Below are 116,702 nucleotides of genomic sequence, written 5' to 3'. Positions count from 1 at the left end.
CAAAATGTGTAGAAATCTATTTTTGGCACCCTTGACCTTAACCTACTGACCCCTAACTCAATCCTAAGAAAGAAGACCATGTAAGTTACCTTACTACCAAATTTTGAAGGCTCTAAGGGCTAAAGTATGACAAGACAATCTATTTTTTAACAAGCAATTATCATAGTATTGAAAGCAATCCATAAGTCCCCTACTGGTTAGAACCCTAGTAACATTCTGATGGGCATTGGCCATTCAATTTTACCAGTGAATGAATGACATGAATGAACTTAAATCTTTTGAGTTCTAAGTTTGTCTATATCATAGTAATATGTTAAGTTTCCCTGCCTAGTAAGGAAATTATGTTTATACAACAGATAATCAAAAGGTTCAATTTTCTCAGGATGAATAAGTATAACTAATGTTTCAACTTTTCTCTATTTTAAGTAAATTTGTTGGGAAAAATCTTTAAAAGTGATCTCAGGAAACAGTTTTTATGAAAAGACTGACTGAAGGAGACTCTTATTAAAGTTATTTTTTTTAAACATCTTGAAATAAAGATGCTAGATTTATGAACATTGTCATATATGATGTGAGTTTTACTTTAAGTTTAAAGATACCATTTATAGTCACAAAGAAGATAAGTAAAACAAGAGGGCCATGATGGCCCTGGGGTCGCTCACCTGAACATAGGCCCCCAGGGCCGGGCCAGTTTAAACCAAAGGGCTTTTATTTGAACAAACTTGGAAGACACCCATTAAAAGATATTTCATGATGTTAAGTTTTTACTATACACAAATAATGAATAACAATGACTTTTGCCCCCTCCCCCCTCTCCCTGGCAGGGCCAATTTTGACCCAAGGGCTTTTATTTGAACAAACTTGGTAAACATCCATTAGAACATGTTTCATGCTAAATATCTTAGCTCTAGCTCTTTTGGTTCTTTAATAGAAGATTTTTAACTTTTTACTCTATGTATATAGGGAAAATCAATAACCCCTGGGACAGGGCCAATTTTGACCCCAGGATTTAATTTGAACAAATTTGGTAGACACGCATTAGAATATGTTTCATGCTAAATATCTTAACTCTAGCTCTTTGGGTTCTTTAAAAGAATTTTTTTTAAGTTTTTACTATATGCATAAAGGGAAAATCAATGACCCCCCGGAGCGGGGCCAATTTTGACCCCAGGGCTTTTATTTGAACAAACTTGGTAGACACTGATAAGAAGATGTTTCATGCTTAATATCTTAGCTCTAGCTCTTTAGGTTCTTTAAGAGAAGATTTTTTTGAGTTTTTACTATTTTTATGCACATAGGGAAAATCAATGACCCCCTGGGGCTGGGCCAATTTTGACCCCAGGGCTTTTATTTGAACAAACTTGGTAGACATCCATTAGAACATGTTTTATACGCCAAATATCTAAGCTCTAGCTCTTTGGGTTTTTTAGAAGAAGACTTTTTTAAGTTTTTACTATATGCATATAGGGAAAATCAATGACCCCCTGGGGCGGGGCCAATTTTGACCCCAGGGCTTTTATTTGAACAATCTTGGTAGACACTTATTAGAAGATGTTTCATGCTTAATATCTTAGGTCTAGCTCTTTGGGTTCTTTAAAAGAAGATTTTTTTTAAGTTTTTACTATATGCATATAGGAAAAATCAATGACCCCTGGGGCCAGGCCAATTTTGACCCCAGGGCTTTTATTTGAACAATCTTGGTAGACACTTATTAGAAGATGTTTCATGCTTAATATCTTAGGTCTAGCTCTTTTGGTTCTTTAAAAGAAGATTTTTTTAAGTTTTTACTATATGCACATAGGGAAAATCAATGACCCCCTGGGGCGGGGCCAATTTTGACCCCAGGGCTTTTATTTGAACAAATTTGGTAGACATCCATTAGAACATAATAAATGCCAAATATCTAAGCTCTAGCTCTTTCTGTTTTTTAGAAAAAGATTTTTTTAAGTTTTTACTATATGCATATAAGGAAAATCAATGACCCCCTGGGACGGGGCCAATTTTGACCCCAGGGCTTTTATTTGAACAATCTTGGTAGACACTCATTAGAAGATGTTTCATGCTTAATATCTTAGGTCTAGCTCTTTGGGTTCTTTAAAAGAAGATTTTTTTAAGTTTTTACTATATGCATATAGGGAAAATCAATGACCCCCTGGGGCGGGGCCAATTTTGACCCCAGGGCTTTTATTTGAACAATCTTGGTAGACACCGATTAGAAGATGTTTCATGCTAAATGTCTTAGTTCTAGCTCTTTGGGTGCTTTAAAAGAAATTTTTTTAAGTTTTTAGTATATGCATATAGGGAAAATCAATGACCCCCAGGGGCAGGGCCAATTTTGACCCCAGGGCTTTTATTTGAACAAACTTGGTAGACATCCATTAGAACATGTTTCATGCCAAATATCTAAGCTCTAGCTCTTTCGGTTTTTTAGAAGAAGATTTTTTAAGTTTTTACTATATGCACATAGGGAAAATCAATGACCCCCTGGGACGGGGCCAATTTTGACCCCAGGGATTTTATTTGAACAATCTTGGTAGACACTCACTAGAAGATGTTTCATGCCAAATATCTAAGCTCTAGCTCTTTGGGTTTTCTAGAAGAAGATGTTTAAAGTTTTTTCTTTTGGTTGCCATGGCAACCAGAGTTCTGCATGGAATGGAATTCTTTGAACAACTTTGTTAAGGCTTCACACAAGGAACATCTCTGTGAAGTTTCATTATGATCTGCCTTATGGTTTCAGAGGAGATGTCGTTTGAAAAGTGTGAACGGACGACGGACGACGTACGACGGACGAAGAGTGATCCTAATAGCTCACCCTGAGCATATGCTCAGGTGAGCTAAAAATAACAACTTTCAAATATAGCATTAACTATTATGTATAGTAAGTAACAAAGATGAAAATTTAAAAATATATATATATATATAATGTAGGTGTTGATAATAAATGTTTATTTTTGAATTTGAAGAAAATCCATGAAGAAATAAGAAAGTAAAAGAATGAACAAGAAAAATTCAAAGTTTAAGGAGGAGATAATTCCGGAAATATATGGACTCTAGATTCATAAACCTTGCCATAGTATTACGATGTGGGATTTTAAGTAAAAATTATACAAGGAATTAAGAAGTTGGAGTAAAAAAAATACCAATATCTCAAAAAAAATCTAAGTTCAAGGGGACATAATCTGAAAATAGTCTTGCTAGAGTATCTAACCTTCTCACAAAAGTTGAGTGATAATAAGAAACATATATATGAAATTTGAAGTAGATACATTAAGAAATAACGAAGTTATTTAAAAAAGACAACATTTTTTTCATAAAAATTCTAAGTTCAAGGGAGGTAATTCTGATAAATTTTGTGCTAGAGTTGTTAACCTTGTCACATATGATGAGGTTGATGACCAGAAACTTATATTTAAAGTTTGAAGTAAACACCTTAAGAAATTAAGAACTTGTAGTGAAAAAGCGTAAAAATTCAAATCAGGAATCTTGAAATTCAGTCTATTTGTTGCCATAGCAACCAGAATTTTCAACATAGGAAGAAAAGAAAAAATGTGCATAATTTCCAGACTTCCATTTATCCATATTTCAAGTTTCATAAGAACATTTTCAGTACTTTTTGAGTTATCAATGGATCCAGTTTATGTGTTAAATTTGCCATATTTTCAGTCTATTTGTTGCCATAGCAACCAGAATTTGAAAAGAAAAAGATGTGCATAATCTCCATACTGCCATTTATCCATATATCAAGTTTCATAAAAATATTTTCAGTCCTTTTTGCGGCTTAATCGCGGGATCCAGTTTTGTGGACGGACGGACTGACAGACAGACAGATAGACAGACGGAGGGTAAACCTAAAGTCCCCTCCGGTTAAACCGGTAGGGGACTAAAAAGCATTGATGACCTTGACCTAACTGACCCCTAACTCCATACAAAGGTAGAAGACTTCTCAAGCTTTTTTTTCCCTCCAACTATGAAATGCATCTTGAAATAGATAAAGGTTACACCTGTAAAAGTGTAAGAATATATTTTTTGGCATTGGTGAGCTTTAGATATCGTTATTTTCATGCTTGAATATGGGAACAAGTACAGCTACTCCAGTTCTTCACAAACTCTTTTTGATCAAGAACTTGCCCCTTCAGACAGACAACATAGAAGTTTTTCAACTTGCCAGAATCCAATTTACCTTGCCCACAAGAAAGGGTGAGCTTTTCTTCTTTGCAAGTTATTCTGTAAATCAAGAATGAGGCATGGGTGGGGGGAGGGATAGGAAATGGGAAAGATACTGGGAAATGGGAAATGCTGAAAGAGGTCAATTTGGACAAAAGGAAATAACAAGAAACATGGCAATGCCACGATAAACCAGGTTATCAATTATCACCATTGTAGACAAATATGTTGTTAGTTGAAATACAAATACAAGCAAACAAACAATGTAACTATGTGCAATGAAAATCAAGAATAATAAATTTTCTATTTTAAGTAACTTAACCCTTGACCCTAGGGGCCAAAATCCATCCCAAAGTGAGGTCTTTATAAAAACTTGCTTTACACCAAATTTCATAAAAATATCTTATTCCAAACTAGTTATTGACTTGAAACCTATTTTCTATTTCCTGACTGGAAACAGATTTTCTATTTTTAGCAACAATGACCTTGACCTTGACTCTACAGGACCCAAAAGCAGGCAGATGAGCTGGCAGACATGCAACAACCTAGATAGTTTCTGTTTTATAACTAAATAAAGTTTGTTGTGATTAAAAGGATATATTACACTTATAATTAAATTTTATGGACAAAACAAAGGGCCATTAAAAAGTAAAAACTTATCCAATCACAAAACCCCAACAATATACACTACCATTTTGAAGTTCACTTTATCACAATTAATGTTTATAGGTTCACACATTCGTGTCCAGGCTTTAACTTTGTCATGCATGGAAGGATTTTTAAAATAACTTGGCATAAATGTCTACCACATCAAGACGACATGTCAGGACAAAGACACATGTCAGTGGTTTTCTTCACCAAAATATCTGGCGAAATTCGGCCCCATTCCCCCTCAAAATAGTATGTTTTTTTCCCCCTCAATTTCCCCCTATACGGTAGCCCGAATTTGCCTGCAATGAACATCATTTTTTTAGCAACTTACTGCCGATAAATGTTCTATTTTATGCCTGTAAGACATACTGTTGTTGTTTACAAATTGTTCTCAGGTTGGCAAGGGGAGCTACTCCCAGCATCCCAACAACTTTAACATGCGATGCGTCGATATTTTAGATCCGTATATTAAGAAAAAGCAACGTATCTTAAACTTGTGTTGCAAGAGTTGCTCCCTTTTCTACCAGAAAGAAAACAATATAAAATACATAAACAAGTGAAATTCCCCCTACTATTGCATTTTTCCCCCTCCAAAGGGCACCGACCCCATTCCCCCAAAAGTGAAAAAAAACACTGGTATTTTATTTTAAATAATAACTACATTGTTTGAAAGTTTTTAATAATGATTGAGCTAGTCAATGACAATGACAATGACAATGACAAATAGTTTATTGATTCAAGGCCTCTAGCCCAAAACAACATAAACATAGCAATACAATTTCATACAATGGAATATAGTACATTATATCATTATGTTAAACAAAATCTTTTTACTATCTAGTGGTGTTTATCATATTTATTCATGTTCTAACACATAATAATCTTTTTCTTTCTTCAAAGGCATGGAACACAAATTTTTGCCAAATTTTTCTATAATATTTTCAGCCTGACAACTCATTAAGATATTAAATTTATGAATATTAGGATTAACAAAATATTTGCTTGGTAAGTATTTTGATCTTAAATTTTCATAAGCCGTACATACCATTACAAAATGATATTCTGTTTTCTAACTGAAACTTTACATAAATTACATATACGCTCAGATCTCTCTTCTTGTCTATATCTACTCTCTTTCAATATTTTAAATCATGTGATGAAGTACGTAATTTTGCAAGTGCATTTCTAAATTTACGAATTAAAACAACAGATAAATATGTCTCATGGATAAATTCAGATTTATACAAACGATATGAAATCTAACTTTTTTACTTTGATTTATTTTTTCTTGCCAGTTCTGCCTAATTGATCTCTCATTCATCTGTAAATATTTTTTAGGAACAATTTCTTATTATCAACTCCCTGATTATTCCAAACATATCCAAAACCATTTGTATAAAGTAGTTGTTTAATGTTAGTAGCCCAATTTTTCATTCCATTCCTATCATATATAAGTAACATATTATAACATTGTTTGACATATCGATCATTTGGTAAACTTAATATCTTTAACCAATATACTAAAACTCTTGATGCAGTAGATATGTACAATGTCCAAATATTTAGATGTTAACAGCAGATTTGAAGCTATTTTTTACTTTGGTCAAATCTGCTTTAACGTCTGAAGATATTTATTTAAAAGTCCATAGCAAAATGAAAAACAACAAGAATTTGTAACAGAGTTACCAACGTCCCCCGCCCCGGGAGTTTTATATGAAGAATAAAATTGTGCTATTTCAAAAGATTGAGGTATGGACCTCAGGACATTCAGTCCAAAATTATGATCAATGCTAGATCTGTAAATGTAACAATAAATTAGTTAAAAAAATAAAATGAAACACGGAATTTAAAAATCTATCATGTTAAGCTTTGACCTCTAAGTGTGAACTTGACCTTGGAGGTAGGGGAGCAGGTGTTGTGCATGACATAACGTCTTATTATTGTGACTATTTGTGCCAAGTTATTTCAAAATCCCGTGAACTATGAAGAAGTTCTAGATTCAACACAAAATATACCCTATAAACAGACTATGTTAATTTTTGACCTCTAAGTGTGACCTTGACCTTGGAGGTAGGATGCAGGTGTTGCGCATGACACATCCTCTTATTATAGTGACTATTTGTGCGAAGTAATTTTTCACAATCCTTTGATCTATGAAAAAAATTATAGACCTGACACAAAATATACCCTGTAACAGACTATGTAAGTATTTGACCTCCAAGTGTGACCTTGACCTTGGAGGTAGGTGACCGGTTTTTGCGCATGACACATCATCTGATTATTGTTAACAATTATGGCAGGTATTTTACAAAAGTCCTTCATAGATAAGAAAGTTATGGACTGGACACACATATACCCTTTAATAGATAATGTTGACCTTGAATGAACAAGTACGACCTTGACCCTGAAGGTACGGGTCTGGTTGTTGCGCATAGACACATCGTCTTATTATAACAAAACATTTGTGCCAAGTTATCTCAATTTCCTTTGATAAATGACAAAGTTATGGACCGGACACGAAATATACCCTGTAACAGACTTTGTTAATATTTGACCTCCAAGTGTGACCTTGATGTTGAAGGTAGGCAACTGGTTTTTGCGCATGACACATAGTCTGATTATTATGAACAATTATGGCAAGTATTTACAAAAACCCTTCATAGATAAGAAAGTTATGGAACGGACACGAAATATACCCTGTAACAGAATATGTTAATATTTGACCTCCAAGTGTGACCTTGACCTTGAAGGTAGGTGACTGGTTTTTGCACATGACACATCGTCTGATTATTGTGAACAATTATGGCAAGTATTTACAAAATCCCTTCATAGATAAGAAAGTTATGGACCGGACACGACATATACCCTCAAATAGGCAATGTTGACCTTGAATGAGCAAGTGTGACCTTGACCCTGGAGGTAGGGGTCTGGTTGTTGCGCATGACACATCGTCTTATTTTAATAAACATTTGTGCCAAGTTATTTCAAATTCCTTTCATAAATGACAAAGTTATGGACCGGACACGAAAGTGTGACGGACGGACGGACGGACTTACTTAGCAGACGTGTTTGTGGGGTTATTCCTTTGATCTCTTAACCCCACAAGAGCAAATTTTTTTAACCCCATAAGAGCATTTTTAACCACATAATACATGTCTCTACGGAATGAACCCCATACAGAGTGCCTGTACATAAACCTAAACCTCATAATGTAGCTCTCGTCTGCTCGGACAGACGGACGGACGGACAGACGGACGGAGCCTATTTCTATATCCCCCTTTTTTCTTCGAAAAGGCGGGGGACAATAAACATGCACAATCATTCAAACTCCTCATGTAAAATGTTAAAAATAGTGCTTGGTATTCATAATCTTACCACAAATATGTATTTTTCTTCTCAAAAACAACTTATTCAACTTTACACAAGCAGGTGTAAAAATTGTGTAAACAGCCTCCATATTGGTGTGTACTACGCATAGGGGTGATTATAAAAAAAAATAAAGAAAATGCCATGTCTTTCAATGAAGGACTAATGATTGAGCATGATATTCAAAGAAAATTGAATAAACTTTTGAATAAATCTTGAAAGGCAAGACAATAAACATTTTTTGATTTTTATAGCGAGCTCCTAGAGCTGGCCTGAAGGGCCTGCTTGCAAGCGAGCTTTAAGTAACACGAGCACCTGCTAGATAGTGGTGGTTTTGAAAACTTTTGTCCGTTTATAGCCGTTATTGGGTCATATTCCCAATTGATAATAATATATTATTTTCCCAATCCACAGGAAAAAATTCCCAATTGAAAGTTACAAAATAAAAATATTGAATAAAAATTCTAAAATCTTTGAAAATAAGCGCTTCTTCACCGTCATAGACAGTAATTATTTGCATCCATTTAATCACTGCAAAATTTCAGTCCTGCAATTTTTCCCAATGTTGTAATGTTCTTTTATTAATGAACAATAATTAATTGAAATTAAATCAAGTGCGTTGATACAATGAAGTAAAATAAAACACAACTAGTGTTCAGCACCAGATATAAATTTTAAAAAATTTATTCTGTAAACCCTTAACATGTGATCTTAGAAATTTACTAGAAATACTGAGCATGCGCAAACAAGCATTATAGATAGGGTCAGTTCAAGTTCATCATGTATGATGATACCAGTGTTCTAGATAATTATTTTTACTCAAGAGTCAATACTCTCTGTTTTTTATACTTCAGAGTAAACTGCCAGTTTCTGGCCAAATGAAGGAGTAAAATTGACTCTCAGTTTTAAGAACTTGGGAGTCAATTTGCCGCATATTATGATACGTTATATATATACAGTACAGCCTAAAAAAAATCAAAAACTGCTCTCAGATTTATAATTTATCAGAAATATTGCAGCATGGCAAGGTTTATTCATATTTAGATTTAAGGCATATTATAAGAAGTTGAACCATTTTTATGTGAAATGAAGTAAATATAATAATATACATGCAAACAGTTGTGACCCACACTGAATTCTTTTATTTAGCTTGTGGGCTAATAATCAACCATTTATGTACCAAATTACATGTTGAGATTACTGTTTTATTTTAAATTTAAAAGACAGTAACTTATCTTACATATAAATGAAATTGAATTAGGTGTGATGCATAACTTAGTGTCATTGTATTTTTTTCTTTAAAAAATAGGAGCTAGGTACACAATAAAAGGTTGAAATTAATTTATTTTTTACTGTTCAATGTTAGACTTTTGGATGTTGAGAACCCGTTCTGTGGCCCATTTTCCACCCATTTTGTTGTTACAACACAAGGCACATTTCAAACGCACTACATCTGTCGTATCTGAGAAATCTTTACTCGTAGCATCTAATGAGTCGTATGAGTTTTTTTTCGCTCTTGCAAACAATAGTCAAAATTTCTTCAATAATTGGCTGAATTACACACTGAGAAGACACCGGGCTTGTTACACAGTAGAATGTGTCGATTTTTCGTTGTTTTGGTTTCGAACAAGACATTATCAATGTATACAACTTGATAATTTGATAAAATTGACAATATTTTATCGTCTACTTCAATAACATGACAGACGCTTGATTTATCTTATATACATCTATTACCGAGCGTCTCAGTGATACAAAGTCGACTGGTTTGCAATTATAAACCCAGGCTGAGAAAATAACACACCTTTATAGAACAGTACGCTAACCAGTCAGTCATTTTTATCGGTGTCAATGTAAACATTGCCTACGCCAAATTTGTTTCACTAAATGCGTAAACTGTAATTATTATGCGTATATATACGCCAAAATGATGACAAAGCTGGCGTATCCTGAGTATTTGCTTGCGTAAATGACGCCGATACGCACGCTATCTCTAATGCTGGATACTACACCCAAATTTTTCTTTCACGAAAGGAGTTCAATACACATGTGTGTTAAGTTTGCTGTCAGAGATAACTGAGGTGTTTGTTAATTCATTACTCAAGAATCAAGGTGTTGATTAGATTAAAATAGCTGTGAAAAGGTGTTGATGAATTATAATTACAGGTGTACATCAATCACTGTCAAATAATCTTAATCTCTCACAATGAAGGTGTTGCTAGGATTAAAATACCTGCAAAATGTGTTCAATTTACAGGCACTTTTCAGCTGATCAACATAAAACAGGCACTTTTCAGCTGATCAACATAAAACAATGTCATAATATAAAACATAACTTAATATCAAACACATTCTTTTAATAATCTTCATTAAGAAATATTATTAGCGAGTTCGACGAGCTGGCCCAAAGGGCCTGCTCACAAAGCGAGCTTTACTGTAACACGAGCTGCTAGATAGTAATGGTTTTGAAAACTTTCATCCGAAGTACCGAATTGACACATCGCAACTTTTCGAATTACAAGATAACAATAAAAGCCGATGTACTCTGATTGAAAACGGAAGCGTAGACTGGTGTCCTGCGCAACTTATATAGGAACCATAATAGAAAGGGGGAACCAGAATAAACGGAAGCAGTGTATAAAATACCGAATGACAATTTTAAAACGGAAAATGTAAAATAAAAATGAACGATTATTTTAAACTATTTAAGTATTTTACGGTAAAAGAAAATCGAGCTCGCTCTGAGGCTTTGCCTTTTTCATATTAGATTAAGTCAAAACTAAAATGATCTTATAAAAAATTGGGGGAGAACTGTCTGCATAATTCAAATTTGGGAGAAAACCGTCAGGGGAGGAAACAGTTTGGGAAAGAACCGTCAGTAGGAACTGGTAAGGGAGTAGTCCAACTAATTGTACTGCGCGACGAGATATTGTGCTATTTTCGTGTCTGGGCAATATCTCGCCTCTACGTACAACATAAAAAGTACCTTTTCTGTGGTGAAATTTGCGCCGGGATTTTGAGCGCAAGCTTTGGACCGTCTCAAATCGTATTAGAATTCATATATAGCGAGAGGACACCATTCGAAGGAATTTGACAGTCTGTTATTTATATTAATGTTGATTAACTATTAAACGATATTTTCAACGTTCAAAATATTTATTATCAATAATAAAACGACTGAATGTCAAACGCGGTGCCTCGACATTATACATGTATGTGCGGAAACAACATTCCATGTAATTTTTTTTAATTTTCTCATCCACGCAGGTCCATAAGTCTGGCTAGTTTATTCCAAAAAGCTTTCTGAAGATGTTTATAGAAAAAAAAACACACACACACACGTAGGTATGAAATTGTTTTAAAATGACCGTGGTACGGAATATTTCATGAAACAGGTGCCCGCTCCATTTTTGTTTGTTTGTTGTTTTTTGTTTTGCAAAAGACTTTCATAATGTTGGTATACAGTAAAGATTTATTCCATATATTTCACTTATATCCCGTCTAAGAAATTATTTTCTTCTATGAAATACACGCATGGCGAAGTGCGATTTGAAGAATCAACGCGGTTATTTTACAATGTTACATAAACAAAACGCTGCGTCGCTAATTTCTTTCAGAGGTGTAGGGTGTGGAGCTCAAAACGATTTTAAAATAAAGAAATGCATATTTGTCAATCCCAGCACATGTACTTATTATGTATATAAATACAAAATATAAGCCGTTTTGAAAAAAAATCATATTTCAACGTCTATAATAATACACAAGATAAAAATGTTCGCCGGAAAAAATACGCACACCTACCGTCAAAAACACCATGTATTTTATTCCGTTTCCAATATTTTCACATAATCCTTTAGTCCATTGACACAGAAGATATAATTCTTCATGATGATGGTCAATTTTAAACTTCAACGTCAATATAAACAACGCAACAGCCGAAATAAACATCGAGATTATCGCCGTCAAAATCTTTCGACAGATTCAAACGTGGCACCCCAACGTTGACAAATATACATTTCATTTGGATTTTAAAGGCGTTTTGAGCACCACACCCAAAGTGTCTGTGATTTCTTTGATTCTTGTCCAATCATATAAGATTTAAGGGTTATGCAACACGTTTACTCATTTTAAACAATAATATGATACAGATTGCTACTGCCCCAAGTATTAAAGTTGTTGCTTTGGAAAACGAACTTTTAAAATCGGCAAGAAAACACGGCGCCTCTTCAGTTCTTTTTTTTTCTCAATAATTTTTAACCTTGTAGTGAATTTAGATAGAAAACCAGAAAAATTAGTTCCTAAATATTAAATGAAAAAGTTGGTATATCTTGCGTAAATTCAGAGTCGGGAAAATATACCGAGGAAACTCGTGACCGTAACACATTTAAATTCTTACCACCGTTTAAACAATTTTCATAAATGAATTTTAGAAAGAAATTTAAGAATATGATTATCGTCTTTAAAATGAATCATCATCAAGTATATTTATAATTATAAATTGAAAAAATAAATACATGTAATTACAATCTAAAAATAACTTTTCTTTACAATTTGGACCATGTTAGCATGGAAAATTGTTTAACTGATTCCGGATTCCAATTTAAATGCTTATCTATAAATCAAATTTATTTAAAACTTTATCTTATAAATTTTAAGTTGACACAAAGAATTTAAGTAAGGAAGAAACAGAACTGCGCAGTGTCAACATTTCCGAACTGTATATTGGTCAGCGTACCGGTGTCGGCGTTGTGGAATAGTTGACACGTAACGTTTCAAAAATAAATACATGGTTGAATATATTTTCTATACCGGATTAAAAACTTTTCTGGAACATCGCTTAAACAACACCCAAATATCCAGGCCATTACGGCATGCTATGATTATAGTCTTTTATTACACGGATAAATGGTACATGTACAGGCAGACAAACGAAAAATGGGCGCTCGGAGTATTCAGTAACGAGTTTTACTTTTCTGAAAACTGTTGAGGAATGAAAAATTAACGCAAGAATTTACCATTTGAATTCAAAAAATCTTTCATAGCGTAATGCACGTTTGGAAAACAAAACTTTCCTAGGCAAGGAGTTGCTGTTTTTAATACGCAGCAAGTTGTAACTAACAAAATTATTCTAACATAGATAATACTACATAGTGGTGACAATATAAATTTTAATGAAATACAGTATTTGTTCATCCTTTAAACATGTTTATAAAAAAGAGGTCTAAATTAAAAGTTTCTCCGCATCATTTTAAAGATTGCAATCAATTAGAAAAAATAGTTAAAGATTATTTCCTGGCGATTTATTTTAATGTAGTAATAAATATAAATAATAATAACAAAGAATAATAAGCACTGTTTAACAGTTTTTCATAATTTTTTTTGCCACGCAAAAAAAAATGACAACATTCACGCACGGTACCGAACAATATCGATTTTTAGCGTACATGTTACATTACTGTAGCAACATCACAATATGGCGGCGTTGGTACACAAACGAGACGGTGAAATGAAACTAACGTGGTTTACTTTCTTCTAAGTTGATAGTCTAGCACTTTTTGTGCTGTTGATTCCTTAAAATTGTATTGTTGAATAGATTCTTAGTTTAAATTGTCTGCATTTTTACATTAACATCGAAATCCACGTTTCACCACAGAAAGGTCTCCTTTTGGTTTTGACGTTAAAGCGAGATTCTGCCCCAGAACGAAAATATCTCAGAATCAAGCTTTGGCACGTCAATATATTTTGACTAGTAAGGGAGAGAATAGTCTGTCATTCCAAGTGGTTGTGTCTACAAATTAAGAAAATCAATCAATGACAATTCAATACCCTGTTCTTTCTTGAAGTCTTTCGTCTTCTAAAAATTCTTCCACATCGTTGGTGTCTACTTTTCTCCAAGACTTTTTCTTATTTTTACTTAGATGTTTTCTTCTTGTGTTCTTTCCTCGCACGTTGTTCATTTTCGCGATGATAAACAAAATGCTTGCAGTTTTCAAACGTCTGCATGAACAGAAGTATGTGCTTGATTCTAAAATAATAAATATATAGTAACCTAAGATTTAATCGAGTCATTTTACGCAAGAGCACATTTTTTTAAACCTATGTATAGGGCACAAGAATGCTTTAATATCCTAAATGAAGAAATATAATCTTTTAAGTATTCAACTCGTAGTGATATTGAATTTACCGTTTTATCTTTACCCTAAAAGTATTATCTATACGAGTATCAACTAATAAAGGGGTTGTAATAGAATGCGAAATGGATTCCATTTCGCGACATAAACTTATCCCATACGAAATGGACATTTGTTTTACAATTTATGGTTAAATATATATATATATATATATATATATATATATATATATATATATATATATATGGTATTTTGTAAAGTAGGTATCCGTTGAGAACGGGCATTTATGCTTAGCGCCAGTAAAATATCGATCGCTGTACTTTTATCGGGTGCATGACAAGATATTTAAGCATTTATAAAGTGTTAAATGGGAGTGTCCATTCCTTGTAATTTAAATCCGTGGCTTTACAAATTATGGTATAACTGACATGTAATAAATATTATCATTTCTATTTAGTGACATTTAATCTGGGACTTCAAAAACATTTTTTTTTGTCCCAGGTTAAACATATGATATAAACAGAATCTTTCTATTTGTAAAAACAACAAACTGAACTATTATGGGTATTATTATACGATTATTTTCAAATGTACAAGTATAAATAATGAAAAAAGTATTACCAAAATTGTTTAAATATTAATTTTATGTCATATATCACTTGTTCGTTATTTAAATGATATTAATTAATACACTTTAACCAAAATTTAAATACAAACAAATGTCAATAAAACTCAATTTCGTAGTCGAAAAGTTCATTTCGCGAAATGGAGTCCATTTCGCATTCTATTACTACTGGTCAGGGACCATCAACCGGACACTTTTTGAACATTATTCTATACAAATTTCATAATTTTAAAGCTAAAGGTACGAAAATTTGACACAGTACAGCTAGGTTCTTCTCCTAACTAACAAACTAGTTTGTTTAGTTCTGATTATGTTGACACTTATATCCGAGGCCCGTCAAGGAGGGTATCAAAATTACCTAAATTGTACATACTACAGTACCATGTGTCCGGACAGATATGTAATAATGTTGATTTAATTCAGATAAAAGCTTTGGTGTTCTTTTTTTATTTTTAACATGACACACAATAGTTCAGCAGCAAATGCTGAAGTTTTGGATATTCTATTGTTTACTTTGCAAATAATTATTGCTGTTATATGAGGTCAGGCATTGCTTTCTTGACCCCCAAATTTCAACGTCAACATTCTTGAAATAGACATTAAAATATTACCATTTACGGAAGTTGAAATAAATTTATTTACCTAATTATAGAAGAAACATGCATTTTTTGTTGATAAAAAAGTGACTGACAACCACCACAGGCGCTAGTCACATAATCAAATATTTTACATAATCGGTCTATATATGTATATAAAGATATCTTTATATACATATATAGACCGATTATGTAAAATATTTGATTATTTGACTAGCGCCTGTGACAACCACTGAACAAAGAAAATTCTAAATCAAGCATTTTCGGGGCCGTCCGGGTTTGGTGGTTGTCCGGTTTTGGTGGTCCCCAACCAGTACCGACTATTAAAGCCATATTTTAAAACATTGGTGTTATTTTTGTTACTATTATCTTTGACAAAAATTCAAACACCGAGGTGATTTTTGTTAAACTCACGGTACTTGAAGAAACATACAAGACACAACAACACTAACAATTTACTGGCGCTGTTGCCGTGTAGTAAATACGGACACATGTCGGGAGTACAGATTTTAACCAAAAAATGACCGAACTTAATCAAGCAAGTATAGTTTCTCGTTCTCAGTTGTTTCGTAATTATGTGGAATATTTAAGTAAATCTGATCTTTTGTAAGTGATTTGATCTTCTTTCACTGACATTAAAGTTACTGTGCAATTCACTTTAAACATAGCTTTGTGGAAGTCGTAACCTTACAGATTACAATTTAACGAATATGTTCGTGCATTAATCAATTCGTACAAAACATGTACAAAGTATAGAATTTATTAAACGGAAGGAAGATACAGATTATAATATATTATTTGAAAAAGCACCACTTGATAATCATCATATCAAAGGTAATTCTATAAGGATGTAAAAGGGAAACAAGAAATTAAGAGCAGTACCAGAATTAATGGAATAGATTTACCAAATACTGTGGTATGTTCACAAACACTGAATTTGTTGAAAAGGAGACTTGATTAAGTTATGAGAAGCAAATTATATACTGTCATACCGGAAAATAGTTATTGGGTGTCAGACCTTGAGGGGTTACAAGAGATCGCTGATCTCGCGAACCTACGCTGGATAAAGTAAAGTACAGCACTCTGATTTTGTTGGTTGTCCGCACAGACATTCTACAGATCGGCGGGTCAGTCTGTCATAATAATTATAATATAATTTTAATAGACATCCAATATATGACAATGATATGTATTTTTCATAATTTGTTCAATTTCTATAATACTCTTTTTAATTGCATTTTCTGAACATTTGGATAGCAGAATAATTACAGAAAAGGTCGTGTTTTAAATTACATGAAGTGGCATATCCACCATTCTTTTATTAATTTATTTCTAGGACAAATGACCGTTTAGTTATATATCAGCATTGCTTTAAAAAGAGTTAAAAAAAAATTGTAATCATTAAAGTCGTAATCATTTATGATCACTTGATATTTATACTTGCAACCATTCAAATGCTATTTAAGACTATGGAATATGTTATGCTTGTAGAACGAAACCAAAAGAAGTGATGCCAACACTGTAAGTGATTAGCATTCTACTGACGAGGATATGTCACAAACACCAACAGAAAAAGAGATACAGACAGTTGTCCATTGGTTCCAAGGATGGAGCGTCATGCAAAAGAATGACTTTTTAAAAGAACTACTGGATAAAGCTGTTCCGTGTCACATGGATTCTTTGTTTGATTCTCTAAGATTCATGAATGTAGATGACAAACCACCAAGTATTTTTAAGTGCCAAATGAACCTGTTTAATCAATGGTTTGAAACATGGTCACAAAGTGAACGTAACATTTTTATGATCAAATTAAGAGAAGTCAGTCCAAGCTTTGTAGATGAGTTTGACAGACAACTTAACATGCAGATATCATTACAAAACAACGGATGAATTTTATGCAAGTAGGATAGTGTTATTCCATGTAAGAACCTCTTTTAAAAAGATTAGTTATTACTTTTTAGTAGTAACACTTAATGTACATGTGTTGTATATCAAATATTGAAACGTGGGAAACTGGTATATATTTTTCTCTATATTATAGTGGTGTAAAACTATTTTGAAAAATTTGAAAAAGTCTTTGTAAATTTTAGGTTATTTGAAAATTCTTGTTATTAAATGTAATGTATAAAATATTGTATATAAACTGCATGTATACCATTTGAAATGTTATTGTGCTAGTTTCATGCAGTAGTAAAATCACAAATATTCTAGTATTTTATATATTTTAAATTAACACAGCCTTTTCTCAAACATGGTTTACTGTATGCTTAATACATTTGTAATTATTACAAGTACATATACATACAGGGAATTTCATTTTTAAATTTTCTGTATGAAGCTGACGACTGAATTTGAAGACTGTAAACAACGTAAAAAGTAGAGCATTAAGTCATCAGTAATACTGTGTTATATATTTTGACGCATGTAATGGAGCAAATGTTTTCAGTTAAATGGTATTAATGAACTATGTAATTTTATTCTGTATTGACTGCTTTCAATAACATTATGCCATTATATATTGCAATTATTAATAAGACAAACAAAATGTTATTTGGTGTGACAATCTCATATTTTGTATCAATGAACCTATACATCTGAAACACGACCTTATTCATGAAGCTTATAGATAATAGAGCACTTTTATGCTCTATATAAAAATTATGCTTCATTTCGACTGTTTATCATAAAGATTAATTAAACTACGGTCGAGAAAGAATAATCTTTCATTTTATTATTTTTTTTTACAATATTATGACAGGGGTTTCATTAGCTATACGATTTTATGCGCCTGAATAAAGATGCTCACATTAAAATAATGTTGCTTAAATCACCAAGTATATTAGCGGTTCACCGTACGAAATTCCATTGTCCAAACACAAAAAAGAACATCTAAAGTATAAATTATATTGCTTCTTTTTCATCTTAAACTGACTGGAATTTAGGTGTCGGTTTTGCAATACAAGGTCACGTCTGAAAAGACATTGATAAAAGCTGTATGCGTGGCTCCTATAGTTAAAATAAACCATAAAAATAAAATAAATGCGAGTCGCATACACCAAGGCACATTGCAGATTACTTGAGTATATATATTTTATACTTTTTTATTTTATTCAATTTTAATAAAATCTTATGCAGTATTAAAAATTGTGTTTACATGAAATGCAAGCAAGAGAGAGGGTTATCCAAGATTGAAAAAGAATGTGCAGTGTATCTATAAATGCAAATCTCTTCAAAGAATTAATCGAGTTTAACAACAAAAGCGAAACTTTACTCAGTAAAGTTATGGAACAGTAGTTAATTGTTTTTAAGATAAGATAAATACATGTACATCTAGCATAAGAAACTACAACAACCAACGGCCACGCTATCTATCGCGCAACACGAGGTATTTTACATGTGAATTTATTGCTAATATATTTAGATTAAAAAATGTGTTTAATAGTTATGAAATAGAGAAAATAAGAATTCCTAAAGAAAGCCCAACACGGCAAAATTGACACTGTTGATTGAGCCTGTTCATGGACGGTACTGTAAAGTGTAAACTACCGTCCACGCCCCTAGCAGAATTCAACATTTAAACATAAGATGGTAAAATTTTGAATTTAGAAACATCCACAGATGTGTTCATACGGTGGTTATCATTGAACCTTCAATGTGACATTGTAGTGTCATTCCATGAAAAGCGGTATGTGATACCCAAGTAAACGAAAGCGTTTGTCCTAAACGAGAAACCAACACTTTCTAATCAATATACGTGTATTTTTAATTTTTGTATTTCAAAATATGCATATCCACCCAAAGATAGTCTTAAGTTGTTTTTTTCAAATGCGCAATTAAGCTTATAAACAAAAAATATTTAAACTACTTTCAAAGTTGATTTTTTAAATTGATACGTACATGTACATACCAACCCACAATGATATTGCCTGTATTAGCTCGGATTTATATTTATGATCCGTGGTATGATCTAGCAATAATTTATAAACTAAGTGTGCACCAAGTTAAGATCATTTATATTGCTAGAATGGGATGCAGGAACATCATATCAAGTAAAGTGTCAGGTAAGATGTTGAAACCTTCCAAGACAAACTTGAGACGAAGAATAATAACACCTGCCCATGCAAGACCATTAAATTACAACATCTCTTCGTACGTAAACGCCACAGGTCCTAAGAGCTAAACGCTTTGGGAAACATTGGAATTACATCCCTGAACATTTTTTCTTCTTCAAAGTATGTGTTGATGAAGTCACTGTTCCTTTCTGAAATAACAAGCTGTCAGATGAAGGGACACTTGATAGAAAGGACAAGCTGTACATAGTTACGCTTTTGTATTTCGTTTGCTCAAATGAACTCAACAAGAATAAGATTATATTTCTATAACATAATAATTAAGGGGTGTCCTTGGCCGAGTGGTTAAGGTCGTTGACTTCAAACTACTTGTTCCTCACCGCAGTGGGTTTGAATCGCGACAGGGACTTTGGATTCGCTCATGTGAGGAAGCTATCCAGCTAGCTAACGGAACGTCGGTGGTTCTACTCGGGTGCCCCTTCGTGTCTGAAATAATGCACATAAGTGCACCCGAGGTCTTTCTCCACCATTAAAGCTGGAACGTCGCAATATGACCTATACTGTGTCGGTGTGACGTAAAACCCAAACGAACAAACATACTAATTAAATGCATAAAGGCATTACATGAAACCACTGAAGTAATCTTGAAACATTATACCCAGAGCGTGTCAGAATGGATTTCGGTTTATATTTATTTGGCTGCGAATTATATAATTTAACATTAATGGTATTTCACACTCTTTGTTTATCTGATTATGTGATTTGTCAAGCTTGTAGTTGTCATGGAGATAGGCAAGTGGTCCGATGTTTATACTGCTTTTGATTAATCAGAATGGACGTTTCATTTGCTATTGAATTTTCGGTATAACATCAAAAGCATAGCATTCATTTAATAAAATATGGAACAAAGCACCATCAGGAACATACGTATATATATATGATATAATATGAGGATCTTGCAACGGCTGAAAGTACAGACCAGAGGTCGCTGCCAAGTTCCCAGTAAACAGTTGCCCCGAGACGTATGATTCTTTTTCTTGCATTTTACTTTTAAATTATATTTCGAATGAAATTACGAAAACTAACATTTCACTTACATAGTATTTTTTCTTATAATAGCGTTTGAATTAATTCTTAACGTCAAAATTACTCGATCGTATATAGACGTGTTTTGACAGTTTTTCGCCCCCTCCCTTTTTTGAGGCCTCAAACAGCGAAAAAATGCCCTATTAAGGCACAAACACTGTTTTTCGTTTGAGAAATGTTGATAAAAAAGGTGATCACTTTTTTCGGCGCTGTCCCTATCAAAAAGGTACATCAAGGGGTTGCCAGAAGGGGGATATGATCCCTTCTATTTTTGGGAGTCAGAAGGGGGCGGCAGTCCCCCTAATTGCCAAGAAAATTTTGGCCTCAGGTCGATCATATGGTAACGTGTAACCAACGTTGAAAAGCCTTTTACTGTATCTCAGTCCATTGAGAAGTTGCAGCACTTTGAAATCAGTTGTGATGGAAAAAAACAATGCAAAGTGATGTTTGGCAATTTTGAGACATCCCCCCGTTGCCATGGTAACAGGAAATTTAAGATTGAGCATGCTGTTACAAAGGCTATGGTCCAGTCAACATGTGTGCCAAGTTTCATCATTATTGAAGCATTTTTCATAGAACTTTCATAGCAGTTTGAACTTGTAACAAGAGGCTTTTCAATGAAAATGGCCATTTTTCACAATATGCTCATGAAGTAAAGGGTTAAATCTGGGACCAAAATAATTATTTGTTTGTCCCAAATGAAATACACACAGAAACGTGTTCATCTACATGCATTATATACATTTGTATATCTAAATGTTTTGATCTTTTTAGATGTGGGTTTTAAAATATATTTCATATTTTGGTGGAATAAGCTTTATATAATTATATATATAGAACGTATGCATGTATTTTATTTAAACATAAATAATGTTTATTTGAAATAACTGTTCTTATGTACTGGATATCCCAAAAACGTTTTTCTGTTTATAATTCTATATCCGCGCAATGAATGTATATATGAATTAATGCGTTCAATAATTTTACAATGATTTTATTAAAGATTGATTTTTCAAAACTGCTTGAATGGATGGCGATGGTGAGAAATATATAATACATATTCTGATTTCATTTTTTTAAGATACACTATGCTCATCTTTGGGTAAAATGCTTTTTTGCAGAAATTGAAATCTGGTAAATTCTTCCTGAATATATCTAATTTCAGTTTTGGAAGCTGCATTCCCTATTACTTGTCAAATTAATTTGGTCTATTCTTATAATAACTGCCCGTTTTTAATGTCACTATATGCAATCTGTAACAGTAATCATAGTGTGATTACCTGCAGTGTATAGAGTTTCAACATATTTTCTCCGTGTGTGTTCAAAAGATATTTGTTTTTCATTTCAAAAGAGACTGTATACTAGTTATTAGTTATATGGCCGAAGGCAATCTACAATCAGTTTGACTTCCTGTAAATTTTCACGAATGTACTTAATATAAGAAGAATTTTTGTGAGTCGTTTTAAAATTATAAACTGAAATCTGGGGATCTCATAGTCTATTCTAATATAAAACGTAAAGGATAGTTCTCGTCATTGTTAGGATCAAACTCCTCACAGTGATTACCTCCCTTGGCAGAATTGTAATCTCTGTACTGATTAAGGGGAGATCACTGTGTAGGATCGAGATTGTGTTAGGATAGTTATAAAAATCTAAGGGATAGTTCTTGCCATTATAAAATAAAATGTAAGGATAAAGTTCTAAATAAATTAAATAAACTTTTGCACAATTAATGTGGTTGATGGATTATAATGTTTATATGCAAGTTAATCAGTTTTACTTTGACCGAGTGTCCTTTTTAAAAAAAATACTTGTTGTTTCTAATATCAGATTTGACCATAATATATCTTTAAATAAATATCTTACAGATAAAATTTTATGCTCTGAAAAGGGAACATGCTTTGAATATATATGGCGTTTATGATATCATAACACTCCGCCTACCTAAACTGTTGTGTGTTGAAATTTTCACTTCATGTACAGTATAGTAACATTTTACAAAATCATAAATTTATTCATTCTGCCAGTGACCCTATTAGTGAGTATTAAATCCCACGCAGCACACTTCGTTAGAGTAATTGAATTTGGGAGTGATATAAGTTTATTTATTAAAAATACCTGACAAATATTTTTACTGGATATATTTGAAATTACAAATAAAAAAGAAAATAGTCCTTCCGCGGAATAGGGTCCTTTCCCATTTTATACCTTTGTACCGTACCGTATACCCTATACAGTGTATTAGACAAGTCACTTTCACGAGACGGAGTAGATGCAATATGGCCGAATTTCGAGTAACAACTGGAAGGGACGGGTCTAGGTCGTTTGGTGGTATGTATCTAAGTTTAAAGTAAAGATTTTTTCCGCAACTAATATTATTGACGTTATTTGAATGTCTGCCACGGAAAAGAGTCAACTCGGCCCTATACCAACTCGGCACGGGTCAACTCGGCCCACTTTACAAAAATATATATCAAAATTTACTTTCAATCCTGAAATTTCTGAAAACGTGTTTAATAACTTTAAAACAGTATTAAGGGAATTTTCTGATCCATCTAGCAAAAGTGAAGTATCATCAGCAAATTGTGTAATTTTATATTCCTCCCCATCTATATTTATACCTTTAACATCTTTACATTGTCTTATTTTTATTGCTAAAATCTCTGCACATAAAATGAAGATATAAGGTGAAATAGGATCGCCTTGTCTACAACCTCGTTTAACTTTGAAAAACTTTGATAAAAATCCATTTAAAATAACACAAGTTTCAGTATTATATAAAAATAAAGATATCCATTTTTTAGCTCAATCCGTGTATTATAAATAATTACAATAAATAGTGATAACACAAACCTAAATATTAAAGGAATAGGAATGGATGGATTGATGTCTGTCTAATATAAATATTCATCATTTAAAAAGAGGAACCATGACAGTTTTCCTATTGACATTAACCCTATAAGAGAGAAATTCGTGTTTTAAGACACTATTTTTTACTTGAGAAATAAGTTCATGGGCGCCGCCACTTTGGCGTTCTGTCATTCTCGCAGGACAGACGAGACCGAGATTGTGACGTGTTACACCCACTTCCGGTATAGGTGTACACACTGGTACAACTGAAATGTATCTTGATGAAGAAATTCTTAATTTTATTGCGTACATTATATATTATTTATGAAAACATCATATGGAACTGAATTGCTTTAATTAATTGAAGACGCCGCGACATTAATTGTTATTTGTGAATGTCCGATATTCAAGCTTGCTGATGATCCCACCACATGATTTAAGCAATGACTGCTTAATTTTCAAAGATAAACCATAAATTTAATTTGGGTACTATGAGAAACTTCTTCAAATTGACGATAAATCCTTTTATTTTGTACTTAATTTTCGCTAGACAAGCTGTCCAAATAGGGTACATCAGGTAAAATATTAACTAAATCCAATATGCAGACGCGATTTTCTGCCATTGACGCTATAAATGAGAATGGCGCAGGAAAATCGGCAGCCAGACTAATATCGTATGAAAACAAAACTGTCCGCTAGGTTATTTAGGCCCCAAGTCAAAACTGGTAGCAACAGGTTGCCCATTCCCCCCCCCCCCCATAATCACGCATATTCTCGGGTTTATCCAGTTCCCTAAAGCTTTTTTCCACGTTATTTACTTACCAAATTCCTTTCCCCGACAGATACGCATTTCTACTACCATAAATTTAATCCAATAAAACAAAAAATCATAAATCTACTTAATATTTAAAATGATTATTGGTAACTGAAAAAAAATGTGTTGCTATTTTATGACGTGCTGTAATTTACAGTATAATTTGACAGGTGTGGAACCTAATTCCCCCTAAGGTCATTCAGTTCACTGATGAAGCGTAAAAAAAATACATGTCTATTTCGTCATTAGAATATTTGACAAGGGTGATTAACCAATCAGGGCAACATTGTGCATGATCAAAAGGTCTTTCGGCACAGAGGCACACAAGGAGCAATAAAAATCGTCAGTACACAGTGTGACAAGAACATTTGGTGCAAATTAGGAACAATTAAAATGGACAATGCGCAGTATTAGACACAAGTAGTAAGAACCAGCTATTGTGTGAATAAATTATGCAAATTAGATTTTTGAGCAGCCAATAAAAATGTTTTGCCTGCAGTTAATATTAGGCTACGATTACGATGCGCAGCATCATATGTTGACAGACATGTTAACAATTTACATTTCAAAAGAGTTGCTTATTTTTTTGAAATGTGTACATCAATTATAACATATGTTCACACCTTTAAATTTGAAAGTCAGAATCGAACTGCAAAAATTTAATGATATGTACTATTAAGAACACGTTTAGTAGGGTTTTTATAATGGAAGTGGCTAGCGTACGGGCCCGTACGGCTAGCCAAAAGTTTTAGCCGTACGTGAGTCACGTACGACTAGCAAGGACACACTGTATTGGCTAGCCGTACGGCATTTTTCAAAATTTTATGGAAGTCGAAAATGCATATGTTATTTTATGACTTTAAGCGAGGATTTTAACCAAGAAACAGCATTAATTGTCTTCGGGTGTAAACTTTTTAGAGATTCATCGCCTTGATCGCTATATATCGATCTTTGTCATCGCAAGATGTCGAGAAAAAAATAGCCTTTGGTTGCATTTACACCAGAGACATAGATAACACTGATTTACACCAATTGAAATAGTTTACAAAATTTTGATCATAATCCTTTTTTGTTTCATTAAGTTTAATTTTCGACACCTTTAATATGAAAAAAACAAACAACAAACACTAAAAATGATTGTTGTTAGGCTCTTGATAATTGCGACAATTACCGACGGTACTGTATAGAAGTTTGTCCATCAAGGAACGTTTGCATGTTCCGTGAAAGGCATTCTAAAATTCTATTGTCAGTCCCTGGATAGGTTTTAATTAAGGCTAATTAATTGATTGACTGTGCTTATATGTTCGATATTTATCTACTGTTTTGAAAATTATATAATTATTTTTGCATTTCACCGGTTTTTAGCTCACCTGTCACAAAGTGACAGGGTGAGCTTTTGTGATTGCTTTTCGTCCGGCGTCCGTCCGTCGTCCGTCCGTCGTCCGTCCGTCCGTCCGTCCGTCCGTCCGTAAACTTTTACTTTAAATGACATCTCCTCATAAACCACTAAGCCAATTTCATCTAAACTTCACAGGAATGTTCCTTTGGTGGTCACCTTTAAAAATTGTTCAAAGAATTTAATTCCATGCAAAACTCTGGTTGCCATGGCAACCGAAAGAAAAAACTTTAAATATCTTCTTTTAAAAAACCATAAGAGCTAGAGCTTAGATATTTGGCATGAAACATCTTCTAGTGAGTGTCTACCAAGTGTGTTCAAATAAAAGCCCTGGGGTCAAAATTGGCCCCGCCCCGGGGGGTCATTGATTTTCCCTATATGCATATAGTAAAAACTTAAAAAATCTTCTTTTAAAGAACCCAAAGAGCTAGAGCTAAGATATTTAGCATGAAACATGTTCTAATGGGTGTCTACCATGTTTGTTCAAATAAAAGCTCTGGGGTGAAAATTGGCCCCGCCCCGGGGGTCATTGATTTTCCCTATATGCATATAGTAAAAACTTAAAAAATCTTCTTTTAAAGAACTCAAAGAGCTAGAGCGTAGATATTTGGCATGAAACATCTTCTAGTGAGTGTCTACCAAGTTTGTTCAAATAAAAGCCCTGGGGTCAAAATTGGCCCCGCCCCGGGGGGGTCATTGATTTTCCCTATATGCATATAGTAAAAACTTAAAAAATCTTCTTTTAAAGAACCCAAAGAGCTAGAGCTAAGATATTTAGCATGAAACATGTTCTAATGGGTGTCTACCAAGTTTGTTCAAATAAAAGCCCTAGGGTGAAAATTGGCCCCGCCCCGGGGGTCATTGATTTTCCCTATATGCATATAGTAAAAACTTAAAAATCTTCTTTTTAAAGAACTCAAAGAGCTAGAGCTTAGATATTTGGCATGAAACATCTTCTAGTGTGTGTCTACCAAGTTTGTTCAAATAAAAGCCCTGGGGTCAAAATTGGCCCCGCCCCGGGGGGTCATTGATTTTCCCTATATGCATATAGTAAAAACTTAAAAAATCTTCTTTTAAAGAACCCAAAGAGCTAGAGCTAAGATATTTAGCATGAAACATCTTCTAATGGGTGTCTACCAAGTTTGTTCAAATAAAAGCCCTGGGGTGAAAATTGGCCCCGCCCCGGGGGGTCATTGATTTTCCCTATATGCATATAGTAAAAACTTAAAAAATCTTCTTTTAAAGAACTCAAAGAGCTATGGCTAAGATATTGAGCATCAAACATGTTCTAATAGGTGCCTACCAAGTTTGTACAAATACAAGCCCAGGGGTCAAAATTGGCCCCACCCCGGGGGTCATTGATTTTCTTTATATGTGTTTAGCAAAAACTTTAAATCTTCTTTGAAAAAACCCAAATAGCTAGAGTTTAGATATTAAGCATGAAACATCTTCTAGTAAGTGTCTACAAAGTTTGTTCAAATAAAAGCCCTGGGGTCAAAACTGGCCCGGCCCCAGGGGTGTCATTGTTTTTAACTATATGTGTATAGTAAAAACTTTAAAAAAATCTTCTTTTAAAAAGCCCAATGAGCTAGAGCTTAAATGTTTAGCATGAAACATCTTCTTATGGGTGTCTACCAAGTTTGTGCAAATAAAAGCCCTTGGGTTAAATTGGCTCTGCAACGTTGGGGGGGGGGGGGTTGGGGGGCCTATATACAGGTGAGCGACCTCAGGGCCATCATGGCCCTCTTGTTTTCAATGTTCTTTTTATTTATTTATTCCACTCCGATAATTTTTTATTTGATCCATTGCTTTAAATTAACACAAATGATTTAATAATTCATCTTTCATACAAATAAAACAACAAATGATAAGCATGAAAATCTACAAGTTTATAAAGTTCGACTTCCATATAATTTTGAAAAGTGCCGTACGGCTAGACAATACAGTGCGTCCTGGCAGTCACGTACGACTAGAACTTTTGGCTAGCCGTACGTTTCTTTATTTTTAGCTCGACTATTCGAAGAATATGAGAGCTATTGTAGTCGCCCCAGCGTCCGCGTCGGCGTCTGCGTTGGTTAAAGTTTTTTGTAAAGTCAAATATCTCAATTATTACTTGAGATATTCAATTGAAACTTACAATACTTATTTATAGTAACAAGTTACATCAGATTGACAAGTTGGATAACTCTGCCTACAATATTGACAGAATTATGCCCCTTTTTATGCCCCCGCCATGTAATGGCCGGGGCATATAGTGTTACCCTGTTCCGTCATTCCGTCCTTCCGTCCTTCCGTCCTTCCGTCCTTCCATCCTTCCGTCCTTCCGTCCTTCCGTCATTCTGTCATTCCGTCATCATCAGTTTCCGTTCATTATCTTAAGAACGGTTGCACACATTCAACTCAAACTTGACAATAATATATGAAATTTTCAGTTTCCGTTCATTATCTCCCCAAAGGTACAACACATTCAACTCAAACTTGACATATGGATATGTCATGAGAAAATACAGGTCAAGTTCGAATTTGGTCATGGTTCGATGATTTTTGGCAGAGTTATGCCCCTTTTACTTTGAAAATAATATGAAATTTTCAGTTTCTGTTCATTATCTCCCCAAAGGTACAACACATTCAACTCAAACTTGACATATGGATACGTCAAAGGAATGCGCAGGTTAAGTTCGAATTTAGTCATGGTTCAATGATTTTTGGCAGAGTTATGCCCCTTTCACTTTGAAAATAATATGAAATTTTCAGTTTCCGTTCATTATCTCCCCAATGGTACAACACATTCAACTCAAATTTGACATATGGATATGTTTTTGAATGCCCAGGCCAAGTTTGAGTTTGGTCATGGTTCAATGGTTTTTGGCAGAGTAATGCCCCTTTCACTTTGAAAATAATATGAAATTTACAGTTTCTGTTCATTACCTACCCAACAGTGTTACATATTCAACTTAAATTTGACATATGGATATGTCAAAGGAATGGGCAGGTCAAGTTGGAATATGGTCATGGTTTGATGATTTTTTGGCAGAGTTATGTCCCTTTCACTTTGAAAATAATATAGATACATCTTAGGAATAAGCAGTTTAAGTTTGAATTTGGTTGTAGTTCAATGATTTAAGACAAACTTATCTTTCCTGAATGTTGGAAAAATTTTGAACTTTCAGTTTCAGCACTCTTACTTTTAGCCATTATTTTGGCTACAAATATGCAATATGCTATTTTTAAAAGGTTTAGACTGAATAGTTTCAATGCCTTGAACATTTTATGAAAATGGTTTGTGTTAACATTGAAAAGTTTTAAGGGCTTTAAACTTAAAATGAAAAAAATAATTAATGCACCATCTGAAATTTTGGCTGCATGCGGGGGCATCCGTGGCATGATGACACATTTCTAGTTAACTTAGAAATTTTGGTTAAAGTTTTTTGTAATGTCAAATATCTCAATTATTATGCCCCCATTTCGAAGAAAAGGGGGTATATTGCTTTGCACTTGTCGGTCCGTCGGTCCGTTGGTCCGTCGGTCCGTAGACCAAATGGTTTCCGAGTGATAACTAAAGAACCCTTAGGCCTAGGAACTTCAAACTTGGTATGGTGATTGGTCATGACCAGCAGATGACCCCTATTGATTTTGGGGTTAAGGGGTCAAAGGTCAAGGTCACATTGACCTTGTAGGTAAAAACGATTTCCGATCAATAACGAAAGAACCCTTAGGCCTAGGAACTTCAAACTTGGTATGGTGATTGGTCATGACCAGCAGATGACCCCTATTGATTTTGGGGTTAAGGGGTCAAAGGTCAAGGTCACATTGACTTTGTAGGTAAAAACGGTTTCCGATCAATAACGAAAGAACCCTTAGGCCTAGGGACTTCAAACTTGATACGGTGATTGGTCATGATCAGTAGATGACCCCTAGTGATTTTGGGGTTAAGGGGTCAAAGGTCAAAGTCACATTTACCTCTTAGGTAAAAACTGTTTCCGATCAATAACTAAAGAACCCTTAGGCCTAGGAACTTCAAACTTGGTATGGTGATTGGTCATGACCAGTAGATGACCCCTATTGATGTTGGGGTTAAGGGGTCAAAGGGCAAGGTCACATTGACCTTGTAGGTAAAAATGCTTTCAAATCAATAACTTAAGAACCCTTTGGCCTAGGAACTTCAAACATGGTATGGTGATTGGTCATGACCAGCAGATTGACCTATTGATTTTGGGGTCAAGGGGTCAAAGGTCAAGGTCACATTGACCTTGTATGTTAAAACGGTTTCCGATCAATTAACTAAAAACGCTTAGGCCTAGGAACTTCAAACTTAGTATGATGATTGGTCGTGACCAGCAGATGACCCCTATTGAGTTTTGGGTCAAGGGGTCAAAGGTTAAGGTCATGATCAGTAGATACTTGATAACCCTTATTAATTGTTTGATCACTGGGTCAGAAGTCATGCATAATAACCTTTTCACATGACTAATTGGCTGCTGATAGGGGGCATACATGTTTTACAAACATATCTTGTTACTTGAGATATTCAATTGAAACTTACAATACTTATTAATAGTAACAAGGTACATCAGATTGACAAGTTGGATAACTCTGCCTATAATATTGACAGAATTATGCCCCTTTTTAACTTAGAAATTTTGGTTAAAGTTTTTTGTAAAGTCAAATATCTCAATTATTGCTTGAGATATTCAATTGAAACTTACAATACTTATTTATAGTAACAAGGTACATCAGATTGACAAGTTGGATAACTCTGCCTACAATATTGACAGAATTATGCCCCTTTTTAACTTAGAAATTTTGGTTAAAGTTTTTTGTAAAGTTCAATATCTCAATTTTTGCTTGGGATATTCAATTGAAATTTAAAATACTTATTTATAGTAACAAGGTACATCAGATTGACAAGTTAGATAACTCTGCCTACAATATTTGCAGAATTATTTGCCCCTTTGAAACTTAGAAATTTTGGTTAAAGGTTAAAGGTCTTCAAAGATATTTACTTGAAACTTTACACATGCACTTAGGGTCATAATTGTATGTCACTGACCAAGTTCCATAACTCTATCTTGCATTAAGGCTGATTCATATCCCCTTTTCTGTTAAGTCTCTTGGTTAATGTTTACATGCAAGTTTTACATAACTCAATAACTAATAAAGATATTTATTTAAAACTTCACATATGCATTTAGAGTCATAATTGTAGGACACTGACAAAGATCCATAATTCTATCTTGCATTTAGGCTGACTTTTCTCCCCTTTTTCAACTTAGAAATTCATGGTAAAGTTTTGCTTGTAAGCTGTTATCTCAATAACTACTAAAGGGTTTGTGCCATTTTTGGGACAATTTTATGCATTCATGATAATAAAGCAGTGATTTACTTGATAAAACATCTTAATAACAAGCCTTTGTACCTTTTCTGTCAAATTGTGTATTCATAGGTAATTAGTATTATTATACTCAATAAAACACCCTTGTGACATTACCTTCCGAATTATAAGTAAAGCCAATACTGTATAACTAGACTCTCTCTAAGGCCTATAACATGAATTTATAAAAGAAAATTAGCCCTTTTGTGAACTTAAAAAATTTAACATTATCAAGGCTCTTTTACTATCAAGCACTTAGAATAGTCGAGCGTGCTGTCCTTCCGACAGCTCTTGTTTATTATTATTATTATTTATTTTTTTTTGATATTGTAACGTTTTTTGAACCATAAAAAAATCTCCTCTACACCTCTTGTGAAAATTAAATTGTCTGGTCAACACTTTATTATATTAATATTTCCTTACGATTCAACTAGATTTATCATGAATCTAAAGATGTGGGGAAATGACATCACGCGCACCTGTTTTTATACGGCCAATACACAAACATGGCCGCGCTTACTGATTTATAGAAATCGGTGATTTAGCGATTTAAATTTTGTTATCATTCGTTTAATATTATTATTTGGCGGCAGAAAATTTGCAGATTTATTATTTATAGTATTCTTTTTCTGAAATCAAGTTTTTATCCTAACCTTGTCTTTCCCTTTAATAATTGAATTTTTAAGTGGGCCGAGTTGACCCGTGCCGAGTTGGTATAGGGCCGAGCTGACTCGGGGGCCGAGTACGTTTTAGGGCCGAGCTGACCCGGATTCGTCTGCCACCAATGGATAATTTCATAATATTGAAAGTCAACCTGAATTAATCGGTCATGCCCACTTTCTGTTTCATAAATGAGGAGCTTTATGACGTTGGAACATAAACAGTAGTTCATTCTTTGTTGACTCTAGGCTTTTGAAAAATATTGCTGTAATGATATGATGATAATATTTGTTGATATCAGGTCAACTCGAATGCACAGGCACGAGTATCGGACCTGGGATGAAAAAATAAGACCAGATTGATAATAAAACCTGTGTTCATCTTAAAAGTGTCAAAAACCAAAAAAAAAATGTAAATAATGACCCCCTTTAAAAATATACTATAAGTTAAGAGAAGGCCGGAAACTCCAGATTCGAGCCTACTAGCAAGGGATTCATTTCCCAAGCCGTTGTGAAAACAATTGGCCAGACAATTAAAAAAAACTTTTATCACTATTTCATGTTTGTATTAAGCTTCCAAATGAGACCGACCCCAAGTTTCTAGCCCTTCCCGTTCATGAAATATCTATCAGGAAACAAGCGAATTTGTGCTAAAAATCCTTGGTAGACAGAATTGAGGCACAACGATTCGGTACGTAAACATAAACTAATACATGTTTGTCAGCTGAGTACAGGTCAAAATCACTTGAATTTACTAAATAATATTACTAAATACATTAAGTTGGACCACTCACAACCGTCAGTAGCATCTGATACACATAATATTCGAGTTTCAAACATTTACACGGTCTTTCAATCACTTTCTACGCCATTAAGCATCCTTCTGTGAAACGTTGTGGTTTCTTTGCTATTGGCCAATCAGAAGACTCGTTACAAAATATCGAACAGCTGAGAAAGGAATCTAAAGACCGTGGAAAGGTTTGAAATTCGAATTTTACGTGTATCAATTGCTACTGACGGTTGTGAGTGGTCCAACTTAATATATTTAGTAATATTATTTAGTAAATTCAAGTGATGCAATACAATTGAGCAAGTGTTTGAAGTTAACACATGACATCTTTGGGTGTTGTCAGTTGGGGACTAAACAATGAACAGCAATAAACAGATGTATTAGTGGTGATGCATTAAAATAGGACCAATCATGACATACTAAGCGCATAAATTAGTTGGTATGTCTGTGAACATGTTGACACAATTTTGCTTTACAAAAGTGTGCCGCCAAAAGTGTTGCATGTTTTGATGTTTACAATTGACAAATCATCGGGAATGAAAATATGTAGGTAAATGAGTTTATATAACAATCTTATTAACAGTGATTTTTTCACTGTATTTTACAGTCAAATACAGGCTGTTTCCCCTAGCCAAAAATAGGTATATTTTCCCCTAAAAATATTAATATTTTCCCCTAAAATGCCTCATGCTTTGTATGCTCCCCGAAAATTTTCGGGGGAGCATATAGTCGGCGCCTTGTCCGTCTGTCCGTCCTTCCGTCTGTCCGTCCGTTGTCTTGTCCGGAGCATAACTTGAAAACCCTTGGAGATAATTAGTTGAAACTTCATACAGTGGTAGAGGGCATTGAGGGGGAGTGCAGTGTCAAAGAACCATAACTCTATTTTGCCCGGTTTTTGAATTATCTCCCCTTATAGAAAAATCTTGTCCGGGGCATAACTCTAAAACTATAAGAGATATCAACATGAAACTTTGTAGGTGAATAGATCTCAATGGGTAGATGTGCAGTGCATAAGAACAATAACTCTTTTTGTCCTAATTTTGGAGTTATTGCTCTTTGTTTATTTTAACACTTTGAACTTTGTCCGGACCATAACTCTAAAACTATAAGAGATATCAAGATGAAACATTGTAGGTAGATAGATCTCATTGAGTAGAGGTGCAGTGCACAAGAATCATAACTCTGCCTTGCCTAATTCTGGAGTTATTGCCCTTTGTTTATTTTTACTTTTTGAAATTGTCCGGGACATAACTCGGAAATCATAAGAGATATCATCAAGAAATCAAGAAAACTTGTAGGTTGATAGATCACATTGATTAGAAGTGCAGTGCAAAGAACAGTAACTCTGCCTTGCCTAATTTTGGAATTATTGCACTTTGAACTTTTTCCAGGGACATAACTCTGAAACTACAAGAGGTGTACTTTCTGTGTCCAAAACCTATTCGGGGAGCATCACCCGGCTCAAACCGGGCTCTTGTCTTTACCAGAACCATGACTTAACAGCATCTGACTGATATCAGCTAGAAGACAGAAATCTGTCTCTATAGATAGCCTCTGCTGTGTACCATGCATGTTAAATTGAATTGAAAGTTATTTTGTTCATAAAATGTGGGTAAATTTCATTTTCAGTTGTTTGAATTTGATTTCAGGTTTCCCCTTTTTCTAATTTATTGCGCTATATTTTCCCCTTCAGAAAGCCACAGGTTGTTTTGTAAATTGGGGAAAAAAATCACTGTTATTGGTGCTATATCTGGTGATGGTTCTATAATATAATTTATATTAAAGACAGGGAGGACTGTTAGAGGCAGACAGAGAGGATAGTAGCTTGAAATAAGACAGACTGTGCATCAATATCAAGCACAAATTATTATAAATTATAACAGGATATTTTTTCGTTTGAGTGAAATATGGAATATATTTTCACGAAACATGATAAAATGCCACATATTTTCACGAGCCGGGACGGCGAGTGAAAATGTGTGACATTTTATCATGTTGAGTGAAAATATATACCATATTTCACGAAAAACGAAAAAATAACCTTTTTATTTAATTTCATTATCAAAGAAAACGGTTACGAACCCTATTGCTTGCTACGCAACTGCAATTGTACAGCGAAAAGCAATATATTATTGCGTCTTGCTTTGCACGCGATATTTGGCGCTACATTGTGACGTCACGTAAACAACTGTTTAAACGTCTGTACAGCGTTAATTACTGAATTAAAGATATTGGTGTTCGGATTAATTTTCTTAGTTAGACCATTTTCTATCATTCTAGATAGTTTTCAAAACAAAATTCAAGAAAAATTTGTTTTGTATTTATCAGATTTTTCAAACAAAATGGCGAAAGAAGTCCATTGAAATAAATATGAGTTTTGACTCCGCCCACTTTCATATTTATATCTCATATTTATTTTTAAAAAAATATGAAATATATTTGACTGATATAGCACCATATTTCATGGGTAAAATTAAATAATATGTAATATTCAACATGAAACATTGAACTTCACACCTTTTATTTCAAAAGTTGTGTGTAGATAAATCGGGAATTTCAACATGAAACATTTACTTTCAGAGCATGATGACAGATGGTCTGATGATGGTGGTTCTAGGCGATCGCGTGGTCGTGGTGGTTACAGAGGAAATAGAAGGTCATTTTACAACAAAAGTATGAGTTAACAGTGTTATTATTAAGAAAATTTACTTGATTCTTCATATCATACTAGTACTGGTTAGTTCCAGGAAACAGACTCAAAAATGATTTATATAAGCTGCAAAAACTTGTTTAGCAATGAAGCTTAAGTAGATATGTTTAAACTAACAATTGATAAGTTTTTTGACTTTATAAATATTATTTTTTTAGTTATGTGGAAACTTTACATGATACTCAATTTGTTTTCTACATAATCTATACAAGTAAATGTATAAAATGGTTCAAACTTGATATATTAACTATCTGTTACCAAAGTTATTATGTATACATTGTCTTTAAAAATGGTGCCTTTTGGAATATTATTAAAAACTAGTTTTACATTAAATTTTAAAAACTTCATAGCATATTAAAATATGAATTTAATCTTTTAGGAACACATGGGTTCAACAGTTACAACAGAAGAAATCCTAGTAATTCATTTAGAAGCAGAGGCAGGGGAAGAGGTGGGCCAAACCCTAGAAGTCGTGTAGATGATGAAGGAGATGATTATATGGGTGGTGATACTGCTAATCAGCCAACACAGAGTAGATAGTAAGTTAGCATTTCTGTTTGATGTATTAAAGCAAATTATAATTGAAACTTTAAACTTTTGTTCAAGAATGAGGTTTTATTTAATTATTAAGAAGATGAATTAACTTACAATTTCAGTATCTTTGAATTTCATTTTTTGATTAATTCTGTTTATTCTCATCCAGCAATCCATATAACCGACCAAATAAAGGTGGTTTCCATGGCAAGAATGGAAGATACGACAACAGCTCTAATAATAGAAGTTAGTATCAACTAAACAAAATTATTAGTTTCTTTCTGTTATATTGATAAGTTATTGTTTAACTTTTAAGATAATTTTGTGTGTGATTAGAATGAATAATTTAAACTGAAGACTTTTCATAAAAAAATCATTAAAGGATATAAAGCTATATCTTATGAAATATTTTGATACAATTTATCAACAGTAAAATTATTCCATTTTTATATGGTTGATTCCCAAAAAAGTTTAACATAGAATGTCTCTGTTATTTAATACACATAAAAAAGTACCGGTACATAAACAGAATAAAATGTTCCGGAACAAAATATTAGTTTGCTTTTTTTAGCTCACCAGAACCGAATGTTCAGGGTGTGCTATTAGTATCAAAGGGGGATGCTCTGGCGTTCGGCATCCGTCGTCATGCGTCAACAGTCATCTTCTTCTCTGAAACTGTTGGGCAGATTTACTTCAAATTTGGTCTGTAGCATCCTTGTGACAGTCACACTTGAATTTGCTCATGTCATTTCAATTGGCCCCTTTTAGAGGTCAACAGAGCTAAAAATATAAAAACCTTTAATCATCTTCTACCACAGAACTAATTGATGGATGATCACCAAACTTTGTCTGAAGCATTCTTGGGTAGTCTTTTTATTAAGTTTGCTCATATTAAACTGATTGGCCACTTTTGGGGGTCTCTAGGGCTAAAAATAGAAAAACCTTTAAACATCTTCTACAGAACTAATTGATGGATGATCACCAAACTTTGTCTGTAGCATCCTTGGGTAGCCTTTTATCAAGCTTGCTCATATTAATTCAATTGGCCCCTTTTAGGGGCCGCTAAAGCCAAAAATAGAAATACCTTTAAACATCTATTTCTACAGAACTAATTGATGGATAATCACCAAACTTTGTCTGTAGTATTCTTGGGTAGTCTTTTATCAAGTTTACCTGACAATTGAAAATAAAGACAAACTTTTACACTTACAGAATGAATTGACTGAATTAAGAAATAGAAAAATAAGAGGTGCTATGATAAGGTCAAGGTCACAATGGATTGAATCTGGAGAAAAGCCTACTAGTTATTTTTTAAACTTAGAGAAAACACATTGTACAGATAAAGTTATTCCTTTTCTAGAACTTGATGATGGATCCTTTATATATGATCAGAAAGATATTCTTACAAAGACATGTAGTTATTATGAAAATTTATATAAAAATGTTGATATAACTGAAGAATCTAAAATTGATATGGAATTCGAAAATTGTAATGTTACCAAGTTGTCTCAAAATGAAGCATTGAATTTCGAAGGTCTACTTTCATATGATGAAGTTTCTTTTACATTAAAAAACATGAAAAATGATAAAAGCCCAGGTTGTGACGGATTTACAGCAAATTTTTAAAAAATATTTTGGAATAGAATTGGAAATTTTGTTGTAAAAGCTATAAACTTTGCTTATACTGTTATTTTAAATGGATTTTTATCAAAGTTTTTCAAAGTTAAACGAGGTTATAGACAAGGCGATCCTATTTCACCTTATATCTTCATTTTATGTGCAGAGATTTTAGCAATAAAAATAAGACAATGTAAAGATGTTAAGGGTATAAATATAGATGGGGAGGAATATAAAATTACACAATTTGCTGATGATACTTCACTTTTGCTAGATGGATCAGAAAATTCCCTTAATACTGTTTTAAAGTTATTAAATACGTTTTCAGAAATTTCAGGATTGAAAGTAAATTTTGATAAAACTAAAGTTATTTGGATAGGCTCTCTTAAATACAGTACAAGATCTATTAAGACAAAATGGAAACTGACATGGGGTGATACACAATTTAAATTGTTAGGTTTGATATTTGATGTTGATTTAGAAAAAATGATAGAGTTAAATTTTAATGAAAAACTTCAGAAAGTTAAAAATAGTATAGGATACTGGAAAAAAAGAATGTTAACACCAATAGGAAAAATTACTGTTGTTAAGTCATTACTCCTTCCTTTATTCACTCATTGTTTTACAAGTTTAAAAACACCTAATTCAGCATTTTTGAAAACACTTAATGACTTATTTTATAAATTTATAGGGGAAGGTAAAGCAAAGATAAAGCAATCAGTAGTTATTAAAACATATCAGGAAGGTGGTCTAAATATGATTGATATTGATAGTTATATACATTCTGTAAAGATAAAATGGTTTAAAAGATATGTTAGTAATAGTAACAGTAAATGTTATAAGCTAGTGATGGCTTTATTCAATATTGATAAAGTGTTTAGCACAGGTAAATTGTTTTGTAAATTGACAATTGATAAAATTAAAAATGCTTTTTGGATAGATGTTTAAAAAAAGATGATTTTTATAGATAAACTTAGTATAGACAGTTTAGAACAAGTGTTACAAATGCCATTGTTTTACAATCATAACTTATTAGCAGGAAATAGATACTTTTATATTAAAATTTTTTATGAAAAAGGAATCATATTTGTTAATGATATTATTAATCCCCAAGGCGATTTTGTAGATTTAGCTTACTTAGAGCAGGTGACACGAAAACAAGTAAATTTTTTACAATATCATAGATTGAAAAAAGCAATATTATTATACACGCAAAAGCTTAACATTTCTATTTGTAAAGATTTTATTAATGTTCAATACCCTATTATGAGTTGTTATATTAAACCTATTTTAATTACACAAAATAACAATAAGAAATATGTTTATGTAATTCTAGTTAGAAATCAAGATGTACCAACATGTGAAGAAAAATGGAACTCATTTTTTACAAATTTTGATATAAATTGTAGTTATGTATTTAAATGTACCAAAGATTCCTATATTCAGTGGTTTCAGACAAGAATAATTCATAGAACTTAAGCAACAAATTCACTTTTATTCAAAATGAAAATTGTTAATAGTAAAATGTGTACTTTTTGCAATTGCCAAGAGGAAACTCTGTTGCATTTATTTTGGGAATGTCCAAAAATTCAATTGTTATTTCAATATCTGAAAGACAAGATAGATAATTTTGATGATAATTATGCCCCCATTTCGAAGAAAAGGGGGTATATTGCTTTGCACTTGTCGGTCCGTTGGTCCGTCGGTCCGTAGACCAAATGGTTTCCGAGTGATAACTAAAGAACCCTTAGGCCTAGGAACTTCAAACTTGGTATGGTGATTGGTCATGACCAGTAGATGACCCCTATTGATTTTGGGGTCAAGGGGTCAAAGGTCAAGGTCATATTGACCTTGTAAGCAAAAACGGTTTCCGATCAATAACTAAAGAACCTTAAGGCCTAGGAACTTCAAACTTGGTATGGTGATTGGTCATGATCAGTAGATGACCCCTATTGATTTTGGGGTCAAAGGTCAAGGTCACATTGACCTTGTAAGCAAAAACGGTTTCCGATCAATAACGAAAGAACCTTCAGGCCTAGGAACTTCAAACTTGGTATGGTGATTGGTCATGATCAGTAGATGATCCCTATTGATTTTGGGGTCAAGGGGTCAAAGGTCAAGGTCACATTGACCTTGTAAGCAATAACGGTTTCCGATCAATAATAAAAGAACCCTTAGGCCTAGGAACTTCAAACTTGGTATGGTGATTGGTCATGACCAGCAGATGACCCCTATTGATATTGGGGTTAAGGGGTCAAAGGTCAAGGTCACATTGACCTTGTAAGTAAAAACGATTTCCGATCAATAACGAAAGAACCCTTAGGCCTAGGAACTTCAATCTTGGTATGGTGATTGGTCATGACCAGCAGATGACCCCTATTGATTTTGGGGTTAAGGGGTCAAAGGTCAAGGTCACATTGACTTTGTAGGTAAAAACGGTTTCCGATCAATAATGAAAGAACCCTTAGGCCTAAGGACTTCAAACTTTATATGGTGATTGGTCATGATCAGTAGATGACCCCTATTGATTTTGGGGTCAAGGGGTCAAAGGTCAAGGTCACATTGACCTCTTAGGTAAAAACGGTTTCCGATCAATAACAAAAGAACCCTTAGGCCTAGGAACTTCAAACTTGGTATGGTGATTTGTCATGACCAGTAGATGACCCCTATTGATATTGGGGTTAAGGGGTCAAAGGGCAAGGTCACATTGACCTTGTAGGTAAAAATGCTTTCAAATCAATAACTTAAGAACCCTTTGGCCTAGGAACTTCAAACATGGTATGGTGATTGGTCATGACCAGCTGATGACCTATTGATTTTGGGGTCAAGGGGTCAAAGGTCAAGGTCACATTGACCTTGTATGTTAAAACGGTTTCCGATCAATTAACTAAAAACACTTAGGCCTAGGAACTTCAAACTTTGTATGATGATTGGTCGTGACCAGCAGATGACCCCTATTGAGTTTTGGGTCAAGGGGTCAAAGGTTAAGGTCATGACCAGTAGATACTTGATAACCCTTATTAATTGTTTGATCACTGGGTCAGAAGTCATGCATAATAACCTTATCACATGACTAATTGGCTGCTGATAGGGGGCATACATGTTTTACAAACATATCTTGTTTTAATTGTAAATCATTTATTTTAGGTTCTGAAGTTAATGATTTTAAATATGATATTTTGTTTTTAGAATTGAAAAGATATATTTATTTGTCAAAGAGAAAAATCATGTTACCTACAATACCTGGTTTTAGAAATAGTCTTAAATTGGCGAGGAATATTTACAAAAATACAAATTTGACCAAACATGTAAATGAAGGATGGCAAATTGTAAGAACTTTAATAAACTAATGGGCTACTCTAAATTAATTTATTTACCCCAAACCAATATTCTTTGTTTGTTTGAATTTTTTGCATAATACATTATCATACATAATTGTTATACTTATTATATGAAAATTGATTGAATGTTTGAATATAATGTATATTGTAATTATATTATTATAGATGATGATTTAAATATTATGTAGATATCATGTAAGGTATCAGAGGGATGACCCCGACCCTCTCATACCTATTACGGGGTGAATAAACAGGGTTACCCAGTTGAGGCCTCAAAAAAAAAAAAAAAAAAGTTTGCTCATATTAATTTGATTAGCCCCTTTTAAGAGCCACTAAAGTTAAAAATAGAAATACAGTCTAACTTGCCCATGCGACCACGTGTATTAAGCGACTTTTGTCTTAAACGACCACTTCAAATTCCCCCCGATCATTTTCTCTCTATATTTTTAATGTATTAAGCGACTTTTGCTCAACGCGACCAGCGACCGCTAATTAGTCACCTAATTGAGAGCAATCTTTTCATTAAACGACCACTTTTACCTGTCAGGTAATTGTGTTTTTAGAGAACGTCGCATCGTAATTTCACAAGTGTCAACAATCAAAACACAACAAATAAATGTGTGAAAAACTCTATTTCCCAAACCGTTTTAGCGTAAGCAGTATACGCGTGACGTGTATTATCCAATAATATCGATTAAACAATGCTACGCTCCGCCCCTACTGATGTGGTGTATACGCTTCGCTTGTTGACAATGAGACTGCATTGAATTGACCTTGAACTTAATCAGCAATTAAATTAGATGTATTTTGTTTATTTCGAATGAAAAATGCACGACAGAAAAAACATCCTCACTAATAGGGTTTTCGTGATGGAGACAAGGAAAAGCAACGGAGAAGTTAAAAAAATCTGGAAAAAATGTCAAACATGTACGTAATGGATCAAAACTGTTTTGTAAATAAATAACAGAAAGTTAATTTTTACAGATTATCGAGCGTACTAATTATTCAACATTTATATAAAAATGAAGTTGTTAAACATTCCCACCGCATAAGAAAGATGTCATTTGTAAATTTTGACTTTTATGTCATGCTTTGTCTTAAGAGACCGTTTCATTAAGCGACCATTTTGGATGTTTCCCTTGCGCGGTCGCTTAATACAAGTTTGACTGTACCTATAAACGTCTATCTCTGTAGAACTAATTGATGGATGATCACCAAACTTTGTAGCATTCTTAGGTAGTCTTTTATCAAATTTGCTCATATTAATTTGATTGGTCCCTTTTAGGGGTCTCTACAGCTAAAAATAGAAAAACCTTTAGACATCTTCTTCTACAGAACTAATTGATGAATGATTACCTTTGTCTGTAGCATTCTTGGGTAATCTTTTATCAAGTTTGCTCATATTAATTTGATTAGCCCCTTTTACGGGCCGCTAAAGCTAAAAATAGAAATAACTTTAAACGTCTATTTCTACAGAACTAATTGATGGATGATCACCAAATTTTGTTTGTAGCATTCTTAGGTACTCTTTTATCAAATTTGTTCATATTAATTTGATTAGCCCCTTTTAGGGGCCACTAAAGCCAAAAATTGAAAAACCTTTGAACATCATTTCCTACTGAAATAATTGATAGATGATCACCAAAATTTGTAGCATTCTTAGGTAGTCTTTTTAACAAGTTTGCTCATATTAATTTGATTGGCCCTGTTTAAGCTAAAGCTTAAATGCCCCAGGTCATGGCATTTCTTCAAATTATTGTTTAAACATATTCTATGCTCAAATATTAGAAAATATTGACAATGGATAATTTCCAACACTGAAAAGCAGTTGTTTCTGGTGAGCGACTCAGGGCCATGATGGCCCTCATGTAGTAAGGTCTTTTTTCGTTTAGCAATGATTTTGTGCATGCGCCATTGGCTTTTAAGGCAATTAATTACCATATTTATTTCATACAAGCATTTTAGAAGTATTCTTTTTAAAATTCAAACAATAATTTTTGCAACAGATATAAAGCTTTATACACAAAAAAAAGAAGAAGTTTAGACTGCCATGTTTCTGTTAATGTTTACTTATAAAGTATTGTATAAATTGATTTTAGGTGCGAATTCTGATGCATTAAAAAGACTTGGAGTGCCATTGAATGATGGTGAGCCACAATGGTTCAAAGTTTTGGTAAGTTTTTTTGTCCCCATATTCTGTTATGCCATGACTTGTATAGTGAAAATGTCTTTTAAAATCTTATTTTTTGCCTGTAGAATCAATATGTTGTCCTTATCAAACAATATGTAAATCAAGCACCTTGGGTAAAAAATGATGTATCTAGCGAAATGTAATGCTCGCACAGTAATGTGTCAAGATTCTTTGTTACAACTATAATTTAGGAAGTGAATTTTTATTAAAAAAAACAACTGACTTTTAAGAAGTGCATGTAAAATAACTCTCAGAATCTGATAAATGATCTCGGTATTTGGTCAGGGTAAGTTATTTACATATATATTAGGGATGGCAACGAATACCAAAATCAATACTCGAGTACTCGGTCATTTTTCCGATCGAGTACTCGGTTACTCGGATGATTGCCAGTGATCTTCAAAGTTTATCACACAATATCAACACCGTCCGCATGCTACTTTCGTTTTCTATTTAAATTCATAGAATTCTGTAGATAGTAAGTAGGACTGCACGGGAGACAAATTAATTATAATTAAATCAAGAACATAATATTTTACAACGTTTTGATTAAGGCAATATCAAGTTTTAAACATGTATAACAGTTCATATATCTTTTTTCTTTTTGAAATAATATAGACTGATCGGCGGCAACAAAAGTTTAACATGGTCTAAATACAAGTTACCTTTATTCTTACATTCATGATAGCAATCGGCCCTTTGTTGTTTTCAAAACAGTTACTTCGGCTACACAATTAAAGGTAATTAATATCATAAGAGGCTGGATGACATAAGCGACACAGGTGCGCGTGTTAAACTGTTGATCGCCTTGTTAAATTTATGATATCATTTTCGCACCTCTGCAAGGATGTTTTGATTGCATTTAACGGGTATTTATGAAGATACATGCTAATCTCCGAATTTCTGAACTAATTGGATATACCAATCTAAATAAATCGCCAAAAAAAAGAAAATATATATTTTTCCGAGTAATCGAATATTAATTTTGTTAACCATTAGTCGGACGTTCGATCGAGTACTCGGTTAACCGGTTACTCGTTGCCATCCCTAATATATATTAATGTTTTACTTGTACTGCCACATACAGTTAACTTTCATGTCCAAAATTTGAATGCAGATGGACCTAATACATCTTTAAAAAAAGAAGTTTTAGTAATAGATCATTTATTTTCATTTGTAGATACCATGGGGTAAAAGGACAGAGAAAGACATTATTTTAAAGAATATTATTAGTCATGTGGACACGCCGTTTGTGCCAACATATGTAAGTTTTACCATTCTTATTACCAGTATTGTTATATGAAAATTTATATTGGAAAAAAATGATTGAGCAGAGATTATGCTACTTTCATTCTAACTAACTGTACATACATGTACATGTAAATTAAATAATTGTTAACAGTATAGTCTTTGTATATGTATTTTAGTTAATTTCTGTTCAGGCTTGTATCAGTTAATGGTTATCTTGGGTTTCTAGATTATATATCATTTATTTCCTCTAGATTATATATCATTAATTTCCTCTAAAACCAATTGTCTTCCTGATGATATGATTCACTTAAATCAGCTTTAAACTGTTGTCAGTCTAATAACCATTTATAGTTTGTGTCAAGTTAGATTAGAACTGTCAAGTTAGATTAAAAATGTCAAGTTAGATTAGAACTGTCAAGTTAGATTAAAACTGTCAAGTTAGATTAGAACTTTGCCCTTTATTGTGCTATTCTTGTCATTAATTTCAATGAGTAGTCATGTTGCTTGTACTGAATTCACATTACATGTTGCAAGCTGTTAAAATGATAATATTCCTGGTGTGATAATTACAGTTCCATTATGAGGACAACGCTGCAGTGTTTTATGTAAATGAGAGACGAACAGCAGATGCTATACGTGGGATCACTAAAAGAATTACTTTACCGAATGGATATAAGGTATATAAAAGATTTTGATTTTCAGTCTTATCATTTATAGCAGTTTCAGATTTATCACTTCTGAACTAGGAATCAAGAGATTTCTTGTTAGGATTTGATTTTTGAAGGGAGAAATTTTGCAAGAAAATCCAGCCTGCTATAAACATATACATTTGACCAAAAAACTTCTACTTTACTTGTTGTGTAAATCTCTATCTTAACAAATCAAACCTGTTACTCTACTTGTTACTCTACAAGATATCAGTTCACTATGGTGATAGTCGAGTGTGCTAACCTTTAATTCTCGCAGATGTGAGATCAAATCTGCGAGATTTTGAATTGTTTCAGCTAGTTGAATTGTTTCAGTCAGGTGCTTGCCCAAAATGGTCTTTTTCCACAGAACAGCAGGAAAATTTCTATCCTACCTTTGCAGTATCAATGTGACATAAAGCTTTACAATTATTCTTGCTAGTATAATATTAGTCTCCCGAATTAGGCATAAATAATTCAAATCAATTAGAGTAGTAGCATTTAATCATTCTTTTTTCTAGATGACGATAATTGTGAAAGAAAGTTTTCCTCCTAATATTCCCATGGGGAAAGAAGAAGTGGAAAAATTGAAGGTAAACTATTGTAAAATATAGATAGTTTTAGTTAAGAATGATGATAAAGTATGTAGAGCTGTCATTGATTCCATGCAAAGCATATCAATGATATATCGATATCGGATGACAAATATTAACGATACACCAATAGATTGATAATTACCTATAATTACTTGTCTGTCATTCAATTTCATACCTGTTTAAGTCTTGTTTATAAAAGTCCATTGCATGACTTTTCCAGACCTTTCTATTTTTGTCATGATATAGATTGCTATGAAATATTTCCACTATATAATAACAGCATAATGTTTGATATGGACACCTGCTTCTATATATTTTTGGGTGAAATTTTCATAATTTCTAGACCTTTTATTAATTAGTCAAAATTATCGATTTTTTGAAATGTTCATTGATTATTGATCGACAGAAAAATATCAACGATACATCAATGTTGTTTCTATCGATGACAGCTCTAAAATTATGTAGTCTTCTGTTGATTTTATCTGAAAAATTCACTTTTCTTGTACAACTTCAGTCGCTGTTAATTATAAGGGGTGATATTAGAATAGAAGGACTTAAAAAGTTAAGATATTTTGATTTTGCAATGATGAAAGGTTTTGGAATCATTTGAGAAATATGAATATTTTAGTGTTTGTATGTAACTTAATTACTTGAGTAGACATGCATGGATAGCTAGGATGATTGTGTATTTATTCCTTGATTGCCCTTTTCCTCACTTTCTGTTAACTGTAATGTTATTATGTGTACTTTAGTTTATAAGCCATGTTACATCATCTGTTATTTTGGTGCTAAAGTCAATTTACATTTTGTACTACAGGTAGTAATGAGCAACAGATATGATCCGACAACAAAAGCTCTGAATTTGAGTAGTTTGCACACTGATACAGGTACTGTATACTTATTCCTTATCTTCCAAATTCTGCACTGAAGAATAAGGAGAGCTATGCTATAGTCTTTGTCTTCATCAATAGTCTTTGTCTTCATCATACCTTCATTATACCTCAGTAAAAAGGTGTGTTTTTTTTAAGTCATTAATATCTTGTGTCGAAACTTGGAATACTTGTTTATGACTCTCTCTCCTTCACCTGTATATACATCCCTCCCCCTACTATCAGTTTTTACTATAAAAATTAAGATATTACTTTGAAAAATTCAGTATTTCTGACATGGATTTTGACAATATTGTCCTGACTTGGACTGAGAGCCTTCTATTTCTATATGAGACCTTGAGAATTGTTGAACTTATTACCAGATAATCAGCTCTTGCAGTTTTCTAACATATATTTAAAATATTTAAATGTAATGTAGATTTGCAGACTGTTTAAACTGTATTTTCTTTTGGTTGCAGACTTGTGTAAAGATAACTTGTATATGAATCTTGCAAGAGCACAAGTGATGACCAATGTTGTACAGATCATCAAAGAAAATATTCCAGAGGTATATTCTTTAATGCACATGTCAATTACATCCCCAACCCTCAATAACTAAGATAGTGCATGCTATTGTGGGGAATATTGGTTTTACCGTCTGACTATCCCTGCATTGCTGACATTTGCTGGGTACATGTGTTGGTTTGGTTTGGTATCATAACAGCTTGGGATATTCCCAACTGTCAGTATAGGGAGATTTAACTTGGCCTATATCATTGGTTAGCTCAACGGAATGCCTTAGTGCCTAAACACATTAAATTTGAAATCTGTTTAGAATCTTGATTACCTTTGTGAAAGGATAAATGCATTATGATATGTTTTTTTGTTTTTTTTGGAACAATAACATGGTCAGATTTAGTCAATTAAAAAATATTCTTACTTTGCAAGGAGAAATACTAATTCTTTATGATCATATTTATTAAAGTGAATAGGTCTGCAATGAGCACATCAACATAATTATTTATTTATTACAGACCTTCCTTTAGAGACCATTTTCATAAACAGTGTGCATTGAAAATTATTAAATTTAATTATAAGACATTAGTAAATAGAACATGATGAAATCTGCAAAACATAATGTATAAATTAATGTTGTTTCAGTTGTGTTGTTTAGACATGAGTAACAACAAGTTGGTTCACATGGATCATTTGGCAGCGCTGGCACCTTCAACAAGTGATCTTAAAGCACTTAACCTTGGGAAAAATAAGGTGAAAATATATTTTTTAATGGCATGACATGATGAAATCTTCTTAATGTCAAGAGATATAGAGATGAATTTTAATCTTATTTTACTATGTTTATAAATTGCTTCCAAGAAAATCATTTGTAAAAATTATGTATAGATCAAAATTACTTTTGTAATAAAGTTAATTGTTAAATGTGCATGACATTGCAAGTTTTAATTTGCATCATACATATTTTTAACAGATTTTCAAATAATATGGAGGGACTTATACTGGAATCACTTGGTCGGGTTGGTCAGTTTCTCTATAAATCCTATATCCCCTGAAGGCTGAAATGTTCACCTCAACAAGACTATGTTTAGAACCCTTAACCTCAGTTCCAGTGGCTTAAGCTTACACGTGAAGTTCAAATGTCAGACAATTTTGTGTCCATTCCATAAATCCTTTAACCCTGTGAAGGATTTCTCTTCAAACTTTGGTCAAATATTCACCTCAAGAAGGCAATGTTCAGAGCCCATACCTTGTCTGTGCTGGCATAAGGTCAAGGTCACCCTTGAAAGTCAGATGTCAGACCTTTTATGCCCGCTCTGTGAGTTTTATATACAGTGTTATTTCAATAAAGGTAAAATTATAATATATAATCAGTTGGAAAGTATAGTGATATTTTTTTTAGTTTATTGACTGTAGGTTGACATATCTTTACAGTGTACATTCCATATTAAGGAAAATCCAATATCCAGAATCTTTAACCTGGATGGTTTTCTAAGTGCCAATTCAACCATTCTGTATAAAAAGTGAAACATGTCCATAAATCCATCGGAAAGGTTGAAGGGAAAAAGACAATTTGAAAGTTTTGCAGTGAATTGCTTAATTGGAGATAAATGGCTTATTTGACACATGTTAAATAAACATATGACCAACTGGACAGGTGCAACTTAAGAGATAAAAACTGCATGTAAAGTCTTCAGAATTTCAATTTTGAGACAAAAAAAAGAAAGACAGAAAATCATAATTTATTTTCATCTTTTTCGAATATTAGTTTTCATTTTCGATATTTTGACATTTAGTGGTGTTTTGAGTATTCAAATTAAAGTTCTAGCCCTACTTTTAAAATAAATGGACTGACATGGTCATGGAGATGGTGGGGGTATTGTCACTCCTGTGGCAGCTCTAGTTATTACTATATTAAGATTTTATTCTTATTTATAGATAGCTTACATCGATCAAATTGGAAAATTAAAAGCATGGAAGTTAGAATCCCTAACACTAGATGGCAATCCTGTATGTGATAAGTTCAATGATCAGACATCATACATCAGGTAAACTGTAAACATGTTACACACATCATCATGTGTGATGATCTGGACTGCCAAAAGCTTGCAGGTACAAAGTTATCTTGTAACATAGATCAGGTGATTAGAAACTTGATCTGTGTCAGGTAAGAGTATCTAATAGTAAGGGCAGGAATTTTTTAGACAGATTTTGAGCTTGGTAATAAAGTATACAACTAGAGAGATGATAAGATAATTGAATTTCTTTTAATTGATATTATAAATGTGTATGTTTGCATCAAGGGATTAAAGTTTGAGAATTAAAACTTGAATGATTTTTAAAATCTGTAAAGTTATAATTATTTACATGAACCTATATAACACTGGAGTGCATGTTTTTGTCTTAAAATATGAGCAACTGAAATGGGCAATGTTCAGTAGAAATTGAATTGGATGTTATTTGACTAAATTATTGTTGGCTGGTAATTTTGCTTAATCAAATTTGTTCACACATATGTGGAAAATATCTGATAATGGGACAGTTTTCAGAATTATAATTTATCTTGACAGGTACAAACAAAAAGTGCAACATAATTAGGGGAATATGTGTGCATTATTTTTTTTTATAAGATAATGTCAATAATCAAAATAAACTATTCATCTTGCAGACAGAGCTCATTGTCATAATATTTAAGAGGGGTTTTTAAGTTAAAAATGGCAGTGCTGCACTATTAATATGATGCATTTTGTATATTGATTATGATATATCATTGGTGAATACTATTGATAAGTATTCAACTACTTTGGAGAAAAAGGTTATTACTTATACAGAATCAATACTGACAGTTAAATAATCTTTTGAATTATCATTGAAATGTCTGTGAAAGTTGTAATAGAAAAAACAAGTTGTGGGGTACATGCCAGAAGTATTTTGAGGATGTTTCATGGAAGTTTTTATCAGACATTTGCTAGCTTCAGATGATGTTTATCTGTTCAGTTGTCTGAAGGCAGTATCTAAATATGAAGACAAAGTTCATATTACTTTAACTTGTTTGATAAATCACACACTGAACTGACTGAAATGTGTATGTCTATATATGTATAAAAGTGACAGTGCAAATAGCACAGTATCCAAGAGACGCAGGTCTGTTACCAATGACGGGTCATGGCGTGCCAGAAAGGGCGTCGGCTTATACAGGGGCAGCTGGCTCTTGGATGTGTCACATATACAGTGGTGTGTTTGGTAACAACATAAATACATCTGAGCTAAAAATGTCTGTTAAAATATGATCACAAATTCCTCAGTCAAAACTGATATATTATCTACTGGAAAGTTTTACATTCATGAAAATGAGTTGGATATTAAAAAAACTAAATTAATGAAAACTAAGCTAATACAGTAAGGAATAATATATCAAAATAATACAAATCTTCTACCATAGTATGCCAGTGTTCATTGTGACTTCGTGATTATTATAATATTGAGGGTGTGGCGATAAAATAAAATGTAGATAAAAGGGAAAAGTGGGGAGAACTTGATGCTTTCATATACTAAAGAGATTTTGTTCTTATAAAGCTAGCTTACAATATGTTATTTGTTTTTTTCTTTAATATCTTTTTTATTGTAAGAATTCTGTCACTGTAATGAATTTGAATGAGATATTTAAGATGCATGCTTGAACATTTCTTTTCAGTGCAATAAGAAAAGTATTTCCAAAAGTTATAAAGTTGGTAAGATTTTATTGTCATCTTTATTAATTAAAAAACCAGATTATAATTTGAATAATTTCTGTAATAATGTAAGTGCTCAGATTGTTTCATCTACACTTGCCACATCATATACATAGAAATGATTTGAAATAATTTTTATACTTTAGGATGGTAATGATCTTCCACCACCTATAACATTTGATATTGAAGCAAGGACAGATCTTCCCAAATCAAAGGTATGTTTTTTCTTTTGTCGCAACTTATTATGAGAAAAAAGTTAGCTCTAACTTTGATTCTTTTTCTCTTGCTAAGGTATGTCCATACGTTGCTATTTTCTGTTGAAAGTTACGTAGTAGGCATTTCATATGATACAGGAGTTATATCATTGATTTATTATATAAGTAACAGTAAAAACACATCTTGAGGAAAATACTGTGACCCAAGGCATTACCCGAGGGTAACAGTATTCTTAAGAACGATGATAATTTTACTGTTATTCACAAACAAAAAGAAGTGGAGCTATGATTCTCTAGTCTGTATTGGCATCAGCATTGGTTAACCTTTTTGTTAGGTCCATTTTCTCAGAAGCTTTTAAAACTATAACTTCAAACTTGTACATGTGATGCCATATCAAAAGGGCAGATGATCCTAATTATTTTTGCAAAGTTATGAATCTTTTTATACCCCCACTTATTACATGGGGGGGGATAGGGTAGTTGTAGATTTGTGTCCGTTTGTTGACTTACAAAACAGTAGAATGTGGAGGCATATGGAAACATTTCTAGTTTGACTTAGTTTTTTTTTTGGCCTGGTTGATCTTTTTGTTAGGTCCATTTCTCAGAAATTATCACAAGAATGCCTATTCACTTAAAAATTTGGAATGCATTTTAAAATAGTAGAAAGTCCTAAAATTCATTTTTTTATTTTATTATTTTTCCAATTTTCTCAAAAGCTATCACAGATATTCACTACTATATCTTGATCACAATTAAGGGCAGGTAATTCTGTCATGTGCTTTTGGATTCTTTTTGTATCCTTTGCTTAAATCATACTATCCATCACTGAAAAAAGTGGAGTATGCTGTCTTAGGATGTTTGCCTGAATGAATTGTGTTACAGTCTGAAATGTAACACTAACAGAACTGAACTAGTAATTTGGTACACTTGCATAAACAATAAGAATATCTACGATCAATGTACGGACAATTACCATTACATAAAATGTGAAGGGCTATACAGAAATTTTGTACCCTATGTAAATACTGTTAAATCTTGATATTTCTTAACACAATTATATTAAAGCTGCCTGCCTCCAGATGAGCCAAAACATTTCAAGAAAATCAAACTTGAGTAAAATATACTAGAATTTTAAGAAATTGATTCAAGATTCAAGAAGTAAAAATTTACTTATTGTATGCAATTAATGACTGAGTGTGCAGCATCAATCACCTTATTTCGACTGCATGAACTGCATGACTAACGCAGTAAGGGCTATTTTTCCATATTTTGACCTCCCTTTGGTTATATAATTATGTAGATTGTAAATGCTGTTTGCAATGTGTTAATAACTTTCTTTGTTCTATACATAATATTTTACTGTTAAATTTTTTTTTCAAAATTACAAAGGATTTTAAAGAAATATTTTTTGTGTGATTTTTCTTAGATTTAAGTGAAAAGCTTTGCAATGCTTTTCATTTTTTGGTTATTTGCACAATAAAAATGATAATTCTGGAAAAATAGGGAGAGGAAATGATCTGAACATTTGCACAAACATTACTGGTCTAGACATGCATCTAATGGTACACCAATAATGGAAAAATATTTCAAGCCATATCATTTCAAAATACCTCGGTGGAGTCTCTTTTAATAGATGAAATTTGAATCAGGTTTATACATGTCAGTTGATTTTTTAGAGGTTTTGATATGTTATATCAAATTTGCTATGATTGTATTTGTGATTTTCAGCTAAACTACTTTCCAAACACTGAAGTACAGGGACCAATAGTGAAGTTTTTGAAGGATTATTTCACAGTTTATGATTCTGCAGACAGAACAGGTTTATCTGGGGCGTATCATGGAAATGCTATGTTCTCATTGTCTGTGGCTTACAATGGAGCTGTACAGTACAAGTATGTTATATAAATTTTTATGTCACGTTTGAATTTTTTGTTGTTTTTGAAACATTGTGTTTCAGCTCAACTGAGCAAAGTTCTCAGTAATGAGCTTTTGTGATGGCAATATGTCTGGTGTTCATCATCCAGCATTTGTCGTCCTCAATGTCTTTACACAACATTTCTTTAAACAACATTTTCTTAACCACAAGGTGGATTTTGAGCAAACTTCACTGGAGTCAATTTGGTTGTCCTCTACGAAAGTTTATAAATGGTTCAAGTCTAATGTTTAAGTAGACCTGTAGAGCTGAAAGTAGATTTTAAAAATGAAATTTTGGAAATATTTTCTTCAGAAACTACAATGACCAAAGTTTAGTATCATTTATCATTTAGTTTACAGAGAGTTTTTAGTTATCACATGTAAGAAGTATTTTCAGAAACAACAATGCCTAGAGCTCAAGTATTCAGTACAGAGCATCACCTTATGGTCCTATACAAAAACTATATAAATCATGCCAGTGGGGACAAAATTAGGTATATCCTTGAGGTTACTTAATTTCTATAAATGTTTTATGAATACTACTGTAGCAAATCATTATTTTTGACTTCTAATTTTGAAATATCAATGGCTTGTGTGTTAACATTAATAATTGCTCTCTTTCTTTTCAGGCAAAGTTCACTTGGAAGTTATATAGATGGGAGTAGAAACCTAATACGGCAGTTTAAAGATTCATGTAATTATCTCCTACTTAAATTTGATAAATTTCATATTGATATTTGTATGAAAACATTCATTACCCTTATGTGAATAAGAAGAGTAATATATTATGTAAATGAATTATATTTTTGCTGGTGTAATTATGGTGTTTGTGCCTGTACAGAGGGACATCTGAGGTATTCCCCCACCAGTAAAGCGGTTTTCCCCCACTAGTAAAGCGGTATTCCCCCACCAGTAAAGTGGTATTCCCCCACCAGTAAAGCAGATTTCCCCACCAGTAAAGCGGTATTCCCCCACCAGAAAAGCGGTTTTCCCCCACTAGTAAAGTGGTTTTTCCCCACCAGTAAAGCGGTTTTCCCCCACTAGTAAAGCAGTATTCCCCCACCAGTAAAGTGGTATTCCCCCACCAGTAAAGCAGTATTCCCCCACCAGTAAAGCGGTATTCCCCCACTAGTAAAGCGGTATTCCCCCACCAGTAAATTGGTATTCCCCCACCAGTAAAGCGTGTTATCGGGGCTCTGTTATCGAATGTGACGCGATTTCGTCGACAACCCTCTAAAAGTTTATTTATGATAAATTCGTTGGAAATGTCATGGTGACCTATTAATTTGTGAAAATAATTTAAACCGGCTATATATGTCATGATTGATTTTGGCGAAAGTCCCCTTTCAAAACAATAGGTCATATATAAAATCACGTGCTGATTTGGAATAGGCCATTCTTCTGCTATATTGTACATATTTCTAAATTTAGCGAAAGACTTGTACGCAGTGATATAAGCTAAGTTGGTGTTAGCTGCGATCCCATTGCGAAGAAGCTGTCCAGCTCTTGATTGAAGATATTCCAAAGAAAACCCAGGACCGGACATGGGTTTAAATCTGCCTGGGGTGCCAACTCCCGAAACTTGGTTAACTGAAAGCGAGAAAGAGCATCGCAAATTCCATTAAAACGGCCCGGTACATGGTTAGCTTTAATAATAATGTTAAGATTAAGACACCTTAATGCTAGACACCTGACCAGACACATAACTTGCTCTGACTTCGATGATAACTTATTTATTATCTGAACTACTGCCATATTATCGCAGTTAAATCTGATTTTTTTGTTAACTAATTCTGAGCCCCAAATATATAACGCAACCAATATAGGAAATAATTCTAAAACTGTTATATCTCAAAATCTGATGTAAATCCGCTGGTGTGCCATGACTGAGGCCACTTATCGTGACACCAGTGACCTTTGAAATATAACCCAAAACCCAGGTCTTGCCCCCCTGCACTGTGACATCTTCGTTAGTTATCCAGAATCTGTCATGAAATACAGATATACCATTAAAATTCTTAAGAAAATATAACCACATTTCTAAGTCTAAGCGAATATCTTTGTTTATCCTTATGTGATGATATTTTTTTGTAAGACCGCAAATTGCATTTATTAAACGGCGAATAAATGGCCTACCGACTATTATAGCCCTACAACAAAAATTCAATGAGCCTATAAGTGATTGCATCTTGTTTAAAGTTGTTTTTTTATTAGCTAAAATTTCCTGTATTTTTAATATAACCTCATTAATTTCGGACTTTGGGATACTGACAGTCATTTGATCAGAATTGAGTTCAAGCCCGAGATATACTAAAACTTCCGACGGGCCTTCAGTTTTTTCATGTGCTATGGGAACCCCCAATTCAGCTAGAACTTCTTTAAAATGGCTAAGATTTTGAATGCATAAATCTGACGTTTTATTTCCACCTAAAAAGTCATCTAAATAATGTATTAATTTGCCCAACTTCATTTTTAATTTAACACAGAATTCTAAAAACCTAGCAAATCGTTCGAAAGTAATGCAGCTTATAGATGCACCGAAGGGAAGAGCCTTATCAAAATAATATTTCTTGTTGAATGAAAACCCCAGCAATTCAAAATCGGAAGGCTTCACTGGTATTAATCTATATGCGCTTTTTACGTCAGATTTAAATAGTTTACAGTTAGGCCCCAATTCTTGCACCAACTTGACAGCTTCGTCAAAACTTGTGTATTGAACCGTGCAGAGTGTTGGGTCGATAAAATCATTGATTGATTCACCAGAGGGATATGACAAATGGTGAATCATTCTGTATTCGCCCGGAGTTTTTTTAGGAACGAGACCAATAGGGGAGATAACAAAGTTCGAAAATGGGCATTGCGTAAATGGACCTGCTACCCTGCCTGCATTGACTTCTTTATTTATTTGCGATTGAACTATGTCTGGATTTAATGCTGTCGAGCGTAAATTTTTTGAGTCCCGTGGTACTCTAGGCCCTGAATACTGAATAGAGAACCCGTGCAAAAAAACATTAATTAAAAAGTTAGATTCATTTTCGTCATAAAAAGAACAATAATATTTTAGACGTTCTACATTGACTGGCGATTTCGCTATATTCGAAATATTAAAATGTCCCACAACTTCTGGTACTGGGATTGGCAAATTATTTAAATTGTTGACCCCTTGCACCACCCCTGAAGTATTTACCAGCTGGTTTGGCTCGAAAAACAGGCTGGGGTTTCGACGATTGAGAGTTCGTCAACGGCGAAAAATTGTTGCATTGGATCTCAGGGTGGACCCCATTACATTTAGAACAATGATGAGAAAATCTGCAATTTTGCCATGTGCATGAACCTTTATTATAATCATTGCACGTGTATCTGCGGGCATTAGACATAAGAGTTTGAGCATCCCTCACTTGCATGCAACGCCACCAAAGATCGTTATTAATTTGTGACCAGCTTTGTGGTGATAACACTTGGCGGAGCCGAAATTGTTCATCGTATGTTCGCCAGGCCGCATCGCCTTGCCGTAAAGCACATTCCCGAATATTAAAGAGATAATGAAGCATTTCCTGTACTTTGTGCGGATGATTTTGAAGACAGATTGAGATATAAATGATAAATGCATTAGTCCATTTTTCTATGGACATGATTTTCTCTTTACATTCCTTATTTCCAGTTTCAATTTGCCCGTCAGCATTTAATTTGAGAATACTTCCGTTGCAAAAATCGGAAAGTTCAACGGCGCCTTTTAGCAGCAGAGACAAGTTTATGTATTCGCCTGTACAAATTTGTTGTTTAAGCGATGACGGGACATGAGCGGCTAAATCGTCACTTGCTAAGCGCACCAACTGGGAAGAGCTTGGCGCATTTACATTTTGTATTAATGAATGCATGAAATTTTGGTTCGACTCCGGCGATCGTGAAGACAAGTTACGATCCTTAGAGCAGCCACACCCCAATTGAACATTTTCATTAGAAACCGACCGTTTATTTTTATTTGGAGGAATGAAACCCGAATCTAGAATAATTCTTTCAAAATCAATTAAATTTGACCCACCGGCGTTATCCTGCAGGAACCTGCTATCTTCTCCACCAATATCCTCTGACTCTGGCCTCGAGCCATGTGCCACCAAGTGCTCCGTGTCTCCAACACAAGCTTCCTCTGCGCTGCGTTTTCGCCCCCTTACAGTTGGCGGATCATTTCGTTGGCGTTCGTCACTGACTGCTCTACCCTGAGTCGCCATTAGACCTTGTCCCGCACCTCTCCGCATGCCTCTACCTCGTGGCATATTTAATAATTACAAGTTTTAAAGTTTCCACTTTTCAAGCTTGTTGCGTCGTCGACTAAAACTAGCTAACTGAGGGCGTTTGCTGCTTTACTACTTGAGACCGTTTCCTTAACACGCATACGTAAAATGCGATCATTTTAACGGGAACCAAACGTATGAATGAAGCGGAATGTGTATATAAAAAACGGAAAGATCACATGGGTATTTCTCAAGCTAAATAAATGAAATTATTTTTATACAAAAATAATCTATATTAATTTCTTAGAAACCCCGCTGGCAAATAGGTGATCAATAAAACAATAACCCTCTGGCAGCTAAAGGGTTAAAGTATAAGATCGTCATATGGAATGTTTCTTGTAATATTTTTCATTGCTCAGACTATATGATATATGCTTGTACTTTCAGCGAAGAAGCACAAGTTATTAAAGAAGGGGAGTATGATAATTCCACAGCTATGTTTGTTACCAAAGACACTTCATGATCCTAACACATTTAATGTGGACTGTAACTTAAGCTCAGTAAGTGTTGAGAAAATAAAAACATTGTAATTATCACACCATATAATGTTTTGTTTTGTTATGTGGAGAGAATATTCATGGTATGTAGATAAAGTAACGAAGTACATGTGTAAATCATGTACTCAACAAAATTGGATCACATCTTACAAACTGTTGTGCATTTAGTTCTGTTTTATATATTTTTTGGCTATATTAGGATTGTTCATCTTTTTAGATCTAACATTCGTTGAAGAAGTTAGATACTTCTTACGCCTCTGTAAATGCTTAATATCCACCCTGATGGGACATTATTAAATACTGAGTCAGAAAATTTTACTTTTTGCTTTGTTAAACTTCCTTTTCAGGTCTGTTACAATTTCAGAATTTTTTTAAGTCATGCATTCCTTTCCTCATATAGAGACATAATAGTTATTTCTTTCTCAGATTTCTTTTGTAAGTTTTTTTATAGTAACGTAACTGGTCCCTTATTCAAGCTTGTTGCTACTAGCAAGACAATCAGTAAGTCACTGGTTCATGTAGAATGTTTTATTAATGTAGAATGTTTTATTGACAATTTTAATTCATGTTTGTTGTACAGTGGTTTATGTGGCATTGTTTTTCAGTCAACCATGATGAGTTTTACAGTACAAGGCGTGTTCAAGGAGGTGGAGTCCAAGCAGGATAAACAGCCAATCAGAGCTTTCAGTAGAACGTTTGTCACTGTCCCAGGTGGTAGCAGGTAACTCTACCATTTTATTATATTTTATGTGCTCTGATGGTAAAGTTTGGGAATGTCTTGAATAATAATTGTAAAGGAATTTATATATATGAAATATACAATTTGTCATTTGCTTGTTAGTATGGGAACATATCACATTGAATACTCTTATTAAGGTAGTACACCCCTAATGCACTGTCTCCACTTTGAAGAGTATTCAAATAGGCTTAAATCACTGTAAAGTGTATTGAAACTGAGGGGGCGTGGGTTCAAACCCCAGAAGGGGCAATTTTTTTTCTTTCTTTTTTTTCTTTTTAACATTTTTAGCTCGACTTTTCTATGAAAAGGGGAGCTATCCTACTCGCCCCGGCGTCGGCGTCGGCGTTGGCGTCACACCTTGGTTAAGTTTTTCGTACCACCCCACTTTATTTCAGAAGTATTACAAGTATGGCTTTGAAACTTACCATACTTGTTCACCATCATAACCTCCATCTACAGACAAGAGTACATAACTCTGTCAAGGTTTTTGACAGAATTATGGCCCTTTTTTGACTTAGAAAGTGTATTGAGCTTGGTTAAGTTTTTTGTACCACCTCACTTTATTTCAAAACCATTGGAGGTATTGCTTTGAAACTGACCATACTTGTTTACCATCACGACCTTCATCAACAGACAAGAGGACATAACTCTGTCAAGGTTTTTGACAGAATTATGCCCCTTTTTGACTTAGAAAATACATTGAATATGGGTAAAATCCACTTATTGCCTTAACCCTTTGAGATATTGCTTTGAAACTTTTAATGCTATTTCACATCATTACCCCCATCTGTACGCAAGAGAAGGTAACTCTGTCAAGGATTTGTTTTAAAAATTAAGGCCTTTTATCGACTTAGAATCTTGGTTAAGTTTTTAGTACCAGTCCACTTTTTGACTGAACTGTTTGAGATATTAATTTGAAAGTTGGAATACTTGTTTACAATCATGATTCCCAAACATGTCCAGGAGAAGGTAATTCACACAATTCAGTAAAATAATTCTTCACTAAATATCTTAATGCTCATGGCCATTGTTCACTTTAAAAATACAGAGATTCTTGTATTGCCTTTTACTGCAAAAACTTTTTTTATTGGCAAGCAATAAAAAAGTCGAGCGCGCTGTCTTACGGACAGCTCTTGTTTATTAATCTCTCAGACCCCCTATGGAAGAAAAAAGTGTTTTATTTTAATTATATAATTATTGTAGGTATTTATTTACTAAATAATGCCAAATTTAATAGCAAATATGATACCAGATATTTTCAAAGTTCGATAAAATAAAAACTAAACGGTAAAAGTATTTTATATTTTGCAAGACCAACCAATATACATTAAAGAAAATTTAGGCAAACTTTGAAAATAGCCCCTCATTTTGGAAAATTTTAGAGATATTTTAAATAAGGCTTTTTACATAGGGAAATGGTCAAATTAGTGTTAAAAGTGGGTGGGGTAGAGTTACATTTTTATACATATTAAAAACATTTCGTTTAAAAACAATCATTTTGCTTGTTTAATTTGTTACCTAAATGTCATTATTTATTTCTTAACAATGAGCAAAAGGAAAACATTTTTCATAATGATGATATTATAGATTATTTAGAGTTTCCTAATTTCTGAAAAAGTCCCTTCTAATGGCAAAGTTTTAGTTCATAAAAATGTCTATAACTCATAAACCACACGGTAAATTTTGTTTAAATTTTGCATACAGGTGGCATTTAAGGCATATAACTGTCCTATGTTGTCAAATTTACAATTCCTTATAGTGCCCATTAGGGGTGTACTACCTTAATATTTGGTTTGATATCTCCTTCATGAGCTGTAATACTGGAATAAAATGGAAATAAAATTTTATCGAGTGCATATTTTGTAAGTTTTGATGTGTTTAAATCAATGATATGTGTTTTAAATTAATGTTATGACATATTTTTTGTATCAATATATTTTTCCATTTTAGCATGTTGATTGTGAATGATATGTTAACGATAACAAATGCTTCACCAGACCAAATACAGGTAAAAAAATACGTTTTGTTAAATTGATATGATGTGTTTTCTTTATAATAACTGTTATTAAATTAAATTGTATTTAATTTTACTGTTGAATCATGGTGAATAGATTAAAAATAAAGACATTTACTGTTGTTTTGAGTGGTAGATATTTTATAAATGTACCATCAGTCTATATTAAAGGTTTGCATTTTTTGTTGGAACAATGTAAAGACTTAAGGATTTGTACCAAAGTTTTTTTGTTTTCTTTTTTAATTTTTTGAATATAGAAATCATTGTTACAGCATACAGTGAGTGTCAAGCATTTTATTTAACAAGCCTACATGTATATATTAAAAAAGTCAACTGCAAATAAAAAAAACAGACGGTCAAAAAGTCAGATAATTTTATGTTGTTGTTATATAAATCAGGTGAATATAATGGTGGTATTTTGCTACTTATTTTCTGTAATATCATACATGTGAACTCTCCTGCTAAAAGCGGGAGACTTCCACTTTCTGCAGCATTATTTTCAAAGATGTTTCTTAAAAATAAGGGTATTTTCACAAATTAAAGGAATGTCCCTCTTTTTGGTGTCAAAACTTCCTTCTTTGTTTAATGCAAATTCTAAAATCTCCCTCTTTTTGAAGAAAAATCTCCCACTTGATCATCAAAAAAAGTTTACTGTAATACATGTATGTAATATTAGTGGTGAAATTGTTTAATAAATGTTACTGTATGTAATGTTTGATTTTAGTCAGCATTTAAGACGCCAGCACCTACCCCATCATCTAGTCCAGTACCACAAACATCACCAAGTAATCCATTTGAAGGGTTAAATCTTACAGAGGTCCAAAAACAAATGATTGTTAGCTTTATGGGAGATTCTCAGATGAACTCGGAATGGTCAGCTAAGTAAGTACTATACCCTTTATGCTGAAACAAATTTGGTGTCTATCCTTAATGGTGAAACAAATTTGGTGTCTATCCTTTATGCTGAAACAAATTTGGTGTCTATCCTTTATGCTGGAACAAATTTGGTGTCTATCCTTAATGCTGAAACAAATTTGGTGTCTATCCTTTATGCTGAAACAAAATTAGTGTCTAACCTTTATGCTGAAAAAAAAATTAGTGGCTATACTATATCCTTTATGATGAAAGAAATTTGGTGTCTATACTTGATACATTAAAGTTAACTAAGTAGAGGTATAGAAAGCAATTTTGTTGGTTCCAGAACACATTATTAACTAGTTTAGTTAATTGAATTTTTTCATAATATTTCTAATGATTGTGTATTTGTTTTGTAGAGTTAATGATATTCTTTGAAAATTTTACAAATTGAAGAATTGATTAAAGACAATTAAGGTGATCAGAAAGCAATTATGATATAATGTTATTATTTAATATTGTAGATGTTTAGCAGAGAATGGTTGGGATTATGCAAAAGCCGGTCAAAATTTCCTCCAGTTACAAGTAAGAGTTTGAGATATACTTTTTAGCTCACCTGAGCATGCTCAGGGTGAGCTTTTAGGATCGATGATTGTCCGTCGTCCGTCGTCCGTCCGTCCGTCGTCCGTTCACATTTAGTTGTTAACACTCTAGCGGTCACATTTTTGCCTCAATCATCATCAAACTTGGTCAGGATGCTTATCTAGTTGATAGCTCGGATGAGTTCGAACATGGGTCATCTCGGATGAGAAACTAGGTCACAAGAGCTAAAAATAGAAAAACCTTGTTAACACTCTAGAGGTCACATTTTTGCCTCAATCATCATCAAACTTGGTCAGGATGTTTGTCTAGGTGATAGCTCGGATGAGTTCGAACATGGGTCATCTCGGATGAAAAAGTAGGTCACCGGAGCTAAAAATAGAAAAACCTTGTTAACACTCTAGCGGTCACATTTTTGCAACAATCATCATCAAACTTGGTCAAGATGCTTGTCTAGGTGATAGCTCGGATGAGTTCGAACATGGGTCATCTCGGATGAAAAAGTAGGTCACCGGAGCTAAAAATAGAAAAACCTTGTTAACACTCTAGCGGTCACATTTTTGCATCAATCATCATCAAACTTGGTCAGGATGCTTATCTAGTTGATAGCTCGGATGAGTTCGAACATGGGTCATCTCGGATGAAAAAGTAGGTCACCGGAGCTAAAAATAGAAAAACCTTGTTAACACTCTAGCGGTCACATTTTTGCATCAATCATCATCAAACTTGGTCAAGATGCTTGTCTAGGTGATAGCTCGGATGAGTTCGAACATGGGTCATCTCAGATGAAAAAGTAGGTCACCTGAGCTAAAAATAGAAAAACCTTGTTAACACTCTAGCGGTCACATTTTTGCATCAATCATCATCAAACTTGGTCAGGATGCTTATCTAGTTGATAGCTCGGATGAGTGTGAACATTGGTCATCTCGGATGAAAAAGTAGGTCACCGGAGCTAAAAATAGCAAAACCTTGTTAACACTCTAGTGGTCACATTTTTGCATCAATCATCATCAAACTTGATCAAGATGCTTGTCTAGGTGATAGCTCGGATGAGTGTGAACATTGGTCATCTCGGATGAAAAACTAGGTCACAGGAGCTAAAAATAGAAAAACCTTGTTAACACTCTAGCGGTCACAATTTTGACTCAATTGTCATCAAACTTGGTCAGGAAACTTGTCTAGGTCATTGCTGGGAAGAAATTGAACATGGGTCATCTCGGATGAAAAAGTAGGTCACCGGAGCTAAAAATAGAAAAATCTTGTTAACACTCTAGTGGCTACTGTTGTGATCCAAATATTCTGTTAATTGGTCTGAAAGTTTGTTTTGATGATTTCTAAGTCAAGTTCGAACATTGGTCATCTTGGATGAAAAAAAACTAGGTCACACCGCCCAAATATGGAAAAACCTTGTTAACATTCTAGTGGTCACATTTTCGACTCAATTATCATCAAACTTGGTCAGGATGCTTGTATAGGTAATTGCTTGGATGAGTTCGAAATCGCATGTGGAACTAGGTCACCGGAGCTAAAAATAGAAAAATCTTGTTAACACTCTAGTTGCTACTGTTTTGATCCAAGTATCCTTGAAATTAGTCTAAAAGTTTGTTTTGATGATTTCTAGGTCAAGTTTGAATATGTGTCACCTGGGTAAAAAACTAGGTCGCACTGCTCAAATATGGATAATCCTTGTTAACACTGTAGTGGTCACATTTTTGACTCACCTGTCATGAGACTTGGTCAGAATGCTTGTCTAGGTAATTGTTTGGATGAGTTTGATAAATCAGGTGAGCGATCTAGGGCCATCATGGCCCTCTTGTTATGATATTTTAAAATGTCAGAAATTTTATCTTTAAATTTATAAAATCACAATGTCATCATGTCTTTTACATGTAATGAATACCCTGTTGTTGGTTTTTTCTTATTGTTTAATAAAAATAACGAAAATAACTTCAAGAACTATTTTTTAAACATAAATGTTTATTGAGAAAATACTGGCGTTCAATCACAGAAGAACCATCATCTATTTCAGAGTGAAGGAAAGATTCCTGCAGAAGCATTTAAGAAGTGAAAGTGGAAATAATTTGGAAAGTGTGAACTATATGAGAGACACAGTGTTAGACAAACTGTATTGATAATCTATCTTGTAGCAGAAATCAATGGTGATTGAATTGTATCAAAATAACATTTTCATTTTATTATTTTAATCAGTGAGAAAATAGATGCAACTTCATGGTATTTTGCATGTAACATTATGTAAATGTTTTAAATTTTATATTGGGTTTCCTTTTATTTTTTAAAATGGAGTTTAGTTCAAATTTTGAAGCATACATGAAAAATAGTAATGTGCACCAACTTTGTAAATCAGCATGTGTTGAAATTTTAATCATGGACACTCAAATTACAAGGAATCTGAAATGCATTTTATTTTAAACAAATGTTTTATGACCAGGACCATTTTTACAAGTGTTTCAAGCTAATGTAGCTGTAAGCTTTGCCAATAATTATACAATAAATGTTTGATCATGTAAAATATATTGTTCATCTATTGTGGTGCATTATTTGTATTGAGCATACATTGGTATATATAGGTTCAAATGTCATTGTCAGTCATCTTTCTTCAAACTCTTTAAACATTACAAGTTGTAACTATGGACTTTCATATTATACAGCATAGCATGAATGGAGCAGAAAATGCTTGGATTTGTGACTGGAAAACATGGTTTATTGTTTGAAGGTGATATACAAGGGCTGTTTTGGCTTTTATATTGAAGATTTTTGAGGTACATCAATGCCATCTACTATGATACTGAATGATTTATTACTTATGTTATAGATAATACTATTTAGATTAATTCAACATCAAGTAATGTTTTGGTATGAAATGAATAAACTTGTTGATATAAAATAAGTACTAGTTGTATCATGATTGTTAAGTACAGGGATCAGATATTGTAAATAGCTGAATTTAATGTGTTTTGTGCAAAGTCATTGTACATCTCAAAATTCTTTTGTACATAGCATTGTTTTTATATGTTCAGTATTTTGTATATAATTTGTGCTATTAATTGTTTTTGATGACATGTTACCATTATCTTGACTAAAAATTGTCATAAAAGTATTTTAGATATGAACTTTGTCTTCTTTCTTCTTTTAGAAACCTTGTCGGAGCAACTTTTCCATCTTTCCTAAATCTCATACAGCGAAGAGTACTGTTGAAAATGTTGTTCATCAAAAATGATAAATTGTCAAAGAACTTTAAACTTAAACGCTTTAGTATATAATGTTCTTGAAGGGTTTGCTAAAAAATTACATTTAGATATTATAGACACTTGCTAGAGTAAATGAAATCTAGGTACTTTATTGGCTGGAATGATCTAGAAAAGTATGTGACTTATCTTTATAAAACTAATCTAGAAAAAGTATATAGAAAGCTGTCCTACTAGAAAAAGTATAAAGAAAGCTGTCCTACTAGAAAAAGTATAAAAAAACTGTATTACTAGAAAAGTATACGGAAAGCTGTCTTTCAAAAAAAAATATATATAGAAAGCTGTCTTACTAGAAAAAAGTATATTGAAAGCTGTCTTACTAGAAAAAAGTATATGGAAAGCTGTCTTACTAGAAAACAGTATATGGAAAACTGTCTTACTAGAAAAAAGTATATTGAAAGCTGTCTTACTAGAAAAAAGTATATTGAAAGCTGTCTTACTAGAAAAAAGTATATGGAAAGCTGTCTTACTAGAAAACAGTATATGGAAAACTGTCTTACTAGAAAAAGTATATGGAAAGCTGTCTTACTAGAAAAAGTATATGGAAAGCTGTCTTACTAGAAAAAGTATATGGAAAGCTGTCTTACTAGAAAAAGTATATGGAAAGCTGTCTTACTAGAAAAAGTATATGGAAAGCTGTTTACTAGAAAAAGTATATGGAAAGCTGTTTACTAGAAAAAGTATATGGAAAGCTGTTTACTAGAAAAAGTATATGGAAAGCTGTTTACTAGAAAAAGTATAGGAAAAGCTGTTTACTAGAAAAAGTATATGGAAAGCTGTTTACTAGACAAAGTATATGGAAAGCTGTCTTACTAGAAAAAGTATATGGAAAGTTGTTTACTAGACAAAGTATATGGAAAGCTGTTTACTAGAAAAAGTATATGGAAAGCTGTTTACTAGAAAAAGTATATGGAAAGCTGTCTTACTAGAAAAAGTATATGGAAAGCTGTCTTACTAGAAAAAGTATATAGAAAGCTGTCCTACTAGAAAAATATATGGAAAGCTGTCTTACTAGAAAAAGTATATGGAAAGCTGTCTTACTAGAAAAATATATGGAAAGCTGTTTACTAGAAAAAGTATATTGAAAGCTGTCTTACTAGAAAAAAGTATATGGAAAGCTGTCTTACTAGAAAAAGTATATGGAAAGCTGTCTTACTAGAAAAAGTATAGGAAAAGCTGTTTACTAGAAAAAATATAGGAAAAGCTGTCTTACTAGTAAAAGTATAGGAAAAGCTGTTTACTAGAAAAAGCTTAGGAAAAGCTGTCTTACTAGAAAAAGTATAGGAAAAGCTGTTTACTAGAAAAAGTTTAGGAAAAGCTGTCTTACTAGTAAAAGTATAGGAAAAGCTGTTTACTAGAAAAAGTTTAGGAAAAGCTGTCATCAACCCATCCTCATCTAGATTTTGGTTAAAGCTTTTGTGAGTACTAGAACTTCTATATTTTTTAATGGAGAGTAACTTTAAACTTCAAATATATATTCCTTATCACCACCAACATTATATGTGATAATGTTCATAACTCTAGCACCATATAATACCAATTTTTTAAATAACTGGACTGGTAACTACATTGTATGAATTTACTACATGTATGATCCTAATTAACACCCATATCATTACATCATATATGATCGGTTTATAACTTGAGCATGGGATAGGTCTGTACATATCTAGGTATGTCACTTCTTCCTTGTCTGATCAATGAAGTTCTTGAGATGGAATAAGTCACAGTTTATGTACTTTCGTAGTGGCATTGCCCATAGCCAGTAGATAACCCCTATTGATTTTTGAGGTCATAAGGTCAATGTTCACCATGGCCTTGACCACTTAAAGTTTGTCCAACTAATAACAAGAGAACACTGTTCAATGGTCATAAAATTTAGTATGAAGGTTGGTCAATACTTGTAGATGATCCTTATTATCCCCCGCCGAAAAATTTCGGCGGAGGATATAGAAATAGTCTCCGTCCGTCCGACCTTCCGTCCTTCCGTCCGTCCTTCCGTCCGACATTTTTGTCCGGAGCATATCTCTAAAAGTATTTGAGGTATCAACTTGAAACTTCATAGGTGGATAGACCTCATTGAGGAGGAGTGCAGTGCACAAGAATGATAACTCTACCTTGCATGATTTTTGAGTTATTGCCCTTTGTTATTTTTCAAAATTGATTTTTGTCCAGAGCATAACTCCAAAAGCTTATGAGATATTAACATGAAACTTCATAGGTGCATAGATCTCACTCAGGAGGTGTGCAGTGCACAAGAATGATAACTCTACCTTTCATAATTTTTGAGTTATTGCCCTTTGTTATTTTTCATACCTAATTTTTCACCTGAGTGGAGCATAACTCGAAAAGTGTTTGAGATATCAACATGAAATGTCATAGGTGGATAGATCTTATTGAGGAGGAGTGTTGTGTGCAAGAATGATAACTCTTCCCTATACAATTTTTGAGTTGTTGCCCTTTGTTTTTTTTATGTTATTTTGTCCAGAGCTTATCTCAAAAAGTATTTGAGGTATCAACTTGAAACTTCAAAGGTGGATGGATCTCATTGAGGAGGAGTGCAGGGCTTAAGAATGATAACTCTACCCTGCATTATTTTTGAGTTATTGTCCTTTGTTATTTTTCAAAATTAATTTTTGTCCAGAGCATAACTCAAAAAGCCTTTGAGATATCAAAATGAAACTTCATAGGTGCATAGATCTCACTCAGGAGGTGTGCACTGCACAAGAATGATAACTCTACCTTTTATAATTTTTGAGTTATTGCCCTTTGTTCTTTTTCATATTTAATTTTTCAATTCAATTTTTTTTCTCAAAAAGTATTAATTTTGAGGTATCAACTTGAAACTTCATAGGTGGATAGATTTTACTGAGGAGGGATGCAGCACACAAGAATGATAACCTACCCTGCATTATTTTTCAGTAATTGCCTTTGTTATTTTCAGCCATCAGTATTCACATAGGTTTCAAATCTGTAATCATTATAGCCATCAGTTTTCATTACCAAAAGACCTCTTAAAATGGAATTATTCCGCTCTACTACATATACATTCTTCCAATGAGCAAACACATTCGGCGGGGGATGGCCATGTTGACATGGCTCTTGTTGATTTGATGTCAGAAGGTCACTATGGCCTTGACCACATAAACCTTGTCCAACCATTAAGAAGAGAATGATTTGGGCAGCAGTGCTAAATTAAATATGTTGATGACCTCTATTGATTTTGAGGTCAAAGGTCAATTCATTTCGGCCTTGTCCTATGAATGCTTGTTAGTAACTAAGAAATACTTTACTCTGCAGTCCTAGTACAACCCCTATTTGGTTGTTAATGTCTCTGATTTTAAGGCCATAAAGTGAAGGTCACAGTGACACATGAAATAGTTGTCTAATGAAGAGCAAGTTTTCTCAGTCATAAGTTTGAAATTTATTAGTTAAAATAATATAATATATACATATTTGTGTACTATGTATTTATGTAACGTATGGCAAAAGTGCTTTGGTATGTAGGCCTACGTATGCCACTCGTGGCTCATAACTCTGCATCTGTATTTTAAGTTGCCTCTTTAAACTAAGAATTTTGATTTAAAATGTTATCGTCCTTGTTACTTAAGGGGTTTACTTTAGATTCAAGATACATTCGTCTTTTTGATTACAACACAGAAATATGTTGACATTTTTACTCTCATTGATATAAATGTTATCTGGTGCAAAGAAATTTAACATAAGTGGGTTTTTTTCATGGTATTGATAAACAGATGTAAATATTAAAATTGGTATCATTATAAGTTTGTGTAAGTAGAATGGATTAATATGAAAAGTAAAATGCTTGATGTTTGCAAATTTCAATTATTTTGACCATGAATGAAAGGTATCACCACCACAGATTAAGATTTGTAACATTTTTTTCTATGAGCTTTTATAATGGCATGTTGTCAATAATCCATCATGATTCACATTAACACTGAACAAAATCTAACCTAGTTTCTACAAAAATTATGGAAATGGTTTGAGTATGATGATCACTGGAGCTAATATAAATTAAATATCTAACATTTCAAAAACTATAATGCCAAGAGCTAAGGTGTTTTGGCATATAATATCAAGTGTTGTTTTAGAGGTTACTGGTTGGTCCTGTATGAAAGTTACATTAATCATACCAATGTTAGTCCTTACTTTACATAGCTTAATACAGGAAAACAGGTTTAAGCTTTTGGTGTGAAACAAGTGCCAAGAGCTTGGTTATCTAACATGAAGCAATGGACCTCTGAAAAAGGTATATAAATCTACCCCAAGGTCAAAAAATTGATGGGGCCTCTTGGCTTACATAGACATAAAAAATCAACTCCATAGAAACTATAATGCCTTCAACATAAGGTCATGTCGCATCTATTAAATCCCCTTTTGATCCTCATTGAAAGATATTTACAGTCGAAATTTGCCCTGCACTGAAGTAACTTTAGTTATTACATTGATTTGATATTGAATTTAAAATAAACCTATAGTGCTTAGATCCGAGTTATTTGGGTAGTAGCAAATTCATGTTTTAAACAAAGTGAGGTAAATCCTGCCCCAAATTGGCTTCACACCACGGCCCAGTGCCTGTGTAAAATTCATTGCACCATCTTATCATAAAAATGTATGACAAGTGGAACAGTCAATTACATCAAGGGAGAGACAAACAACACAACTATGCATTTCTAAAAATAGTTTATTCCCACAAATGGTAAATGTATCACATGGAATCAATGGATAAGAATTAATATACAATCTTTAAAAACAATATTGTAAACAGAAATATACAGAAAACATTCAAGCCTGGTAAAAGTTACCAAATTAATATCAAATATAATCTATTTTTATACATACACATTAATACGAAATTTAACAATTTAAACATCAATAATTGTTATACTGAAAGGACGAAAAGTTTACAATACTGGAAACAAGAGCATCAAAGTAAAGAAAATTCCAATGCTTTTGTAAGAATTTCTCATAAGTTGGACTTATAAATAATATATTATACATACAATGTAATTCATAAATGGAAAAAAGAACCCACCCTATTATGTTGACATCTTAACTCTTTTACATCCAGTAATGTGATTGTATGATTATAGTGTATTTGCCATTGACCCCAAAGCACTCACCTGAAGACATCCTATTATTTGTGTAAGGGCCAATTGTAACAATAGGGGCAAACTTTGAACAACTATGATAGAGGACCTATAGCTTATATTATGTACCAAATACCTAAAGAACTAAGCCTTGTACCTTCAGACAAGAAGTTATTAATGTTTTGACACTAGGGACAAAATATGAAACAACTTTGATAGAGGACCTAAAGATGATATCATATACCAAATATCATAGCTATGGGCCTTGTACTTTTAAGTTTGCATTTTTAAACTCCTTTTCTGGCCTTGTGACCTACATATGCAATAGACCAGAACCATTTGAACAACTTTGGGAGGGGACCACCTAAGGATCATTCCTGTAAATTTTGATTACTGTGCAGTCATTGGTTTCAGAGAAGATGTTGTTTAAATTGTTGACGACGCACAACAACAGACGGTGCTCACCATGAGCAAGTTGTAAGATGTAAGAGTTGATATAAAGCATAAATTAAGTCTGAAGTAAATCCTTTAAGAAATAAAAAAGTAAGAGTAAAAAATATTTTCTAAAAAATCTAAGTTCAAGGAGACATAATTCTAGTAATAGTCATGCCAGAGTAACAAATCTCCTCACATATGTAAATAACATTATTACATATTGTAAATATTAGTTTACAGACATAACATTGGTTTTTACAACCAGCTGTAAAAGAGAGAGAGAAATGTTGATTTAGAAAAAGTTTACAGTAAACAAGTGGTAATCAGCAAGTGACAACAAATATGTGTGCTTTGCTATAGGCAGCTGAGAAAAACACCAGTAGAAAACAGATTAGTGTTTTCTTTGTCTAAATTATATAAAAAATATGTACTTTAACATTTCTAAAGAATTGTAAACAGATCATCACCTTTTGCAAGTAAAAAAATATATACAAATTTCATCACTATACACAAAATTATCGTGGAAGCATTATCATTTATTTGATGGGATTTGTTTCAACAACTTAATAAACTATTTATAAACACAAAAATACTCTAATAATACAATATTGAATACTTAAAAAAAATACAAGTTTATATAAAGAATAATTATTCTTGAAAACAAGAGCTGTCAGTGGGACAACATGCTTGACTATTCTCAGTGCTTCATTGTAAAACAAGAGCCTGAATAATATATTCTTGCTTATCAGATAGGATCATCTACTGTTTACACCAGCCCTAGAAAAAACTTGTCTTATACCCCCCTGTGTAAGACAAGTCACATGCCTTAAATGATATCTTTCACAAGCGCCTTTTATGAATGAATTGCGTTCTTAGGATGACATCATTTGCCATTATGATGAAGTTGTAAATTCAAACGCTGCTATAAACAATTTAACTAAGGTGTGCCAGCAATCAATATTCCTCAAATAGTCTAGCTAAACAACATAACAACTCGATGTTGTGAACATCATATACAATTTATCGTGTCATCATCATTAACAAGTGAAATATTTTTAATTGATGTTCACAAATAGATTTCCATTGATTTGACCGCCTAACATTTCAATAGCAAAATATATACCTAAGTTTACAAATAGGTGCATCAATCCATAAAGAAACACATTTTTTTCTAAATGCAAGGCATAATAGAAATACAACTCCTTAAAAATTGGATAGCATAAAAATGATGTATTTGTGAACAAAAAGAACACTTTTTCAGAAAAAACAAATATGTACAATAAATGATAACCCTTAAATCCCTTGCAATATTATCATACAAATATACCAAGTTTTACATATGCAGTGTCTATTCTAGGAGGGGGGATGGGGGATTCATCCATATTTTTGAGTATTCCCTCCTACTTTTTTCAGAGGCAGGGGGGAAATTTTACATAGAGAAAGAAGGAAAAAAATCAACAAATGTAATAAATTCTCACTTTTTGACAAAAATCCCCCGTTTTTCAAATCCTAGAATAGACACTGCATATGACACATAACCTACATAAATTAATCAGGCAGTGAAAGAGCTTTGGTCATGATAACTTTAAGGTGTATAATGGATTCAACAAAAATTACATATAAGAACAATACATAGCAGTGCTCAATCTCCAAGTTGATTTGTTGTTCGTCTCTCATACTTTACATTAATGGAATACAAGCTGGTGTGCAAAAAACTGAACACAGACTTGTTCATAAATATTGCCCAAACATGTTGTAAAGAAAGAAAGATAACAACTGTTTGACAAAATGAGTATAAATTTACATTATATCAACAACCAGCTATGAAAAATGTGAAAATAAAATAAAAATATAACAAATTATAAATTGAAAGGCAAAATCTCCTGATGTACTGAAAAGTAAGTTTGATAAAGGGTACATGTAAAAGACAACACAGATACACAGGGGTAACCTTATTTTCTCTGTTATTGTAAATAATAACATTTTAACACAAGTGGAACATCTGTCTCAATCATAAACTTTGTTTGGTTCACTTTCAACATCTGACCACCCAAACCCCTCCCACCACCAAGTGTCTGTGATTGATGAAAAAAGTCAAAACTTAAGTTTTCATGTGATATTACTAAAAAAAAGTCAATACTAGTACTTAAAAATTAATACCATACTTCAGGAACTTTGGAAATGCTATGTAAGTTTAAATTCAAAGTCTTTCTGAATTACAAAAAATAATCATTTTAAATATGTCACAGAGCATATAATAAAACCTTAAATAGATTAATATAATGTCATGATACTTCTAATAATAGAATGGTATGATACCCAGAGATAAAACTAATTTCCCACAGTATTTAACAACATACAAAATAATCAAACAAGAAATACTTCTAGATCTATTAAATATGTTACTCGAGATGGCAGATATATTGACAATCATGTATGTAAAAACTACATTGACTAGCATCACATCATGATTCCTTAAAGGAATATTTGAGCTTATAGTCCAGACCATCTATGTACATCAATACTTCATTTAAAAGCATTCTCAAAAGTAAACAACCTAAAGTATGATAAATATTTAGACTCCAAAGAAAAAAGATTTCTTTTCAAAATCTTGAATCACTTGTAATTGATCAGACAGTTTCTATATTTGAACAGGTGTTATCTAACAAGGCCAACTTGAGCAAGTAATTGGAATGCAGCACCGAGACCCCAGCTAACTTCTACAGCATTGATCTTCTTTTTCAACTGAAATATATCAGAAAATTTAGATGCATATTTTCAACACTTTTATGAGCATAATTTCATGTCTAAGACAATCTCTTTACACAAAATAGAACAACTTAGTTTAGACATTGTAAAACCTTACACAAGAATAGACACATTTCTCTATAATTATTATCCCCTTCTCTTTTTGCAGATATCAATTCCATCAAATAATTTGGAAATAAATTATAATCTGAGCCTGGTTCAATATGTTTTTGTAAAAAATATTCAATTAGTATATATATAAGCTTTAAAACCCTTTTAAAGGCCTTTTTCCCAAAAAGATAATAACTAGTTAAATAAGGTTGTTTCTCTTAAATTTGAAAATTTTCAAACCCAAAGTAAAAAAGGTTTTCTTTTTTTTCTGAACTGGTAAACAGTTTTAAGCTCCTTATATACCAAAACACATATAAAATAGAATATAAAAGATTTACATGTATTTGTGTAGAATCTGATATATTGTAGCCATCATGTAGTAGTGAATAAATATATGTCAGATCTAACGCCTGGAATGGCATCTTCACGTTTGGAGATTTGAATGCTGAAATAATAAGAATATCAAATAAACTTGCCATTACTTATATACACTGGAAGGTGTCTGTACTATATTTGAAGAATTATATTCACACTGTAAAATTAACAGAATCATTCAACAATAGTTGTTTGCAGTGATTTAAATATTTCTATTGTACCGTTATATTTTACAAATTGTAGAATAAATACATAGAAATGTTATTAAACTGCAAATACAAGATATACCTTTAACTGCAGCTTCTTTAAAATTGCCAGTTGATATAACACCTCCTGATTTGTCTAAAATATAAAACATATAAGATAATTGCAAATATCTTGAAATTAGTTTGAAACCATTCAAAATATCAACAATAATTCTTATCTGATATCAATGTTCTAGTAGATTTAGGAACAGATGCCTCACAAAATCCATCATCTAAGCAAAATTAATGGCAAAACCATGATATTTTTTTTTATATATCAAGAAATCATTGTTCTAAGAAACTCATACAATTATCTTCCACTTAATATGTTTTAAACCATTCAAATAATTGAAGATAGGGTTATACCTATGAGATTGGCCTCTACTGCTCTGTCAAAGAAATAAGAGAAGAGGTATAGATCATTTCCAGACAGCTCTGCCACTGGTCTGATCTGATCAACTATTAATTTCTTCATCTCTTTATCACATTCCTCGTATGAAAACTGACTTGATGATGTTCCCCTGTAGTAGAAATGTTTTCTAGATTTGTATACATGTATTATGGTATTTCACTTAGTAGAAATTATTCTTTTTTTTTATGGAGAGGGGGGGGGGGGGGGGTTTACGTCACACCAACACTGTAAAGATCATATTGTGACTTTCAAGCTTTACTGGTGGATAAAGACCTAAAAATTCTCTTCTTGCATTTCAGGCATGAGCCAGAACCTAGCTCCATTACATGAAAAAATTCATAGTCTCTTCCAGGATTCGAAGTCAACAACCTTAACCATGACTGGATATGGGTATAAAAGTAGTCAACTTCATTATTGTAGTTTCACAAATGAGACTTAAATGTACCTTCCTATACAAGTCTATGCAAAAAAAAGAAACCAATAACAGTTTCTATAATGAACTATATGAATTTGCGAGTAAAATGATTTTGCAAAACAATACAAATAACACCCCATCTTACACCAATGAAAAGTTTGTGTTCTTAGCTTCATATCAATATAAACTTCAACATATCTTTTGACATCAAAGGTACTAGCTTACCACATATCAGCAATTTAAGATGGGATTTATAAAGCAAGATATGCAGCCACTTATCTTTACTCAAAATAGTATACAACTGATAAGTATAGCCTGTCGTCTGCTATTTCGGGAACTGTTTATTGGTGTAATTTGTACAGTGTCAGCTAAAGTTCATTGCTGTGAAATTGGGTCAAAACCCACCAAATGATTAAGGAGAAGATATTGTTTAAAAGAAATTGTGGATAACAACTGACGACCAACAATGGATGTAGAACCGATGCCATCACAAAAGCTCAGTTGTAAGCACTTTGTGCTCAGGTGAGCTAAAAAAAGCTCCACTTATAGCTGATACTTATTCATCTTATAACGTAAGCTGTTTGAAGGAAAAAAAAATCATACTACATTGTAGTTCAATTTCTAAAATTGTATTTTCAGACTATCTTAAAATATAGACTGACCTGAGTTGATAAACGTTACCAGAATGTGTATAGTTTCCCATGTACCCTGGAGGTATACAAACACTGGTTAGATAAAAACTACCAGGACTGTCATCTGAAATATATGTATAAACTTATCATACATCTGGTTGTCATTGTGAAATTATTTCTGTCTTAATCTTCGTCCTGAATAAACCATAATTAACATTATTATTGTTAACAATAATTAAACTATTTTGTGAGAACTTCAACACAATATTTATCACATTTTATTTATCTGGTCAATACACACAACAAAACATATGACATTCACTATATCAATACTATTATAATACCACACAATGAGTACAACTCAACTTCAAAATTTATAACTTACACTTGTAAATATTTATCAAAATAGATGTTATCCGGAACTTGGCAAATGTGGTTTTTCCCCAACTAATCCATAGGTACAAACCAACTTTTACCATTATAGCTTCATGGTGCACTACTTGTCACAATAAATAAGTCAACCTGTTTCACTTATTATACCCCCAAAAACAAAGTTTGGGGGGTATATAGGAGTCACCCGGTGGTCGGTCGGTCGGTCCAGACGTCCGTTGCATTTTCCTTGTCCGGAGCATAACTTGAAGACTAATGGTTGGAATTCAATATAACTACATACAATGGTCAAGCACATTGAGAGGAAGTGCAGTGCACAAGAACCATAACTCTATCTTGACTAATTACAGAGTTATTGCCCTTTGTTACTTTTCCTTGTCCGGGGCATAACTTGAAAACTACTGGTTGGAATTCAAAACAACATTTATACAATTGTCAAACACAATAAGGGGAAGTGCAGTGCACAAGAACCATAACTCTATCTAAAGTAATTACAGAGTTATTGCCCTTTGTAACTTTTCCATTGCTTTCTTTTGTCCGGATCATAACTTGAATACTAATGGTTGGAATTCAATATAACTACATACAATGGTCAAGCACATTGAGAGGAAGTGCAGTGCACAAGAACCATAACTCTATCTTGACTAATTACAGAGTTATTGCCATTTGTTCCTTTTCCTTCTCAGGGGCATAACTTGAAAACAACTGGTTGGAATTCAAAAAAAACTTCATACAATTGTCAAACACAATAAGGGGAAGTGCAGTGCACAAGAACCATAACTCTATCTAAAGTAATTACAGAGTTATTGCCCTTTTTTACTTTTCCATTGCTTTCTTTTGTCCGGACTATAACTTTAAGACTAATTGTTGGAATTCATTATAACTTCATACAATGGTCATTGAGAGGAAGGGCAGTGCACAAGAACCATAACTCCATCTTGACTTATTACAGAGTTACTGCCCTTTGTTACTTTTCCTTGTCCAGAGCATGACTTGAAAACTACTAGCAACTTCATACAATGGTCAAGCACAATAAGGGGAAGTGCAGTGCACAAGAACCATAACTCCATCTTGACTAATTACAGAGTTATTGCCCTTTGTTACTTTTCTATTGCTTTTTTTGTCCGGAGCATAACTTGAAGACTAATGATTGGAATTCAATATAACTTCATACAATGGTCAAGCACATCGAGAGGAAGTGCAGTGCACAAGAACCATAACTCCATCTTGACTAATTACAGAGTAATTGCCCTTTGTTACTTTCCCTGTCCAGAGCATAATTTGAAAACTACTGTTTGGAATTCAATACAACTTCATACAGTTGTCAAGGACATTAAAAGGAAGTGCAGTGCACAAGAGCCATAACTCTATTTTGACAAAATACAGAGTTACTGCCCTTTGATACTTTTCCTTGTCCGGACGTACTGGTTGGAATTCAAAACAACTCCATACAATGGTCAAGCACAATAAGAGGAAGTGCAGTGCACAAGAACTATAACTCCATTATCAGTATTTATAGAGTTATTGCCCTTTGTTCCTTTTCTTTGTCTTTCTGGACTTATTACAGAGTAATTCAATAAAACTTCATCAATGGCTAACCACATTGAAAGGAAATGCAACATACAAGAACCACAACTATCTTTAATTGCCCACAACCATAACTCTATATTTCAATTCTTTTACAAGGTATTCTGTTACTAGTAACATCCTCATTTCCGAAGCAGTCTTGTGGGGGTATTAATCACATTTAGTGATAGTTCTAGTTTTCGAAGCTGTAACTGTAAAAGTTTGTTAGTATCTAGGGATTACCTGGGAAAAACCCAAATATTTTTAATTCCAGAGTAAGTCTTTTCAATTCAATGAATCAGAGTACAAAAAGTGGATCAATATGGACCTATACATAAAATCTATGACCTAGCCAACAATGACCAATTGCCTGAACAGAAATGATTAAAATCTACCTTTATGTTTGTCTCCTCCAGTGAGTGTAAATCGAGCGGACATCAACCCAAAGCCAAGGTAGCTGATACAGGAAAAAATAAATACATGATTTTTTTTAAATGAACAGACATTTCTCAGATATAGTAAATGCAATTATTCCAAAGGCTGTTAAGTATGAATACCTACTTTTGTAAGATGTTTTAACAAAAAGTTTCCTAAAAGAACAAGAGCAAAACAATGACCAGAAGTTGTTAAAATTAATAAAAACTGCAGAAGATACTTGTCGACATCTCGAAACGATTGTATCATGATGATCAGTGAATACCTCACATTTTATTTACTAAGTAAATCAATATCTTTGTTAAGGTGGACAAACAAGGAAAATATCATATACATTGTGTATTTAAACTTTTACCTATGTGTATATAACTTGTATTCATGTCGGAACAGGTTTACAGTTTTCATAAATTCACTTGGCAAATTGTTTAATGTCTCCTGAAACAATAAACATGATACATAAACAAATACTAGTACGACTTCCAACTGAAAAATACATCATACAACAATACTACATGTTATCATATAACAACAAATCAAAATCTATACCTTGATTAATTTAAGAATCATTAATTGTTTAAGAATTATTGTAGTTTATTGATGTTTTCTTTATTTCCATGACAATGAATGGTATAATAATTCACTTTGATGTGTACAATAAACTGTTCGTAACAACCAACATTAGTTTTGTTTCCTGTGTATTAACTCTCTGATTAGGACTTGGCTTACAGTCAAGGCAACCCTATTTTCCATTAATATTTCATAATGAAATTTCTTAAAGTAAACTAAAGATGATCAGTATTAAAAAAGCAAGATAAACCCAATATACCTCAAATCTATCAGAGTAATAGTAAACAAATACACCAAATCTTTCACAGTCTCAACACATATCTTTCAGAGTATATGTACAAGTTGACCAAGTACACAAATCTATCGCAGTTTTAGTAAACCTTATACTTAAATCTATCAAGTTCTAGTATTAAACCAAACACACAAATCTAGCAGGGTTCTTGTTAACCCAATACACAAATCTATCCAGGTTCCATCAAGGAAACCCAATACTCAATCTATCAGGGCTCTTGTAAACCAAATACACAAGACGTTCAGGGTCCATGTTAAACCCAATGCACAAATCTAACTGGGTACTAGAAATTCCAATGCAGATCTAGCAGGTTTCAAAAAACATTTATAATTAAATAACTTTTCATAAGCAGAATTAAAACAAATTGGTTTATATTAAAGAAATATTTTTACACACCTGTTTAGTTGGCACAAATGTTATCTGCGTAGATCCACCTCCAAGATCTAGTGCTGGGGCAGGATGTCCACTATCAGATAATAACCCTAAATAATACAGGATTTATAGTATGATTTTCATGTCCTGCACATGACAAAGATTTACTATGAAAGTATATTTGATAAAATTTGTTCAAATCTTGTAATTCTAAAACCTCATTATTGTAGATGGATTATTGTATAAATACAATGTGTTGTGACACATAAGCATTACTTCTCCCAAATTAAAAAACGTCTCCGTATTTCTTCTGAAAGTTTCTTCCAGCTTCTCTTACGGTTTCAAGTCTATGGAAGCTACTAAAGTCACATTATGTAAATAGTTTTTAGATCATTGAATACAAATATGTAATTATTGATGCTGGTAAATGAAAATGTACCATAATTTATGTTAAGATTAAAAATTTTAAACAGCAATTCCGAAATGATCAGTTCTACATATCATTATATCACCTTACATGAACAGGTGAAAATAATAGATTTCATATATATATACACTGTATATACAAAATTTTAATGTAGATATAATATACAAACCTAGCATGAAGTTTACTGTTATCCAACTGAACACACCTTAAAGAGAATATTTATCACTAGTCACTAGTAGTAAGAATGTATTTACAACATAATTATCTAAAATACATATAAGATATAAATGTGTTTTTATGTTTTGTTTTGTTTTAAAAATAAACATTATCAATATATTATCAAAATTGAATGTAGTACTCTTGTTCATTATTTTAATAGATCGACATTTAATATAATTTAATATATTCTAATACCCCATCCATATTACCAACATTTTCTCATCTACCCCATCTATTTTATCAACATACCTTCATCTACCCCATCCATTATACCAATTCCATTGTCTACCAGCCTGAATGGAAATTTCTTCAGATAGGCTGTCACCTGAAATATTTAGATCTAGACAAGTAAAATATTAATATTTAAGTGTGACAAAACCAAAGGATTTACATGCACTATCTGCTAAATCACAAGAATACATACTACATGAGAAGTTATTCTGTTTCAAAGATATTTCCAAGTTTTGAGCTTTATCAACCTCTTAAAAAAGCTAACCAACTTTATTCAAACAAACTTGACATAACTTAGAAGACTATATAAGGATATTACAGATAAAGTTAAGGATATTTTTATCTGGTTCACAAACTTATAAAAAAAGCATGTATTTCTTATTTTAGCTTTATCTTGCCTTAATTGTCTAGTTAAATGTTAGAGGCTTCAAATGCATCTACATGTACTTTACTTTATATCCAGTGAAACAGTTTCAAAATAAGATACATGTAGCTGATTAAAATATCTAAGATTTCTCTTCACTGCACTGTCAGTTTTACAAGTGTTATAATTTATGTATTTGATAGGTCTATGGTCTATGCCACTGTAGTATAAAATTCTTAAAAATTGTTAAATGCTAAAGGGTGGTAAAATATTTTTTGAAGAGTAAATATGTAATTGCGCTGTTTATTTGAGATATATTTTTCTTAATCTGTTAACATCAAAACTTTGGGGGGAAAATACACTTGAGTACCTCATTCAGAATATTGTCTGCCTGACCTTCCTGCAGAAGTCTTAATCCAGCTGTTGCCTTCAGTATAATTGGTGTGCTTGCTTGTAAATCTTTAGGTATTTCTTTTACACAAGTGTTAACCATCCCTTCTAGACTGTAAGCTGCCTGGTTAAAACAACATATTTCAAAATAACAAAAAATTCACTTACATTTATGAATTTTGTATCTCCCCAATATAATTTTAAGTTCAGAATAAGAATAAAACAACAGTTCAGTGTGTTTGAACTTTTTAAGATTGAACTTGAAGTACATGTATGTGCTATTGTAAAATGTACAGTGATACCATGTGATAGGGCTAATTGAAAAATAGAAGAAATCAACTATAACAAGTTAATGATTGGACAATGCTTTTACAAATGTCAATGTGACCTTCTGACACTTTTTACATAATGATCAGAAAATCAATAAGGATCATCAACAGTTCCTATCTAGTTTCTGAAATGTTGCCTTATTCTTTTTCCAGTTATTAATGGAAAAAAGTGACAAAGTGTAACTGTGACTTTAACCTTTGATCTAATGACCACATAATAAATACACTTCATATACTGGCCATGGTCAATGTCCCTAACAAGTTTCACAAACCTAGACTTATTCCTTCTCAAGTTAATTAACAGTGTCAGGATTTTCAATTAATTGCCACTGTTAACCTTGACCTTTGGCTAAAAAAAGAAAATTAGTAGGGGTCACTTGCTGGCCATAGGCAATGTCCCTAAACAAGTTTCACAAACCTTGGCTTATTCCTTCTCAAGTTACTGAGACCATCCACCAAATGATTTTTCTTACTTAATTGGGAATAGGCCTAAGCCTCTTGATTTTGGGAAAAATGATCGCTTAAATTGCTGATTTGGGAAGTAAAAAAGCTGTTTCAAGTTAATATTCCTTTTTTCAGAGTCTTATATAAGTAGAAAAATCACTGCCACCCTACTATATTTAGAGACAGAACCCCTAATAATTATCAAGGTATTATAGAGTGGACCTCAATGTGGCAATCTGATAGGCAGATAAGTGCCATATACATGTACAAATTAACATCAGAAGATTAATAAAAAAGATTAATAAACTGTATATGTATTGTAATGGTGTTTTTTGTAAGGATCATATTTAAGAATGGTACATTCAAAAATAATAATTTAAATTCAAAAAGTCATTAAGGATTACCAATAGTTTATACTGAAATAATGATCTTACAGTGAGAAACATCCTCACGTGTGACAAAAACATACATGTAGTATTAATATGGATTACAAAATCTGTCAAAAGAAGGCAAGAATGGCTCCGAGTTTGTTTCAATACTACCCCAATTGACAATGACAATAGATTTCCCAATTCATTAGGGTTTGCAATCTTTAAATGAAATCATCATTACATGTGCAGTTTATAAAAATACATGTATGAGATAACTTTCATTATGTGTTTGTGATGATTTACACCTTTAAAGCAAATTAACAAAACATTAAGAAAGGTATACTATTTCTTATGTAATAAATCAAATACCATTTTATCTTATGACAGATCAATGGCTGTTTAGTATCTCCAAACTATAATTTAATTATGGTTTCAATAGCACAATTCTTAAATGTTAAAACAGGCTTCAATGATCATGAATTATCAAAATTACACAATACATGTATATAAATGTCAGCATCCATGTCAGAGTAACTTACCTTTAATGGATCTGCAGCATAAGATGAAAGACCTGGTTTAACTTCTTCAAAAGTCTCATGTAAGAGTTCAAGTGGCTTATCTGAATAAGCAATAAATTTTAAGTGTTGTCAAAATAATCCTTATAATATTTCCACATTATTTATGCATATTTCTCATGATTAAGCATTAGTATAATATAATGTGAAAAGTTAATTTATAAATCAGCATTTTTGACTGTGATGATCTGCAGATGTTTTTTTTAATGAAGATACTCATACGTTTAAAGTTAAATATTATAAAAATCATTATCATTTCTTGGATGTTATATCAAAAGATTATAGACAGTTTTTTATTTTGAAATTTCATTTCAATCACTTTTTAAATCTGTAGAAAAGACTGAAAAAATTCTTTATTGTGAATTGTTTTAATTACTGATTGTCATATACAATCATTAAAAAACTTGCATCTAGGTCTTAATCATAACACTAAATTTATAAATTATACCTGTTACCACTGTCTATTTTTTATATTTCTCTGGTCATATCCAAATTGGCAGATTTCTTTTATATAATCAGTTAATCCCATGACCGTAATCATTTAAAAGATTAAAAAATGTAATTAAAGATGCAAGTTAACAAATTCATTATTGTCTTTTTTTATTTTTGAAAAAGAAAAATCTACAGCTAACCCAAACAGTATATAATTGTTGTACAAGGTTGACCTGTGCCAAGTTAATATTCAGCCAAGTTGACCCTCTACCGTTTCAAAATGCTATTAAACTTATTGTACAACTAGCAGTTTGATTATAGTACAATACAAACCAGGGCTAGTTTGAAATTTATAGACATGCACTCTTGAGCCAGTGCTTCCTGCATCAAATACTATTGCATATATGTCTTTCTTCTGTTTATTGCTAACAGTTGGTGCAGCAGTTCCTTCAATGTATAATCCTTTTCCAAGTTCAGAAGCTAATGAAAACTCAATCTTTGGCTGTCTATCTGTGCTGTAAAACTGAGTCATAAACAAGATAAATCCAACAGTTCCAATAACAGTCATTATAGCAAGAAGTCTGCCCTTGAGTTTATAAGCAGTAAATGACTTCTTACTGTTTTGTGTATACATTATATCAGTGTCAATCATTTCTGTATGCAGCTTTCAACATATTACTCGTGCCAAGATATCCGAATCACATTTGTCCGACATCTATTCACTAGTAAACTATCGTAATTTTCAGTGTTTAATAACAATATTTCTTAATCAAAAAGTTGGTTTAACCTGTAAATTTAAAAAAATGTGAGTCTATATAAATACAACTTCATCATAATCTAAAAATTCTACAAAAATCTTAATTTAATAATACAAAATAAGAAAATTGACTCGTGGACTCCAGGCGCTTGCATGATGACGTGTCTTTCGAACCATTCCAATTCGTACCCAGAAAAACTCGCAAACAGACAAGATGAAATATAAATGTATTTCATGAATTTCTGTCAGATCCGAACAGACCAAAAATAGCCAAAACGTCATAAATAAAATCATCTACAAAAAACACGTGTGTACTTGAACTGTTTATCAAACATCTTGGAAATTCTGAATACTTCAATAGTCAGTTTGATCCTCAACCCTTTTGTCATACACAATGCTGTTTTAAAAGTTCAACGGCAGAACAATCATTACTTGTGTAGAGCAGTAGACGATAGATATATTTGTATATCTGTTTCATTCTTTCAATCATCGGTCGAAGTTGCCTTTAGATTGAAATCTTTATTATATATAAATCTATGGATTTGTTATGTACATAATCAGGGCTGGGAATCAAAACTGCGTCGTATCCTACAAAATGTAAACAAACGCCGCCATCTTGGAGCGAAAAATGTATGTTTTTGTTTATAACTCTTTTTGTTGGAAATGACTGAAAACAAGATATATGTATTAACACGCTTCACTATTTTCCGCTTCGTTCGGTATATGTTGCTTGCACAACTATTTTGTAAAACAAAAGTTATAGCGAACTTGCAACTCGAAGCGGGGCAGAATTTTTATGAAAATGTGTGGATACGACGCAGTTCATATTGCTTTATCTATCGTTTTTCCTTCAAATCAATTATATACTCGATTTCAGAGTTCACCATAAACGTCAAAACATAATTTTGCATCATTTACTAAACTTTTATTTAAAAGAGATGTTTATTTTCCAAGAAAATGATGATTTTTACGAAATGATACGACGCAGTTGGAAAAAAAATATGATACGACGCAGTTGTATTTTCATTGCAGGCTGAATATTGGTTAAACTATTTAAATTATGTGCTAGGTATGCCAATAACGTCCTACAACATTTCTTGTTTACAACTTAAGTCAAAAGCAGAGCTAGGTCACTCATTGGTTTCATAAAAATGGAAATGTAATACAATTCTATTAAGGCTGCATTTTTCGGTCGCATTTTAGTACTAATCATAATCATCTACAAATTCCGAAAAGCTGTATCAAATGCAAGATACATTGAAACACGTGATCGCACACCCATATGAAAACGTGTTCTTGCATATCAGACTGGCGTTTCCGTTAGTTTTACCCATGCCGGAAATTTCATCTGGCATGGGGGGTTCCAGATGAGTCGCGTGCTGTACAATGGCACGTACGATAAAGATGACGTCATTTTACCGTTATGAATGATTTTATAATTCATACGCTGTTGAATGAAAGTAGTTACGGTTGAAATGATATAAATTTTCATTGAAAATAAAGATAAAGAATATAAAATATAATGGAATATGGTAGAATATGCAAGAAAAAATATCTGACATATGTTTGCGGTTCGGATCGGAATATCCGTCCCTCGGTCACCCGCCCATGGGCGGTAACTCGGCAAGCCTCGTTACCGCCCAATGGGCGGGTCACCTCGGGACGGATATTCCGATCCGAACCGCAAAATATGACAGATATTATTATTCTACTGTTTCCTTAGCATGCTAATAAACTTGTTCACGTGAGTTCGAAATGGGAGTGATTACTATTTTTGATACAGAAATTCAATATTCCAGTGGACCCTGTAATAATCAGGAATGACTTTTTTCTTAAAAAAGGAGAAAAAAATACAAATTTTGAAAAGGTCTCTCGCTATCGGGAATGCGCAAATTGCATGCCTACCGTTGTTACTTGTAATGGGCAATAACTTCCGTCAATTCCGTTATCACTTTTGTCTTTTACGTGCCAATTTTATTGTATTCACTTTCTTAATAATCGACGAGAACAGATGAGCTTTATTATTTGAAACTGAACATTAAATTTTTAAAATAATATTATAAATGGTTAAGCTACAATATATTTTTGCAAGTAGGTTATGCGTTCCGTTTAGTCATTTTATGTTCAGCGCCGCGGCACTTTACCCCTGCGTTTCTTTATCGCCGATGAGGAAATGTCTACGGAATGTATTTTCTATACTTGCACTTGAGTATCATTCTTCTCCATCAAAAAACTTTTCAAAATCGAGTTTCATATGATACAACTACAAATTATTTTCTAAAAAAGGTGTCCGTTTTGCAAAGGTATTTTACGCTATGCATCGATAAATTTGATACAGATATAGGCAGACATGATCTTTCAACAGTATTGAAGAATTATTAAATTTTCACAATATTGAACAGAAAATGTCAGATTATCGTATCGAATTTTCAACAGACTAGAGACATGATACCTTAACATACCTTCATACTAAAGTGTGATTTTTTTTTGATAATGAATTGTCTGAAAACTGAAACAAAAGTTTTCAGAAAATGACTTCACAGAGGATGACCCCCTGTTTACATTGAAAATTGCTCTGCTATTAATACCTAAATAAGAAATTTAAATTTTATTCTCTTCATAATTATTTCAAATATTTATAATCTTAAAACTTCACGTCAGAAGTTAATAAAAAAGCTGCTTATTTGTACAGCTGACGTTAACAAACTTTGTTGAAAAAAACAAATCAGACAGGTGTGTCCGACCGAGGCCGAGCTGTTTATGTTTACTGAATTCAAATCACTTGAACTGAACTGCTATGAATTCGAAAACCACCAGGGACTTTTTATTCTTTTGTGTGGAAAACCTATCAAGCTAGTTTCAATATGTCGACGGTTCTCTGCAGGTACAACATTTTGCCTAAAATAATGCACAGAGGCGCACCTGAGGTCCTCGCCCATAGTAAAGCTAATGTGTAGAGTGAAAGTTTGAAAATAAACCACAAAAAGCAGTCAATACCCAGAACATGCAGAACCACAGTTAACTTAGAGCGTAGCTAGCCAAAATGAATTTAAGTTAATAGATTTCTACATTTTTTGCGAAAAAAATAGGGATAATATGGAACATACAGGAAAATATAAGAAATTATTTCAGATATTATGATCAATAAGGTAACATGTTCATGTTTAACTGAAAAGTAGCTTCCGCAATGTAAACTTTCAAATTAAATGTTATATTGGATCAGGTACGTATATTAACGTACCTGATTGGATATGAAACATTGTATTCTAAATAATCAACAGAACATCGCTTTACACCGCAAATGATCTGGGATTTTATCTAGCGCAAGTGATTATTCCATAAAATAGAAATATATTGCCAAAATTATCCCTGTTGAAAAGACTGCCAAAAATACAACTGCGTCGTATCATATTTAATTTTCAACTGCGTCGTATCATTTCGTAAAAATCATTATTTTCTTAGAAAATAAACATCTCTTTTTAATAAAATTTTAGTAAATGATGCAAAATTATATTTCGAAGTTTATGGTGAAATCTGAAACAAATATATAATTGATTTAAAGGAAAAAGCGATAGATAAAGCAATATGAACTGCGTCGTATCCACACATTTTCATAAAAATTCTGCCCCGTTTCGAGTTGCAAGTTCGCTATAACTTTTGTTTTACAAAATAGTTGTGCAAGCAACATATACCGAACGAAGCGGAAAATAGTGTAGCTTGTTAATACATATATCTTGTTTTCAGTTATTTCCAACAAAAAGAGTTATAAACAAAAACATACATTTTTCGTTCCAAGATGGCGGCGTTTGTTTACATTTTGTAGGATACGACGCAGTTTTGATTCCCAGCCCTGATAATATCAATGCCAAATTGGCAATAACACCCAGTCCATTTTTTCCACTAAAATATAAATTATATATTCAAAATGAAAATGTTAACGCTTTTTATCTGGGACATAATATGATATCATAGCTTTTTACTAAAGACAAAACTTCCAACTCACTTCTTTAAATATTGATAATATTGGTAAACCACGATTCAATTCAACTAAAATATTCAGAACATGTTACATAGATGACTTTATTATCACTTGTAAATGATGCTATTTTTGTAACAGAACAGAACAGATCATAAATTTTATTGAAGACTTGTACATGGTACATCATCTTACAATTTGTACAATTCAAATATACTATACAATAGTCACATGACATTAAATGTAGATAGAGAATACAACATGAAATACATGTATTCTGCTGGTTTCCTACATAGAGGGTTAACCATTCATTATTACATGTTATAAGACATGGGTGTTCTATTAGCCATAGCATCTCTGATATAGTAAGCCAAGTTACACAATGTTTTTTTATTATTACAATCTAACAATTCAATAAATTTGAACATACTTGGTCTAACATAGTAGTATCTATTAATATTTTTTTTACGAATTTCAAGAAAACAGGTACATACTAATTATAAAATGGTACTCATATCTGTTTTAGAAGAACAGAACAGAACATTTCTTTTAATATTTTTTTTACGAATTTCAAGAAAACAGGTACATACTAATTATAAAATGGTACTCATCTTCGATATCACGAAGGTTACAATACATGTATATACAATATCGTTAATTTCTAGGAATTCTGTTTATACCATAACGTCCGGTTTGTATCAGTAATGTATGTGACGACGTTCTAAGATTTTCTGGTATAAGATCTAAATATTGTTCATATAAATCGATTTAGATAATCAATAACATGTTTCCTAAAAGAACATTGATCAGCTAATTATATCGATCGATTAACTATGTGGGCTCGTTCACGATTTGCACGTGCCATTTTTTTTTACTTGCCATGACATATGTAACATTGGAAACGTATAGGAAAGCGCTCACGGGCAATTGACTGGATTGCAGAAGTTCGATTTCATAACTGTAACGTACCTATCGTAAGACTAAAAGATCAGTTATTTAAAATGGCAGATAATGAATGAATAAGTAATACAGCTTTGTTACTTGGTGAACTTTTTTCACACAGTATCTTGCAAAAGTTACTTTTGCTGTACATAGATACAGTTCGAAGGGAACATATTTCCAATGTAACCTACCCAACGTCTAATAAATCCATTATTGAAACGTTGTCGTGTTTTATTAATGGTCAGAGAAATGAATGAAATTGTAACTTTTAGAATCCCAAGTCATCACCGATAATAATCAAAATACTGAGGGTGATTTAAAACTCTTTATAACGCTAGTCCTTTCACAAACTTGCGAAACGATCAATATTGATGGAGACTGTACATACGGCATAACATGTAAACATCTTGTGACAGGGTCAATCTGGTAATCATAATTATGACATTTGTTTTGGGTAACGTTTAATGGATTTCGCTATTTCATTTTTTTTTTTCGTTGTATCTTAAATTTCAATTAATGAATAAAAAGTTTACATACACCTTGAATAATAAACAAACACCAGTTTTGGCAAATATTTTCCGATTCCAATGGTACACAATTTTAATGAACCTCTTGTACTATTCCTGATATGCTTGAAGAAATTGTGACACATATTTCCATCAAAATAACATAGGTTTGTATTTTCAGTTTTCATTGGTTTGTCGGAGGTGTCTGAGACACACGTACAGCATATGGTGTTTGGGAAGTTTGTATTTCATCAAAATACATGTAAACAAGTAACCCTTATTTGCATGAATTTGATTTCTACAAAAAACGTACGTAATTGTAAAAAAAATAATAAAAAAGAATTTCAATGTATTAAATGTACACCATTCAGATATTATAAGACGCAATTTTCTTAATCAGGTTTACAACTGTAAGCAATTTTAATTAAGTACTTATAATATATATGTATGTTTGTCATTAATTAGCACTCACATATTGTTTTATGCTATCCAATTAAATATTATATATATGGGCTGACGGTCTAACGAAATAAACTTGAAACTTGTGTTTGTTCTCTTGGTTTTGTCTAACTAAATTGCATTGCGTCTTGACTAGAGCTTCGAATCACTTCTGGCATTGATACAACAATTTATGGGCCCTAATAGAATTTTGAGCTAGATTAAATACATTTTGGAATGATAATATGCTTTGGGGCGGTGCAAGAATTAAGTTCTTTAATGTATTGGACTTGCCGTTAAGCTATAATAGGGTCTTTGGACGATCGCGTATCCCGGTCGCTATTTTGGCGCCAAAACAAGACCCCGTACCACAACGACCAGCAGTGCAGGGTCAGATGGGAAGTGCCAACTCGGTTTATATTGATTATAAATTTTCTTCACGATCATGTCTATTTAAAAGAACCTGTACTTGCTGAATATTTGCAACGGTCTTGAACTGACTTCACACTGTCTAGATCTGGATATGGCCATAACCAAACACATACTTATAGCTTTTGTAATTACTCAAAATTCTACCAAAATATATATAATCAAAATAACAAACATTTCGATGAATATTTTTGAATGGTGCAAAAGTGTTCGTTTGAAAAACCAATTTTTCCGATAGGCGCATTAATTTCGTTTTTACTTAGTACAAGAAAATAGTCCGATATTATTTATTTTAAAAAGAACACTTTTTCCAGCATTTAGAATATATTCAGTTCTATAATGATTGAAATAATGTAACAATTTATTCATACTTTTATTTTTTAAGAATACAAGTATGAAATTGATATTAAGTCTATTGTTTGTTTATTTGACAAGTCAGCACGTGGTTAATGACCTCGTGGCGTTGTTTGGTCGCCATTTTTTCTTAGATCAGCAACAACATTAGAATATTTTAGCAAAATGAGCGACGAAGACCGTGATGTTGACATTGAAAGTGATGTGAGTATAAGGATGATATTCCAAATGTTTTCTTTATGTTGGTCAACATATTTGCAGTAGCTCATATTTTGCAATTTTTAAGGATATTGTCATCAGCTGTCCGGAGATTGAGAGAACAACTTGTGATGCTTGAATGATTTTTAAAATAATGATTTCGTTTTCAGGAAGATGATGAAGATGGTTTCAGTAACATGGGAACTCAAAGTACACATTTTATGACTCCGGTAAGGATAGATTTTCGTATATGTGGACATTTACTGTAATTAGTACGGTAAAAAAATACTTTGTGAATATTTTTAGTTGCGCGCATGCGCAAGTAATTTGACAGATAGTAAACAGTAACACGTGATGATGCTTGTTTAATCTTAAACCAAAAAGAATGTTTGAAGTAACACATCCAGGAAGTACTGGTTTTGTAAGATGTAACTCAGGGGTCAAACTGTGAGCCCACCTTAACGAGCCTTTATTTATTCTGGTTAACTTTTTTAAAACCAACATCAATCTGGCTTGATTCAATTTCCATGTCAATTTAGAAAAATAATATTGAAGACCTGGATGGCAAATAAAATTTATTTGGCAAGGAATTGTTATAAGTCAAGTTTTATGTTTAAAATAGATGTTTATTTGTGTTAAATTTTTAAAGCTTTTTATTGACAGACGGTTTACTGCCAGCGGCTATATGAATAATTGATTAATTCCAAAAGTTTTATGATAAAAAAGCACTAGATCAATCTTCAGCACTTTATAATTTAATCTCAATATAAAGATGTTTACAATATATAAATTCATTATATAATGAAAGTAATGTAATAGCATAGATCTGCTTGTAAATTACTAAATATGGAACCAGGGTAGTTAATGTCTACAACTCTACATCCCCACAAGGGGTTCGACATTAATCATTTGAGCCGCATCACGACAAAACCAACATTGTGCGTTTGCGACCAGCATGGATCCAGACCAGCCTGCGCATCTGTGCAGTCTGATCAGGATCCATGCTGTTCGCTATCAGTTTCTCTACTTGTAATAGGGTTGGTAAATTCCACAATCCACACAGGTGTGGTTACTGGTTATAAAACCCAGGAAGCAGTTTTCTGGCATCAATTTAAGTGCATGTCTTGGTCTCAAAGAAGAGACTTGGTATTGAGGGGAAAACAAAAATCCATTGTGACGTGATGATGTGAAGTGTCACATCTATGTAAAATCACCCCAAAATTTAAAGGCCGGAGTTTGAAATGTGTCTTAAGAAAATATTCAGATTCGTCTTGAGTAGCTGTCCATTTTACTGCTTGCCATTCATTTAAAAACAAACATATATATCATATGTGGAAATGACATTATTATAAAAGTTGCAGGTTGGTAATTGTAAAGAAAGACCATTAAATGGTCAGTACATCATGAACTTGCTGGTTCCTTATCAAGCCTTTATTAGTATTACTGCTTCTTTTACAATATTTTAGAGATATTAAGCCATATTTTGTTCTTCATTAACTTTCAAGGCTGAAAGACGAGCGCACCATAATGCATTAGAGAGGAAGAGAAGAGATCATATAAAAGAAAGCTTTACCAGTTTAAGAGATTCTGTGCCACAGTTACAAAGTGAAAAGGTGAAATTCATAAGTTTTGAACTATTTTAAAATGTTGTTTCAAAATATTACTCATTAAGATTGTGTTCCATATGCAATTGTTAATTTGAAATACTATAATCTGTGGAACAAAGTGTAAAAATACAATTCTAATTATTAAATATGTATCATCTTCTAGTTGTAAACAGTTAACTTCAGTATGTGTTTCTCTAGGAATAGTCTAGGAATCAAATTCTTTTTGCTTTGTGTCTTGATTTAAGTTAACATGTTACATGTACCATGGTATGCTAGTTATTTAAATGCACTTATTCTAGTAATAAAGTACATAGTAGAATATAAAACTGTAATTTTACAAAGATCTGTTTAAATTATGATTGTTTGTGAATAAAGATTGTTTATGCTTGTTCATAAACTTTTTTTCATCCTTAGACTGAAAGTGGTAAGAGGACAACATCTCAGACTTCAAAAGTATGTTCACTTAAATGATCAGATGTTGTTTTTCATAGTAAATTTTGTGTGTCAATTTTTAAGTTTTAGATGAAAAGAAAAAAGACAACAAAATCATTTTGCTATAGATGAAACATAAGGAATATTCATTTTTAAAAGTAAATATATTAAATGGAATGAGTGTAATTATGTGTTATGTAAAAGTTACTGTGGTACATATTAACATGTTTTAACATGTAATTAGAAGTGAATCACAAATGCTTTAAAATTGAGGTCATTGTCATATTTGTTTGCTTATGCCCTTGAAAGAGAGATGTAAAAATTGTAACTTAGATTTGTTGGTCTATGTATTCATCATATTACGCTTTGTCTAGGGTATGATTTTGTCATGTATGTTGTGGCAAATCAAGGCCCTATCTCATATTCTGGTCACACATTAAATTTTAAAGGCAATTAAATCCTCATCTGTCTATTGACATATTCATTTTCCTATTCTAACTGTAATTCTTGTATGCATTGAAGAAACTTAGAATAATAATTTGGCACAAATATTCAGCGTCATTATGGTGATGTTTTGTATAAATTTATATAACATCTAGGTCACATCCTAACATGCAAACTATATTTTGTACACTTGTTTAGCATGTGAAGACATACAGTATCACATGCAATGGTCCATTAATTTACACGTACCTACCTACCTATCCTCTTCGCTCCGAGCGGAGCTCAGCATAAGGTCCATTTACAGTACATAAGGGTTACTAAATATATTCAGTATCTTTATAGGCAAAACACTCCTTTGAGGACTAAGCAGTAGGATTATATTAAAGTACCTTGGTATATTGTTAGGTATCTGTCAGTAAAACTTTTTTCTATCTGTAAGGTCAAGGTCACTCTGTATAAATATTAGTTATGGAGTTTTATTGACTGGTCAAAAATAATTGGGATTTGGGAGTAAGCTTATATAACCATGTAGTGCAACCAATGTTATTATATGATCATATAACATGTCAAAAGTGGTTATTACAAATTTATAGTCCTGTAAAAAGTGTTTCCCCAGCGAAAAGAAGATATAACATGTGATTCCTAAAATGGCATCAGTTGTTTATATTTTTGTCAGGATATCCAAATTAAAATCAATAATGCAATATTCTATAATACTAATTTGAGGAATTAATAAGTGCATTCTTCAGACATTAGAAATGTTATATCTTGTATTTTCTTTACACTATCTAAGAGGTCAAGGTTACATTTAAGTAACTTGTAAGTTATATTACATTTAGAGACATGTTACTATTTACTGGCAGCTCTGTTGGAATAATTAAAGATTATTGATTTATTGAAATAGTTTTATTTATACAATTTATTCTTTTCAACAGGTATCAAGGGCACAAATTTTAAAAAAGGCAGCAGATTACATAACATATATGCGACGCAAAAATCATAGTCACCAACAAGATATTGAAGAATTGAAAAGACATAATAATGTTTTAGAACAACAAAGTAAGTAAATATTTTTAAAATTTGATCAGTGTTCCCATTCACATGAAACTGTACAAATGCAAAAAAAAATTATGCTCAATGTATAAAGTCTATTTGTACAGGCTTGCTAAAATTAAATAAATAATCTTGAAAGGTGTGGCACTCTATTTTTTGTCTTTGTAACATTCAATAATGTGTTCTATAAATTTGTAAATGAAAATATTGATGAAAACAAATCATACACCTTGTTTTCTACAAACATAAGCAAAGAAACTTTAATCATTTAATGATGAAATAAAGCTTCTGGTTGTAGGATGCCAAATGTAAACAAACAGAAACTAAATTGTATTTTATGTCCTCGAAATTTTAGTTATTATAATTTTGTATGTTTTATTGTTTATGATTGCTAAAAATATGCTTATTCAGTTTTACATTTTGTATTTCAGTCAAATCTTTAGAAAAAGCAAAAAGTACAGGACAATTTGCTGTAACTGGATCAGTGAATTCTCATGGAGGAACATTATCTTTTGATGTGTCAGGATCTGATTCTGAGGAAAATCATGGACAAATACCTGTAGCAAAAAAAATCAAGCTCTCTGTAGACTGATAGTGATTATAACTGTAGTGACAAGTTAAATACTTTATAATAATGATGCAACCAAAGTTCATACATAATTGGATTAATATTATAGTAATTGAGAATTTCTCGTAAAAGTGTTTATTCCTGGATTATAATGATGCAAATGGCAGGCTCTTTAGATAGTCACACATTATTGAAAGGACATTTCCATTTCTTATGCTATGTTTCAGGTCATTTATGTCACATTTCTTAATTGGAAGCAGTAAAATGTAATTGCATTAAGTGATGTTTTAAATTGTTGATCTACCTGCCATGTTTAAAGTTAAATATATTGAAGTCATCAGATTATGTATCATGTCAATTTGCTACCTCAGCATTATGTTGTTTCATGTGAAACTGTTCTTGGTATGGTTAGTAATTAGGTCTACATGTGATGATAAATAATTAATCTGTAAAATCTTCTCATCTGGAGACAGTTACTGTCTTTTATCCCTAGAATGTGCATATGACTATTTGTAAAGGTATTCAAAACAATGTAGAAATGTGTCCTAAATGACTTGAAACCTTCTGTTTCATTTACTTTGTTAGCTACACAAATTGAAACACAAAGACGCTGAACATTTATATTGGTGCAAGTTATACTCTTCCAATCTGGTATTGGAATACTTTTGTTGTACATATATTAATAAGTTTGAAATAGAAATTAATAATTGTTTATGTAATAAGCAATGATGATCAAAAATTGTGAAAAACTAAATAAGTAGTTTTTATTTAAAGTCCCCAGTAGAACGTGTATATAGTAATTGCTGCTTTGTTAAAATGCTTGGATACAAATCAGAGGACCGACATTTGTTAATGAATAATAGTGAATAAATCATTTGAGCTGCGTCACGACAAAACCAACATAGTGCGTTTGCGACCAGCATGGATCCAGACCTCCGTGCAGTCTGATCAGGATCCATGCTGTTTGCTATCAGCTTCTCTACTTGTAATAGTGTTTGTAAGCGAACAGCATGGATCCTGATCAGACTGTGCGGATGCGCAAGCTGGTCTGGATCCATGCCGGTCGAAAACGCATTACGTTGGTTTTGTCATGATGCGGCTCATTTCATCTAACTAAATGATGCACATGTATTTTTGAATTGCTCAAATTTAGTTCAGACATTTGATATCTTAAATTAAGACCATTTACACTTTATATTAAAGGAGCCAATTAAAGATGTATTTTCTAAATTTGGTGCTTATTTTTTGTCTGCTTTTTTTCTTCCTCATGAATGTGATCAGAAATGCAGAAGTAGTCTTACTTTTGTTCCCTTTCTTTCTGTTTCTTTCATTATTTCTTTTGTTTTCTGTGTTTTGTTTTATCACCAGGGATATAGGGATTTATGAAAAAAAAGTTGAGCAAGAACTACATTCCAGATGTTAGGACTAATCTTGAATTACATAACTATTTTGTTGTTTCCTAGAAATCAATCCTCTCTAGAGCAGTGCTTGTTTATTTCTGTATAATTTATGTACTGAACTTTCCAGACAAGTGATTCTGTTTAGTTTTACATCTTTGATATTTGATGAATTGGAGAGAAATCCATGTGTTTGTTTATGTAGGGAAGTGTATGTATGATTTGATACAGAGAAACAGTAGAATTAATTTTTTTTGTAAAAATAATTTACTTGTACTCGGCTGCCATGATTTTTTGATAAACATTTGTCCTTCTCTTCTAGTTGTTTATGTTATATTGATGTATAGATTTTAATAAATTGTAAAAAATTATATTTAGTTTTGATTTTTATCATTGCATTAATATGTTGATTTTCCATTTGACAGGTAGATTTGAGGGTTTCTTAATTCATAGTCGCTATGTATTTAATTGTCAGCAAAATTCATTTGATTTGACAATTACATGATACGATTTATAAAAGAATAACATATTTTCTCTTTAGAAAACATGATGGCCGCTTTAATACAGTTTGGCATGAGAGTGTTTTCCCAGCCTTGAGTATCTAAACATTCTTAACTGTAACTGAAGGTTTTCTTGTGCGAAAGAACTGTTTACATATAACTTGCTTTCCACACATGTGGGTTCAGTGACCACAAAGACACTATCTAAAACCAGAAATTTGACCCAGTCCTAAGATATTATACTTCAGATATCTGCTTCCTTAACTTGACATTGAGTCATCTTTGTTAAACAAGCAATTATCAAAATATTGCAAGCAATACAAAAAGTCCCCTACTAGCTAGAACCCCACAAGAAGTATGTAAGCAACATTCTGAAGGGTCATGGCCATTAAAGGAAGACATGAAATGATGAATGAACTTGTGAGTTCTTAGTTTGTCTGTATCATACAAGGTGTTCACTAGCCATGAAATCCCGAGGGTTATTTTGACTAAGTTTTACCAACTACAAGGTGAAATCCCCATGATTTTAACAAAATTTGACCCTCCAGTTAAAATCAGGCCTTTTGGAAATTTGAAGGGTCAAAGAGTCATTTCAAGGGTCAAACAGACACCCTGATCATAGCAATGTGTTTAGTTTCCCTAGGCTACATTTTTTTTGTTTGTTTGTTTCATTTTAGGCCTTTTCCCAACAGTATTTCGGTCATATAGGCGGGTAGTTTCCTAACCATCGTTCCTGGAAAGTTACACCAGTACTAGACTACCTTCCTCCGCGCTAAACTACCAAAGCATCTCCCGGGGATCGAACCCACGCCATAGAGGTAACTGGATTAGAAGTCATCGACTCTAACCCCTCGACCATGGAGGCGGTTCCCTAGGCTACCTATTAAGGATATTATGCTACCTAATAAGGATATTATGTTAATGCAAAAGATCAAATTCAGAATGAAAACAATCATGGAAACCCACACGCTAGACTTATAAATCTTATCACATATGATGTAGGTGTTAAAAATGAACATACATGTATATTTGAAATTTGAAGTAAATCCATGAAGAAATAAGAATAGTAACTTTTACGTTATCAAGAATCCAGTTTTAATTTTATATTTGACATATTTTAAATCTATTTGTTGCCATAGCAACCAAAATTTTCAACATAGGGAAAAAAACACATGCATAATCTCCAGACTACCCTTAATTCAAGTTTCATAAAAATATTTGTAGTACTTTTTGCGTTTTCAAGGGAAAACCTAGTCCTCTTGGGTTAAACTGACTTAGACTACTAAAAGCTTTAAAGACGGGCCAAATGTTTGACCTTCATAGTTTGTTTATCTTTTAACCCTTTACCTCATATTTACGCGAAACAACGCACTTTCGACCCCCCCCCCCACTTTTTTTAGGCCTGAAATAGTGAAGTCCTATTTGGGCCCCAAACACGTTTTCGTTTGAGAAATGTTGTTAAAAAAAGTGAGCACTTTTTCGGCGCTGCCCCCATCCAAAAGATACATCAGGGGTTGCCAGAAGGTTTGGGGGGTTTGAAGGGGGGCGGAGTCCCCCTCATCGCCAAGAAAATTTTGGACTTGTGAGAGGCTTAAAATGACCCCAGGTCGTTCATAGGGTAACGTGTAACCAACGCTGAAAAGCCTTTGACTCTATCTCAATCCCTTGAGAAGTTGCAGCACTTCTAATAAATATTGATTGAAAAAATCGAGGCAAAATAGTGATTTTTGGCAATTTTGAGATGTCCCCATGTTGCCATGGTAACAGGAAATTTAAGACTTGAGCATGTCGTTACAAAGGCAATAGTCCAGTCAACATTTGTGCCAAGTTTGATTAGTATTGAAGCATTTTTCATAGTTTCATAGCAGTTTGAACTTGTAAGAGGCTTTTCAGTGAAAATGGCCATTTTTCACAATATGCTCATGGGGGAAAGGGTTAAAGATAAAGGTATAAAGGTCAAACATTTGTCCCTTCTCTATATAACCCATATTACATTGAGTACTTTTTGATAAAAGATACATCTTCATGATAAATAGCAGCAACTGAAAATTTACCAAAAGAATGAGTGTTGTATATGGAAAGATGTTAAACTTAATTAAGCAGCCCTGTGTAATAAACTGATACCTGGTAAAAGTAAAACAGAACAACAGTAAGTAAATGTAGATAATTTTAATACAATGATTTCACAGTAATGTTTGATAACAAAATGAAGCACTTGCTAGGGATCAAGTTAGTGTGTTGACCACAATAGAGTTATACAACATTTAAAGTACAGATAATTATTTACAATTACAAATTACACACATGATTGTGTACAAAGTTTGAAACAACACAACAATAAGCCAATATTAATGATTGGCAGCTTTTATAGATAATGTAGTGACAATTTATAGTTAAACTTGTTCTTATGAACATCAAATACTGGAACGTTCAACTATATGATAACTATGACAATTATACTGGAAATATCATTTGAATACATCATGTATAACTGTAATTCATTTTATTATAAAATAATTTTATGAGTGAGAAAGATACATCATAAAGATATAAGTACACAAGACTCCAGTGTTCCAAATGATGACTTCGAACCATAAAAGTTTGCAATATTGCCTGATACAAAAATGTAAGTTGAAACAAGCAAGTTTTATCCTCATTGAAACAAGGAAATGATAAATAATTATATTATGAATCTTGTGTGTATGATTATGTAAATTATCACTTCTTTGTTCATTTAATAATATTCTCCATTCTAATTTTTTTTTTACTGGAAATGTTAAGAACAGTAATTATGTATTTCTATTTGTTAAATAAATGAAAACAGTAAAGCACAAGTAGATCATCCTTGTGAAATTACAATCCAGTTATAAAATATGTCAATGTCAGTGAATGAAACATCTTGTACTGAGCTCTCTTGTGGCATTATAGTGAAAACCACTGCATGTGATGTGACAACCAGAATTCTAATCTAAATTTATTTAATAAAAATAATTTCAAGACTAAAAATGCTACTTAATGAACTGTAAATTGGCTTATAAAGACATTTCAAGTTAATATAAATATGCAGTAATTCCCTACAATATGTTTTGTTAGTTGATTGTGGTGATATGGCAGTTTTCCAGCTTCAACTGAAGGTAGTCTTAATGTAATGCTTTCTCGCCGAAAAATTCTAACATTGGCCAATATCGTGGCAAATGGGTTATTTCCGAACGTTATTTTTTCATAATCTTGGGCATTAGATTATTTACAATCACTCATCCTTTATCACTATGTACTAAATTCCCTTTATAAACAGTAAAAAATTATTGAATAACAAAGATTGTGAAAAATAACATTCCTGAAACAACAGATTTAATACGATAATGGCTGATGTTAGAATTTTTTTAAAGGGAAAGCAGTACAGTAAGACTACTATAAATAATAGTCGCCTAACCCTCATGGTACAAGCATATTTCTGGGTTGAACCACCAACATTCTGCAAGGTGATATATATTTTTCTCATTATAATGCAAATATGAGAGAAAAGGAATATTTACTGACTTGAAGCGAAATTAATAAAAAAACAACTTACAATATTGCTATGTTAATTGTGTAAGTGAAGTATAACAGCAAAAGCTAATCATTGGTTTATTGCTCTGACAATATGTAAACTTATACAACGCTATGATAGAGTAATTGCTCATGCTTTAATTTTAGTAAATTCTATCAGAATAGTACACTTTTCCCCTGAAAAGTCTACACTAAAATTGACAAACATGCATAAATAAAACAATTTCAATGATGCAAGTATGACTGAATAAAAACTTTTGTGCTGTAATGTCATCTAACATTTAATGTATAGGTGTAATTAAAGTCTTATCTAAATATCATGGGCAGATTACAATAAAATTACTCCAGTCAAAATGTTTTTTGTTTTTTTTAAATAACAACAAATTAATAGACAAATCAATGTGTTATTTCTACATGTAGCATATTATGTTTATCTATAAAATTTGTATAAATTAAACATAAAGAAAGTGCATACTTTTGTAATGATTTTGAATACTTAACAACAAGAAGGGTAAAACTTTTGAATAAATTTCCATTTTAATAGTTTCAGTTTGTTTTGATTGGGTAGCTTATTTATCAGTGCAGTTTTCAGTATGTTTGGGGTGTGTAAGTTGTCGGAAGTATAAATCTGCATGAACTATCTTCTCTACACACACATTGTACACCGGATGGGTTGTTCTCTGAAATAGTAACACTTTTACTGAAAATTCTAAATATACATGACAAAATATAATATTTAAGAAAATGGCAATACCTTCCCAGCCAATAGCAAAGCCATATATTTACAGCAAGTAAACATTTAGGCATTCTAAAATAATTGTTTTAAAAAGAAAATAAAACCTCTTAAAATCTTGTCTGTCAAAGTTCTCCTAAACTTATTTCCATTTTTTAAATGAGATAAGAAAAATTATGATATGCATTCCTTTCAGTATAACATTTTCTTTTTATTTATATTGCCAATGCCCATTCAATTTGTAAAATTTTGTATCAATTTTAAATATCTGTCAATCAAGATCAATTAATGTGGATAAAGGCCTACCAAGATATTATTTTCATGTCCTATGTTATAAACATGGCTGAGTTTTCCTCCTGCAAAGTGCTGAGCCACAGAAAGACCACTTAAACAATACGAGGTATGGTAGTAATCTCTCATCCTGTAATACCAGCATAAATATATCACGATAAATGACATGTATGGTAGATAAGCTTAAATATGTTATTACAAATATACTTGCCTAAACATAATACTAAAAGATAATAAGAGCTGGTCTAACCACATGATGGTTCCTGAATAGTTTTTGCACACAGAGATGTAGTTTCTTGTTGATATCTCTTGTAGTTTCAGTGTTATGTCCCTGACAAAGTTCAATGTGTAAAAATGAACAAAAGGCAATAACCCAAAAAGTAGGCAAGGCAGAGTTACAGTTCTTTTGCACTGCACTTCTACTCAATGAGATCTATCTACCTACCAAGTCTCTTGTTGATACTCTTGTATTTTCAGAGTTTTGTCACAGACAAAGTTCAAAGTGTAACTAGAAATGTGTCCATAGGACACGGGTGCCCACCACCGCGCCACTGTTCTGTTAATCTTATGACTCTAGGTCAAATATTTTTTGAAAACTAAAAATCTTTTACTAATTAAAGGGCAAGAACTTTACAAAATTTTAATACTGAAAAAATCCACAAGCAACCCTAAGGTGCATAAGTACACATGCTGACCAACATTCTTGTAAACTTTCAGGCCTACAAGTGAAATACTTTTTGAGCTATTCATGAACAAGTTGAAAATTGCAAATTTATACTACTGTAAGTCAAGGGCAATAACTCTAACAAAACTGAAAAAAATCCACATGCAAAGTCCCAGGTGCATAGCTTCACAGTGATGTGAATCATTATTCCTGTAATTTAGTGATGTTGATCATTATTCCTGTAAAGTTGGTTGATTCTAACTCAAGCACACAAGGAACAAATAACAACATAATAACATTACTAAGTCAAGGGAAATAACTTTACAAATACTGGATAAATCCACAAGCGAAACCCCAGGTGCACAACTACATATGCTGAGCAACCTTCCTGTAAGGTTTAATGACTCTATGTCAAATCCTTTTGAGTAACATGAGACACAAGTTGAAAATTGCAAAAAATTTCTAAGTCAAGGGCAATAACTCTACAAATACTAAATAAATTCACATGAAAATACCCAGGTGCACAACTTCACATGCTGATCAACATTCATAAAAAGTTTCATGTCCCTAGAAGAAATACTTTTTGAGTTAAGTGTGACACAAGTTGAAAATTGAAAATTTATACTAAGCCAAGGGCAATAACTCTAAAATTACTAAATAAATCCACACGAAAATACCCAGGTGCACAACTACACATGCTGATCAACATTCCTGTTAATTTTCATGACTCTAGGTCAAATACTTTTTGAGTTACATGCAACACAAGTTGAAAATTGCAAAATTTTACTAAGTCAAGGGCAATAACTCTAAAAATACTAAATAAATCCAGACAAAAATACCCAGGTGTAAAACTAAACATGCTAATCATCATTCCTGTATAGTTTCATGACTCTAGGTCAAATACTTTTTGAGTTACATGCGACAAAAGTTGAAAATTGCAAAATTTTACTAAGTCAAGGGCAATAACTCTAAAAATACTGAATAATTCCACTCGAAAATACCCAGGTGCAAAACTACCCATGCTTATCAACATTCCTGTAAAGTTTCATGACTCTTGGTCAAATACTTTTTGAGTTACGTGTGACACAAAAGAGAATGGACGGACGGACAAGGGTAAATCTAAATGCCCGCCACTAAAGTGGGGGCACAAAAATGAACAAAGGTCATTAACTAAAAAATTAGGCAAGGCAGAGTAAAATTTTTTTGCACTGCACTTTTACTCAATGAAATCTATCTACCAACAATTTTATTGTTGATACCTTTTGTAGTTTCAGATTTGGTCCCAGACAAGAAAAGCGGATGGACGGACAAAGTCGCCATTATATGCTTTCCCTTCGGGAAGCACAAGAACTGTTGCATTATTTTTATTTAGAAATTTATAACACTGACAGTGTAGGAAAATACAATAAACAAATATTTATAAGTTAATCTTAAGTTTCATACATGCTTTAGACTTGTTTCTTTCCCTGATTTTTTTTATGGCAGTTTCCACTATGATTATACACAAAGGAACAACCATAATTTATCTTATCACATACCCATGCTGCTTTTCTGACTGTGTAAAAATGATATAGAAGTACTATTCATTTATTTTCACAAGATTTCTACATATGCTAATTGTTAGCTAATAAAAAAATTCATTTTGACAATAACAGGAAATTTTCCTTACATGTGTGTGTTTAATAGAATTTCATATTTGTTTTGATTTCTTACTAAATTTGAATACAAGAATACTTATGCTTGCATTTATAACTTAATTCAAATTGTTCAATAAATTCAACATGGAACCTAAATTTGTTCAATATCCTCTATATTATATTCATGAAAAAAAATCATGTTTAACTATGAATAAATTTACAGACATTTTATACTACAAGAAACTCCTTAAATTGACTGAATTACTTTTTAATTTAAAAGTCTACTTCATAAATAAATGAGTTACCTTCCAGGTTTGTCTATAAGTCCGCCACCAGGATATTGGCAACACACTAAGATGTATTCTTGTAATGCTTTCTGATTAAACAACCAATGCTCAGCACTTAAGGCTGAATCATCTGTATAAATATAACAACATGCTGTTTACTGTACATCTTTTTGTTTATATAATACTGTTAACATATATCTTGTAAATATGTAACTTATTTCAATCAATTAACTTATTTCAATCAAATAAATAACTTTAACTAAAAATTTATTTTCTTTTAGATATTCAAGTTCTTTGTCATAATTTAAGTTTGTTTGTTTTTAAACTGATTTTAAATCATGTTTTATCTAGGTGTTAGACCCATCTAACCTGCTTTCCTGATAAATAATCAGTCACTACCAATTTCTCCCAAAGTGGTCACCTCTAATGCCACATGATTTCTTCGTCAGTGGCAATTAAACTCAATGTCTAGGATCAATTGTCTCATAGAAATTTCACCTTGTCTGAAGATCAAACTAGCTACCCCTGGATTTACAAATCCAATGTTCTCACTATTGAGCTAAACTGGTGGACTCTTAATTTAAGAACATTAAATAAAATGTTACAAACCTTGCATGGACAGGACCATATGTATAAGAGGAAAGGCTCCGCCCTGCCAGAAAGAATAACAACCATCGACTAATTTATTGGTCCGCCCTTGAAAACCTCCTTCATAGCGCATCTGACGATTCACAGTCCAACGCTAACAAAAAGAAATATAAGCAAGTCCTGTCAATTAAGAAATTGCCACCTAATTAACACCAGTATTACATATAAAACATTGACCTTATCAGCGTCTCATCAGAAATAGCAACAATACCCATAAATGTAGTTTTTTATTTTTTAGGGAATCTTTCACCGTGACACTTAAATGTGTATTAGATAGAGTCATAAAAGACATTATATTGAATATCATTAAACCTGTCCAATACCAGGCTGCCAGGAGGAGGTAAGATGTCATAATGATATATATTCTTCTATTTCACCTTAGCAACATAAGAGCAATGAAATGAATGGCTGTAACCATTCCCTGTGTCTTTATACCGCTTAAACCTGTGCTAGGGGGCATATGGGATGTTGCACTTTTCTAATAACCCTCAATCAAACAGAGTCTAAATTTTCATATACTTTTGTTGTTTTCATTGCTTCTGAGGGATCATCCCCTTTTCCAGATTCCAAGCCCCACTTAATTATTCATTTTTCCAGATTCCAAGCCCCACTTAATTATTCATTTTTCCAGATTCCAAGCCCCACTTAATTATTCATTTTTCCAGATTCCAAGCCCCACTTAATTATTCATTTTTCCAGATTCCAAGCCCCACTTAATTATTCATATCTGTTTGAGCAGACAGAAAAAGAAAGCACAAACAATTCTACATAATTAGCAATCCATCAACAGGGGTTAATAAAAGCAAAATTACATACTTACCAGTAAATTTTTGATATCACAAAGGTTCGTTTTGTTGAGTAGTGTTAAAGCTGCTATACCACAGAATGAATAACCACCATGAGCCTCCATACCAGGACATCCAGCAAAACCTCCTTCATACGTCTGACATCTATAATATATGTATACATGATATAAACTAGTGTTCAAATCATATGTATAATGATCGGTCAAGTGTGTCATTGTGTTAGTTTATTACTGTAAAATCATTATTATTCGTGGGGCACGAATTTTCGTGGTTTTCGTGGGAAGGTCAATCCACGAATTTAAGATCCGACGAACTTTTATCCCAACAAATACTTCTTACCCTGTCTCTGTTCTATATATTACAAACATGCGTCGGCTCTTTTCCGGCCGATATTTCGTGAAATGGATGTAAGTACAAACAGATAACCAGGTTGTGACATATTAAATCTGTTTGCAATATTTAAGAAACTTGAAAGAAAACTCGATTATATGTCAATTTACTGTCACAAATGTCGCATATACATACTTGATCGTTGTAGTCTACTAGGACTTGATTGTGTTAACAAGAATACTTGACATAATCGAGTAAATATGGGAACCCAGGCAGTGCAATAATAAGCGCTAATAAAATTGTCAGTTTGCTCTTATTAATTTAAAAAAAAAATGTCTTTGATATTAATGTCGTAAGTACACAAAACTATAAAAAAAAATACGATCGCTTAAACAGATTTATTGTACTTTCTTTTGTTGTTTTTAAATGCTCAAGTTTATATGAATTTTAATCAGTATTTGTGCGAATGCTATTCCGTAAACATCAAAGACGCCACCGACTTTTACATCCACATATACTCGTGTTACTTAATACCGAGAATAATTTACATGCATGTAAATTTACACAGTCGCTGTGACGTTGCTTGTAGTTACTGTCAAATATGTAAAGTGTAAACTTTTAAACTCGCTGGTTAAAACGTGCCAGGTGTCGTATAAATTATGCGATGTTTACATCGGCGAATTACAGGGGCAGTGTGTCCAATGGAGGTGCATATCATGTCACATAAATGTGTTAATTGCAGTCAATTATCGGCAGTAACTGTGCTGTATTAGAGTTATGCCCAGAGGCAAGGATTAAATTTATTGACAACCGCTGTGTGACAAGTAAAGATATGTACATGTTGTAAGTAAAAATGTTCGGCGATTAAGATTACTTTGCATTAGGTTACTGAATTTTTTTTTAACAAGAAAACGAAAATCCACGAATTTAAGAACCCACGAAAATGCCCGTTTTGATAAAACCACGAACTTTCATGCCCACGAATATAAGTGAATTCGCAGTATAACATCAACACCTTTCCCTTTAAAATTAAGACAAAATTGGGACAAATTTTAAATTATCTTTGTTTCCTCTCATGCGTCCCATGCCAGTTTGGGTAGGGTAGGTAGGAAAGGGTCATAACTGAATATGCCTAAGAAATTTTATATGCAAACTTGCATGTCTATCTGTTAAAACTGCTTCAAAAATGTATGACTACATGTAAGAGAATAGAAATTTGAGGACATTTTAATAGAATACCTGACTATCCACTCTGGTGTGCCATCAAATAATTGTGGTGTAATTATATTGGTCAGTCTGGCTACACTAGCTGCACAGTATGCTCCTCTATAAAATAAAATCAGAGAAAATTCTCTTACACAAGTAAACCATTAGAACAAATGCTTGACTGAATAAGAGCTGGACATATATAAAATTTATAATTACATTTATTTGACACTTGAAATTTGAGTTATACACCATTAAATGAATAGTTAAATTGAGCACTATAATCAAAATTTTGATCAACTAATCCATAATAATAGAATTCATTATCAGAACTATGGGATGATCCTGCTCATAAATTTATCACTGTGAACTTGTAAACATGTATTATTTCTTAACCACAACTTATTCAAATATTAAAGCTCAGCTCTAAATAACTTGTTTTTCGGTAAGCATGCCTTTTCCATATTTACCTTCTATACTGGACCAAATTAATATGTGGTAATTTTATTAACCTTGTTAATTAAATGAAATGACAACACCGATTAAGCCTGATATTTAGCAAAAAGACTTTTCATACATGGAATGGTTTTATCATATAAATAAAATCCAAACATACCTGATATCCTCCTCACCTCCTAGATGCATCTTGAATGACCCGTGTGCTGTTCTCATTCTCATTAAAAAGTCATATAAAGTTTCTCTGAAAACGTCATACATTAAAAATCTATAGCAAACATAAAGAAATGCAAAAAATGTATTCTTGTATAAAAACTGCATGAATTAACAGAATGAGATAAAATCATGCAGCATGTGCCGTTGTTGCAAGTGTTTTTTTTTAATATGTGTGACTCTGGGCACCAAGTAAAAATAGCTGACAGCAATGACTGCCCTGGTAATTTCATGATCAAAACCTAACTGTGAAGTGGCATAACAAAAGCATTACTAAACAGGTTTCCTTAAACCAAAAACAATAAAGAAAGGCAGAAATACTGAATCTGATGTATACTTTAACACAAAAATAGCACTAATGCACCTTCTTTGTGCATTAACATCTGTAGAAGCCCTCATACTATATTAAATCCCTTGCCATGCAATCACAGGCTTTAAATGTGTCCACAAAGGTTGCATGAGTTTTCTAACATTACATACTCTTTATAAGAAACATTCAAATTGTTTGGTATACATGTATGCTTTAAACTCACAAATAATATGCAAATTTCCTAAAACCAAACAAAATCACATAGTAATTACAACATAAACAAGGGAAATACATTTCTATCCCTTGATAGTAGTATGTACTACACTGAAAACTTTTTGTGAGTCAGTTCTAAACTGATATTTCTAGTTTCAAATTCATTTTTTTTCTCTGAAATATCATGATAAATACCAGCTGTTTAAAAAAGAAAAGAAATTAAAACCATAATTATTCTATCTATTCATTACCTATCAATTACTTTAAATGATTCCTCTGTACCTAGTATACATAAAGCATTGACAGCAGCATATGTGGGTGCTAAATGTGCCTGTTGTCCTGGTCCACCTGTAGAAAAAAAATACACCAATAAATCATGTATTGTTTAATTTAATGTTAAATATATCAAACTCAATTCAAAAGGTATTGACAGTTTTATTACTCAAATTGTATCCTATGCCAGTGACCTTTTCATTGGAAATGTGTTTGGGATTAATTGTTTACCCAAGATTTCTTCTTCGGGGGAGTGCTCTCACATACAAATGAGAAAACCTGGTGTTTCAATGCTCTTTCTACTTCTAAAACATTTGCACTATTGTTTCTAATAGTAAAATATTAGTAAAATAGAATAAAAACTTGTACTTGTTGGCTGAACACTGAGTTGACATGAGGATATTTCAGTCAAATACTGGTGCAAGCAATCAATTTAACCAGCATTCGATTGTAAACTTTAAAAGAAAATCAACTTTTTGCCAAATTTCAGGTAAACAAATCTACGATCAAGCTTTTAAAATAATATAGACAAATAATTGAGCTTATTTTAAACATGGCTTGATACCTGCGAATCCTCCGTCTGGACACTGACATTTTCCTAGAAACTGGGCTACCCTGAAATATACATTGAACAATAAAACACTGACCCAGATACCATTTCACCCTCAACTTTTAAAAAACAAGAGGGCCATGATGGCCCTAGATCGCTCACCTGACTTATCAAACTCATCCAAACAATGACCTAGACAAGCATTCTGACCAAGTCTCATGACAGGTGAGTCAAAAATGTGACCACTACAGTGTTAAGAAGGATTATCCATATTTGAGCAGTGCGACCTAGTTTTTTACCCAGGTGACACATATTCAAACTTGACCTAAAAATCATCAAAACAAACTTTCAGACCAATTTCCAGGATACTTGGATCAAAACAGTAGCAACTAGAGTGTTAACAAGATTTTTCTATTTTTAGCTCCGGTGACCTAGTTTCGCATGTGATTTCGAACTCATCCAAGCAATTACCTAGACAAGCATCCTGACCAAGTTTGATGATAATTGAGTCGAAAATGTGACCACTAGAATGTTAACAAGGTTTTTCCATATTTGGGCGATGTGACCTAGTTTTTCATCCAAGATGACCCATGTTCGATCTTGACTTAGAAATCATCAAAACAAACTTTCAGACCAATTAACAGAATATTTGGATCACAACAGTAGCCACTAGAGTGTTAACAAGATTTTTCTATTTTTAGCTCCTGTGACCTAGTTTTTCATCCGAGATATCCCATGTTTAATTTATTCCCAGCAATGACCTAGACAAGTTTCCTGACCAAGTTTGATGACAATTGAGTCAAAATTGTGACCACTAGAGTGTTAACAAGGTTTTTCTATTTTTAGCTCCTGTGACCTAGTTTTTCATCCGAGATGACCCATGTTCGAACTCATCCGAGCTATCACCTAGACAAGCATCTTGATCAAGTTTGATGATGATTGATGCAAAAATGTGACCGCTAGAGTGTTAACAAGGTTTTTCTATTTATAGCTCCTGTGACCTACTTTTTCATCCGAGATGACCCATGTTCGAACTCATCCGAGCTATAACCTAGACAAACATCCTGACCAAGTTTGATGATGATTGGGTCAAAAATGTGACCTCTAGAGTGTTCACAAGGTTTTTCTATTTTTAGCTCTTGTGACCTAGTTTTTCATCCGAGATGAGCCATGTTGGAACTCATGCGAGCTCTCAACTAGATAAGCATCCTGACCAAGTTTGATGATGATTGAGGCAAAAATGCAACCGCTAGAGTGTTCACAAGCAATTGTGGACGTACGACGGACATTCACCGATCCTAAAAGCTCACCCTGAGCAAGCTCTGGTGAGCTAAAAAAAGTTTCATATACATGTACATAAATATGGCCTTTTAATTTATATATATATACACTGATTTGAAAATTAATAATAATATTGACAATTTGATACTGACATTTCACTTTCATATAACCTCTTAATTAGACAGAAAATAAATACATGTCATCCTTGGACAATCCCAATAAAGCTGTAAGAAGACACAATAGTGTGTGCAAACACAAAATACCAGACAATAACCTTATTTCAATGTTTATACTAGCATATACTTTGTAAGGGATTAAATCATTTACAGGTACATGTCAGTGTAAGCAATGACAATGAAAAATCTCTGTGCAGACTAAATTGTTGGTGTCTCTCTTTTAGTATTTTAATATGAAAATTCCAATATAAACTATAAATTGGCAGAATCACATTCAATTGAGGACAAGAGCACCAATTCAGCAGGTTAAAGGCTAACATACATGTATATAGCAGAAGTAACTTACTGAGATATTGTCTCATCATTCAGTGGTTCATCCAGCAGTTCCAGGGCATGTAGAATCCAGTAACATAACCATGGTCTACTAGCATCTAAACACTAAATATATATACTAACAATATACAGTTTGTTTTAGTCTGAACAATGTAGACAAGAATATATTATGTCAAATAAATTCTTACTGCATTAAAAGTAAGTAAATATTGTTTAAACAGTTTAAATGGAAACCAAGATTTAACATACATGTACTAACAAGTACTACCTAAGAAGTGTAACTATAATAGCCAGAAGACAAATAATAGTTTCCATATATTAAATTTCAACAGTTATTTTGTCAAATTGAAAACTTCTGTTTTATTTACAAATGAAATGGCAGAGTTAATTTTAATTTATTAAATTCATCAAGTATAACTATAAGTTGCATTTTTGCGACCTTGGCAGATTGTACTGCCGACAGCTTTATGTGACCCTGGCAGATGTACGAAAAATGTATAAAAAGGTTATGATAAAGTACTGACACTTCTTGTTATACAGATATTCAATAAAACGCACCTCATATGATGATGACAGATTACTCAGACCTTTACGTAGAAATGCAACATGTTCGTCTCTATGTAATACTGGCAGAATACACCTGAATATTGATAGTAATAATGAAATATTTATTACAGTTAAAGTTTAACAAGTAGCAATGTAGTAAGGTTAATTCTCATTAACTGTTTTACAAACTGATGACTAATTGAGAAACAAGCATTAGAATTTTTTGGAAGTTTACTAACTTGTCGCAATATTTACTATTAGGAAATAGATAGTAAAATATTAACATATCTATTTTGAGTGCATTGTTGTAGAATAATGCATGGTTCAAGTACAAAATTTATGCGCAGGAATATAATCATGAAGGCCGATAGGCCCAAGTAATTCATTAAAAAGCATTTGAAGATAAACTGTGGCTGTGCATTATTATACTATATAATGCAAGAAAAATTTCTATTTCCATTCTAACATAAATATGTTAAACTACATTGAGCGTATAATTAATTTGACATCAAATAAGACCACATTTGATGTGTAAGCTTTTGTCTTTTATGTTGTGCATATATACATGTATTGTGTAATTATGCACTTGATTGCCAAGGGAATAGTGTGAAGTGTGTTAGAATGCTGATTTTAACACTGTCTCCTAAAACTATGCATTTAAACTAGTGGTATTATAACAAACATTAACAATCAACATCTTTCATTCTTTGTAAGAACATTTGAAGTATGATGATTATGATCAGGTCATGACATATGTGGTAGAGTGGTTAAGGCAGCTGATTTCTAATTATTTTTATGTCATTGTGTAGAAATCAGACAAGGAATGTTAAATATTTTCATATACCCAGCTTATACAATGTTAGTGATTCTATCTAGATGACTTCTCATATTAACAAGAGCTGTCACAGGAGACAGCGAAGCTCGACTAATAAAATACTGGACACAGTAAGGAGGACAAAACTATGAAAGAAAAATCAATTATGTATAATAAAGTATTAAGTTGTATTAAAAAAAACATTTGTTATAATAAATCCAAGATTAAGGGGAATAATTCTAGAAATAGTCACACTAGAGTTATGAACCTTGTCACACAACATGTGTGTAATGATAAGAAATATATATTTGAAGTAGATACCTTAAAAAGTAAAGAAGTTATAATATTTCTTAAAGAAAATCCTAAGTTCAAAGAGAGATAAATCTGTAAATATTGCTTCAAGAGTTATGAACATTGTCACATAAAATGTAATTGATGACAAGGAATAAGTATTTGAAGTTTGAGGTAGATACATGTACCTTTAAAACTAAAAAAGTTATAGTAAAAAATAACATTTTTCTAGTAAAAAAAAATCTAAGTTTATGGGGAGATAATTCTTGCAATATTGGTGCTAGAGTTATAAACCTTACCACATAAGATGTGGATGATGATAATGTACATATATTTGAAGTATGAAGTTGATCCCTTTAGAAATAAATAAGTAACAGTAAAAAATAATATTTTTTAAGGAATATTCTAAGTTCAAGGGGAGATAAATCTGAAAATATTGGTGCTAGAGTTATGAACCTTGTCACATAAGATGGGGATGATGATAAGGTACATATATTTAAAGTATGACGTTGATCCCTTAACAATTAAAGAAGTAACAGTAAAAAATAGTCTTTTTTGAGGAAAATTCTAAGTTCAAGGGGAGATAAATCTGAAAATATTGGTGCTAGAGTTATGAACCTTGTCACACAAGATGTGGTTGATGATAAGGAACATATATTTGAAGTTTAAAGTTGATACCTTAAGAAATGACAAAGTTATAGTGAAAAATATTTTACTGCACCAAAACTTTAATCTGAAATCTGGACGCGGACGCCGACAACAGGGCGAGTAGGACAGCTCTCCATATACTTTGTATAGTCGAGCTAAAAATGACAAAAAATTTGGAGCCTAGTATTTTCCATAACTTATTGAGCTGAATAATTGTCTTATGACCTTTACTTTATCCCTAACAAAAGAAATCATTTTGGGAAAATCAAAGTATTGCTACATCAATTTTCAATATATATATGAACATACTCAGTATCAACTTCTAGTCTATGTTTAAAGTTTGTAAAAAGCTTCTTCACTGACTCTTCAACATCAACCTGTAAAAATAAAAATCCTCTTTTAATATAATGATAAAACAAAACAACTGTATATGTACATCAAATAATTAATACCTTTGTGGAATAGGTAAAATGAGTATGTAGTATAGTTTTAGTATTACCAGATACCAAAAAGTATTTCTAAAAGTAGTTTTCAAGAGTGATTGGGTATATTGAGTATACTTCAAGGTACACAGGGGCAATTAGTACCCAGGATGACAATATAAACTTCCCCAGTATCACGGATTTATATTACAAGGATCCGACACTACTGTTAAGCTAAAAATCGCTGCACGCGCATGCTTGGAATCGCACATTAGATAAAGGTGGAAAGAATGAAAGATGGCGGAACGAACAGAGAGTAAAATATGGCAGACTTTCACAAGAGTATGTGGTGTTATTGCAGCTTTTTGAAAAAATATACACATATGAATGTATTTATACAGTATTATTTTGTGTTGCTAAAGTATTAATATATGAAAATATGCTGACAGAACGCTGAAACGATGAGTTAAAAAAGTACCTAATTTAGAAAAAGATTTGCCTATTGTTTAGAAATACTCTCTACACTTTGACCCCCTTTTACTTCAAGCACAAATTATTACCGCGAATCATATTAAGATAATTATTTTTTACATGGTTTAATGGTTGCATTGTAAAAAAATGTTTCTTTACTGCTTAAATACTTTTAAAGAAATTTATGTTTGAAATTTGTCTTTATTTCTATGAATTAATTCCAAATGATTTGTACATTTTTTTTATTTGATTACCTGAAAATTAGTATTAATATAGTAAATATTTTACTAATTAGTCTAGCAAATATATTTTCAGATCATTCAAGACAAGCGCTCATATATAGATGAATTCATTAGATTTAATTTAGATTGGCAAGGAAGAAACTTTTATTGGCATACAGAACAGCTGTTTTATAATATTTTGTTTTTATTTTGAAACAAATTTTTTTTCATAGTTATCCTTCACAATTTGCGTCAAATGATTTATTTGTCATATTTCATTATTTTTCAAAGGACTATACAACTTTAGTTTTATATTTTCAATTTCATTAATAATTGTTAATAAAGAAAATTAATATATATTGTATTTATATATGCTTAGTGCTGGTAAATTATCGATCAGGTGCGCGACAAGATATTTAAGCATTTTTATAGGGTTAACTTGAGTGTCCGATCCCTGGAATATAAATCTGTGCCAGTATTAACATGATAATTTCAATTAAAACAGTTTATGGACAGTCCATACATTTACAGATTGTCCATTATAATATCATTAAATCCTAGACATGCTTATTGCAGGAACTTTCAGTAGGATATATTCCCAGGATATGGCTTTAAATTGAAGAGAATTGAATTGAACATGTTGAGGTCACAGCATGGGGTCCCGGCATGGGCTTTATAAAAATTTCAAATGACGGAGGTCATATTACTGTATTGTAACATGGCCTGCGATTGAGGGAAAACTTATTGTAACATGGCCTGCGATTGAGGGAAAACTGTAAGATTCAATGGGACATCAGGTGATCGGATGAAAATGTAATGTTCACAAGTATGAAAATTGTTTTAGAAACTAACACTGCATTGTTTCTTAAGAAAATGAACTGTTTCATAAGTGTCTAGCAGGCTTCGCGAAACTGCTGAAAAATTTGCCTGACATTCGGTCAGACAAACTTTCAATTCTTGTCTGACCGAAAGAACTTTTGTCTGTCCGAATTTTTTCCCCCAAATATATGTATATGGTAATACCTTGGTGTTTTTTTTAAAGACATAACAACTTTTAAAGGTTTGCAATTTTATTCCTTTAAATAAAAAATTAGTTTATCCAGATTGATGGACTCACAGGCGCTAGTCACATAATCAAATATTTTACATAACCAGTCTATATATGTATATAAAGATATATAGTATATAGCCCATATAAAACTTTAAAAAGTTTGTTTCAAGCACCTGTGGATGGACTCTGTCTGGAAATCAAAACATTCATGATCAAAGCAGCCATTTTTCCATTTACCGGGTACCCACAAATTTTCTCGGCGGGCGCCTGGACTCGTATTCCTTTTGTTTTGCTTTTTTTTCTTCATTGGATAGTTTACGATTTTTGCCGGGCCAGCGTAATAATGTAGTAACACCGTCATTTTGGTTATTGACAGTCGTATGTATTGGACACTTATAATGAAACGGCGAATCAAAACTCGTTTTACATTTTTTTAATCAAGGGAGAAAACTCGGTCTTGATCGGTCTTGGATATATCCCGGTATTCGTACCGGACATAAGGTCCGGAACTCCGGAAAAAAAAATCGGACCGGCCTGATTTTTGCCGGACATGTCCGACGGTCCGGCAACTTTCGCAAAGCCTGGTCTAGGATAATTACTCATTTGGATATTTTCATTTCAAAAAAGTTTTTTGTCAGTCCAATGATCAACAGAAAATTTCAGTGAAAAGGGGGGTAATCATCTTTGGGGACATTTTGCGAAAAATTTGGTCGGTCAACCCTATAAAGATAAAACAAGATCAGTTAAAATTTTGAGCCGTCCAGTTAGCTCAATAGATAGAACGTTGGACTGTGAATCTGGCGACCAGGGTTCGATTCCCAGATGGCCCAGATCATTTCGTTGTGATTTATCATGAAATCCTTTCGCACTGTACCTCTGCTCTGGCATGTAAAGAAGTTTCAGTTCCTTGTGAAAGTGAAAGCAACTAGTACTGGTAACTGCTTGACGGCCTGCCCAGGAATGATGCAGAGGTTTACTGTCGTGATCCAGAGTGAAAACTACCTTCAACACCACAAGTTTAAATTTCGTGTCAGGCATGTCATTCTTCTAGAAAAGTCAAATCTTCAGCATGAATACTCAATTTTGAGGTTGGTTTAGTGGTCCCTTATAAGGTAAGTCTATGGGAAAATTAATACAGTAGATCTAGTGCGAATGGATAATCTCGAAAACATGTGACAAACAAATTTTTGACATGATAGGTATCTTGGATGTATAAAACGAAGAAGTAACCTGATCTTGTGATGACGAAGTTGATATGCCATCATCATTATTTATATTGTTTTTCTCAAAATTGGTGTCACAGCATCTAAAATTGTGTAATTCCATTCCGTAAAATTTCAGATATTCCAAAAAACTCTTCCAAACGCTTGGTGAAAAACAAGCGTCTAGAAAGGTAGGGCTTAAATTTCGGGTCTCTCTTATGGCCATCAATTGCTACAGTGATTGTGGGCCATAAACCGCTGGGTACTAGAACACTAAATCTGTGTATTTTCTTCCTCGGTCCGCCTATCATACAGCTTATTACGGTACGTTTAAAAAGTATTGTAGAACTCTATCAAATGGAAAAAAATCTTTAAAACATTACATATAAAGAACAGTGGTGAACGTAACGAATGGTTGTCCAGCCAGACTTATTATGATAATTCGTATATAATTGCTTCTTATAGTCCCGTGTAAAAAACTTAAAAGTTATAGACTGTCTATTTGCTTGTGGACAGCGACATATGGCCCCATGTAAAAACTGAAACGACTTTAGAAAATAGGCTATATATTTCTCTTGTAGG

The 116,702-nt window shown here is 32.6% G+C and overlaps 4 protein-coding genes across 5 annotated transcripts; 2 read left to right on the top strand and 2 right to left on the bottom strand.

The window, feature by feature from the left end:
* The first annotated feature begins 22,891 nt into the window (after positions 1–22,891).
* LOC132721883 (nuclear RNA export factor 1-like) lies at positions 22,892–64,871 on the top strand. The gene is made up of 22 exons (XM_060706258.1): positions 22,892–23,023; positions 35,153–35,245; positions 35,662–35,821; positions 35,986–36,062; positions 42,874–42,947; positions 44,146–44,229; positions 44,789–44,893; positions 45,424–45,495; positions 46,316–46,385; positions 46,847–46,935; positions 47,529–47,636; positions 48,822–48,931; positions 50,578–50,614; positions 50,761–50,829; positions 52,558–52,721; positions 53,373–53,437; positions 57,423–57,535; positions 58,138–58,253; positions 60,222–60,279; positions 61,010–61,167; positions 61,665–61,725; positions 63,770–64,871. Exons 1-22 carry the CDS (start codon positions 22,972–22,974, stop codon positions 63,806–63,808), a joined length of 1,974 nt encoding a protein of 657 aa, XP_060562241.1. The 5' UTR covers positions 22,892–22,971; the 3' UTR covers positions 63,809–64,871.
* Positions 64,872–69,702: 4,831 nt separating this feature from the next.
* On the bottom strand, positions 69,703–83,768 carry LOC132721882 (ectonucleoside triphosphate diphosphohydrolase 5-like). Its single transcript, XM_060706257.1, has 13 exons — positions 83,231–83,768; positions 82,430–82,509; positions 80,727–80,870; positions 80,011–80,086; positions 79,712–79,747; positions 79,140–79,225; positions 78,240–78,319; positions 77,845–77,906; positions 75,524–75,617; positions 74,401–74,555; positions 74,078–74,131; positions 73,753–73,859; positions 69,703–73,300 (listed from the first exon to the last, which is right to left on the bottom strand). The coding sequence occupies exons 1-13, from the start codon at positions 83,547–83,549 to the stop codon at positions 73,214–73,216; spliced, it is 1,380 nt and encodes a 459-aa protein (XP_060562240.1). The 5' UTR covers positions 83,550–83,768; the 3' UTR covers positions 69,703–73,213.
* Positions 83,769–90,350: 6,582 nt separating this feature from the next.
* LOC132721880 (protein max-like) lies at positions 90,351–96,369 on the top strand. 2 transcript variants are annotated; one of them, XM_060706255.1, is made up of 6 exons: positions 90,351–90,503; positions 90,668–90,727; positions 92,003–92,110; positions 92,519–92,557; positions 93,916–94,039; positions 94,465–96,369. In XM_060706255.1, exons 1-6 carry the CDS (start codon positions 90,465–90,467, stop codon positions 94,623–94,625), a joined length of 531 nt encoding a protein of 176 aa, XP_060562238.1. In that variant the 5' UTR covers positions 90,351–90,464; the 3' UTR covers positions 94,626–96,369. The 2 variants fall into 2 exon arrangements, with proteins under 2 accessions (XP_060562238.1, XP_060562239.1); XM_060706256.1 differs by lacking the exon at positions 92,519–92,557.
* A 2,283-nt stretch (positions 96,370–98,652) lies between these two features.
* On the bottom strand, positions 98,653–116,311 carry LOC132721879 (protein farnesyltransferase subunit beta-like; the record flags this gene model as incomplete). The annotated part of the gene is given in 13 exon segments (XM_060706254.1): positions 98,653–100,727; positions 101,087–101,201; positions 103,678–103,789; positions 104,269–104,401; positions 105,128–105,257; positions 106,683–106,769; positions 107,266–107,349; positions 108,093–108,189; positions 108,680–108,729; positions 110,468–110,559; positions 111,013–111,094; positions 113,063–113,130; positions 116,149–116,311. Coding segments are annotated over 13 exon segments (1,257 nt in total). The 3' UTR covers positions 98,653–100,616.
* Positions 116,312–116,702: the final 391 nt, after the last annotated feature.

Source organism: Ruditapes philippinarum, unplaced genomic scaffold (assembly GCF_026571515.1).
Source record: "Ruditapes philippinarum isolate M1 unplaced genomic scaffold, ASM2657151v2 ctg1675_1_1_1_1, whole genome shotgun sequence".
Classification (NCBI taxonomy): Eukaryota; Metazoa; Mollusca; class Bivalvia; order Venerida; family Veneridae; genus Ruditapes; species Ruditapes philippinarum.
The sequence above is the reverse complement of the archived record's forward strand: the minus strand, read 5'-3'. Positions and strand labels throughout refer to the sequence as shown.

What these genes read in the sequence shown, in the direction of transcription:
- LOC132721883 (XM_060706258.1), top strand. Translation starts at nt 22,972, where the DNA reads ATGGCCGAATTTCGAGTAACAACTGGAAGGGACGGGTCTAGGTCGTTT. An exon ending in CGCCGTTTGTGCCAACATAT is followed by an intron (nt 44,230 to 44,788) that starts GTAAGTTTTACC and finishes TGATAATTACAG; the next exon opens with TTCCATTATGAGGACAACGC. An exon ending in AACTCGGAATGGTCAGCTAA is followed by an intron (nt 61,168 to 61,664) that starts GTAAGTACTATA and finishes TTAATATTGTAG; the next exon opens with ATGTTTAGCAGAGAATGGTT.
- LOC132721880 (XM_060706255.1), top strand. Translation starts at nt 90,465, where the DNA reads ATGAGCGACGAAGACCGTGATGTTGACATTGAAAGTGAT. An exon ending in ATGTTGACATTGAAAGTGAT is followed by an intron (nt 90,504 to 90,667) that starts GTGAGTATAAGG and finishes TTTCGTTTTCAG; the next exon opens with GAAGATGATGAAGATGGTTT. An exon ending in CAACATCTCAGACTTCAAAA is followed by an intron (nt 92,558 to 93,915) that starts GTATGTTCACTT and finishes TCTTTTCAACAG; the next exon opens with GTATCAAGGGCACAAATTTT.
- LOC132721882 (XM_060706257.1), bottom strand. Translation starts at nt 83,549, where the DNA reads ATGATTGACACTGATATAATGTATACACAAAACAGTAAGAAGTCATTT. An exon ending in CAGACAATATTCTGAATGAG is followed by an intron (nt 80,087 to 80,726) that starts GTACTCAAGTGT and finishes TAAATATTTCAG; the next exon opens with GTGACAGCCTATCTGAAGAA. An exon ending in AATGGATGGGGTAGATGAAG is followed by an intron (nt 79,748 to 80,010) that starts GTATGTTGATAA and finishes ATTCTCTTTAAG; the next exon opens with GTGTGTTCAGTTGGATAACA.